Source organism: Onychostoma macrolepis, chromosome 03 (assembly GCF_012432095.1).
Source record: "Onychostoma macrolepis isolate SWU-2019 chromosome 03, ASM1243209v1, whole genome shotgun sequence".
Classification (NCBI taxonomy): domain Eukaryota; kingdom Metazoa; phylum Chordata; class Actinopteri; order Cypriniformes; family Cyprinidae; genus Onychostoma; species Onychostoma macrolepis.
Window position 1 is genome coordinate 45,803,254 of NC_081157.1, and position 114,084 is coordinate 45,917,337.

At 37.5% G+C, this 114,084-nt stretch overlaps 5 protein-coding genes and 1 pseudogene across 7 annotated transcripts; 2 read left to right on the forward strand and 4 right to left on the reverse strand.

Moving 5' to 3' along the window:
- The first annotated feature begins 761 nt into the window (after positions 1–761).
- On the forward strand, positions 762–24,362 carry hook2 (hook microtubule-tethering protein 2). Its single transcript, XM_058768601.1, has 22 exons — positions 762–919; positions 1,903–1,985; positions 2,156–2,228; positions 2,327–2,377; positions 3,115–3,247; positions 4,038–4,105; positions 7,321–7,383; positions 7,467–7,547; positions 7,625–7,788; positions 8,761–8,901; positions 9,200–9,401; positions 12,593–12,703; positions 12,804–12,885; positions 12,977–13,043; positions 15,421–15,558; positions 15,646–15,733; positions 17,046–17,080; positions 17,163–17,245; positions 21,853–21,956; positions 22,034–22,141; positions 22,222–22,293; positions 23,423–24,362. The coding sequence occupies exons 1-22, from the start codon at positions 767–769 to the stop codon at positions 23,552–23,554; spliced, it is 2,232 nt and encodes a 743-aa protein (XP_058624584.1). The 5' UTR covers positions 762–766; the 3' UTR covers positions 23,555–24,362.
- A 1,146-nt stretch (positions 24,363–25,508) lies between these two features.
- trir (telomerase RNA component interacting RNase) lies at positions 25,509–29,660 on the forward strand. The gene is made up of 3 exons (XM_058768608.1): positions 25,509–26,266; positions 26,439–26,516; positions 29,290–29,660. The coding sequence occupies exons 1-3, from the start codon at positions 25,952–25,954 to the stop codon at positions 29,395–29,397; spliced, it is 501 nt and encodes a 166-aa protein (XP_058624591.1). The 5' UTR covers positions 25,509–25,951; the 3' UTR covers positions 29,398–29,660.
- Positions 29,661–30,562: 902 nt separating this feature from the next.
- ubn2b (ubinuclein 2b) lies at positions 30,563–48,171 on the reverse strand. 2 transcript variants are annotated; one of them, XM_058768599.1, is made up of 16 exons: positions 47,626–48,171; positions 46,054–46,170; positions 45,783–45,884; positions 45,264–45,395; positions 44,296–44,393; positions 42,635–43,106; positions 39,641–39,754; positions 39,338–39,408; positions 39,020–39,256; positions 38,518–38,628; positions 37,507–37,650; positions 37,367–37,417; positions 34,372–35,515; positions 33,234–33,429; positions 31,241–31,309; positions 30,563–31,106 (listed from the first exon to the last, which is right to left on the reverse strand). In XM_058768599.1, the coding sequence occupies exons 1-16, from the start codon at positions 47,896–47,898 to the stop codon at positions 31,060–31,062; spliced, it is 3,378 nt and encodes a 1,125-aa protein (XP_058624582.1). In that variant the 5' UTR covers positions 47,899–48,171; the 3' UTR covers positions 30,563–31,059. The 2 variants fall into 2 exon arrangements, with proteins under 2 accessions (XP_058624582.1, XP_058624583.1); XM_058768600.1 differs by lacking the exon at positions 39,641–39,754.
- A 1,718-nt stretch (positions 48,172–49,889) lies between these two features.
- Positions 49,890–80,175, reverse strand: LOC131536004 (endonuclease G, mitochondrial-like). Of its 2 annotated transcripts, XM_058768605.1 has the most exons (4): positions 79,861–80,175; positions 69,271–69,337; positions 52,670–52,723; positions 49,890–52,583 (listed from the first exon to the last, which is right to left on the reverse strand). In XM_058768605.1, exon 4 carries the CDS (start codon positions 52,439–52,441, stop codon positions 51,233–51,235), a length of 1,209 nt encoding a protein of 402 aa, XP_058624588.1. In that variant the 5' UTR covers positions 52,442–52,583; positions 52,670–52,723; positions 69,271–69,337; positions 79,861–80,175; the 3' UTR covers positions 49,890–51,232. The 2 variants fall into 2 exon arrangements, 1 of the variants encoding a protein (XP_058624588.1); XR_009269803.1 differs by lacking the exons at positions 49,890–52,583; positions 52,670–52,723; positions 69,271–69,337 and adding an exon at positions 79,152–79,522.
- A 9,651-nt stretch (positions 80,176–89,826) lies between these two features.
- LOC131535754 (endonuclease G, mitochondrial-like) lies at positions 89,827–90,984 on the reverse strand. Its single transcript, XM_058768291.1, has one exon. The coding sequence runs from the start codon at positions 90,982–90,984 to the stop codon at positions 89,875–89,877; it is 1,110 nt and encodes a 369-aa protein (XP_058624274.1). The 3' UTR covers positions 89,827–89,874.
- Positions 90,985–93,082: 2,098 nt separating this feature from the next.
- On the reverse strand, positions 93,083–93,227 carry LOC131538173 (U1 spliceosomal RNA; annotated as a pseudogene).
- Positions 93,228–114,084: the final 20,857 nt, after the last annotated feature.

The following is a 114,084-nucleotide window of genomic DNA, read 5'->3' on the forward strand; positions in this document are numbered from 1 at the left end:
GAGAGATAGAGCTGTGTTTCATTAGTGTAGCAATGGTAGGAGAAGCCATGTGCCTGTATGATGGGACCCAGTGATGTAGTGTATGTGGAGAAGAGGAGGGGTCCAAGGAACCCCAGTGACCAGTGTATGTGCTGTGGAGACCTCTTCACCTCAGGCCACCCTGAAAGACCTACCAGTGAGATAGGATTCAAACCAGGGAAGTGGAATCGCAGTGATGCCCAGTGATGGACAGGAGGATCTGATGATTCAGTGTCGAAACCGGCAGATAGATCCAGCAGAATCCTGAAACCTGACTGTTGAGCGTCCAGTTTGTTGTTCTGTGAAAGAAACAATGAGACCTGGTTGAAGACAACTCGTTCAAGTGTTTTCGCTATGAATGGAAGGAGAGAGACAGGTCTGTAGTTTTCTATCAGAGAAGTGTTTAATGTAGGTTTTTTGAGCAGTGGGTAGCCTGCTTAAACGCAGTGGGGAAGATGCCTGTTAGGAGGGATGTAACCAAACAGTTTCTGGTCCTCTTTGATTTCCATATTATGGATAAAACATACTATGTACGGCTACCGGCAGCTGGTTACGAACTTTCTTCAAAATATCCTCTTTTGTGTTCAACAGAAGAAAGACATTGATACAGGTTTGAAACTTGAGGGTGAGTAAATGACGGGATTTTAACTTTTGGGTAAACTAATATTTTTGTAAGTTAAAGATTTAAATAAGTTGATTATTTACATGTATTTAATTTAATATGCAGCGCGCGCGTCGCTGTGTTGCTATGGCTACTAGCGTTCTAGTGGCGCAAATCTGTGCGTCGGTGACGCGTCAGTTAGTGCGAGCGCATTTAGCAGCGCTGCTAGTGTGTGTAGCAGCACAAACCGGCACCATGAGCCTCAATAAACACCAACTGAGTGACTCTTTATTCATCTGGGTAAGATATAAACCCGTTCCTTTCACTTCAGCTGATATTTAAAGAGTGTCCGTCTGTATTGACTGAGAAGGAAGTAACGTTAGTTGTTTGTTTGTGTTTAGCGAGCTAGCCTGTTAGCAGCAGGTGGATTCTCACATTTCACCGAGTTTATGACTTTTAATGAATGAATCGCCGTTTTCTGTTTATTATTCGCTAGTATGCCATTTAGGCGATTTTATTAGTGCTTTATACAGCCCTGCATGTGTGTGTTTGGTGTGTTAAACTCATTATGTAACTGACCAAAGGTCCTGAAATGAGTTTAAAGACTGATTATAAGAGTTCAAAACAACATAACCTCCGATGAAATCAATATATGCTCCTCAAATAAAATAACTAAAATGTCCCTCACAGTTGAGGAACAAACCATTATTTTATTAACCTCAAAAAAAACGTATTGTTTTTTTATCTCACTTTTGAGACATAGTGCTGTTACTTATGTAACGTTACTAAAAATAATAAATAATTTATGATTTTACTTTGACAGTCTTTTAGTATGTTTTTCTGTAACAATTCAGTATGCAGATATTACTTCTGATATATCAAAGTAGGTATGAACGTTTGTTTTTATTTGTTTATTATCATTTATAATGTGAATTTTCAAATATTTGTAAAGGTTTATTTGAAAAATATTTAGTTTGTGTTTTTTTTATTTATTTTATTATATTTAATTTATATTTATTAGAAGAAAAAATCTGTTCACTATAGTACATATACATTTTTGTTAACTTTAATTTGACTTTAATCCATTTGTATTGTTTATTTTAAAAAAATATTTTAATTAATTTATTTTAATATATTTGTCTTTAATTTATTTTAATCTTTTTTAAAAAAATTTCTATAAGGTGTCTTAGACCCTAAACAACGCAAGTTTTAAACTGTCCTGTTTTTGTATACATTCTTCATGTCTGTATTTGTCTAATTTTCTGTCGCTTTCTGTGTTTCAGCTGCAGACGTTTCAGGTGCCGTCGTGCGCGAGCAAACATGAGCTGACCAGCGGCGTGGCCATCGCACATGTGCTCAACAAAATGTGAGTGTAACGTGTGGGTGTGACTTTCTGCAAATGTTCATGAAGGAACGTTAACTATTCATGTGAAAGCTGATCTGACAGATGCACATGTCAAATATGACAGCTGATAGTGAATGGTTCTCATTCACTGGCTCTGTGGTTTAAGAGCGTTTCTGTTCTGTTTCTGTCAGAGATTCGTCCTGGTTTAATGAGACGTGGCTCAGCAGGATAAAAGAGGATGGCGGCACAAACTGGAGGCTGAAGGTACTTTAGTTTTATTAGATTTCTTTCTAGTAAAGATGTTTTCTGTTCAGTATACTGGATGTTCATGGGTCTGAGTAAACACATATGTGCTCTGACAGGTCAGCAACCTCAAGAAGATCCTGCAGAGCATGATGGAGTATTATCATGATGTGAGTTATGTGTTTGTGTGATTGAAGTCTATCAAAAGCTGCTTTCCTTTGTGCCTTTGAAGCAGACGTTCATAAAAGGGGAAGCAAGGGGGAATGAATATGCATTTTATTATTTATGGGTGTGAAAATGTGTTTGTATGTGTATCTCTCTCTCTCTCTCTCTCTATATATATATATATATATATATTATTATAATATAATATAAAAATAATCATGAATAAAATAATGCAAAGGCAACATTTCTCATTTTTGTTTTATTTTACTTTGAATATTACAATAACTAAAACTACATAAACAAATAAATAAACTACATTAAAAAAACTACTTAAATGAAAAGAATAAATAAAACTAATAAATAATAAACTATGTAGACATTTTAAAAAAAACTAATAGGAATTACTAACAGAAAAGGTACATTTGCAAACAAATTTACTTAATTAAAATGAAAGTGAAAAGGGAAAATATAAAAAATCGAGTTCAAAATATTAAAATCATTAGTAGTATATCAGCGATACTAAAATAACAGACCCATTGTACACATTTATGAATACACACACACACGTTTGTATATGTATACATTTGTTTCTGTACAATGGGTCTTTTTTTATTTTAACTCTTTACAATATTCAGTTCAACCTCTGAAGTTTTTAGTTATATTAACCTGTTATTGAGGCTGTTGTTAGCTAGTAACGTGTTGTGTGTGTGTGTGTGTGTGTGTGTGTGTGTGTGTGTGTCAGGTGTTGAGTCAGCAGGTGTCTGAAGAGCACGTTCCTGACGTGTGTCTGATCGGTGAGATGGGGGACGTGACTGAACTCGGTCGTCTGCTTCAGCTGGTTCTGGGCTGCGCCGTCAGCTGTGATCAGAAACAAGGTACACGAGATTACGAGCCCGAGTCACATGATCAGTCATGTGACCTCACAGTGCTACGGTCTGATAGATGGACTAGAAAAGAGAACAAAAACTGAGCTGAGATTAGAGCGACCCCCGCTGACAGCATGAATGGAGGGTCAGAGAGACTCGAGCACTATGAGAGAAATCACTAGAGGGGAGTGATGGGAAAAACCAGAGAGACACCATTTACACCTGTTATCAATCTGTCAGGACAAGTGTTAATGGACTCCCAAACATTTTGTAATCTGATGACATCTAGAAGTAATCAGAAACGCATGTGAAGCTATAGTAAAATCTTCAGGGTTTTGCATAATATTATATGAAATTATTAAATGTAATATAATCAGTTTATTACCATAATAAAAGAACTTGTGCTGATTTAACAAAAAAAAGTATTATTTTTTAATATGTATATACTTAAATAGAATAAACAATTAAATATACCTGTATCATTAAAACTAATATATTAATTTATAAAATATTGTGCAATATAGTGTGTGATTAAAATATTTCAAATAAATAAAATAATAATTCAGATATAATTAATAATTGTAATAATTCTAACTCAGTGAAGTATTTGTTTACTGAACCTTAATATTTTACTAATATTTCCCGGTTCAATGTAAAATAATGACTTTAGTAGGTGTATGTTTTTCAAAATTACTTGAGAATAATTTCTGTTAAATAGCATTGTTTTTATTTGTTTTTTTGTCTGTTCATTAACCATCAGCCTAAATGTCATAACTATATGATTTATTTCCTTTCTCAGAGCACATTCAGCAGATCATGACGCTGGAGGAATCAGTGCAGCATGTTGTGATGACGGCTATACAAGAGGTACACACCACACCACACCTCTGTTACACGTGTGCTTCTAATTTGAAAAAGTTAGGAGCATATTAAAAAAAAAAAAAAAAAACTAAGAATGCAATGAAAACTGAGCAAATAATGTGTTTTTCCTTAATAAAGGGATACAAGGATACATTTACATGCAGAATGATTTAATCAGAATACAAAATGTGTACTGGGTTTGTAAATAGTTTGCTGTAAACTGTATTTCATAATTCTTCGTTTAATTTATAGTTGTGGTAAATGCCATATACAGTACCAGAGACAGTTTATGATGTAACCAAAATACCAATAATAACCAGGAGAAAAAACATGCATAATGCTGTATTTTAATTATAAACAAGCCCAAAATGCACAAGGACTCTTATTTTGAAATATGTTCATTTGAACAGACGAGGGAGATAAAATATTCACTCTTTCCATCATACCCTCTATTTACAGTACATTTTATAATATACACTTTCATAACTGATAAACAGTCTATCATGAGCAATCGTTTAGCATAAATATGCAGTTTTATTTGATTATAAACTGCTCTGAAACTGCAAGCCTGTTGAACGTGTAACGGTGCAGCATTTTGACTTTGAAACGTGCAGCGCAGTAAATCATAGCCCTTTGAACTTTAATAATCACGTTAAGCTGTTTCACGATTCTTGCTTTTCTGTCCCAAAAATGTAACATATTTAAAAATTAAGATGTTTATTATACCATTTAAGATACATTTCCATTCTAAAGTTTGGGATCAGTAAGATATATATATAGATATATAGATATATGATAGATATAGATATCTTTTCCTTATACTCATCAAGACTGAGTTGATCAAAAATACAGAAAGAAATGTAATTAGAAATATTATTGCAATTTAAAATTACAGTGTTCTATTTTAATATACTTTAAAATATAATTTATTCCTGTGAAGCAAAGCTGAATTTTCAGCATCATTACTCCAGTCCTCTGGGTCAGTATTTTAATTTTTTTTTTTATTTAAAGAAATTAACACTTTTAGTCCGCAAAGATGTGTTAAATGGATAAAAAGTGATAGTAAAGACTGTAAGGATGAAAGAACCTCAGATACTTTGATCTCCTGTGAAACAGACAGTACAAACATGCACGGGCAACTTCGAGACACCCCACAGAGTGGAGGTTAAGAGGAAACTTCCATTTGTTTCTTCTTAAATCCCTTCACCCATCCTTCCTTCTACTCAGTCTGCTCAAAATGGTCAATAGTAGATTGTAATGTTCTACATTAATGCAAGTGATATTCACAGTCATGTTTGGTATCATTTGAATTGTCTCAGGGCGACTGGTACAATGGGCTCATTCTTATAAGAAGTAAACTAAAAGGTAATACAGATCCTAAGAGTTTAGAGAGATTTTGCACACTGTAGAGGGCGGGTCAGTTCCCAGTGCCTTTCATGCAAATTACCTTCTGTCCCAAAAGATGATAACTCTACTTGATCAATGCAAATTCCAATAGTTAGCTCTTGTCTCCATTTCGGAGAGTGTTCGCACACTTCATACTATGTATTTTTCTCAAGTCAGGTATGCTTACTCTTAGATTAATCTTTGAGGTTTTGTATTGATTTGATATCTTTGAATTGGCTGTAAAATTGGCATAATACATATTTACCTGACTAGTAATAAATTGTTACATTTGATTTTATTCTGATTTACTCTGAAATTATTTTCTCAAGTAGATTAAGTGAAGGTGTATGTTACCGCAAACATGCGTCCAGGGTTAGTACAGACTAGATCTCAGGTTAGATGGGGCACATCAGGTGAGTTTCTAGATTTCTGACTAACTGCTTGACTTTAGTTAAGTTATGTAGTTGCATTAACTATGGGGTGCTAGATAAACAACTATGGAAATACTAGCATGGTTCGGGCATATTTCATAGTACTAGCCATAACCTCTGGTTATTGTCTCAGTTTTAGTCAAGTTGTTATATAGTTAGATTAGCTATAGGGGGCTAGATAGAAACGCTACTGAAGTATCATAGTGCTAGCCATAACCTCTGATTATTGTTTGAGCTTTAACGAAGTTGTTATATGGGTGACTGTAGGGGGCTAAACAGAACCACTATTTAAAAATGACACGCATGAAGCCATGTTAGTCATAACCTCTGACTAATGATCAGACTGGAGGGTTTGTGACCGTGGGGTAAATGTACATCGGCCGGCGTGATACACCCTCAGCGACATAGATTCCTAATGAACGAGTAATAAAGTAAAGAGTTAACTAGAATAATCAAATGTCAGAAGAAGAAGAATTCGAAACAGACGAACCAATTTGCATTTCAACCTAATTTCGAGGTCATAATGAAATGGAGTCAGATTAGAATTTAATCTAAATCTAATAACTTTGCGCGCTGAAAAGACCGAACACGCAATAAACCTTCATCCACCATTGGATAACCTTCCTTGGGCCAAGTGCGTGGACCTTACAAGACTTATATTGTAAAAAAAGATTTATATTCTGAATAAATGCTGCACTTTTTAATTGTTTATTACTCAAAGAAAAATGTTTTACATGTTCCAAAACCATATTAAGCAGCACAACAGTTTCAACACTGATAATAAATCAGCAAGTTAGAATGATTTCTGAAGATCATGTGACACTGAAGACTGGAGTAATGATGCTGAAAATTCAGCTCTGCATTACAGAAATAAATTCTATTTTAAAGTATATTAAAGTAGGAAACCAATATTAGAAATTGCAATAATATTTCACAATATTACTGTTTTTTTTTCTGTATTTATCAAATACAGCTTTGATGAGCAGAAGAGATGTTTATAAAAACAAAAAAAATCTTAAAAACCTTCTGATTCCAAACTTTTGAACAGCAGTGTATGTAAGACTTGTCATGACATTAAATTTCATTAAACTGAATTTTTTTAGTCTTTTCAAGCACCTGCTGTTTTTTCTTAATTCACACACATGCTCCAAAATACATCAATTAAGTCCCCGTGGAGGAAGTGAATGTGAAGTACTTCAAGTCTCTGATCGCTATCATCACTTTTGGGCTTTATTCAAATGTTTTCTCTGTAACTTCCTCCATTCAAACGATGAGGAAGACAGTCTCTCTCCGTTGATCTGTGTGAAACTCGCTCTGTTCTCCCAGAAGGCCGCGTGTAGATCTGTAAAGAGCAGCAGACTGTGCTGTTGATCTAATGGAGGTCTTGCTGTGTTTGTGTCTCAGCTGCTCACCAAAGAGCCCGTGGAGGCAGGAACTCCAGAGCCGTACGGTGATTTCGACAGTCAGGTGAGTGAGTGTGAGGTGTTTAGGATCAGACAGGCTTGGGTTTTCTGCATTATGTCACGCTTTCTCGTCCTGTTGATCCTCAGTCCAGGAAGTATTATTTTCTGAGTGAAGAGACAGACAATAGAGACTACACATCCCAGCGCTGCCGGGAGCTCCAGCAGCAGGTGACTGCTGAACTGAATGATAATAAAAGCAGGAAGGCTGACTTGAGTAATAAGCGAGATGTTTGTGTGCGATTCAGATGTCTGTTCTGATGGAGGAGAAGTCCTCGCTGCTGGTGGAGCTTCAGTCTTTGCGGGAGCGTCTCAATCACTGCGAGACGCCTGATGTCTCCTCCACCATCACCAACAAGAAGCTGCTGCTGCTGCAGAGTCAGATGGAGCAGCTGCAGGAGGAGAATTACAGGTGTGAGGCCCCTCGCGCAGCTCCACGACAGGGCCCAGAGTGTTTATGCTGGTCTTCTGTAGCTCTAAACTTTCAGACTTGAAACACTCAGGCTTAAATCACACTGATGCTCCAGATCTGATCCGTAGACCTCTCTGACTCTGTGCTCTGGACAGTGAAAAGTGTATAAAACCTACATCTTTATATGAAAATATACACTCAACATTGTATTATTGTTTTTATTATTACCGTTGTCATAATATTATCAATATAATTTCTGTATTGTATTATAGTCATAATTATTAGCTTCTGGTTTTCCATTTCTACAAATAAAAAAATATATAATTGTAATATTATAGTTTTATCATATTAGTATCATATTAACAATATGATACTAATATGATACTAATATTAGTATCATATTAACAATATGATGATAATTATAAATTGTGATGTTATAGTTTTATATTTATGTAGTATTATATTAACATTATGATCATATAATTAGAAATAAAATTCATATCCTTAATCATTACTTAATTGAATTCTTAATTGAATTCTATATAATAAGTAATTCTAATATTATTATTTCTATATGGTGTTATAATTTAAATTCATATTTATCATTAATTGAAAATAAAGAATTATAATATTATAGTATCATTTACATTGTATTACATTAATATAATATTATTATAAATACAATTAATATAATTAATCATTATTACTTAAATTCTGTATATGTCTATGTGAATGTGAAAAATGAACCCATAAAGCTTGTTTATAGTTTATCACCAGTAATGTGAACCAGAAAGAGATCTCATGCCAAGGCTGCTGCGTCCTTTTGGGTCAAAATGAAAATCCTCTTCTGTTCGTTTAACCTTGATATCTTCTAAGCATCAGTGATATGAGATATTAAACTCTGTCAAACTTACTACAACATCCAGCCCAAATCTTGCAGCCTGATAATGTTTGTTTGTATGTGTGTTTGAGGCTGGAGAGCAGTCGGGACGACCTGCGTGTGCGAGCAGATGTTCTGGAGCGAGATGTTACGGATCTGCAGCTGAGGAATGAGGAGCTCACCACCCTCGCTCAGGAGGCCCAGTCCCTCAAAGACGAGATGGACATCCTCAGGTCCGAGACGCGAGACATTTACATTTAATCATTTACCAGATGCTTTTATGCAGAGCGACTTACAAATGAGGACAATAGAAGCAATCAAAGCCAACAAAAGAGCAACAATATGCAAGTGCTATGACAAGTCTCGGTTAGCCTAAGGCAGTACACTTAGCAAGGTTTTTTTGTTTTTTCGTTTTTAAAGAAAACGAGTAGATAGAATATAGATTTTTTTTTTTTTTTTAAGACGAGACACCTCGCTGTCTGCTGTTTGACACGCTCTTTTTGTGTTCATCACTGGTGTTTCCTGCTGCAGGCACTCGTCTGACCGCGTAAGTCGCCTGGAGGCCATGGTGGAGACGTACAAGCGCAAGCTGGAGGATCTGGGCGATCTGCGTAGACAGGTGCGTCTGCTGGAGGAGAGGAACCACGTCTACATGCAGCGCACCTGCGAGCTGGAGGAAGAGCAGCGCCGAGCCAACGTCATCCGCTCGCAGCTCGACACCTACAAGAGACAGGTGAAGGAGCGCTGCTTACACTCCTCACGACAACACACCGTCAGCAGAGCTGTGTTTTATCACTAAAGAGCAATCCACAAACATCAAGATGCCAGAAATGCCACTTCACATCGCTTTTTTAATCATTACTTTTGACTCTGTTACCAAATAGGTCACAAAGAACTTTACTTTTTGACCCCCCCAAAAAAATGATATTTAAGTTTTAATTTAAATTTGTATTTAATTTTAGTTTTCAGGTTTGAATTGAATTATTTTTAAGTGAGTTTAGTTTAATTTATTGTTTCATATTATAATTTTTTTTATATAAATGTACTAATTTGTTAGACTTGTGCTGTTTTGATTAATATATTATTATATTTAACGCAATTAACACAGGGGTGGGGCTAGGGTTGGTCACCCCTCTCATAACTGCTGTTTCTGTCACTTTTTCTCAAGAAGTGCATTTATTCAGTCGCAGATCGTCTTTATGACCACATCAGACCGGAGATGTTTCAGACCGGCGCGTGCTGTAGCCTGTATCATTTCATATCAAAGCGCGAAATAACCTACGTGCATGCAATGTCGTGGTCCGTTAAGTCATGAAGTTACCAAAAAGGTGATTAAAGCTGCCTTAAAACTGTGCATGCATGTAATATTTTATATGAGTCCCATTTAAGAACATGTCTTTGAAATGGTTTTCAAAACTATCCTGGAGCAGCCCAGCACTGTCTCCCTCATCTAACACACCCGATTCAACTCGTCAGCTCATTAATAGAGACTTTAAGACCTGAAGTGGGTCAGAGAAGAGAAAGAGAGTTGAGAGAAAATACGATGCGTGTCAGATCCGCGTCATGTTCAGCAGCGACAGCTCTTAAAGAAATAACAGCCAAAATAACCAGCTGCTGGGATGTCTATTAATCAAAGTACAAAGAAAAAAAAAAGGAAAAAAACTTTTATAGCTTTAAATATAGATGAGTTCTTATAGATGAATTCTTAATGTAGTATTTAGTGTTTGATAACTTCAATTTCTGTTGATGGGCACAGGTAAATATGACATTTATTATAATGGGTTTATGTGAAGACTGTTTTAAGTTCACTTAAATTAGAATTCGGTTTTTTAAGTCTTAATAATTGTTAAAATTGATAGCTCTCAATTATACTCTAATGTTGAATGGCTATAGTCAATGGTTAAATATTAGGGAGGGGGGAGCAATTTTATAGAGACTTCAGTATTATTGGTATCAGTGATACTGGCCTTCAGTCATAAAAAAAATGCCATTAAACAAATATAAAAAAATATATCATCTTTGTTGTTTGTACATTAATGTGGAGATTGAATGTGAAATTATTGTAATATAAAAGTATATTTAAAAACTTTAATGTTAGGTGGATTAATCGCGATTAATTTCAGAAAAATGTGCGATTTAGTTAATTTTTTTTAATCGATTGACAGCATTAATATAAATATATAGAATGTTTTATTGTACAGTACATATATGTAGTTTTTATATATAATTTATTTTTATTTTTTTACAAATGTAATCCATACCATTTAAAAAATATTATTTTTAATTATTATATTTATATTATTTTATTTTTTGTGAGATTCTCTGTAACATGCATTTAGAACAGCACTTTGTTTGCTGAAAATGCATTAAATGCCACAAATGCAAACTACTCACCAAAGAAAATTTATGCAGCAAAGAGATGTTCATAAATCATAAATTCTATCAGTTTTGTTTCACTTCCACCAATTAGGCCAGAGCGCTTTGATACCGGCTCTGAGTCCTCATGAACCTCATGTTGGAGTGTTTTCACACGGACACAGTCTGGACTCACTGGTGAATTCAGAAAACGGCTTCAAGTGAATCAAAACGTCAGCTGGACTCTGAAGCAGTCAAGTCACCTTTATTTATATAGTGCTTTTAACAATACAGATTGTGTCAAAGCACTTAACAGTATCAAATTGGAGGATAGAGTGTCAGTAATGTATAATGATAAGATTAAACACTCAATTTTCAGTTAAAGGCATTTCATTATTGAATTCAGAGATGTCATTGTCTAGCTCAGTTTAGTTTAAATAGTATCTGTGCAATCAAATCGGCGATAATTGCTAGAAATTAAGTGTCCCCAACTGAGCAAGCCAGAGGCGACAGCGGCAAGGAACCAAAACTTCCTCTGTGACAGAATGGAGAAAAAAACCTTGGGAGAAACCAGGCTCAGTCGGGGGGCCAGTTCTCCTCTGACCAGACGAAACCCGCAGTTCAAAAGTTTATATTTCTATTTTAATTTTGTTGCAAGTTCTAACAATAGTAGTATTATGTAGTTAGGTATTTTATTATATTTTTTAGTTTTATTGTATTTTAATCGAGGTTTTCACTGGGGATCTGTCTCTGGGGGTCATCTGGGTGTCCTGGTCTCCGCTGACGATCAGGGCTGTAGCCATCATCTCTTGGTGCTGATCCATCATCTGATCGGATACGGACTGAGAAACAGAATAGGAAAGAAACAGACAAATATTAGTGTAGATGCCATTCTACTTACGATGTAACGAGTACATCGTGTGTTATGGGGAGTGTTCCCGGTTCCAGTTGATCTAATTAATGCAGCCTAACAATCCTTTAACGGATTTGAATAATAGAAGCGTATTAGTGTGTTATGTGTAAGCCAGGCTAAAGAGATGTGTCTTTAATCTAGATTTGAACTGACAGAGTGTGTCTGCCTCCCGAACAGTGTTAGGTAGATTGTTCCAGAGTTTGGGTGCTAAACAGGAAAAGGATCTGCCGCCCGCAGTCGATTTTGATATTCTAGGTATTATCAAACGGCCAGAGTTTTGAGAACGCAGTGGACGTGGAGGACTATAATGCAATAAGAGCTCGCTCAAGTACTGAGGAGCTTAGCCATTCAGGGCTTTATAAGTAATTAACAAGATTTTAAAATCTATCCGATGTTTGATAGGGAGCCAGTGCAGTGTTGACAGAACCGGGCTAATATGGTCATATTTCCTGGTTCTAGTATGGACTCTAGCTGCTGCATTTTGGACCAACTGTAGTTTGTTGATCAAGCGTGCAGAACAACCACCTAATAAAGCATTACAATAGTCTAACCTTGAGGTCATAAACGCATGAACTAACATATCTGCATTTGACGTTGAGAGCATAGGTAAAGCAGTGCGTTCAGATGAATGACTGATGAATGTTTGTGTTCCTCAGGCTCATGAGATGAGCGCCAAACACTCGGCCGAGGCCATGAAAGCTGAGAAATGGCAGTTTGAGTACAAGAACCTCAACGACAAATACGAGACGCTTCTGAAGGAGAGAGAGGTACCACACTGATCCCTCATGTCAGAGCAGAGTGACTCTGTGACTGTGAACGTAAATGACTGTGTGTGTTTGTTTGTGTGTGTGTGTATGTGTGCTGCAGAAGCTGATATGTGAGCGAGACACGCTGAGAGAGACGACTGTAGAGCTGAGATGTGCTCAGGTCCAGCAGCAGTGCTTAACAGGTCACACACACTGCATCTACAGATGGAAACACAAGCCCCGCCCTCTCTCACACTCTTAACCAATCAGTTCTCTCTCTCCCTGCGTCTGCAGATTCTCTGAGCGCTGCTTCAGGAGCTGTCGGCAGCCTGGCGGCAGAGATCATGCCTACAGAGCTCAGGTGAGCACTAGCCAGGGTTAAAACATTTCCAACACTTTGTTTCATTGTTTGATCATTTACTATTTAAGAAATGTCTATATATTTTTTTAAAATTTGTTAGACTTCTCAGAAGTTCATGCTATTTTATTATCATTGAGATACTATTATAGTTTAAAAATGTTCAATTTTGAATATTTGTCGAATTTAAAATAAAAATCCATATTCGAATGCAAAAGCGTTGCTAGGTGTGCATCAGGCAGCCTTATCAGTGGCACACAAGATGCGATGACGATGCAGATGTCGTTGCATTTTAATGTTTTTTTTGTTTGTTTTTTTTTAGCTTATCCAGTTGAACCCACTGGATGTGGCACTGCTGTGTTGTTCATTCAAAAATATTGCGGAAAAAGAGATTATCAATGCGGAGATGATGTTGTTTACCTCAAAACTGAACCAATCCGTTCACACAGAAATTGAGCATCGCGTTAGTTCAGGCAGGCCACGTTAGTCAAGCTCGTATCAGCTGACGATCAGCTGTACCTGACGTGTACCAATCTGGTTTCGACACGTATTACAGCGGTCTATTTAAATCCTATTCATTCAGCCTCTCTTCTGTTGCTTGGCTGCACGCCATCCCCAACTCCTCCTAGCCGGGATTTATTTATTTAAATGGATATCCGTTGAGGTGTTTGAGTACATAGCAATCATCCATTTGCTGCTCTCCCCGCTATGTCCAGGCATGGCTGCATGGACGGGCGCATGGAGTTCGCCCAGAACAGAACCATACCGTCAACATTAACTGTATGCTTTTATTAATAAATGTACTTTGACGAAAGAGGTCCTGACTGAACGCATATTTATCGCATTTTCTAGAGGGACATCTATCACCGTTGCACTCGCGACTCGCATTAGAGAGCCGCATGTTTAGAAAGCCATGTCAAATTAATGGAAGTTCAACTTTTAAAAAACATGTCTCGAGACTTTATAGCGTTTTTTTTCCCCATCCCGCTACATCTCATGTTTTTAAATGAAAAAAGTACTCTGTGATTGGTTTTTGGTCCTTAGTATTAAACTATGCATACATACATGATACTTTTTGTTTCTAATTTTAAGCAATGTAATTAATTATATATAGTTTTTTAATAATATTTTAAACATTATGCTCTTTTTCAAAGATAGTCCTGTTTTTTTTTGTTTGTTTGTTTTTGGTTTTGTTTTTGCCTTTTGAAGAAATGTGCATTAGTGATTTTGCTCATGCGCCCTCTTGTGGCCTCGAGAAGCTAAAAGCTTTTTTCACCCTAACAGAAATTATGCCTTTTTAAATTTGAGTATAATTAGAATATTGATATTTCAGTACAAAATTCGAATTTAGTTTTTCAGCCAATTTTGACAGCCCTATTCTGAATTAGTTTATTTTTAGATTTTCTGGTTTCATTTTAGTTTGTTATTTTAGTAATTTTGTTGTTTTTGTATTTAAAAAAAATGTCTGTATGTTTATTCATTTTTATTTCAGTTTTTGTTATTCAGTTTTAGTTAACTAAATTAATGAGTAATGGCAATTATTTTGAATGGTTTTAGTATAACTATAAAAAAGCCTGCTAGTGTTGCATTTTTAATCATTATCTTTTATCATAGAATGATTCAATTAAATAGTACTTTTTTATTTCTATTATATGAATTAGCATTTTTTTTTTGCAATGTACAAAAATTTCCACAACCGAATATATTTGGGCAAATGGTTTTCATTTTATATAATTTAAAATTTGATATAACAGTTAATTAAATGTGCAGATGAAATGTTTGTGTAACTCCATTTGTATTTTTAATGTTAATATAATATAAATGTGATTAATTAATACATTTATTCATAATTTATCAATTTTTGTTCTGTTTCTTTTTTTTTGGTTTAATAAAAAAATTGGTGCATCACTAATATTTAGTCTTTTCACTAATATTAATCACTAATATTAATTTTCTTTTCATAATCCTTATTTTTTTATTTTTTTTTTTATTTATTTTTTTTACAGCTGTAATATATGAATTATGTAATGAATTGTATAAATTACATAAACTATACAATCTGATAGTCATGTCAATCACTGGTAGTCAATGTGGGTGGTAATTATTTTTAGTAGTAGCTTGTAGTGTTTCTGGACTTTATTAGTTAAACATTTGAGCAGTTTAGCAGTTTCAAATTTTAATACTAATCACACACACTAGCGGTCTAAAGTTTGGATCAAAAATGGCTGTTTTCTATGTGAATATGTTAATTTATTTCTGAGTCAAAGCTGAACTTTCAGCATCATTACTCCGGTCTTCTGTGTCACATGATCCTTTGTACTTATTTGTGTACATAAGATGAGTCTAACGTGAAAGTGTTTTGTGTGTGTGTGTGTGTCAGGGACACGGTTGTGCATCTGCAGCAGGAGAATAAGACGCTGTGTGTTCAGGAGGAGTCGTACAGACACAGACTGGAGGAGCTTCAGATGCAGCTGGAGGATTCGCAACGCTGCCAGAACACACTCGAGACGCAGAACCGGTGTGTGTGTGTGTCTGTGTATCAGATACATTAGTGTACAGAGTGTGACGTGCTCTCTCTCTCTCTCTCTGTCTGTGTGTGTGTCAGGTTGAGTCAGCAGCAGATCTCAGAGCTGAGCACTCAGGTGGAGGAGCTGCAAAGAGCTTTACAGGAGCAGGACAGCAAGACTGAGGACGTCAGTAACACACACACACACACACAGACGGAAAACGGATTCCTCACGTCATGATTGTGTCTGAGCTAAAATCACGCCGTTCAGTCCACAAACACTCAGTGCTGCTGTCTGATGGACGATCTGCCTCATTTAAGACAGAATCGACTCCTTAATTCATGTCTCTGCTCTTATTGCGAACGATTCGTCAATGACATTAGTCTAACTTGTTCCACCTCGCAAATGATTTGACATGAGAAAATGAAGTCAATGTGGGCGGAGCTGAATAATATTAATCAATAATATCATAATAATATCCAGTCAAATCCAAATGGAAGTCCTGTTAAAACAAAATATAAAAATATTAAAAATATATTATTGAAAAATATATAAATTATGAAGTATTTATACATCATAGTATTTTGGTTGCAATTTACACTTGTTTTTATGTTTTTATTTTTTTTTAATCACATTTTTAGTTTTAGAATTGATATTAAAAAATGAAAATAAAAAATAAAAATATATATTATTTGTAAAGTATTTATACATCATTGTAATTTATGCTTTTTACTTTTTGTTTTTACCTTTTTAATAACTTTTTTGTTTTTTAAATAAGTTTTATATAGGAGTGAAATTTGGGCTGAACTAAAGAACTAGGTCTATGCATATACACAGTTTTATTTTTTTATATAATTAGTAATTTAATGTGCCTTTGTCATTTTTATTAGAATTTTATATTTCTGCTTAGCCTTTATTTTTAATTTTTTTTAAATTATATTAAAAATATTTTGTTAATAGATAGAATTTTTTTTACTTTGGAGTGAAGTTTGAGCAGTTTTTTTGAGGTTCATATCATATATCAGATAACCCATGCTCCAGTCAAATCCCCATGAAGTGGATGTTAAATGTGTAGTGAATGGCGTGTCTCCTCAGACAGCAGCGGTTGAGTGGTTTCCATCTGTTTGTGATTTGATTGATTGATTGATTGATTGATTGATTGATGTAATATGACTCACCTGATCATCTGATCTGATGTTAAACCACACAGTATCCTGTAAAGAGCCTCTGTCTGTCTCTGGTTGATTGATGTGTGAAATCTGTAACTGTTTTGTTTGCGGTGCTGAAATTAACGCCTGCTCGTCTGTTTTTATCCGCCCACCTCTCCTAATCGACCAATCATCTGCCGCCTCAGGTCATTGTAAGTACCGCCCACCGGCCCGTCTGCTTTCTGATTGGACACTGATTGTTATTGCGCTGTGATCATCACTGACGGTGTGTGATGAACACAAATCCTCATCGCTCAGCGTCTCACTGCTCTGTTTCTCTTCCCTGACAGTCATCGCTGTTGAAGAAGAAGCTGGAGGAGCATCTGTGAGTGTCTCTGTCTGTCCTCTCTGAGCCAGTGTGTTAATTAGATGTTGTGTTAATGCTGTGTTTGTGTGTGTTTGATCAGAGAGAAGCTCCACGAGGCTCATTCTGACCTGCAGAGGAAACGGGAGGTGATTGATGATCTGGAGCCGCATGTGGACAGTAACAGTGAGTCCACACACACACAGACACACACACACTAGACCAGCCGCAGGTCAAAGGTCATTCTGATGCCATCTGTATTGATTTGGCTCACAGACACACAATAAGCTACTCTGAAGCTAGTTCATCAAACTGCAAGCTAATCATCAGATAAAGTATCAAAAATTTCTGCGATTTTTAGATTTATGAAAAAAATCTGTAAATACTTTGTGTATGTAATAATATTAGTATTGAGTAAATATTATGAAGTATATTACATATATTATCTCACAAAAGTGAGTACACCCCTCACATTTCAGCAAAACTTTCAGTATATCTTCTCAAGGGACAATACTACACAAATGAAACCTATATATATTTTAGAGTAGTCAGTGTGCAGCTTGTATAGCAGTAAAGATTTACTGTCCTCTAAATATAATTCAACATATAGCCATTATTGCCCAAATAACTGGCAACAAAAATGAGTACACCCTAAGTGAACATGTCAAAACTGTGTCCAAAGTGTCAATATATTGTAGGGGCACCATTGTTATCTAGCACTGCCTTAATCCTCCTGGGCATGGAGTTCAGCAGAGCTGCACAGGTTGTTGCTGGCATCCTCTTCCACTCCTCCACAAAGACATCACGGAGCTGCTGGATGTTAGACACATGGTGCTTCTCCACCTTCCACTTGAGGATGCCCCACATGTGCTCAATAGACATACTTGGCCACTCCATCACCTTCACCTTCAGCGGCAAGGCAGTTGTCACCTTGGTGTTGTGTTTGGGGTCGTTATTATGTTGGAAAAATGCCGTTCGGCCCAATTTCTGAAGGGAGGGCATCATCTTCTGCTTCAGAATGTCACAATACATGTTGGAATCCATGTTTCCCTCAATGAACCTCAGCTCCCCAGTACCAGCAGCACTCATGAAGCCCCAGACCATGAAGCTACCACCACCATGCTTGACTGTAGGCAAGACACAATTTTCTTGGTACTCCTCACCAGGGCATCTCCACACATGCTGGACACCATCTGAGCCTCATCAGATCACCCTCATCTATCTTAGTCTCATCAGACCACAGGACATGGTTCCAGTAATTCATGCTCTTGTTGTGTTCAGCAAACTGTTTGCAGGCTTGCTTGTGAGCCACCTTCTGGGATTCTTGTTGTGTTCAGCAAACTGTTTGCAGGCTTGCTTGTGAGCCACCTTCTGGGATGACGGCCATGCAAACTGACTTGTTGCAGTGTGCGGTGTATGGTTTGAGCGCTGACAAGCTGACCTTCCGCTTCTGCAACCTCTAAAGCAATGCTGGCAGCACTCATGCATCTGTTTTTCGAAGCCAGCTTCTGCACCTGTAGCACAGCTCAAGGACTCAACTTCTTTGATCGACCCTTGCGAGGCCTGTTCCGAGTGGAGCCCGTCTTGGAAAACCTCTGTATGCCACTGTACTGTAACTCAGTTCCAGGGTGTTACTGAACTTCTTATAGCCTCGACCATCTTTGTGGAGAGCAACAATTCTAATTCTCAAATCCTCAGAGAGTTCTTTGCCATGAGGTGCCATGTTGAACATCTAGTGGTCAGTATGAGAGAATTGTGCTAAAATCACCAAATTTTAACTGCTGTAATATAAGATACACAAATTTGTATGGTCCTGACTCCTGTCAAGCAGAAAAAAAACATGAACATGATGAATAGGACATGTGGCTTTGCATGGTTAAATGACGTATAGCTGTTATCACTTAGAGGTGTACTCGCTTTTGTTGCCAGCTTTTTTGACAATAATCGCTGAATGTTGACTTATTTTCAGAGGACAGTAAATCTTTACTGCTATACAAGTTGCACATTGACTACTCTAAAATATATCCAAGTTTCATTTCTATAGAATTGTCCCTTGATATACTAAAGATATACTAAAATAATTGCTGAAATGTGAGGGGTGTACTCACTTTTGTGAGATACTGTGTATATCAGTGGCGAGCTGTGACTTTTTTAACAGGGTATGCTGAGTGCTAAGATTAAGACCCCCAATCGGTTTTAGGACACACTCAAAGAGGAAAACACCGTGGCAGGTGTCGATTTAAAAGTATGCACATTCCTACCTTAGGCTATTTGTAAATGAAATTCATCTCCAATCCTCCTTCTATCGTTTCAGGGCTATCCATAGTTACTCGAATGCTAGAAAACAGCTGATTTTCCAAGTAAAAACCGCCAAATAACGTTTACATGTAGTTACGTTATGATACATAATATTCAGAGCGTGGGGAGATGCCCCGGTCAACGTCTCTGCATCAACTGAATGAATCTCTTTTTTATTTTTTTATTTTTTTCCATTTATTTTTTATTCCCAGTGAATAGGAGTTAAAATTCCCACCCGGATGACAATAATAGACCGTGCAAAATACCAAAAATAAAATAAATAATAATAATATCTTTAAAATATCGCCAAGCAAACAACAATAAAATCACAGAAGGACTTTAACTGTAAGCGACACAAGTATACGGAAAACAAAGGTATTGTTTCCTATTTTTTCCTGATGTTTGTTATTTCAAATTTTGTATACATTTTTATAAACTTTTTAAAATTTATTTACTACTTGGGCATGTTGACAATAACGCCATCAACATTGTCTATGACCAGATATGTTTTTAGTGGACTTTCAAAATTTGCTTTGCTTGAGAAAGCATGAAAATATACAGTTATGATTTTTTTTTTTTTCATATGATTTCGTCGGGTTAGTTTTGCATCAAACACAATGTAATTTTCGGCAATCGAGATCTGGCAGCAACAGCGCATTTTTCCACCTGGGCTTTTCCAGCTTACCTCGCGCATGAAATCAGCAGTCTACCAGCAAATCACTGAGAACACGCTACAATCCTGACGAGTCATAGCCGTAGAGCGGAGGCGCCAAAGCTGCGGAGAATCCGCTCGCCCGGAAGCTTCCGTCACTGTCTCACTGACGTAGATTTACAGAAAATGACCATTGTTTTCAAATAAATAATTTTACATACTTATTCCCAACACTTTATTAAGCTTTAAGTCACATCTCAAATGACAAGAGATCAACTTATAATCATGTTTATATTCATTAGCCCGTGAACTCATTCTCTCAGACGGCCTGGGTATGCGGCGCATTCGCAGCTTATATGGACGGAACGCCACTGGTGTGTGTGTGTATATATATATATATATATATATATATATATATATGTATATATGTGTGTATGTTAGGGGTGTCAGTGTTAACGCGTTAATGCATGCGATTAATCAATTTTATCATCATGTTAATATTTTTTTTACGCAAATTAATCGTTTGATAAGGTTTGACCCCAACTACTTCCTGTCATCGCAGCGCGGAAGGTTATCTATCATTGTGTGATGAGGGTGCAGCACCAGTGTTGCCAGGGTAACGGCACAAGTGGGCTATTTTGAAAATACAGTCGCAGGAAAAATTACAGAGCCGTGGGTTGTGGTTTTTTGGGCTACTTTTATAATGTACCGAGGCCGCCCAAAGTGTATATAGACACATAAAAATTTAAATAGATCCTTTTACTAATGTGTATTATACTTGAAATGTATACCTGACAAATTAAGAACGGAGAGGCGGGTGTAACGTCACAAACAACGTGAGTTTCAGCAGAGCATACATGTTAAGGCTTTTACACAGCAGAAATAAACATGACAACAGCCACTATAGATTATATAAGATAATACACACACGATTACGATAGATATGGTTTGTATGTGATTTTCTGGAGTTGAATGTGAACATCTGAAATGCTAATTTGTGCAGCGATTATAAAAGGCTATAAATAGCATATTTTAACAGCAGTAAATGACCAAATTCCACATAGAATAATTAAATAATTGTCTTATACTTATTATTTTTATAATGTAGTAATTATTTTTAGTTTCTAATTTTGCTGTAGTTTTAGTAATTTTATGTGCTTTTGTCTTTTTTATTAGTTTTTATTTTTCTGTTTAGCTTTACTTTATTTTCAGTTTTAGTAATTTTAGTACTTAGAAAATTAATAAATTATAAATGTTGCCTTGGTAACTGAGTGAAAAAGTTTTTTTTGTCTTTATATTATAAAGAATATTTTCTATATTTATAATGTAATATTAATTATATTTTCAGTTTCCAGGTATCATAGCTTTAATCATTTTGTAATGTTCTTGTGGTTTTTATATTTCTTTTTAGCTTTATTTTTATTTTATTTCAGTAATATATTCCAATGTATTTTTGGTCTTTAAAAAAAAAAAAAAAAAAAAGTTAGCTTAGACTGAAATAAATTTTATTTTTTTTGTCTTGTGCTTATTTTTTTTCCCCTTTAATGAAACCATGCAGTGCAGCGTTTTTTGCGAGTGCTTTTGAATTGAACCAGTTCACTGAACGATTCATCTGAATGAACTGATTCATTTAAATGATTCAGAGTCAGGATAGTCTGAACAGACTGGAGTGTGTTTGAAGCTTTGCATCAGTTCATTACAGTATGACAAAAAACTGATTTTTGAAGAGTAAACCATGTTTTATGTTACACAACTGCTTGTTACAGTAGTCCTACAGAAACATCTGAGCTTCTGTCACATTACAGAGTGATAAAGAAACTCTCTTTCTGTGTGTGTGTGTCAGTGGCAAAGAAGATCGACGAGCTGCAGGACATCCTGAAGAAGAAGGATGAAGACATGAGACGGATGGAGGAGCGATACAAGAGATACGTGGAGAAAGCTCGCACCGTCAGTACAGACTGCAGAGAGATAGTGCTGTATAGTATGAGGACAGTTTCCCTGAACGCCAGGCGTGTGTGTTTCAGGTCATAAAGACTCTGGACCCCAAGCAGAAGTCCAGCGTGGTTCCTGCTGAAGTTCAGGCGCTGAAGAACCAGCTGACGGAGAAGGACAAGAAGATACAGCACCTGGAGGTCAGACACACACACAGTTTATCTGCGAGTCTGTGTGACTGTAGTGGTGTTGATCTCACGCTCGTCTCTGTGTGTTTCAGCATGATTTCGAGAAGACGCGCTCCAGACACGACCAGGAGGAGAAGCTCATCATCTCAGCCTGGTACAACATGGTGAGGAAACCGCAGGAACATGTCAACACACTGTCAGATGCTGCAGAAAACCATTCAAAACTCTAAACACGTTTAGGAGAGTTTCTAAGTATTTTTGTTAAATGACTTGCAGGATTTTTCATTATTTTATTATATTATTTTTATATATATCTATTTGTGGCATAATTTTAGAAAGTAATAAATATAAGCTAATAAGTTAATGTATTTCTGAGGAATTTTGTTTCTTCCTAGGTTTGATTTCAACAGTAAACCTCTGCTGTGCAGCATTTTGTCATTTTTGGCATTTTTAAAAATAAAAGGAATTGTTAAATTTTAATTTGATTACATTTTAAAAGATTAACTAAATAGTTTTTAATGCTTTTTGTTTGATTACCACCATTTAAAAATAAATTAATAAATAAAAATCCAGAAAAACTTTAAAACGGACAACACAATTTCTGAAAAATTAAATTAATTTAAAAATTAAAAATTATTTTAAATTAAATTAAACATTTCATAGAGCCCTATTTTGTAAAAAAAAAAAAAAAAAAAAAAATTCAATTGATTAGACATACTTTTTAATTATTGAACAGATTCCAGAAAAAATGAAAATGAAAAACACTGAATTTAGGGGAAAAAACAACATATTTCCATAAGATTAGTTTGTTAAACTTAGAATAAATTGTAATTAAATTATGTATACTTTGATTACAATTAATAAGACATTTTCTTTTCTTTTTTGGGGGGGCTACTAAAATTTTATTCTACTATTAAAATGGGAAAAAAAATAGAAATGGTAATAAAAAAAAAGAATTTGGGGAAGAATAGAGAATAGAACATAGGGCTCTAAAAATGGAATGCTTGTGAAACATTTAATAAATTGTAATTAAATTTCATAATTAATTAGACATGCTTTTTGATTACTAAAATTTTAATTCAACCATTAAAATGGAATCCAGAAAATAAATAAAATAAAACTGAAAAAAAAAAATAATAATAGAATTTTGATTTACATTAATTGGAATTTAGAAACTTGTTATAAATTGTAATGTTTTATATCAAATTTTCCATTTATGTCCGCACACTGAGGGGTGAGTTGATCTGATTTTGTAGAGCTGGAGTATCAAGCTGATCTCTGTTTGTGTCTCAGGGCATGGCTCTTCATCAGAAGGTGGCCGGAGAGAGATCGGGACCCGGTTCTGCTCCGGCTCAGTCCTTCCTGGCCCAGCAGAGACAGTGGACACAAGCCCGCAGAGGCCTGTCCCGCCTGCAGCCCAGATAAAGCCCCTCACAAGCGCTGATCCTGACGAACGCTTTACCTCTCGTCCAGCACTTCTGTCTGTCATCGTCCTGCTGAGAGCGGAGAGAGAATGTGTTTTATCAATGTTTTAGATGAAGTTTTGTTATTTTTAGTTGATCCGAGCGTCAGTGTGTAGTTGTTTTAGTTTAGTGTTAATTAGCGCCAGAAACCACTGCGTTTAATGAAGTAGATCAAACTTTGATTGTTTTAATGCTGTCTTTTTACTGTAGATTTGGGTGTTGATCAGGGTTACGGTGCATGTGAACGCACTTTACACACTCGGTGCCTTCTGCCATCCGTCAATCATCTGCTGCACAGAAAACAAACGCTGAATGCTGGAAGCCTTTAATGCCACGAACAAATGAAGTGCTTTTATAATGATTTTTCCAGAGAGCTGCTGTCTTTTCTCGACACTAATCATGGATGAACCGCTGGAGGAGGAGTTTCCACCGGTTGCTGCTTGACCATTTGTTTTTTTTTTTTTTCTGATGTAACGTCACCAAAGTCTGTTGCTGGTATTTATTTAGGCGGAAACACTACTGACTGTGAACACTGTGTTCTGGCCCTCGTCAGTCCGGACGCTGAGCTTGGTTCGTTTGTTTGTTTGTTTGTTCTTCACTCTCTGAGTGTTTCGTCACAGTGCTGATGTTCATGAGTTGCGTTCGTGTGTTTCTCACGGTGTTTTCATCGTTCGCTCTGGACTGATGGGGTCGGTACTGAAATAAATCACTTTAGTCTCACTGTTTTCTCTTTGCACTACAATAAAAGAGGTTATTGGTACAAAATATCAGAGCTGAGTCTGTGTTCGTCGCTTTGGATGAAAGCCTGCAATAAATGAGACACCACTGAGAAATGGATGAATAATAAAAACTTATTATTAAACAATCCACAAATCAGTACTTGAAATAAGTCAGATGAATAAGCAGTCAAATAAATAATTTTATTGTTAGATTTATGGTCCATGACTCCATGTTTGCCTTAAAAATAATATTGAAATTGTAGAATTTATAGAACATTTTTAAAAGGTGAGGATATTTTGTAATATTTGCTGACACATATGGAAAAGTATGCTAAAAAGATGCTAATGACTGTTTTATAGTTCAGGGGTTTTAGTATTTCAGATTATGATAACGCTAACGCATAAAAGACTGCATTAGTATTGTAAAAAATATTCTAAATGTGTAAAATATTATTTGGAAAATAGTTTCTAGTGTTACATTATTGTGTTTTCTTACTATAGTACTGTACTTGGATGTGTTATTGAAGTCACTTTAAATATTTTTATTCTAACTTTTTATTTAAATCAAATTGTATATATTAGTTTTATTTTAATCATTTAGCTAGATGAGTTGATCTCATTTTATCATACTGAACTGTTATATTAAATAAAGTGGTCTAATCTATATTTAAACCAAACTGTATTTATTTTAATCAAATTTAATAAGACAAGTTAGTCTAACCTAATTTTATCATTTATCGCACTGTATTAAATCATTTTGTTTAAATCATTTTAATCTATTTATTTTATCTAAATTCTCTTTTTTATAAAAACGTTTTCTCTAAAATCATTTAGTCTATTAAATGTGAGGACTAAAAAACTAAATTATACATGAATGGTTTCTGGAATAAATAATAGATCAAGAAACCAGTGTGTTTCTGCTGTGATTTGTTTTTTAACATTATGTTTTCATAGAAAATAAAACTGAAATAAGTCAAATAAACAGCTTCACTAAAAAAAAAAAAAGAAAGTTGTATAAGCGATTCTCACTCAGAAATTGCTAGTAAATTTCGCAAATAATTACAAGTCAGCGGCAAGTAACACCTTGAAACATTACATTTTAAAGCAAAAATATTAAAACAGTATTTTCGTCTAAAACGCGTTCAAATAAACAAATAAATCTGCGTGTGCTGTACCTGAAGTGTTTGTGAGCGGCGCTGCGGTTCTTCCTCCGGCCTGCAGGCGGCGCCGGCGCGTCTCTCGCGGACTCGAGCGCCGCTGACTGCAGATGAAATGCAGTATGGCGGAGCGACGCTAAAATACAACAAACCTGTGCGAAAAACATCGGGATAAAACCCTGAAACCCTGCCGATTCACCGCGCAATCCGGCCGGTCTGCGATCATAACCACACTCGGACCCGCGGCTCGATAATCGCGCTCTTTCTGTGTGTCGCTGACGGGGTTTTTGTTTCGCCGCGACACTTTTACGATCCCATAACAACGCGAACTAACGTATTATTCGTTCATTTTCACCTTTATTACGCTGATACGCATTTAAAATACATTTAATTCTTCACCAAACTGCAAATCGGTGCAGAAATCAGAACACCGCAGGAGTGAATGTAAAGGCTTTATTTATTATTTCACCGAACGGTAAAACGATGGAGAAAAAGCAGCATAAATCAGACAAACATCACCGCCATCACCACCATAATCACCACCACCACCACCATCCTCATCCTCAGCAGTCCTCCAGCAGCAGCAGCAGCAGCAGCGGCGCGGAGTCCGGCGGCAGCAGCCCGGCGCACGGGGCGCCCAAAGCGGCCAACGCCTTCGCCAACGACGGCAGCTTCATGGAGCTGTTCAAGAAGAAGATGGAGGAGGAGGAGAGGAGGAAGAGAGAGGGCGAGGAAGAGGAGAAGACGAAGAGCTCTGCTGCGGCTCCGGACAAGAAGCCGCTGAGCGCGAGCAGCTTTGTAAGAACTGCAGAGGACGCGCTTTACATTAGCGTAACACACACACACACACACACACACACACACACACATACATACATAGAGAGAGAGAGGGGTGTCTGTCAGTAGATTCGGGTCACTGTCGCTTCCTAAAGCCCGTGTAACGCTGTCAGTCTGTTCCTGTTTGACTCAGGTGGGCAAGCGGAGAGGAGGCGCCAGGCTGGCCCTCAAGACCGGGATGGTGGCCAAGAAACAGAAACTCGACTCCGAGGTGAGATGCATGCTGTTCAGTCATGGTTATTAGCGATATCAATAAAATAAGAATAATAACAATACGTATAGTTTTCATTATGACGCTATTTTATGGAGATTCATACAAATTCATACAGTATATATGAGGGGTCTCCTTCATTCGGGAGCTACTTTTTAAAAATGAAAGCAGCTGAGAGCTACCAATGTTTACAATTCTTAAATAATGGATCTGTTATACAAGGCATTGTTAAAATGCGCTGGAAATATATATATTAATATATATATTCATTTACATTTAATCACTTAGCAGACACTTTTATATAAAGCGACTTACAAATGAAGACATTGGAAGCGCTATAACAAGTCTCAGTTAGCTTAACCTAGTACACATAGCAAGGTTTGTTTTTTAAATTATATAATAAAAAAAAGAAAACAGACAGAATAGAGCAAGCTAGAATTAGAGGACTTTTTTTGCTTTTATTAATTGTGTAATAAAAAAAAAAGAGAACAAATTCACACATATCAGGGGTCTCCAACCTTATTTAAATAGGGAGCTACTTTTTAAAAATGAAAGCAGCTGAGAGCTAACAATTTTATACAATACTTAAATCTCTTAATGTACAAATCCGAACTGTTATACACGGTGTTGTTAAAATGTGCGGGAAATATTAAAACAGTACAAATACACACACTGAAATCATTATACCAAGTTTTATGACAAAAGCCAACAAATAAAATTAGCAGCACTGTGTACTTTTTGTTTGCATGAACAGTGAAATAAAAACATTAAAAAGCGATGGCCGGATTTTAAACTTTAAACAAAAAATGTTCATAATGTTATCTACTGACATGTACTACATGTTCAAATAAAGTTTTGACCTTTTTTTTTTTTTTTTTTTTAAATTACATTTCAGCCGTTAAAACATTTTTTATTTTTTTAAATGTAAAAAGCATGAGTCAGAATGATAAATTACATTTTATCTGCTCCATAAACAGTTCTAATGTGCGTTCTAAAAATCTCAACACTTCTGATAACAAGGTAGCCTATTTTCCATCGGCCGCTTAAGATTTACAACAAAAATTTGGTCAGATTTTCGCATTGGTCTGAACAAAAATGTGGCAGACAGACTGAATGAATTTGTAAATCCACAGTTTGACAGCAGGTGGCGCTTATGAACAGCAGAAATAGAGCTGTTTCCACGGTAACCTCTAAACAAAGCTGCTGCTTCTAAACGAGCTTTATAACGCATTATGCGGAGGGAAGATGGAAAGCAAGCGCGATCAAAACTTTTCTGAAGACAGTCGGTTTCCTTTTATGCATTCATACAAATAATTCAATCATACATTCTTTCATATACTTTCCCTCAGCTGTCTGCCTTCAGTCGTGTTTTCACATAAAACGAAACTACTCTACGTGTTGCGCCTGCGTGAGACTCTTAATAACTTTGATTAAAGCCGAGCAGTATTTACTGTGAGTTTTTCAAGTCGCGATAATCAAATACGGGTTTAATGAGAATTAAAATACGAAACGGGATCATTAAAATAACTTCATGGCCAATATGTCAAGTAAGTCTTGGCCAGCTACCTCCAGTCAGGACAGGAGCTACTGGTAGGTAATTAAGACATTTAATCAAACAATTCTGAATTTTATCCCTCAGAACTGCGGGATAAACTCGCAATTGCGAGATATAGTTATGAGGTAAAAAAAAAAAGATGGTCTCAGAACTGAGGGTTTGTATCTCACAATTATTACTTTATAATGCACAGTTGCTTGTTATAAAGTCATAATTGTGAAAAAAGGTCACAGTTTCCCTTTTTATTTAGTGGCGGGAAAAGGCTCGCGAAAAAGTTTTTGAGTTTCTCAGGGAAACGCAAAAGTTGTGCATGCAAATGCAGAAAGAAAAGCGCTAACAAACGTGAGAGGGGAGTAAATGTTATATTTAAAAATCTTCGTGTCCCTCTAGGAGCAGATGTTTGCTAGCGAACAAATGTGACCCTGGACGACAAAACCAGTCTTAAGTGTCAATTTTTCGAAATTGAGATTTATACATCATCTGAAAGCTTTCCATTGATGTAATGTTTGTTAGGATCAGACAGTATTTGGCTGAGATACAGCTATTTGAAAATCTGGAATCTGAGGGTGCAAAAAAATCTTCTTAGCAATGCATATTACTAATCAAAAATTAAGTTTTGATACATTTACGGCAAGTAAATTTTTTATTTTTTTGAGTATCACATTTTTTCCATAATAATTCGTTAGGTGTTTTCAAAATGTTCATATGCTTTACAATACTGTACAAATGTATAATTTTTAGTTTAATATCAATTTATGTGATTAAAATATTTGTAAAGCATATTATTTAATTCTTACATGGTTATCTACCATCAGTCGAGCAGTATTAAAAGAACCATTTCCAAGACTGCATTTATTTGATCAGAAATGCAGTAAAATTGTGAAATATTATCATAATTTAAAAATAACTGTTTTCTATTGTGAAATATAGTACATCTTCAGCATCATTACTCCAGTCTTCAGTGTCACATGATACTTCAGAAATCAGTCTAATATGCTGATTTGCTGCTCAAGAAACATTTCTGATTATTATCAATGTTGAAAACGGTTGTGCCGCCGGCTATTTTTGTGGAAATTGTGATGTATTGTATTTTTCAGGATTCTTTGAATAAAAAGGGAAATCTTTCATAACATTATACATGTCTTTACTGTCACTTTTGATCAGTTTAATGCATCTCTGATGAGTAAAAGGTCATATCTGATGGTGTGTCTGATGCAGGTGGAGGCTGGGAAAGGAGACGCCTGGACGAAATACATGGCAGAAGTGAAAAAGTATAAAGCGCATCAGTGTGGAGACGACGATAAGACCAGACCTCTGGTCAAATAGACTGAACTGCTTCCTGTGGAGACGGGCGTCACTGCCATTCACGCTGTCTGTTCTTCCCCTTCTGCTCTTTGTTTCCAGCTTGAGTTTTACCCTGTATTTGCCCGTTTGTTGGATTCTGGTTCTTTTCGAGTCGTTATGATTTAGCCCGTGGCATTAGACCGATCTCGTTCACCTTGTTGATATTTTGTACTCGACATGTTTGCTACTTGAATGTCACCTGATGAAGATTGACGATGATGAATTAAAATCGCAGTACCAGTTTCTGTCCCGACTGTGATGTTTGACCTGATCACATGTTTCTGAGATTCGAGATCCATTTGTCAGCTTCCATTTTACACACTTTACCTCACTTAGGATTCTGTGTTTGTTTTACATACTGCTTATTAAAAATGTTGCATATTTTTCAAATGGCTTCAGTTAGTTTAATAGCTTTAACTCTTCATTGTTCTTCATCATTCAGAGAAAGAGAGAAATTTTGGATCTATGGAAAGTTTTTTTTAATTTTAAACAAATTGTATGTAATGAAAACCTACAACCTAAAAAATTAAGTTAATGGGGGCAGGGATTTAAGAATATTTTTTTTAAATTTAAGAATATAAATTTCTAACTTTAAATTCCAGCTTTTTGTAATATTTTTGAAACTGTTTCTAACCAGGTTTTTATTTTTTTTACATTTTAGATGGAATTTGCGTTGCGCACTTTAAACAACATTGGCGAAAACAAAAAATCCTTGTTTCTTCCTGTATTTTTGAGATTTTAGGGTTACCTCATTTAATTTTTATATATAACGTAATGACTGATAATTTCAATGTGGGTTAATACAGGGAAGAAAAAAAACCCCATGAAACATGAAAGACCTGATTTAAGACCAAAATATCCAAGATTAAATGGTCCCTCTTAAATACACTTAAAAATTCACTCTTAAGATGTGATTTAAGACTAAAAATGAAAGAACATATCAACAGAAACTTGTTTCTTTAGAAATTTCTAAGTTTGAAAAAAAGCTATAATTTATCAAATGTTTGTTGAACCTACTTCAATTGAAGTATAAACCAATACTTCAATAAAATAGAATAAAAAAATGCTCTGAGACAAAGAAATCCTTTCTTAATGTAAATTGCTAAAAATTTTACATCTTAGACCAAAATCATCACAGACACAGAGAGAGTTTTCACTAAGGCTTCTGCATTTTTATTTTGCTCGTGTCCTGAAACGTAGGTAAACAAATCCTGAAAGTTCAAGTATATTACAATGGCCGCCGTCCCGCCCGATTTGGTTTGAATTTAAAGGGGCGTTTCGTTGGTGAACAGCACCGGAGACACCGACCCACACCAGAGAGGGAGGAACACCTTCACTCATCAATATTCATTCGCTCCACACATTTAAAAAAAATCCTCATTTACAGGAGCTGCGCACTAATCGACAAACACACACACACACACACACACACACACACGTTTCCCTCCCGTCACAGTGATCAGGTCTGTCTGTGTAAACATTGATACATATGTACAACCCACGGATCATCATTCAAACAAACAAATAACATTATTCATCTGCATCAATATTCAAATGAGTATAAAAAGGCTCCGTCTCATTGGACAGCCAGCACATCATGCATAAAGGTGGACGGAGTCAGTCCCAGATGACAGTTCTGTGATGTCATAAGGTCTTCCTCTTCAAGTCTCCCCCCTGCGTTTGATTGACATCTGCACACACACAGAGAGAGAGAGAGAGAGAAAATCAGTTATGAAGCACTGCGACTCGTCTCGACTGAAGATGATGAATAAAGCAGCACACGCGCGCATGCAGGCAGCGGGAGCGTCGCGCGCTCAGCGTTTACCTGAGAAAGCCAGCTGTAAGTGTGGCGGCAGAGTGGCCTGAGCCCCTGACATGAGACCCTTTAACACATCTGAGGAGAGACAGGACAGAGAGACACACCCCACGCATGAGACGCCACATGAGACACACAGAGATTCAATGAGAGGAAGCAGATTCATGACGAGCCACATGATGAAGACCAGATGATGAACAACACGCACACACAGCTGTAACATATGTATTTTAAAGAGGTCATGAACTGAGAAACCAGAATGGCCTTGATCTTTTGACATATAAGAGGTCACTGTGCTATAAAAACATCCTGTAAGCTTCAGAACTCAAATTTTTGTAGTTAGTCTAAAAACAGCTTATACTGAAGGCAGTCTGATAAAATGACAGCTTGTGGAATGTTCTACTCTACGATGTAATAGTGTGGATAAGCACCGCCTCCACAGAAGATCATAAATGCCTGCTTCGCTGCCTGTTTAGCCCCGCCCACCGATTCTACATCGCTGCCTGTTTAGCCCCGCCCACCGATTCTACATCGCTGCCTGTTTAGCCCCGCCCACCGATTCTACATCGCTGCCTGTTTAGCCCCGCCCACCGATTCTACATCGCTGCCAGATTAGTTTACAAACAAGGCACAATTCGAAGCAGGATTTTCAGAAAGATTGAAACTAAAAGACGATGCTGTGCCGACTATATTGGATCTGACATTAATGTCGCAACAAGTGTGAGTAACTGTTTTCATTACGTGGTCACCATTGCATTGTCTGCTTACAGATCGTTTAAATGTATTGAGGTATTTATGCGTTTTTGACCTAAATCACAGCAGCATCCATCTATGAGGAATGCAGGCTGTCAAACATACACAACTGTTAGCCAGTCATAGCAGTGGGTGTTTACTTCTGAGTCAACAATCCTCCACGCCTATTCAAACAGAGCGTTCTGATGAGGGGGTTAAAAACAGGACAGGAAATAGCTTATTACTTCTAAATTATGTTTTTTATATAAAAATCTTGATAACATTATAAGTGGACCTCAGCGAACAGTTCATGACCCCTTTAAGTTCAATGACAACAGCATCACTTGCAAAAATGGAAATACTGAACAAAATGCAAGTCAACATGATTTCTTTCCCATAAAAAAAATACTTGTGTAGTAAATGATGTACTAAATAAGTAAATACTAACAAGTTACTGCAGCTGTACATACAAAAAGACACCTACACACACAACATCAACTAATGAGGGCTCATACGAGCCTACCTCTAGAAGAAAACCTAAGAAATAATTCAAAATAAATCTAAATTATGGACATTTAATCCATTTTATGTGCATAAGTGCATGTAAATGACTGAAGGACCAAGATGAAGATAGAACTGTACCTTTACATTTACCTAGTTTTATTAGCATAAATACTATTGATAGATTGAAGAAACTGTTGATAACTGATAACTATAATAAACAATTTATATAAATAATATAATTATGTCAATATAAATTTATATAAATAATTATATTAATTAATATAAATGGCTTTACATTTATTATTTAATGTCATAGCAGCACAGGATATTTTTAAAGTAGCCGAAATTATAATCATAATAACAATAAAACTTAAATAAAAAAGTGATATACAATAATTCAACAATATTTTCTCAAAATAATACATTAAAATTATATAAAAGTTTCAGGATGGTATTTGTTAGATGGCATTTTTTAATAAGTCTATATATGAAATTTCTGAATACATCTGTTGCCTAATATCATTTAAAGCAGGACAGTCCAATAAAATCTGATTTATAGTTAGATAGTTATAGTGGTTATTCTTCACTGTTCAATGAATACACACATGTACACATTCACTATTAGAGGCTCATGAAACAAATGTGCATCAGGAACATCACAGTGATAAAGATGATGGGTCATTTGAAAAAGTAAACAGAATTGACCTTCCTAAGACTTAAAAAATAATCCTAAACTACCCTGTATTTATTGATCACACCGACTCACTCTGGGGAAGGTTGAACCCTGAGCTGCTGGGATTGGTCGAGCCACCGGTGGTCGCCGTGGAAACCACAGAGGAAGGAAGATTCAGCAGGTTTGGAAACTGGAACGGGAGAGAGACGGGAACCAGACCTCCTAGCATCCCGAACCCCAGCGGCAGAGACGGACCAGCCGAGCCCAGCAGAGTGCTGGAGGACGACACCTGCAAAACACCAGCGTCACACTGTTAGAGCCAAAGACCACAGCACACATTTACAAAGACCTCCCTATGTGTGAAAGCAACAAATCCCTATGGAGTCTAACAATTTTATTTTTTGTACAAATTTGCCAACTAATAAAATAACTCATAAAAACACAACACTTTGGTAGTGGCTTGTATTTTGAGGAATACTTAGGAGTTCAAGTTAAGTTCTGTTCCAAAATGTGTGGCATAAATTACTTACCAAATAAATCATTGCTAACTAAAAAATAATTATAGGGGTAATAATAGAATAATTTTATTCTTTCCAGGGGAAAAAAAATAGCTGTAAACAGCTGTCTAAATAAAATCAAATACAATATTTTTCAATGTTAAATAAAATAAAATATATTTTTTTTAAAGATTACACGTTTAGAAAACAGAAAAAAAAAAAAAAAAAAACTTATTCTACTAAACAGTTATTTTTTTATTTTAATTCATTTTTAATATTTCCACTAAACATTCAAATTAACTTCATTTTATGAAAATATAAAACAATTAAAATGTTTAATTAAAATTAAACATTTAAATTTCTTTAAAATTATCATTAAAAGTCCATTATTTTAATTTTATTCTAATTTATTTCTAATTCTAATTTAAATGTAAATAAATTTGTTAAATTAAAATATCTTTTAATAATAATTAAACCAAAAATATTACTACAATTATTATAAGTAAAATTATAATTATGCTACTAAACTTTCCTGAGAAAAAGACACTTTTATAATGCTCTTGCTGAAGAGATTTGGTGCTAAAAATAGGCCTTGAGTTTGAAAGTAGTAAATATAAATAAATAAATGTTTAATTAACATGTAGAAATTTTTTTAAAAAAATACTGTAATAATTTAAGATTAAATATAAATTTAAGAAGCCAAGAACAGGCCTTGATCAAATGAGCAGACAGACCTGTGAGAGTGGAGACGCTGTGGCCGTGGAAACAGATGTGATTGTCTTCACTCCCTGATTAGCTCCACCCACTTGCCTGTGTCGCTGACTGTGATTGGCCATCCCCGCCACCAGTGACGCGCTGGTGGCCGGTTGCTTGGCGACAGGCGCGATTGTCGTGGTGAGTCCGGAGATACTGTTGACCTGAGATGAACTCTTCTGTCCCACAGGGGCGCTGTACCCGCCGGCGACGAACCCCGTGTGGAAACTCGGGCTCTTGGAGGCGTGCTGGTGCATGCTGGGTAACGTGGGCGTTCTGGAAACGACGGGCGAGGCGGTGGGCGTGAGCTTGATGATGGGCGAGCTAGGGTTGTGGGGCGACTTGGTGAGGGTGGCCTGCATGGGCGTGATGAAGCCGGGTTTGGGTGACTCGTGGTTTTTGGCTTGCACAGTCACGTGGAAAGGCTGTGCGGATTTGACGTTTAAAAGTGACGGCGAGGAAGCGGCGGGAAGCGTGCGTAGTGAGCTGTTATTGCTGGTTTTGATGAGGCCCGTCGCCATGGCGATCACCGCTTTTCCCGCCGGAATCTTCTGAGGGGCGTGAAGAGGTGACGCTGTCGGAGGAGGGCGGGGCTTCGCCGGAGATACACCCATCTTGGTGGGCGGAGTCACAGATGGTCGCTGAGCGGGAATAACAGAGTGTCTCTGAACCGGCGACAGAACGCTCACACTTTTAACGACCGGAGCTGCGGGCGACGAGGTGAGGACACTGGGAGGAGCAGGCGGAGGCGGGGTGTTCCCGCTCTTTTTGGCCAGGTGTGGAGACACGAGTAGCGACTGGGTCGGTTTGAGCGGCTCAGTGGACGGCGGGCTGTTGGACTGGGCCAGGTCTTTGGCGACGCTGCTCAGCATGGCCAGAGCATGAGAGATGGAGTCCAGCGACGGGGCCGCCAGGTCCTCGTCCAGAGAGTCCGACAGGCAGATGGGCTCCGGCGGGGACAGCACGCGCTGGATGGTAGCAGAAGCAGCGGCGTCCACTGAGACGACCGGACGCTGGACCGATGGAGGAGGTGCGGAGTCCACAGAGACGGACGGACGCTGGAGCGCAACGCTATCCTGAGGCTTGGGCTTCGCTTTCGGAGCCGGTAACACCCTTTTCTTTACTCTGAAAACAGAGTGGTGCAGTCTACATTTACATTTAATCATTTAGCAGACGCTTTTATCCAAAGAGACTTACAAAGTAGAAGTAATCAGGCCTTTGAGAGAGCAACAATTTACACGTGCTGTAGTAAGTTTTTTAAATAAATCAGACCAAATAGAATAGAATAGAATAAAATAGAATGGGTAAGTGCTAGTTTAAGTACTAGACCAACATGAAACACATCAGCCGGTTCACTTCTGTAATGTGACAATGTTCAACAAGAAACTGTTAAAATGTTAAAAAAAAGAAAGGCGTCATTCACCTACAACAGCAGCTGCAAGCAATGAATAAACTGATATTCTTATTCTTCAATTTTACAAATTTAAAGGGATAGTTCACAGAAAACTGAAACTTTGCTGTTAATTTACTCATCTTCAGGCCATTCAATATGTAGGTGACTTTTTTTCTTCAGTAGTAACGGTACAGATTTTTAGCTGAAACTGTGGTCCTCAGTGATTCATATAATGCAAGTCAATGGGTGCCGCCAATGAGATTTGTGAATCTGAACGTTGAATAAATAAGCTTTTCCTTGATGTATGGTTTGTTAGGATCGGACAATATTTGGCCGAGATACAACTATTTGAAAATCTGGAATCTGAGGGAGCAAAAAAAAATCTATATATTAAGAAAATCACCTTTAAAGTTGTCCAGATGAAGTTCTTAGCAATGCATATTACTAATCAAAGATTAAGTTTTGATATTTTGGTAGGAAATTTACTAAGTATCTTCATGGCACATGATCTTTACTTAATATCCTAATGATTTTTGCCATAAAAGGAAAATGGATAATTTTGACCCATGCAATGTATTGTTGGCTATTGCTCCAAATATACCCCAGCGACTTAAGACTGGTTTTGTGCTCCAGGGTCACATATTGAGGAGTAACGTAGCGAACTGAACCAGTTCACCAAATCAGACTGCAGCGTCTCGAGCAGCACAGATCTACAAGTTACTCAATCAAAACTCACTTTCAGATGTCTGACAGTCACTTTGACTCGAAATGAGCCAAAAATAGTGGCACATCTGATCCTGGGATGAAGGTGATGAAACTCATTCAGCGCTCCAGTCCCTCTAACAGTCCGTGAAGTGAGGAAACGGTTCGACTCGGACCGAAGAACAATGAGTCGCTGATATGAGCATGTGTGAACCCAACACTTGAATGAAGGGGTCAAATGAGTGTTTTTATGTTTTTTCTTTGTTTATGTAAAAATGTGAGCTGATGAAAACTAGTTTATTCACTTTATATGCTTCAGACATGTAGAACATCTGCGTCAACATCATTATTGGGTGCTTTAATAATATAATTGCATATTTGTTTGTTACTGTGTGATTGTATAAATGAACTAGTGAATTGAACCAGTTAATTTAAACAAATTGTCTGAAAGAACCAATTAGTGAAAAAGAATCAGATTTCCCTGTTTGTCTCAGGCTGTGGATTACAAGTAATAATGTGGTAAATAATGTTCAGTTTCTTGCACAGACTGATCGTTTTGCTTCATAAGACCTCAAAATATCATAAGGACCCATGGGTATTAATTTAGTATTGCCTGTATATGCTTTTTTTGACTCTCAAAGTAATGGCAGCCATTGACTTCTATTTTATGAATTACCAAGCAGCACGTTTCAACTTAAAATCTTCTTTACTTGTTCTACTGAAGAAAATAGCCACCTATATCTTGGATGACACGAGGGTGAGAAAAATAACAGTGAATTTTCATTTTTGGGTGAACTATCCCTTTAACACAGCACTGCACAAAGCAAATAGGTCAAAACAGCTTGTTTGTGTTTAAAAATAGCCAAGGGCAAAATACTCACGTATTTCCTGTGAGATGACTGTGAGCCATACGGCTCTCTTTAAACAACATCCTGAGAAACAGAGAGAAAGAGAAAGTCAATCACGCTGCAACATTATTTACCAGCGCAGACATCAGCAGTGTTCTGGTGCAGAAACCCACCTGGCCTGCATCCATCCTTTGGGCCAGAGCGGTTTGACCTCCGTCTCCATGAAGACCTTCAGGTAATCTTCAGGTGAGAGTGAACTCTGACCCTCCAGCTCGTAGCAGCCCAGCTTCACCTGAACCAGATTACACAGCAAAGACCTGCGCAAACAAACACACATCGGCTTTACTCAACCACTAGATGACTACAATAAGACAAAACAAGCTTTAAAATAAGCTAAAACTAACACAAAAATGTTAAGATGACATTAAGTCCATTACATTAATTCCATCAACAACATGTCTTTTATTTTAACTGTCACAAACCTGGACATGAGGGAAATTTAAGGCTAATTTCTAGTTTTCTAGAATGAAACCTTAGCATGTTTTGGAAATTGCAATTAAAGATTTTCATAGGATTACTTGTGTTTTATTAAGTTAATAACAATAATAAATCATTTCAGTATTATTAATATAAATTAATAATACTAAAACAACCCTAACCATAAAAATGTGTTAAATTATATTAACTTACATTATTAACATTATATTAAATAACACTATATTTTATTCATATAAACTATTTAATATTATTTTTGAATTTGAGTCTTATATTTTTCATTTTACTTTTAAAGTTTTAGTATTTTTATTTTATTTTGTTGTATTTATTTTTTTTTTTATTTCAGTTTTAGTACTTTAATTTGAAGTTAGAACAAAAACTGTTGAAAATACTGTTGAAAATACAAACAACAATTTTTTTCTAATTAGGGATAATAACCCTGGTATGAATCCTGTAGAAAATTTGATTTGTTTCAATGATTTGATCTAATCACATTAATATATTGCTGCTCCTTGATTCTGTAAATCAAAAAGTTGGAAAATAAGCAGCGCTGTCTTTGAAAACCGTCTTGGAGTCAAACAGATTGAGAATCCTTGAGCAGCTGGTTTGTCTCGAGATGTTCCCAGAGGACGATCTTGAGTCTCACATTACTGACTGTTCCTGATCTGTGTGTGATCTCGGAGTTTCACCTGAGTTTGTCGTCCCACACAAATTTCTTCCTGGGGCCCATCACTCTTTTTCCTGGCTTCTCATCATCGTCGTCCTCCGAGCCGTTTCTGTCACAGTCCTCCGTATGCTGCCTGCGAAACAAGCATTCAAATAAGCCAAAAACCAAGAGATTTCTTATTTCAATTCTTTCTTTCTTTTTTGTCTTGGAAAAGCTAGGATTTCCATGGTCTTGGAAAACGTAGATTAATTCTTTTATCCAGAATTAATTTTTTATTAATTCTGGATAAAAAATAAATATGAATATTGTTAGTTCTTTGACTAATCGCTTTTGTTCCTCTTTTGTAAGTCACTTTGGATAAAAGCGTCTACTAAACAAAATGTAAATGTATATATCAAACAACCAGAAAAGTCTTTTCATCGGTCATTCACTGTTAAAAAAAAAAAGAGCTAGATCCCTAAACACTGAGCTCTTCAAACCTCCGCAATCCTGAAATGTGGTTCATTTCAATTATGTAGTCTTACTTGGCGACTTTGGCCATGCAGTCCATGTTGTAGCGTGCGATCTGCTCCGGCATGACGCTGCAGACGGCCAGCTTGAGCTTGTGCAGCGGCACGCGCAGCCGGTCGTCCTGGATGTTCAGGCTGAGCTTCTTCAGCCGCTTCAGCAGAGCCTCTTTATTGCACGGCACGAAGGCCTCCAGATGAGAGTAGACGGCAGTGCGCACCGACGCTGGTTGCTCCTGCGCCTGCAGCTCGATGCTACCGAGAGAGACGGAGAGAACGAGTGAGACAATTAACACCAGAGACTCAGAAACGAAAACAACGGCCAAATGAACTCACTCTAGCAGGATGTTGTTCATGTCCAGCGTGAAAAACTTCTTCCTGCCCTCCATATCGAACTGACGAGACGCCTGGGAGGAAAACAAGCGTTTAACATCAGCTCAAAAGCAGTTTAACTCCATGCTGGATATCATGGCTGTAAGCACTGTGCTCCTATTGTGTTTGTAAACACGCATATTGCAGTATTTCAAACCTGTCTGCTGAAATTACACACTGTATTAATAGACAGCATAGTTTTGTAGAAATAAAACAGCATCTTCTGATTCACTGACACTATTTTAACCTGCTTTCCATCTTTCTAACCTCTCCCTCCTCCTGCTCTGACTGTTTTCTGTCTATTTTCTCTCTATCATGATCGTCTGCTCCTCCTACACCTCTCTCTACCTCGGCTCCTCCTCTCTCTCCTTCATAATCTGCCTGGAAAGAAAAGACCACACACACACACTATACATTCATAAAATTAGTGAAGATCAATCATGAAAACTAACAACAGTCATTATGGATTAGTCAGGTCTGTGCAATGCAGGAGAGAAAGCTTTTTAAAGAAAATACTGAAATTCACTCTCAAAACAAAAACAATCAAAATCAGGGCTGCACAATTAATCAGAAGAATACATTCAAAATTGCTGTATGGCACAGTTTGACGATCTCATCACAAAAACTGCAATTTAATTAAACTAACTCTATATTTAAAAATGAAAGCATTAGGACAGCCATAAATATTATTATCGGTATCATAATTATATTATTCTTAAATACTCTATTTTTAATTGCATACTATTTTAAAAAAAAACAATTCATTATAATTAAACACACATATACATATACATATATATATATATATATACATACACAGTGAGGAAAATAAGTATTTGAACACCCTGCTATTTTGCAAGTTCTCCCACTTAGAAATCATGGAGGGTCTGAAATTGTCATCGTAGGTGCATGTCTACTGTGAGAGACATAATCTAAAAAAAAATCCAGAAATCACAATGTATGATTTTTAACTATTTATTTGTATGATACAGCTGCAAATAAGTATTTGAACACCTGTCTATCAGCTAGAATTCTGACCCTCAAAGACCTGTTAGTCTGCCTTTAAAATGTCCACCTCCACTCCATTTATTATCCTAAATTAGATGCACCTGTTTGAGGTCGTTAGCTGCATAAAGACACCTGTCCACCCCATACAATCAGTAAGAATCCAACTACTAACATGGCCAAGACCAAAGAGCTGTCCAAAGACACTAGAGACAAAATTGTACACCTCCACAAGGCTGGAAAGGGCTACGGGAAATTGCCAAGCAGCTTGGTGAAAAAAGGTCCACTGTTGGAGCAATCATTAGAAAATGGAAGAAGCTAAACATGACTGTCAATCTCCCTCGGACTGGGGCTCCATGCAAGATCTCACCTCGTGGGGTCTCAATGATCCTAAGAAAGGTGAGAAATCAGCCCAGAACTACGGGAGGAGCTGGTCAATGACCTGAAAAGAGCTGGGACCACCGTTTCCAAGGTTACTGTTGGTAATACACTAAGGCGTCATGGTTTGAAATCATGCATGGCACGGAAGGTTCCCCTGCTTAAACCAGCACATGTCCAGGCCCGACTTAAGTTTGCCAATGACCATTTGGATGATCCAGAGGAGTCATGGGAGAAAGTCATGTGGTCAGATGAGACCAAAATAGAACTTTTGGTCATAATTCCACTAAACGTGTTTGGAGGAAGAAGAATGATGAGTACCATCCAAGAACACCATCCCTACTGTGAAGCATGGGGTGGTAGCATCATCTTTGGGGTGTTTTCTGCACATGGGACAGGCGACTGCACTGTATTAAGGAGAGGATGACCGGGGCCATGTATTGCGAGATTTTGGGGAACAACCTCCTTCCCTCAGTTAGAGCATTGAAGATGGGTCGAGGCTGGGTCTTCCAACATGACAATGACCGAAGCACACAGCCAGGATAACCAAGGAGTGGCTCTGTAAGAAGCATATCAAGGTTCTGGCGTGGCCTAGCCAGTCTCAGACCTAAACCCAATAGAGAATCTTTGGAGGAGCTCAAACTCCGTGTTTCTCAGCGACAGGCCAGAAACCTGACTGATCTAGAGAAGATCTGTGTGGAGGTGGGCCAAAATCCCTCCTGCAGTGTGTGCAAACCTGGTGAAAAACTACAGGAAGCGTTTGACCTCTGTAATTGCAAACAAAGGCTACTGTACCAAATATTAACATTGATTTTCTCAGGTGTTCAAATACTTATTTGCAGCTGTATCATACAAATAAATAGTTAAAAATCATACATTGTGATTTCTGGATTTTTTTTTAGATTATGTCTCTCACAGTGGACATGCACCTCGATGACAATTTCAGACCCCTCCATGATTTCTAAGTGGGAGAACTTGCAAAATAGCAGGGTGTTCAAATACTTATTTTCCTCACTGTGTGTGTGTGTGTGTGTGTGTAATTAAAACGTTTATAGACTCATTATAATAATGACTTTAATATAAAAATATAATATTAAAAATATAATAATAATGATGATAAATGTATTTATATATATATATATATATATTGAAATATTTTATAGTCATTGATATAAAATCAAACATTTTGGACTAATTGTGCAGAAATACAGACAAAAGAAAAAAGAAAGAAAGAAAGAAAAGCAATTTTATTTTTTATTTTTGTTTTGATTATTATTATTATATTTTATTTGCTTAATATTTTTAACAATAATACAATAAAGCTTAAGAAATTAATATTATTAAAATTATTATTTTAATACAAGAAAACACGACAAACATTTTAATTACAATAATTACTAAAACATAATATTAAAAATATCTAAATGTACTATTGTTTTTTAAATGACATTTAATATAAATAATATATTATCATATATTACTAAATAATAATTATTATTATTCTCATGGTCACATTATTAGGTCTATATAAATCCCAAAAGTTTGCACAGACAAAAAAATTTTTTTTTTTTTATCAGAAAATTGATTTCTCCCCCAAATCGCGGAGCCCTAGTTTGAAGTCAGACAGCAATTATTTAGAAGTTTATTGTTGAAGGCAGAGGATGTTACACAAGTGCTGCTTTGGGGCTGTATTACTATTAAACTATATAAACGTGCAGGCGGATAAAAAAAACAGCTCAGCTTCTCAAAAGACCTCCGCTCCATTAATCTCCTGTTTCTGAAAGCGTCCCATGTGAACGTTAATAAGCACGGCTCATGAATCAGTTTTGCTGGAGCTAAGAGCAGATCTGTGACGTGGATGTAGAGGTGAGCACTCACCGAGCGCAGGTCCTCGATGCGTTTGAGCAGCGGAGCGGGAAGGCTGCTGGGAAGAGGTGGCGGCGGCATCAGCCCCGTCTTCTGTACTCGACCCGCGGCTCCTGCCTTCTGTCCCGCCGCGCCGTTCTCGCTCTGCCCCGGACTGGACGGCCCAGGAGAGTCCAGCAGCCCGAAGTCCAGGTCGCCCATCAGCTCCTGCAGCACGTCGTTCTCCGTGGCTCCGCCCAGCAGCGTCAGCATCACCGGGTCAGAGGCCAGGTCGGCCATGGTCAGGTCGCTGCCGGGGGCGACCACGGCGGCAGCGGTGGCGTTGTTCGGCGGAGCACGGACGAGTTTGACCGCAGCCGTCGGGCTCTTCTTACGGATCTCCTCTTTCTCACGGCTGAAGCGGCGGATCATAGCGGCCAGAGACAGAGAGTCCTTCATCAGCTTCTTCCTCTTCTTCTTCTCCGGCCGGTTCAGAGCCGAAACACTAACAGAAAGACAAACAAAAGAGTTGTCATATACACAGCCGCTCAAAAGTTCAGGGTCAGAAGGAAAATTCATCAAAAGTGACAGTAAAGACATTTATAATGTTACAAAAGAGTTTTGTTCTTTTGAACTTTCTATTCATCTGTGGATCCTGAAAAATAAAATGAATCACGGTTTCAAGGCTAAATTCACACAGAAAACAGTTGCAATAATTGCAAAAAAATATTTGCAATAATATTTCACAGTTTTTACTGTTTTACTGTATTTTTGATCAAATAAATGCAGTCTCGGTGAGAAGAAACTAATTTCAAAAACATAAGAAAAATCTCACCAACCCCAAACTTAGGTTTTAGGACAACTTTGATGAAAGGTTTTGACCCGATTCAAATGTTGACTACTGTATATGTGAGTTCCGTGGTTTTTAATAAAAAGCTGAAATTCACTTAAAATAACAACTGAGTCAATCAAAAGAGATAATCAACAAATAAATACACTAAATATATATAACTTCTATTAACAAAATCATCTTATGTTCATAAATTATGCTCATTTCACATAGCTGCACTACCATTTTAATATGAATAAAAGTGAAATTGTGATTATTTGAAGTCTGGTTATATGAAAATGACCACACCAATAAATGTAAGTATTGTAATTTTATTGTAAAATGAATTTATTATTATTATTCTTAAATACTGTTTTATATTTCTAATTTTGTTCAACATTTTTATTTAGCAATAAAATAATCATTGAAATAGATTTATTCATATTATGATTTTAGTCAATATTATAACTACTATGTTGATCCATAATCAAATTATTATAATCACGTCATACATATATTTTATATTCCACAAAATTGAATACAGGTCTAGAACAACAAATGTTTAAATGGTTCACAAACAAGTCAATGTATTATCGTAAGAAAGGCTGAAGACATAGCTCCTACAAATTTCTTTAAACCTTTATCAACTAACTCAAATACTCTCACTTTACTACTTTAAAATACTTTAAAAATGAGCCGCAGCGTGAGGAATGGAAAAGGCATCAGGGTCTAGAGATGATACTTTAAGAAGTTTCATTTATCAGAGCAAAAAAAAGCAGTGAGATGCAGTGTAACGGTCAACAACATCCATCTAGTGCTTGAAAAAAATGACTGAAAGCAGCACAGTAAGCGTGTCTGAACTCACCCTGGTTTGGGTACTTTGAATTTCCTGGGTTTCTTCTCCTCCAGGCTGCCGTCCTGCTTCTTCTTCCTTCTCTTTATCACCCGCTCCTCTCCATCTTTCTGTCAATCAGAGCCAAGAACATCATCTCAGTCAATCAAACCATCACAGACTCAAGAGATCAGACAGAATTCACCTGGGATTTCAGGACAGAAACTCCTGACCACGAATAAGGACGGCACGATTCAGACAAATAAGTCATATTGTGATTACTACGACTACAGTTTGAACTGTGATAATAATAATAATAAAATAAAAAAAATCACCAAAAATTAGATTTATGTTATGGCTGATAATCAATAAATAGGCCAATATTACAAATCCAAACTACTTTGTTAAACTACTTCATTAAAAACTAGTAAAACTAGTAAAAACTATCGTAAAATGTACACTTTAAAGGGTTTAATGTATTTTTTCATAGGTAAACCTTTGCCATAATCAATCCTTATCCCATTAAATTAGCGCTAGATGAATCTTAAAATGGGTTGAAACAATTAAATATCCAATAACAGCTCATAAATTATCCAATAATATCCAATACTGGTAAATAAAAAAGTGCCAATAACTGATATTGCACCAATTAAAATTAAATATTAATGTTACATTTTTCATATTGTGATTATTACATAAAAGCAGACTGGCAAAAAAGATGTGAGCCATCCACACCAAGTACTGAAGTTACAAAAAAAAGAGTTCAGCTGCTGCTGCGATATTAAAGCTAATAAGTCTTTAGTGAAACATGCTCAGAGTGTGTAGAAATAATGCATGAACACTATGTTTACCGAATTATTTGGGTGTTTAATAATCGTACTAGGTCACATTGCAGTTTGATTTTTTTGAACCCTATCATACATTATCAGTGATAAACCATAACTCTGGCTCTCTCTCTCATGTGTCCAGTCTGCTGTAACAGTGAGGATGAAGATGATCACCTTGAAGTGTTTGGCGTCTTTTCCTCCGCCCTCTCCCTCTGATTCAGACGCGGCCCTGAACTGCAGCGTGCCGGTGTTGATGTAGAAACCGCCCAGTTTAGTGGTCAGAGACGCGGGAACCAGCTCGTCGTACTGCAGACACACAACAGACATGAGGACGTCTATTTTAAACACGCACTGCGAAAACTGTGTGAAAACTCCAATTTTGTAGCGCAAATCATGTTTCCTATGGGAAAAACATACAGTGCACAACTGCACATTAAAAGCAGACGTGCATCATGGTGCAGAGTGAAATACAACGACAGAGACACTTTAATAGATATGTTTACATTTGCATAAGGATGATGGGTCAGACTGGATTTTAAAGTAGTTTTGTCATTTGGGAGATGATGATCAATCTCAAAGCAAATCTACAGCTGTGTCTGAATTCTCTCATGTGGCGTTCACTGAGAGGATTTCAGCAGACAATCAGCAGTGAACCTCTCTGTGAGGATCAGTGAAGCTCCCTCTCATACTCACGGCCTCAGAGTTGTCGATAAACGGATCGGTTTCATCGTATCCGTAACCGATATCAATGAGATCCTGCATCCGGTCTCGTCGCTTCTTCTTAACAGTGACTCCCTGAAATAACAACATACTAACCTCAATGTAAAGTCAACAAACATGACATAACACATTATAATATCTCTTTAACATATCATGATTAGGATGAAGAGTTTTCTTTGTAAATAAAAACACAGGTGGATGCGCATTCATAAGATCATTAAAAAATAAATAAAAGATTACGTACATATTTGCTCTCAAATTTCCTGGCGAGAGCCTCGACTTCTTGCCGCTCTTTGTCTTCATCTGCGAACGGGTCGCTGGGGTCCAGAGCTGGAGTGAGACCCTGAGGAACCTTCCTCACCTTCAGGAGCAAAAGAAACCAGTCAGACCGAACCAATCAACTCATTTACAGTCACAAACCTGAACAGATACTGTTATGCAGGTTTTTTTTTTTATTCATTTCAAATAAAGTACAGCTTATTTATAAATATATGATATGTACAAATTTCAGTAATCAAGTGCAATGTTCGCATAGATTTTACAGTGTGCTTTTTATTTATTCATAACTATTTTAAAAATCATTACATGTTTAAACTACATAAATATTACTCGCTGAAGGTTACCACACTGTTTTTGTGAATGCAACAATCTACACAAAATTGCTTACATTAAAAAAAAAAAAAAAACATTTTTCACACAATACATGCCAAAAACAGAAAGCATTTAATAACAGAGCTGCCGCTACATTACTGACATAAAACAGAAAAAAACGCATAGGAATAACCAAATACCACCTGAACGATACATATACAGTTATGTATGTATTGCTAATTAACTGATGTTTTTATTCTAAAAATGAGGAGAGATTGTAAATAAAAGCATCACGAAACATGGGTTCAAACTTACAACCTTGACCAGCTCCAATCTTTAACCACAACATCATTCAAGACAAATCAGGCCACTATTATAAATTAAATTAGTTTATAATTTATTAGCTGTTACATTAATCACAGGATTAATCAAATTGGTTTGAACCTAAAACTTTTCAATTTCCAGCTCAGGTATTTAATAACCACTTAAATCACACGCTTGTCACGAATATCAGTCTGTGATACTGCTGTCGTTAAGGTAAAGTAATCGAATTCATTTAAAGCATCTTTCAGCATATGTGACCCTGGAGCACAAAACCAGTCTTAAGTCTCTGGGGTATATTTGTAGCAATAACCAAAAATACATTGTATGGGTCAAAATTATCCATTTTTCTTTTATGCCAAAAATCATTAGGATATTAAGTAAAGATCATGTTCCATGAAGATATTTTGTAAATTTCCTACTGTGAATATATCAAAACTTCATTTTTGATCAGTAATATGCATTGCTAAGAACTTCATTTGGACGACTTTGAAGGTGATTTTCTCAATATTTCAAGATTTTCAAATAGTTGTATCTCAACCAAATATTGTCCTATCCTAACAAACCATACATCAATGGAAAGGTTATTTATTCAACTTTCGGATGATACAAATATCCCAAAAAAAATAAATAAAATAAAATAAATACCCTTATGACTGGCTTTGAGGTCCATTTATGTGTTTATATACACTGCTATTTGCACTTCTGGTTAGAGGCTAAGTGTATTTCATTGGCTCTGTACTTGTACTCTTCACAATGATAATAAAGTTTAATCCAATCTAAAGTACTGAATTTTTAAAAAGTATTTTTCAGTATATTTACTACAAGCTCTGTTATTTTGAGTTCGAACCCACAACCGTTTCCAGAGGCGATCTTTTCTAGTTTATTATTATTATTATCTGACCTGCAGGTTGGACTGGACCAGCTCGCTGTAGTTGAACTCGGCGGATCTCTGCTCGCTCGGTTCTGACAGACTCAGGTTCAGGCGGACGGTGGGTTTGCGTTCGCCGGAGTCAGATGCCGGTTTCCCGGTGCCGAACAGCCCCCCGCCGCCGGTGACAGCGGGACTCGGTTGATTCTCTTCGTCCTCCCGCCGGCGCTTCTTTGACTCTGGCGCCGCCGGTGTGCTGCTGAACGAGGCGAGCGTGACGAACGGGACTTTTCTCGGGTCCGCCATGGGACCGACTCTCTCCGGTTCTGCTCGAGCCAGAGCACACGGGCGCTCGTGACTGTTAGCTTGAGCTAAAATTAGCACTTACGCTCTTAAACAACACTTCAGCGACGGCTCGGGACGAAATGAACTCCGTTTTGCGTTATATAATACTCCCTCGCAGCGTTCGCGTCGCATCCGTTTCATTTAGTCGAGTGTGAGAGTAGTTTTTGTCTCTCTGTGTGAAATCTTGGCAGCATCTGTAGCGGCCATTTTCACTAGCAGTAAATACAGGATGAGGCGGTGGGGTCACTGAGCATGCGCAGTACGCGCGAGGCTGGAACACGGCCAATCAGAAGTCTCACAGCGCCCTAAGACCCGCCCACTTCCAACACTCCAGCGGGAGAGGGCGGAGCCGCTTCTGTGCACGCTGACCGCGGGAGATTCAGAACCGCGCAGCAGTTTGATTCATCCAGTGAGTCGAATCTTTTGATTCAGTTCACAAAAAAGACTTGTTCAGAGACGCGTTCAGAATTTGTGTATCGTTATTATTATTTTATTATAATTTCTACCGCCTTATTTTCTCTTTTCCCGACACATATTTTTGGTGGTTTAGCAATATTGTTTGTTAACTATTTCAGGCTATATTGAAAATATAAATATGTGTTTTTTCTGTATGTTATATAATTACACCAGCAGGTGGCGACCAGTGATTGTCTTTTGAATATTATGAGCGAGTCTTCCTTCACTGTGCAGTTATTTAATAATTCCACCATCTAAAAATTTTCATTTTTTTTAATCTATAGGCCTTTTATTGCTTACCTTCAATTAAAAATATAGTCATGTATATAATTAATTAATTGTCTAAATTGTTAAAGTGGATTTACATAAAATACTAGATTTAGTATTTCACATCAGTGAATCCTCTTTCAAATTCTGTCTCCACTGCTCACTGGAGCCCTGATACATAGACTGTATACGCAAAAATACACATTTTCTGTTACATAATTTTTCATTCATCATAATTATTTTCGATTAATTTGAAATAATTTATATTATTTATACATAAATAAAATAAATAAATAAATAAAACACTGGGTTTTCACTATTTTATTTTAAAAAAATCTAAATAATTTCCATGATATATAGTCAATTCATCATGTCCAAATATTTACCCTTTCCTTTTAAAATAGCACTGGAGTCAGATAAACACATCATTGTGTCTCTCTCTGTGTGTGTGTGTGTGTGTGTGTGTGTGTGTGTGTGCACCTGTTTTTCTATTCAGGTGGGGACTTAAACCTGAATGCACACAGACTCATGGGGACTCGTGTCACGGTGGGGACCTAAATTGAGGTCCCCACGGGTAAACAAGCTAATAAATCACACAGAATGAAGTTTTTTTGAAAATCTAAAATGCCTGTAGTTTCCTGTAAGGGGTAGGTTTAGGTGTAGGGTTGGTGTAGGGCAATATACGGTCTGTACAGTAGAAAAAGCATTACGCCTATGGAGAGTCCCCACAAGGATAGCAAACCAGACGTGTGTGTCTGTGTGTGTGTGTGTGTGTGTGTGTGTGTGAGAGAGAGAGAGAGAGAGAGAGAACAGCTGTATCAAGTATTTCTCTACTAATTTTATATTTACTTTTCAGGCACAATTTTGTGGGTTAGCAAGAACCCTTAACATCCGTTTATGACCAGTGTTGGGGGTTCCAAGTAATGTGAGTTGTGTAATCAGATTAGTAACTAGTATATAACACATTACTTTTGTATTCATAACAAAATATCTGAGTTAATTTTTCAAATTTGTTTTGCCATTATTCACTGACAGCTATTTTGTCCCCGTTTTGAGAGAAATTCAAAGTGAGGTGAAACTTTCTCAATAAACACAAAAAAAATAAAATAACATAGACAACACAAAAACACAAAGAGAACGTACACAACACAAATATAGGAAATGTTGATAATAAAATAATTCAAGACCCTTGATTTGTATGTATTATTTATTGTACTTTATTTGTTGCTGCCTGAGCTTGTTTGAGAATAGAGTTTCTCCAGGGTCTGTCATTTACAAATCTGACAAAAATGATTCTTTCACATGCCTAAATTCTGGTGAAAAAGACTAGGCTGCATCTGGTATTAAAATGCACGTGGTTTGATTAGAGGAAAACACATTCCCATTTACACCCTGTATTTAATGTGTCTCATTTGTTCACTTTTGATCATTACAAAAGAAATCCAGTTCCCAGAATACACTGGCCTGAACAAGCAATCAAGTAAATGTTTTCTCAGAAACACGTTAAATGTGAAACCACTGCAGTTCATTCACTTATTCTCACCCATCAACAGATCAAAACTATTAAAATGACACTATTCAATATGATGGGTGAGGTAGAAAGTAATTTGGCTATTGACATATTTTGTTCATTTTATTATTAAAAAAAACCCCAATGATGTTAGTTCACTCAAATATGGAAACACCAACTAGTTATTATCAGGTTATAAAATAAAATTACATTTTAGAATAATAGAAAAGTCATCAAAACTATTTAAAAAAAAACATATTTTGAATAATGTGAAATATGTAGAAATAGATTTAAAATAGTAATAAATCAAAACTCTTATATTCTACTTTCTTAACCAGCCTTTGGCTACAATCTGCAGAACTGCACACTTCACATTTCTTCAGAAAACATCACAGTGCTTCAGGAGATGACTTGTATACAATATTGAAGATTCTGTGAGTGTTGGACATTTGCTGTGCTGTTCGACGGCTCAAGTAATCGTAAAAGTAGTCGTTTTGTCAAGCCAAGTCATCGTTATTTATATAGCGCTTTTTACAATGCTAATTGTGTCAAAGTATTAAACAGGGAAATAGTGTGTAGTTTGTCTACAAAACTAATTTAAAGCATTTAGCTGTCATGTGACACACAGCAGCCACAATAGCACTTATGTATTTTTTTTTCATTTTATTCAAAACATTCCCAAACGCATTAACTATAGGCTATCATGAAATATCTCGATAGATTACCTAGATTATGATGGTCAAAGTAGTCTAATAATGTAGTCTATTATATGTATAAAACCTGTCTGTATAATTCACAGATTTGAATTTAGCAGCTGATGATATGACGCGCTGAATGATTGTATTAAATATAGAAAATATTGTTCTGCTTTTTTTTTTGTCTTTTGGAAGCTGTATTCAAAATCCATTTGGCTCAAAAATCTGAAGGGGCACGTGCCCCTCACTTTGAATGGACATGACTCCTCTGTATGGGAGTATTAATTACTAGTGAGACAGTTGCAGACTTATTCAAACAAACTTTTCATCTGCTTCATAAGAGAAGATCAAACACAACTCACTGTCATTACTGCTGTGATGTGTCAGATATTGGCGTCTTTATCACTGTGTGGATTGTGACTGCTATTTTAGCCTCACACGACTCTCCTTTTCCATCTTCTCCCTTCCATGTAATTGGCTCTGTATGCTCTATCATGTTATGCTGAGGTTTGTCTATTTTGAATTTTAGCCCAGACCATATTTGAATTTCCTCAATGCTCTTTTCTAATTCCTCTAACTCTAACTTGTCTGTGTTTGGAAAATTTTGTGCTGATTCAAAAGATTTTTTGTATTCTTGTTTCTTATTGGGCATCACATAGCATTTTGGCTCTTCTACTCTTCCATTTTTCTCCACAATTATCACCTTAAAGAGGTGAGTTGGCACTGCTTTCTCTTCACTGTTGTTCGGATTTTTTGGGTCAAGCACACGAACATAGTCACCCTTTTTATTCTTGCACAGGTAAAGTGGTCCAGTGTACACATGGACATTGCAGCCAGGCTCAGCTAGTTGTCGACAATACTCCTCCAATGATTTCCACATGCCTTGGTTTAAAGCAGAAAGCTGTGGTATCATGTTGCTCATCAAATAAGTGTCATGATAGGCTTCCTGACACCACCTGTGATTGGCAGCTGCAGCAAGATGACCTTGTTGATAGTCTCTGTTCTCCAATTCTTTCTTTCCAAAGCTCATGTGCTCTTTACATGTGTTTTCTAAAGTACTCTCATTCAGTATCTCATACACCCATTCAGCATTCTTGGTTTCTGTGTCGTATGACATTACATAAGATTTTCTTTTCCTTATCTTTTCCTTATTCTTTTCCTCAGCACATGAAGGAAATCCGTCAATTAATTTATAGTTAATTTCGTACTTTTGGCCTTCAACTGGGCTAGAGGGAGATTCATCTTCATGAGAGATTAACTGATTTTTATTTGAGGTTGATTCTTTTCCAGACATGACTGAGAGTGGGATCTGTATGTAGGCATCTTGTTTGATTATACTGCTGGGCTGGGTTGTCTGGGTCGACCGTCTCCTGCTCCTCTGGGGGTTCTTGCTTTCATTCTCTTCATCAGCTCCCGAATCACTCAAACTCAACTTTGAACAACTCCGGACTAAATTTGCTTCTGTTCTATTACTTTTCCTGTTTCTTGCCTCAAGTGTGGCCTTTTCCCTCCTTTTCTTAAGAGTGGTTTTATCATGACTAGAAGATTTAGACCTTTGTTTTTTTACACAGTCCATCTCTGCAACAGAATGACTTGGGATCAAAGTAAAGGTGTAAATCAGCCTTGATGTTGTCTGGTGTTATTACTTTTTCAAAATGCTTCAACCGTTAAAGAAGTCAAATCTTCTCTTCTTCCTGGCTAAAATAACGTGTTCACTTCTGGAAAATGAAAAACCTTTCTGTCAAAAATTCTGCTTAATACAGGACTTGAGTTCTCTCAAACAGAAACAGAAAGATGAACTCACATCAACAGGAAGTGAACATCTGCTGCTCTGATGTACGTCAGTTCTGTTCACCTTCTGCACACAACAAACACAAAATAGATTTTATAATGTACTGTTATTATATATTGAAACTAAATAATATCATTTTTGAAATTAATACCTTTGTGTAAAAAAACTGGGAAAATGATTCTAGAAATCAAATAGATTTAGAAATTCTATAACATCAGTGATTTGACAGCAGTGTGTAGCTACACTTTCAGTGTATGGTCTAAAACATAACAAGTGAAACATAACAACTTCAGGTCAAATATGGACCAACTCAACTGTTGGGTTAAAGTTTTCAATTAAATATTTGACCCAACATTTTTTAGAGTGTATATATATATTTATTTTGTATATTTTTAAAATAATTCTACATCTGATTTTGGAAACTAAAACATTTTAACAAGCGTTAAATTTGAACGGTGTGTTTGTAGCATGGCATGCTTTATTCACATCGCAAACAATATTCCATGTGAAACTGTTATATTTAATATAAAATGTGGATAAGGGTGACAGTAGTTTTGATATGTAATGGAATGAAATCTTGTAAACTTCAGTGTACAGTGCAGGGTCCAGTACATGATCCAGAGAAATCTATAAACACTATCTTAGAGAAATTTCAACAGATTCCCTGTCACAGTTCTTCAAAGAGGTTTATTCATGTCCGTTCTCCAGTAAATTAACCACACTGAGGAGTGTGTTAGCTGTCACACACAGAGGATACAACTATAATCAACCTGCAACAATAACATAACCAAAATGGTTACATTTCATAACCAAATGAAAGAGAACTCCCCCCATGCTGCATTGTGAACGTGTGGAAGGGTTGCCAGTTCATTGTTGTGTATTTTATGGTCTGCAGTGTGTTGGATTAAGTGATTTTATTTGACAAATTAAAAAGTATCGATTTTATCATTTGTTTCATGATATAATTTGTTTTCATTTTATCATTTCATCATGAGTGTGACTTTTTGTTTTACACTAACATACAACCAGATATCAATCAGTTTAATTTTTTATTTGTAAAGCTGCAGTGTTGACAGCTGTACAAAGTCTCATTGCATTTAACTAAAGGGAATCATATATATATATATATATATATATATATATATATATATATATATATATTTCTATTATTTTATCAATAATTCATGTCATTTGGGTCAAAAGACCATGAACTTCTGTAAGTTACATAATTACACCAGTAGGTGGCAAATAGGGACCGTTTTTTTTTTTTTTTAGCTTGTCTCCCTTCACTATGCAGGTATAAAAAACATTGAGTTGCTTATGATCATACACGTTTTATTATCCTTTATTAAAACATGTACAAACAATAGATGTTTACATCAATGACACCTTTTTCAAATTCACTGAAGTCTCCAGAGCTCACTGGTGCTCTGAGTGATTACTTTAAATAAGCGAGTTCAGCATTTTCTGTTACAGCAGTTTATTCATTGATATTAATTACTTTAGATTCATTTGTAATATTTCTGTTATTCCAACAAATAAATTACTGAGTTTTCACTTTTTGACCAATGAATATAATTTCCAAAAAACAAAGAGCCTTTCCTTTTGATATTGGCATATAAGAATCACAAAATTGTGTGTGTGTGTGTGTGTGTGTGTGTGTGTGTGCACTTGTAGTGAGGACCGGTTTGAGTTTTAGACCATCGGAGTGAGGATGGTGTTAAAAGTGAGGACATTTTGGCCGGTCCTCAATTTCTGAGACCCTTTAAAGGCCTGTTTGAGGATCAAGACTTGGTTTTAGGGATTGCATGCATGGATGGACTGAAAAGAACATTTAACATCCATTTATGACAATGGACATTTATCATATTGATTATTTAACTTCAATGGAATTAATTACTCAACAAAACTAAAAATGTATATATGTAGAATTCACTGGTTCAGTGAAGTGGTAAACTTCATAATATAACGAAAGTTACAATGCAGCGAGTCTGAATTATACCATTTATTTTTAGGTTACAGTATATTTCTTAGGCTGTGGAATTATTAAATAACAACAACTTAAATAAAAATTAATTCCAAAAAAGTATTTTGCCCTACACCAACCCTACACCTAAACCTACCCCTTACAGGAGACTGTGCATTTCAACTTTCCCCAAAAAAACCTCACTCTGTATGATTTATAAGCGTTTTGAAAAGTGGGGACATGGGTCAATGTCCTGAGATGTCACCTTCACCTTGTATTACCTGTCATACCTTTGCCATTATACACATCTATGTCCTGACTTTTCACAAAACGCACACACACACACACACACACATACACACGTTTGTTTTTGTGAATCATGGGGACATTCCATAGGTGTAATGGTTTTTCTACTGTACTAACCGTATTTTCTATCACCCTACACCTACCCCTTACAGGAAACTTTGTACAGTTTTACTTTCTCAAAAACAAAAACTCATTATGTATGATTTATAAGCCTTTTGAAATATGGGGACACGAGGAAATGTCCTCATAAATCACCTTCTCCATGTAATGCCTATGTCATACCCATGTCATATACAAATTTGTGTCCTCATATGTCACAAAAACATGCACACACACACACACACACACACACACACAGATTTTTATAATGTTTTTTTCAAGCAGAACAACTTTAATATTTTTTATTAAGACCAATAAAACCATTTATTATTCTACAGCAGTGTGTAGAAATGTTTTCTTCCACATTGTATTGCATTGCATTTGCTTATTTTAATTGTTGTTATATTTATTTTATTTTGTATATTTATTAATATTACTGATTTTTTTTTGTTTTGTTTTTTAACTGCTTACACACATTTTCAAACCTTTGCCTCCTTTTTTTCAAAACTTTACGAATCCAAGAATTGCACACGCAAAATGCAAAACGCCTCATCTCTTGTAAAATGAAGCACTGCATTCAAAATATGACAAACGCATCTCAAAAGCAAACATTTGCAAACACCTTTGCCATAATATTAATTCCTGTTAGATTTTTGTTTGCTACATAGATAATTGTTTGTTCAAAACTGAGTAAAAGGCTGAGAATTATTTTATGGTTTTGCAGATTTGGTGTGTGCTTCTGCTGTTTGAGTGTCAGGTTTCGGAAATTGTGTGACAAGTAAAGATTTTGTGTGTAAGCAGTTAAAAAAACTGTATCAAGCAAAAAATTTGGTCACACTTTATATTAGGTGGCCTTAACTACTATGTTCTTACATCAAAAAATAAGTACAATGTATTTATTGTGTTCATATTGTATTGCAAAACACTATTGCTGCTATTGAGGTGGATATGGGTAAGGTTAGGGACAGGTTTGGTGGTATGGGTAGGTTTAAGGGATGGGTCAACAGTGTAATTATGAATGTAATTACAGAAATGAATTACAGATGTAATTACATATAGGTATTTTTAAAAATATAAGTACAATGTAAAAACATGTATGTGCACAATAAGTGCATTGTACCAAATGATTAATTTAAATGTAAGTACATAGTAGTTAAGGCCACCTAATATAAAGTGGGACCAACAATTTAAACTATGTGTTGGTATATATTATTAATATTTAAAACAATATTGTTGGAAAGCACTCTTATCAGAATGTTTTCTTTTTCTTGTTGAACCTGTGTATGTTTATTCCTCCCTAGCTGAAGACTGTTAACGTGTTTTGTGGCAGATTTTCCTGATAAGGCCGAAATGAGCTTGAATTACTCTGCCATTTTTGATCGTACAGATATGAGCAATACATCAATCAAATCTGTAAATGGTCTACTTTTATTAGTATACACTAATAATAACAACTAAACTTTGTGCGTTTGAAGAATAAAGAAAACAAACAGAATGTGTTAGAAAGTACATTTTGCAGTCCCTAATCTTTATAGAAGTGTTACATTTGCAAAACACTAGGGTTTCAATTTATATACATTATAACATTAATCTTGTATTTGAACAGTTACACCTACTAATTTCAACACTGTCGAATAACCCACATACCGTTAGCTATACTACAATATGTAGAAATGTGTCTGCATTATGCACAGAAATGAAATAGTGAACAAAAAGTTTGATGTAAAATTTTATTAAATCAACAAACAATAGTCCAGCAACTATCAAAGCTGCAACATATAAAAATACAAATATAAAGGACAATAAACAAGTGTGTAGTCTCTGTAAAATTAGCGTGGGACTGTAGTTCGTATTTGTCAACACAAACATCATCAAAATTAAAACAAAAAAAAAAAACTTTTGAAATGTTTTACTTTACATGTAATGAATCTAACAAACATTTTTCGCATTATTCTTTACTGTAAGCACTCTCTCCTGATGACAGTAGCTGTGTCCGAAACCACTCCCTATCCACTATATAGTGCACTATATCGGGTGTCAGCCATTTTGTAGTGCTGTCCGAATTCTGAGTGAACGACTTCATTCCCTACATTCGTTCACTACTTTTTACCCACAATGCATTCTGATTTCGAGTGTACAACCCATAGAAATAATATACGTAGACGCCTCATGACATGCTGGAACGTATTCCAGCGTCGCCGCCATATTGCTTGGGTCTCCTCGCTCTACGATAGCAGCGGAGTCAACGGAGAGCAAGCAATTTATGCCCGTATTTTGTGCAGTTTACTGTTGCAATAACCCGCGCAGATACCAGATCGCGTGGGATTACCTTTCACAAGTAAGATTGAACAATAATTTTGGTTATTTTACCATTTATAATATTATGTCATCGTAACTAACGTTACTCACGTGTAACATTATTACAGCAGGAACTGGTACTCTCTCTCATTATCTCTTGCTGTTTTTTTTTTTTTTTCTGTTCTTCAACGTTCAGAGGATGTGTTCTTACTCGGGGACATCATTTCATGCTTGTGTCATTTGTGGTCAGTGGCGCCTGCAGGTGTACGGCTGGACGCACTGTGTACCATGAGCGCTCAGACTGACCTGAGATTTGCCCCGCAAACATTTCAGCAGTAGATTATAGCCGTATTTCTATCGACTATCTACCCGTAAAATTTATAGTGAAAAGTTCTTTAAAATCATCTGGATTAAAGTATTTTTTACAGCTGTTTTTAAAGCATTTTGCTGCATGGATAAAATAGGCTAATAAATAATTCACATATCATGCAGACAAAATTTCGTTGCAGAAAACCCTTTAAATGTTAAGAAATTAAGAGCAGAGCAACGTAAAAATCAGAAAAAATATAATCGGGCCTGTTTTAGGCTTTTCCTTATTTTTATATTTTAGACGGTGATGAAAAATGACTTGCCATCTCCTCATTGGACGAGCCTTTAGAGAGAAATGCATCTTTACGGATTACATAATGAAAGAGTTTTTGTTTTCGATTTGAATTATTTCGTTTTAAAGTAGTAATTTAAAGCTTTCTATAGATATATTTATCATATTTGTGACTCAATTCGTTTCAGTTCATCATTGTGAAGCGCTCCTGTTCAAGACGAGACGGCAAGCGCATCTGTTTTCCTATTTATTTTAATAAAAGCACAATGTTTTTATATTGTGAATGCACACAAATAACAGTAGACCCTTTACAGTTCCGAATGATGTATTACTCTTACCTTTATGAGCAAACATTATGGCGTATTTTAAGTTGTTTCCACTATTATTTTAAGTTCTTTTCAGGCGTGTGTGTGTTTGAGTGTGTGCGTGAGAGACAGAGAGAGAGAGAAATAAATTCAAATGAACAATCAAACTTTTCTTTATTAAAATATAAAATTCATTCATTTATCAATATGCCATAGCCTACCATATGTCTTTGTTAAAGAGCATAATACAAAGTCTTTTAGCATGAAAGCACGTATTTTTTAATGTGTGACAGCGTCTAAATCTAAAAAACTAAATCTCTGCAGTTTGTAACAAACCAAACCGTGTGAAAATCCGGTAAAAATTCGGGGAGTTATGATTATTGTAGTTGGGGATACACATTCCTCAGTAGAAATTAATGCAGGGGGGGCGCATTGGAGACCCATCCAAGATGGCGGCCGCGCTGTACGTCAGCTCCAATAGGCAGCGTCAGTCTATGAGGCGTCTACGTATATTATGTCTATGGTACAACCGATGTACACTCGCTGAAGCACTATTTCCCACAATCCAATGCGGAGAACCGACGAGCTGTTAGAGAGAGCGGGAGCGAGCGAGTTCGAACGAGAGATGCCGTTTAATTTGCAAAAATGATGAATTTGGTGGATTTTTAAAAATGTTCGTTGGTAGTGTATTCATTCTGATGTCAAATTAACGGTCGCCTGAGGGCGCTCTACGGTCATCTTATTTGAGTGCAAAAATGCTGCTCGGGAGAGTTTCAAGATAATACAAACAATAAATACATTCAATTATTAATATGTGCTAATGTGAGTTTATTTTTGTTGACAATATTTTAATAGTATTTAATGATTATGACCATATTACAGAACAAATGAATAATATACCATCAATGGAACCACAAAGCTGATTACAATAGTCATTTTAAGTGTTATTGCTATTAATATTATTTTCTAAAATGAGGTACATGAAATATAAAAGTACATCTAAGATGTTTTTGCAACAGCCAAGTCTCACGCGCAGTGTACACGTCACCGTCCGAATCCGTTCACTTCATTTAGTTCACTCCTTTGTAATATAGTGCACTCAACTGCCTTACACTATATAGGGATTAGTGAATGAGTGAACGAGTGAGCGATTTCGGACACAGCTAGTGTCCTGTCCTGACTTAATTCCGGTAAAATCCTACTTCTCTTCTAGTTCCTGCGGATTTAAAGGACGATTTCGTTTGTGCGCCTCCTGTCGTTTCAAAGAATATCTCAACGGCGAACGCGTCAAGTATAAACGCCTCGTCCGTTTGGGGAGGTGCGCGCGCAGTCAGCGGAGGCTCGCGAAGCGGAGCCAGGCGCGAGTATAAACGAGGCTTTACGCGCCAGCTGATTTGGCAATGATCCAGAAGACGAACATTGAAAATACAGTTTATTCTGCATTCAGCAAATTTATTTCATGATGAGCGATTGACCTTTTTGGGAAACCAAATACTGCATCGCCGATCTGGAATCATTTCCATTCATGTCACCCATCCGCATTTGTACAAGTGTCTTCAAGTTCACTTAATCGCAAACGCCCGGCTGGTCAGGTTTGTACTGGTGAGGCTTTCTCCAAAGTGGTCAAATACGAAAGAGACACAGCGGTAAATGGAAGATGTAAACAAGAAATGTGGCAACATACGCCGCGATTCCTATTCCACAGAGAGCGCGTGCAGGCGAGGAGTTAACGCGCCCGCGCGCTTGTTGGCGGAACAGTGAACCGTGTCTAAACCGGACGCCGCGTCGCAGCACAAGAGGTTGAGTCTGTCTACACAGGACATTTGAACTTTGTGTCAGTACGTCATAAATAGGACGAGGCAGTTTACTGTGAGGGATTTGCCCTGTAGTATCGCGCCGCATCTAGTGTAGACAGCATCACTGATTATAATGGGTTCTCGAGTGAGGTAGACGGGGTGTATTTAACTTTATTTAAGGCTACTTTCCTATTTAACTGTATTATTTCTTTGATATTTATTTTAGTGTTTTGCAGGCTGAGTGTTCACTGACGGAAGTGCTAAAGTAAACACACACATTTGTTAATAGATGATTGAGCCTTGTTTATTTATTTTTGCGATTCAGAATTATATATATTTATACACAACACCGCGCCACCGACGGTAGTTCGTCCATTACCATCGCGGTGGTAAAAATCTGCCACCATCACAGCCCTAGTCATTACTGAAAGGTGAGGCTGTTTACAGAGTGCTGTATCAAAGCATATTAAATCCAAAGTTGACTGGAAGGAAGAATTTGGGTAGGAAAAGGTGCACAAGCAACAGGGATGACTGCAAGCTTGAGAATACAGTCAAGCAAAGCTGATTCAAACACTTGTGAGAGCTTCACAAGGAGAGAACTGAAGCTGGAGTCAGTGCATCAAGAGTCACAACGTTCAGACGTCTTCAGGAAAAGGGCTACCAAGCCACTTCTGAACCAGAGACAACGTCAGAAGCATCTTAACTGGGCTGTGGAGAAAAAGAACTGGACTGTTGCTCAGTGGTCCAAAGTCCTCTTTTCAGATGAAAGTAAATTTTGCATTTCATTTGGAAATCAAGGTCCCAGAGTCTGGAGGAAGAGTGGAGAGGCACAGAATCCATGTTGCTTGAAGTCCAGTGTGAAGTTTCCACAGTCAGTGATGATTTGGGCTGCCATGTCATCTGCTGGTGTTGGTCCACTGTGTTTTCTGAAGTCCACAGTCAACGCAGCCATTTACCAGGAAATTTTAGAGCACTTCATGCTTCCTTCTGTTGACAAGCTTTATGGAGATGCTGATTTCATTTTCCAGCAAGACTTGGCACCTGCTCACACTGCCAAAGGTACCAAAAGCTGGTTTAATGACCATAGTGTTACTGTGCTTGATTGGCCAGCAAACTCGCCTGACCTGAACTCCATAGAGAATCTATGGGGTATTGTCAAGAGGAAAATGAGAAACAAGAGACCAAAAAATGCAGATGAGCTGAAGGCCACAGTCAAAGAAACCATACCACCTCAGCAGTGCCACAAACTGATCACCTCCATGCCACGCCGAATTGAGGCAGTAATTAAAGCAAAAGGAGCCCCTACCAAGTATTGAGTACATATACAGTAAATGAACATACTTTCCAGAAGGCTAACAATTCACTAAAAATGTTTTTTTTTATTGGTCTTATGAAGTATTCTAATTTGTTGTGAAAGTGAATTGGTGGGGTTTTGTTAAATGTGAGCCAAAATCATCACAACTAAAAGAACCAAAGACTTAAACTACTTCAGTCTGTGTGCATTGAATTTATTTAATACACGAGTTTCACAATTTGAGTTGAATTACTGAAATAAATTAACTTTTCCACGACATTCTAATTTATTGAGATGCACCTGTACTTGGAAAAAACCGTCTCCAACATTTTGAATTTGGACTGCAACACCCAGTTCAACCACTGGGTGTCAATCCTACATACAGCACCTTTAAGCAATGTGTCATGAAAGGTTTTTTCTTGTAGTTTAAGTAGTGACCACAGGGATGTGCTGTTGGTGTATATATATATAATCTTTGATTTTTTTCTTCCTGTGAAGATGTAGATTTGAAAGTGGAAGTAAAAAAGAGTTTCAGCAAGTTGTTTGCATTCTGACAGAAAAGAGCTCTGAGTCTTTATTTAAAATCAACAGGTTATGGGCCCAGAATGCTACAGTGAAGGTACTGAAAGGCTTATTGAAGATATTGAGTGATTGTGGATAAAAATGAGCTCTGACTCCAAGACAGTGGAGATTGTTCCGTTAAACGGATCAAACTATCCTACGTGGAAAGTACAATATCAGATGGCATTGATGAGAGTGGGACTGTGGGACTTGGTAAATGGTACAGAAGCTGCTCCACAATCAGATCCAAGTAAGTTGGCAAGTTACATGGCTAAAAGTGATCGCACACTTGCAACCATCGTATTGTCTATAGAACCGTCTTTGGTCTATTTAATCGGAGAGCCTGAAGATCCTACTGTTGTTTGGAAAAAGTTACTGGATCAGTTCCAGAAGAAAACATGGGCAAATAAGCTAGCACTGAGGCGTAAACTTTATTCTTTACAATTAAAAGACGGAGACTCAGTCCAAGAGAACATTAGGGTTATGACAGAAACATTTGAAGCACTGTCAGTTGTGGGTGATCACATCGAAGAGGAAGATTGTGTAGTGCACCTGCTGGCGAGTTTACCAGAGTCGTTTAACGTGTTATGCTGCCTTCACGTGCTATCTGAATTATCGTAAATATGAGTTTCCTAATCGGAAATTGGACATGAACGGCCTCTCAAATCGTATTTACTACTCCTGGGAAATTCGGAAATAATTTTGATACCCGAGTTCCCGAGTTGGGCGGGTCATAAACTTTAAACATGGTGGAGGGGACAACCATTGCTGCTGTCAATGCTGTTCTCACAACAATTACATCCCTTTGTCTTGTCGCTAAAGTAGTGTATTTATAGGCTAGATATGAACGATCATGCGAAGCATATTGTATGTTTTATAAGCAGTGAAATAAGCATGTATTTGACCGAAATTCCAGAATTGTCAGCAAACTGCATGTATAGCGCGGTGAATGTTTATATGATTGTCAACCAATGGGATGCTACATTTTATTCTTTCCGACATTAAAGCACTTGAATACGACAAGCTCGTAATCACGACTTCATAAGTGGGAAATAGGAAATTTCCGATAGCACGTGAAGGCAGCATTAGTCACGGCACTTGAAGCAAGTGTGGATGTACCTAAAATGGAGGTTGTCACAGGATTGTTGCATGAAGAACGAAAACTGAGAGATCGAGATGTTGAAAACACCAATAACGATGTCAAAGCTCTGGCTGGAAAGCAGGGAAAAGGTCCAAAGTGTCATCACTGTGGAAGATTTGGACATATCAAACGTAACTGCAGAGATTTCAACAAATGTGCTCAAAGCAAAGACTTCAACAAAGAAAGTAAAAAGGTAGGCTATAAACACAAAGCAAACAAGGTTCAGGTAAAAAGACAAGATAGTAGCTCAGATAGTGAGAGTGTTGGACTAATGGTGAGCCACGTACTATCAATAAGTTCTGTAAAAGGAATGGATAGCTGGATTGTAGATTCAGGAGCAACTTGTCCTATGTGTAATGACAAGATACAGTTTGTTGAGTTTAATAGCCTAGAGCCTTCACAGGAAGTTACACTTGGAGATGGTTATTCTGTTGAAGCAACAGGATGTGGAGTTGTGCGGCTAAAAATGACACTTTCTGATAATAAGATGAAGGAATGTAAGCTGAAAGATGTGTTGTATGTACCACAACTGTCATACTGAGTGTGTCAAAAGCAACTCATTTGGGAAAAAAGGTCAAGTTCACAGAGGACAGATGTTACATCAGAGATGTAAATCAAAAGCTGATTGCTACTGCAACAAAAGAAGGCAGTCTCTATTATGTGAAATGTAGAGAAAGTGAACATGTGCATGTAACAGAAAATGTGAATGTGCATAAACAGATCTGGCACCGACGTTATGGCCACCTAGGGATACAAAATTTGAAGAAGCTGCGTAGTGCGTGTCTAGTCGATGGCTTTGACTTTGATGTATCAAAAGACATAGACTTTTGTGATTCATGTGCTGAAGGAAAAATGATGTATGCGGAAAAATGAATGCAAAGTCCTTAAGTGGGGCTGAATACTTTCTGACATTCATTGATGAAAATATTCACTATGTGTCGGTTTATGTCCTAAAGCGGAAAGGTGAAGTTTTTTAGAAGTTTCTAGAATGAAAAGCAATGGCATTTGGAAGACAGCTGAAAGTCCTACGCACAGACAATGGAGGAGAATATACATCGTCTGAGTTTCAGGATTTCCTGAAGAAAGAAGGAATTCGACATGAGCTCACAGTGCCCAAAACTCCTGAGCAAAATTGAGTAGCTGAACGAATGAACAAAACACTGATGGAGACAGTGAGATCAATGTTAGCTGATGCAAAGCTACCACAAAAGTTCTGGGCAGAAGCTCTGTCAACTGCTGTGTATTTAAGAAACAGAAGTCCGACGAAATCTGTGAAAGGAATGACTCCCTTTGAAGCCTGGACAGGTGAGAAACCAAAGGTTGATTATCTGCGCATATTTGGATGCACTGTATATGCGCATGTACCCAAAGATGAACGAAAGAAACTGGATCCCAAAGCAAAAAAGTGTATCCTTCTAGGATATGGAACAGAAACAAAATGATATCGACTGTATGATTCAAAGCTTGAAAAGGTTTTCTACAGTCGAGATGTGATATTTAATGAATCAGATCATGCAATTGAGAAGGAGCCTGATGCAAATGAGGAAGGTGCTGAGAAACAATTTGTGGAATTTGACTGTCAAGATCTTGACAATGAGGACTCAACTGAACAAGAGTTCCAAAGATCAGAAAGAGTGAGAAAACAACCAGATTATTATGGAGAATGGGTGACAGTCGCTAGTAATCAGACAACTGAACCCAAGACTGTAAAATATGTCTTATCCAGTCCAGACAAGACCAAATGGAAGGAAGCTATGGAGAAAGAAATGGTCTCCCTGTATGCTAATGATGTTTGTGTAGGATCAGAACGAGTCAGACAAAACTAAGGTTCGATCAGAACATCGAAACATGACGAGCCGAAAATCCAGAGAGCCCAACAGGACGTCATAAATCTGTCCATGGTACGCTGGCACCATGAGTCTGGAGCAAACCTTACCAACAAGCCTCTTTCACAGAACAGCTCACAACATTAAGACAAAAGAACACTTATTGATAAGTACAACGCAGGAAGGAGATCGTCAAATTTGGGGCAAATAATCAAGATTAATGGTCAAAGAGATGGCCATCACATGTGTTCCACAAGAGAAATCACAAGCTTCTTTAGATTGACTTTTCCCCCACACATACAAGACAAAGACTGAGACTGAAATTCCTCTGTCCAAAGAACAGAACTACACAGAGACTTTCTTTTTCATATGCATATAAAATCATCTTAAAAGGACATTGCTAGGCATAACACTATATTATGTATGTAACCCACACATTAGATTATCATGTTTTAAGCACATATTATGTATGTATTTTTAATAACTATTGAATGACTTTAAGGTTACCCAGATGAAAAACAAGTGTACTTCCATAATGTACTTAAAGTGCTCTATTTTCGCGCACTAATTTTGTACTTAATATACTAAAAATGATTCTTTAGTACTTCTTAAGGTCAACTTAAGATCATCTAAGTGTACTCAACTGTGCTATTTTGAGACACCATGAAGATGAACTAAAATGTACATTTAACATACTATCTCTGCATTTAAAAAATTTATTTAGATACCACTTGTAGCACACTTGAACCCATCTTTCATACACTAGTACACTCAAGTAACTAAATACATTTTTTTAAATGCAGAGATAATAAATAAGCTTTCAATTGATGTATGGTTTGTTAGGATAGGACAATATTTGGCCAAGATACATTTGAAAATCTGGAATCTGAGGGTGTAAAAAAAAAAAAAAATTAATAAAAATATTGAGAAAATCACCTTTAAAGTTGTCCAAATTAAGTTCTTAGCAATGCATATCAAAAGGTTCTGATATATCACTAGTACACTCAAGTGTGCTACAAGTGGTAACAAAATACATTTTTTTAAATGCAGAGATAGTATGTTAAAAGTACATTTTAGTTCATATTCATGGTGTCTCAAAATAGCACAGTTGAGTACACTTAGATGATCTTAAGTTTATCTTAAGAAGTACTAAAGAATCATTTTTAGTATATTAAGTACAAAATTAGTGCACGAAAATAGAGCACTTTAAGTACATTATGGAAGTGTACTTGTTTTTCACCTGGGTAGTCGTGTTTGGTATGTATGAGTTTGACATTTCTAGCTTGAAACGTTTCTTTCAATTAATTCTGTGTCAGATGTATCATATTCTGGTTATAGAAATCACATCCAAAAGTGTACTTTGCAAGAGTGTGTAAAATTCGGACCATGTGACTGATAACATGCTGATAACATGCTGATTTATGACCGAAGGAACAACCCTAGCTAAGATAGTAATATCTAATTGGTCAAGACACCAGATGGGATGTGTCCAGAAGCCGAGTTTAAAAACTCAGGACACCATCAAATCTTCCCTTCTCGTCCTTCTTTTCTTCTTCTTCTCGCCACCACGTTTTGACGCTGTTTTAGCGCTCTTTGAGCGTGCTCTGGCCTACAGGCCAGTTGCTACTTAACACCACGATGAGAAGAAAAACCACCTAGTCTCGTTACTCATTTTATTCTTTTACTTTAGTTTCTTTTCTTTCCGTTGAGTCTCGTGTTCAAAAGTTAAGTTTGCCGCCATGTCCAGCTCCGACTGCACCCGCTTCAAACTTCAACCAGCAACTGACTCCAAGACCATCCTCAGCCAACGCCCAACCATTGGCTTCCCAAGACATCACTTCATTGACTACTGAACTTCCAGCCAACTCGGGAAAACCCCTTTCCTGCAACGACGACGACAGAAGGTAATCCCTGTAACACAAAGTCAACGCAAGCAAGTACCTCCAGGTCTAACTGAAGTGGTGCATTTAATATAAATTTTAGCCTCATTGAGAAACTCAATGCGAGGGTTAATTAAGTGATTAATGGTTGTTCAGGTCTATGTGATAGCACATATTGCTATAAACTTGGGATTTCACATTCTCATTCTCTAAACTCATCCTTTCTCTCTTTCTGAAACGTGTGAATGTGTGAATGCGTGTGTTCATGTTAGATTAGTTTATGTCTTAGGTTTATATAAATAAAGTCTTATTTATATTGAAAAGAGAAGTATCTTGTGTTTTGTGCTTACAAGTTAATGTCTTAATCTGCCGATCTTGTTACTGTGCTTATTAATAGTGTGTTCACTATATTTGGATTTGAATATCCAGTGCAGAGTTGATGTTGTACGGCTCGTTCAGTGAATCGCTGCCGACTCAGTGATCAGCCGCAAAACAGTGATTCTGTTCAAATTCCCTATAAAATCACAAATGATTCCCTTTGAGCTAAATTAAATTATATTTATGTATCAAACCCTACATTTGGAATCTGGTAGAACTGCCAAAAGGTCAACAAGCAGTAGGAAGTAAATGGGTGTTCAAGGTCAAAGTTGATGCTGACGGAACATTTGAAAGGTGTCAAAGCCTGTCTAGTAGCACAAGGATTTTCTCAAAAGTTTGGATCAGACTACGATGAAACATTCAGCCCAGTGGTCAGATTTGAGTCAATTAGGACAATAATTGCTCTGGCTGTACAACATGGACTAAAGCTGCATCAGATGGATGTCAAAACAGCCTTTCTAAATGGAGAACTAAAAGAAGAAGTATACATTCAACAACCTGAAGGTTTTGTTGTCAAAGGAAAGGAACACCTAGTTTGCAAACTAAATCACAGTATCTATGGCCTGAAGCAATCACCAAGGTGTTGGAACATTGTTGTGGATGAACAGCTGAAGAAAATGGGATTTGTGCAGACCACAGGTGATCCATGCATTTATACTGCAGCAACAGGTGAAATGTTCTTTATTGCTATGTATGTTGATGACATTCTCTTGGCTGGATGCAGTAATAAATGGATGATGGAAGTGAAAAAATTGCTTGCAAAACACTTTGAGATAAAAGACATGGATGAGCTTACCCATTTTATTGGGGTGAAAATTGTTCAAAAGCCACAAACAGGAGAAATTTGCTTGGCTCAGACAACATATGCCAAAAATGTGCTGGAGAAGTTTGGAATGGGAAATTCAAAGCCAGTAAGCACACCAGTAGACATCAACACAAAACTTGTTAAACACTCTGATGACAGTGAGGTAGTGGATCCAAAACAATTTCAATCTGCAGTTGGTAGTCTACTTTACTTGTTTACAAGAACAAGACCAGACATTGCTTTCGCGGTGAACAATGTTGCAAGATTTTGTGCTAAACCTACAAAGTATCACTGGACTGCTGTCAAACGTATCATGAGATTCCTAAATGGCACATTGAATTTAGGTTGCTATACAGCAAAGACAAGCCAAAGGAGTGCGTTGGATTCTCTGATGCAGATTGGGCTGCAGACCAAGATGACCGCAAGTCCATGTCAGGATATATGTTTCAAATCAGTGGAGCAGCTGTGAGTTGGAGAAGCAAGAAACAGACGTGTGTAGCTCTCTCCACTGCTGAAGCTGAGTACATGGCATTGGCAAGTGCAGCTCAAGAAGCAGTCTGGATGCAACAACTGATGACAGATCTAAAGGTCAACCAAGCAGGACCAACAGTGATGTTTGAGGATAATCAATCTGCTATCTGCATGGCAAAGAATCCTTAATATCATGGACGTGCCAAACACATTGACATTAAATACCACTTCATTCGAGAGAAAATTGCAAGTGGAGTCATAGATCTGAAGTACTGCAACACTGACGACACGGTTGCTGACATGTTCACGAAAGGACTGAGTGTAGAAAAGTTCATAAAACTTATAGGGATGGCTGGAGTGAAACCAGTTAATTGATCATTCTGTTTGCGAGAGAGAAGGAGTGTTGGAAAGCACTCTTATCAGAATTGTTTTCTTTTTCTTGTTGAACCAGTGTATGTTTATTCCTCCCTAGTTGAAGACTGTTAAACTACTACCACTGGGAGGTGCTGCTGGGATACACACACACACACACACACACACACACACACATATATATATATATATATATATATATATCTTTGTTTTTTCTTCCTGTGAAGATGTAGATTTGAAAGTGGAAGTAAAAAAGAGTCAAGTCAAGTCACCTTTATTTATATAGCGCTTTTAACAATACAGCTTGTGACAAAGCACTTAACAGTATCAAATTGGAGGATAGAGTGTCAGTAATGTATAATGATAAGATTAAACACTCAAAAGAGCTCCGAGTCTTTATTTAAAATCAACAAATATTCCATGTGAAACCATTAAACCATATATTTAATATATAAAATATGGATTAGGGCGACAGTAGTTTTGTCATATAATAGAACTGAATAAAAGTCCTTACCTTATGTCTTCTAGCAGAAATACACTGCAATCTTGTATACAGGGTCCAGTAGATTATCCAGTGAAATCTGTAGAATTTAAATGAACTGTCTTAGACAGATATCAACAGATTCCCTGTCACAGTTCTCCAAAGAGGTTCATTCATGTCTGTTCTCCAGTAAATGAACAACACTGAGGAGTGTGTTAGTTGAGACATTGAAACTGCAAATCAATGCCAAATTTCCATCCGATTGCTCAGAAGCACAAACAAGTAGGCCAGCTCCAGCTCTAAGTAGAGGTACAAACCTTTCAGGGTACCACAACAATGACGGTCACTTGAACCTTAAAAATTACAGTTTTGTAACTCTCTTTCTAAGAATGAATGGCGGTTATCATGGCCGTAGCCAGGTTTTGAAAATTAGGGAGGTCTGGAGTAGTTTAAGAATTGTGCTGTAATAACCCCTAAAAATGTAGGTGTTTGTGAAAGATATTTTCGGTTACACTTTATTTTGATAGTCCAGTTTAGACATTCTACTAACTATAAGTAACTATGTAACTACATGTCAACTGCATGTCAACTAATTCTCATTCATTTGTAACTACATGTCTACTAATTCTCAGTAGGGTAGGTTTAGGATTAGTAGAATAAGTTGACATATACTTGCAAAGTTTCTGATAGTCAGTATGTTGTATGTTGTGGATCCATAAAAATAAAATGTTAGAAGATATTTGTGATGAAGGGTCAGAAACGTCTGGATCCATTTGCGAAAATACTTTAATGGTGTTAGATAGGCAGGGTCAATACAACAGCGTAGAGAATCACAAACACAATCCAAAATCAGGAACAGATACCAGGCTTTGGTCGGGGCAGGCAGCAGAGAATCAAAGACGATGAAGCAGGCTCAAAAGGGTCAAAAGGCAACAGGCAGGCAATCAGAGATAAGTAAACAGTCCTAGGTCAATACACGGGGAATCAAAAAATCAGTAGACATGCTCAGAAATTGTGGCCAGGGCTAACAATACTTCGCGATAGCTGAGGAGAAGAGCACAGCTTAAATAGGGATAGGAAATGACAAACACCTGGGGCAGGTAATCAGGCCAAGGCATGGGGCATGTGGGAAATGTAGTCCAAATGAGATTAGTACTCTGGTCAGGGTGCCCTCCGGTGGCGATCGGAGAGAGCCACAGAAGTGCGATTTGTGACCATATTAAGCAGACAGTCTACTTATAATCTAATGACTGCTAGTTGACATGTAGTTGCAAAGTTACTTACCGTTAGTAGAATGTCTAAAGTGGACTATTGAAATAAAGTGTTACCATATTTTCTCTATTTTGGAGGGATAAACACTGTTAAATTATACCATATTTATTGCATCAAAATTTGTTAATATTTTAGGTTTATTTTATTTTAGGTTAGGGGTGGATGATTTTATCAGCTGTTTATTAATCATGCAACAATATATATTACAGTTAAAGTTTTCATTAATAATCTTTGCTATAGAGATGATAACTGTCTGGCTCTTATGAATGTTTTTAGCATGACTTTGTGAAAATTTAACTACTATAGGCTACTGAATGAAATAGCATAAACATCTTTGTGGCGTGGGGGGCGTGGTTCAGCGGGATCTGCAGCAGGAGAGAGGCTTGGGAGACGAGCGGTGAGCAAGTGGGTCAAGTGCAAAGTGATAACACCTGTGTCTGATTGCAGTGATGAGCGTGGAGAGACCGGATAAAAGAGAGCGTCTGGGGAGCGTGCAGGGGAGAGAGACGGGACGGAGAGCTCATGTGTGGACAGCGGCTGAAAGGATCCAAGGAGCTGAGTAATCGGAAGAGTGAAGACTGTTTGACAGCGCAGAGAGCACAACGTTGTGATGTATGATTATTTTGTTTTCGTTGAATAAAAAGCACGAGTCTCCGTAAGCCAACCCTTCCCTCTTCCTTCCTCCACACGAATTTTGTCACATTGGTGCCGAAACCTGAGAAGGAAGTAGGAACGCAGCCACCGGTATGTCATCTCCATCAAGTTCGCCATTTGCGGAGGTCATCCACTCACTCGCGGGGCTCCACCAGGAACATCATCAGGCTTTACTGGACATGAGGGAGGACCAGGAACGTCAGTTTCGGGCCCTCATCCAGATGCAACAGGAGGACCGCGAGCTGTTCCGGAGCTGGATGGACCGCGAGCTGTTCCGGAGCTGGATGGACCGGGAGGTTCAGCCAGCCCACCTGCCTTTAAACAAAATGGGGCCACAGGATGATCCGGAGGTCTTCATCAACTTCTTCGAGAGGACCCGCAAAGGCATGTGGGTGGCCCCAGCTGAACTGGCAAGTGCACCTCAACCCGCTGCTTTCGGGGGAAGCACAGGTGGCTGCCCAACAACTGCCGGTTCAGAACCTCCTGGTCTACGACGACCTCAAATGGGCCATCCTCCAGGGGGTCGGCCTAAACCCTGAGCAGCGTCAGTGGTTCAGGTCGCTGGAGCTTGGGGGAAACGGCCGGCCCTTCGTGATGGCTCAACAGTTCCGGGACACGTGCCGCAGATGGCTGTTGGCCGGGGAAAGCGACATCGACCAAATCATCGATCGCGTGGTGCTGGAGCAGTTCAGTGGGAGCAGTTCAACGTCAGCCTGACGTTGCTAGACCTGGTCATTCAACTGGCGGAGGACCAGATGGTGGTGTGCCACGGGGTCGGTGAAACCCTACCTTCTGTCTCTCTCCCCCCCCCGTCCTTCTACCCTCAAACCTGTCCCTCTCCCTAGGTCTTGGGTGAATCTCCTTCCTCGAGCCCAACCCTGATGGAGGGGTGGTCCGGCACCTGAGTCAGTGGGGCTGAGGTCCTTGCCCGGGGGGGCGGGTCCAGCCGGTCCGAGTGGACCGTCTCTTGACCCACATTCTGCCACCAGGGCGGCGGGGAAGCCTGGGCCGGCCTGTTGACATTGCAGGGGTCCCAGGGCACTTTATTGATTGGTGTCTGGTGATGGAGGTGGGCAGGTATTGGCAGGCTGCCCCCGATCAAGCTGGCATGTACCAAATACCTGTGAGTATTAAGGGGGGTACTTATTGGGCTTTGGTGGAATCAGGATGTAACCAAACCTCGTTCCATCAAAGCCTAATTCAGCCAGGGGCATTGGATAAGAGCCGCGTGGTTCAGGTGCGGTGTGTGCACGGGGAAGTGGTCGAGTATCCTCTAATGGTCCTAGCTATCCAATTTCTGGGAGAGAAGCATAATGTACAGGTAGCAGTTACCCGCACCTCACGCATCCGCTGATTTTGGGTACCAATTGGCTACCTTTTAGTCAGTTATTGGGGTATTTGTGTGCGGATGTCTCTTGGAAAAAGGGAAAGCTGGGAGGGGTGGCGGCTGTGCAGATGGGAGAGGCTGATCCGAGACCGACCGAATCTGAGCCAGGGGAACCGAGCGTTGTCTAGAGGCTAATCCTCGCGGAGCGTGATGATTTTCCAGGCGGCTCATTGTAATCCCATGGCAGGACATTTGGGACTGGCAGCAACATTAAACCTCCTAATGACCCGATTCTTTTGACCGGGCATTCACGATAATGTACGCAGGTGGTGTGCGGCTTGTCGTGAATGTCAGTTAGTGAATCCCCCGGCCTCCCCAAAAGCGCCGTTGCGCCCTCTTCCTCTCATGCAGGTCCCCTTCGAGAGAATTGGTATGGACCTCATCGGGCCATTAGAATGGTCAGCACGAGGGCATCGCTTTGCATTAGTCCTAGTGGATTATGCAACGCGATACCCGGAGGCAGTGGCACTCCGCAAGATTTCTTCGAAAAATGTGGCGGATGCCCTGTTTTGTATTATCTCGCGAGTGGGTATCCCGAAAGAGATTCCTATGTCACATACGATACGCGAGCTTTACGAATGATTGGGCATTAAATCAATTCACACTAGCGTCTATCACCCCCAAACGGACGGCCTGGTGGAACGATTTAATTGCACTTTGAAAACCATGATTCGAAAGTTCATTCACGAAGACGCCAAAAATTGGGACAAATGGCTGGAACCTCTTTTGTTCACTGTGCGCGAGGTCCTGCAAGCCTCCACAGGGTTTTCCCCCTTTGAGCTTCTTTACGGACGCCAGCCCCAGGGGGTTTTGGACGTCCTGAGGGAGGCTTGGGAGGAGGGACCTTCGGATAGCAAAAACGAAATTCAGTATGTACTGGACCTGAGAACATAACTCCACACCTTGGGGCGGCTCTCTATGGAGAATTTGTTACAGGCCCAGGACAAACAGAGCCGGCTTGACAATTGGGGAACCAGATTATGCGATTTTGCACCGGGAGATAAGGTGCTTGTATTGCTCCCAACTTCTAGATCTAAATTACTCGTTGTTTTTATTCGACACTGGACTTAACCAAAGGGTATTGGCAGATCCCCTTATCGCCCATATCCAAAGAAAAGACAGCCTTCACAACGCCGTTTGGATTACACCAATTTGTTACGCTTCCTTTTGGGTTATTCGGGGCTCCGGCCACTTTTCAGCTTCTCATGGACAGAATCATCCGTCCGCATGCGGCCTATGCCGCTGCTTATCTGGATGATATCATCATCTACAGTCAGGATTGACAGAGTCATATGGCGCATCTGCGGACTGTCCTGCGAGCGTTGAGGGGGCTGGGCTAACGTCTAACCCGAAAAATTGTGCAGTTGAGCGCGTGGAGGTCAGGGATCTGGGTTTCCACTTGGGTCATGGACAGGTGCGTCCCCAAATTAATAAGACCGCGGCAATTGCAACCTGTCCGCAACCTAAGACCAAAAAGGAGGTGAGGTAGTTCCTGGGGCTGGCGGGATATTATAGAAGGTTTATTCCTAATAATTTGGACCTCACCAGCCCGCTGACTGACCTCACCAAAAAGGAAGCCCCAGATCCGGTCCAGTGGACGGAGCTGTGTCAGCAGGCTTTCACCCAGGTAAAAGCTGCTCTGTGTTGCGGGCCACTATTACACTCTCCAGACTTTTCTCTCCCTTTCTTTCTGCAGACGGACTCGTCAGACAGGGGGCTTGAAGCCCTCCTGTCCCAGGAGATAGAGGGTGAGGAGCAGCCGGTGCTGTACATCAGTCAGAAGGTCTCTAAGAGAGAGACGATGTACCAAACCATTGAAAAGGAGTGCTTGGCAATGGTGGGCCATTCTCACCCTCCGCTATTATGAGAATTCACTCTCTGTTCGGGCCACGCGCCCCTGCAGTGGCTCCACCACATGAAAGATACCAACGCACGGATCACCCGTTGGTATCTGGCATTACAGCCCTTTAAATTCAAGGTGATCCACAGGCCGGGGGCACAGATTGCTGTAGCTGACTTCCTTTCCAGGAATGGAAGGGGGGGGGCTGCAGGCCGGAGGGCTCCCCGGCCTGTGTCGGGCGGTGGGGGTATGTGGCGTGGGGGACGTGGTTCAGCAGGATCTGCAGCGGGAGAGAGGCTTGGGAGACGAGCGGTGAGTAAGTGGGTCAAGTGCAAAGTGATAACACCTTTGCTATGATTGCAGTGATGAGCGTGGAGAGACCTGATAAAAGAGAGCATCTGGGGAGCATGCAGGAGAGAGAGAGACAGGACGGAGAGCTCATGCATGTACAGTGGCTGAAAACCAGTGAGATCCAAGGAACTGAGTAATCGGAAGAGTGAAGACTGTTTAACTGCGCAGAGAGCGTGACGTTGTGTTGTATGATTCTTTTGTTTTCGTTGAATAAAAAGCACGAGCCTGGCGTACGAAAGGTTATGGATTAAATTAATCAGTACAAGAGTGTGGAAATTTCAACATGCTCAAATTTAAATGAATGTGCAGCTTTCAGTGCAGTAGTTTGATTTGTTTCAGTTGTAATAGTTTTAAGAGTAAAACAGCAAGACTTAATTTTCGTGTTGATGCTTCATGTGTTCGCACATCATGGACAGACACAAAGTTGCACTAAAAGAAATTTCTCAAAAAAAAAGACTGTTACTATATTTCTTAATTTCCATTTATTCCTGTTATGATGACAGCTCACAAAGAGGTGTCTTCACCTAAAAAACATACGCAGTCCAACAAACAAATTGTGAACAGCCATCCGAAATCTTGATAATATGACTAAATGTAGTGATGTAAGAAAAAATGTAATTTACAAAACACTGTGATTCTTAGATGAGACACATCCCTGACAAAATCTGTTGGCATGCAAAAATACTCATAAATGTTTTAGCACAGCTATTTACACACATAGTATGAGAACTGTAGCCTACTGTATCAATTGTCATAGTAAATTCATTACCAGTTTATTAGGGTCAAAAGGAAATGATGATAATAGTTGAAACATCCTTATATTTTATATCTCTTTCATTTTGAAAATCACAGATGCTGGTGCTTTAATCTTTTAGTAAACCATTAAAAATGACATGATACCTAGAAAATAGTCAAAATGTACAAGTTTTGTGTTCTAGGTGAGAAATTTACACCAATAAAGTTTTCATGAACATTAGAAAACAACATGTATTCCCTGTGGTTATTAAACATAATTTGAAATAATAAATCATTTGAAAATGTAGGTCTGTCAAATGAGAACGGTTCAGTCATTTAAAAAAAAAAAAAAACACTTTTCTGAAGTAAAACATTGTGTTTGTCACAAACACATCCAAAGAGTTTTCTACTCATGTGAGAAAAGCACTTGGGTGCATTATCATCAGGCTGTTTTAAATTAAATTAAATTAAATAATAAAACTAAAGTTTAATTTAAAGACAATAGACAGCATGACTTGCTTTAGTGACAATGTGTTTGAAACTTTTTAAACATGTTTAAAACCGTAGGTGTAATTATTTTACTGAGAAGTTTTAAGTGAAATGTATATTAGTTCTTTTACAGTACACATACAATCTATGGTCTGGATTAAAATGAAAACATTTCTTAAATAACAACAAAAAAAGTAAACACAACATATACGATGTCTGTGTGGTTCAGGTACAGTATACCCTACGTTATGGGGACAAAAATGGCAATATCCAAAATCCAAAATCCTTGTCCTTGTGGGGGCATTATTTTTTGTCCCCATGAGGAAACAAAGCTTATAAATCATACAGAATTAAGTTTTAGGGATTGAGGAGGGGTTAAGGGGTTGGTTTATGTGTAAGGTTGGTGTAGGGTGATGGAAAATACAGTTTGCACAGTATAAAATCATTACGTGTGTGTGTGTGTGTGTGTGTGTGTGTGTGTGTGTGTGTGTGTGTGTGTGTGTTCATTGTCTAAAGCAGGGCTTATTTAAAATTTGTATTTGTTTGTCTTGTCATATCATGTTATATACTTTGATTTATTTTAAACAATGGTCAATGGTTGCTTTATTGTGCTTTATAAATAAAATGAACTGAACTGAACTAAAGCATGATTCTGTACACATCTATATGAGGTGATATATAGAGATATCCACTGTCAGTTATAGACACCTTCACTGTTAGAAGGAAATGGATAGGGTGTGTGGTCTGAGAAGTTGGTGGTTTGAATAATTTTTAACTTAAGACTGCTTCTCATAAGTTTATCTATTCAACCTACAGATTAGTTTGTTCTGATCCTACAGAGGTGTTAGCATACACACATAGAGATGATAAAGAAAAACATGCCCGGACATATCACCTTTTTCAGACGCATATAGAAATATGGTCTTGGTGAATTCTTTAATTCTATGTTTCAGTTTTTAGGTGCTTTATTGACACAAGTAATATTTGTACATTGGTATTGCCAGAGAATTTCAGTATTGTTGCAAACAATCAAAACAGTGATGTCTTAGCTATCAACATTTCAACCTGATCTCACAGAATTCCGTGTAATGTTCACGGACTTAATTAACCCCGAATCTGTGGTGGTATCACGGAATCGCCGAAAATTCCGTGATGTGCTCACAGAAAGCATCAGCCGTGGTCCATGCACGGATTCACTGCTTCAACACCAGCGCTGCATCGAACCACGTAAAAAGAGCGACTCCGATGCAGTTATACTTTCACTGGAGTACCTGACCCCACACCTACCCTAAACCTACCCAGTTCTGAACAATAATGATGACGATAAATTTCCCAGTATCGCGTCGGCATATCGATGCTAAGGGTTTCCGTGTGTGGAGCACAGCTGATGCCTGTCACTGACTTACATTGGTATCACTTCTGTGAGCCCATCACGGAATTTTTTCTGTGAGCCCATCATGGAATTTTTTCTGTGAGCCCATCACGGAATTTTTTCTGTGAGCCCATCATGGAATTTTTTCTGTGAGCCCATCACGGAATTTTTTCTGTGAGCCCATCATGGAATTTTTTCTGTGAGCCCATCACGGAATTTTTTCTGTGAGCACATCACGGAATTTTCGGCGATTCCGTGATGCCACCAAAGATTCGGGGTTAATTAAGTCCGTGAACATTACACGGAATTCTGTGAGATCATGTTGCAACATTTAGCCTATAGATCAAGCAGAACTGAATCGTTTAGGGGTTTGACATGGACACGGGTCTGGATGTCTTCCAACCCGTCATCCTCTTCTCAAGGTGCAAACAGGAAATAATCATGTGAAACTGTACATATTTAATTTAGAGAGACCCTATATTTTTTCCATATTTGCAGGAAGTGCACTAAAACATCAGTCAGTAAGGTATTTAGAGCTTTATAAATGAAAACCTTTTTTACGGTCACTATTCTGACCGGTGGGATTAAACTCCTGCTGAGAAACTCCTTCAGTGGCATGAGTTTCTCAGCGCAGATTTCACTCAATAGCCGGGTGCATATAGACTCTTTGTGGGGAAAATCAGTAGTACAGCGTTAGGTTTAAGCCTATGCTTATATCCATCGCCACCTGTAAGCTCTTTCATTAGCTGTGGTCATCGTATCAGTATTAATACTTAATATCCGGGGTTCCCTTTAAGGACATTGTGTGCCTAAAATGGCTAAAGCCAGTGGCCAGATGGCTCACTGAGTGACTTTACAACAGTGAGCAGACACATTTTCTCAGCATGTGGTAGGAAATGTAACGGTAGGGGGAGTGTGGGAGAGGTTTAGACCTAATTATCTTGTTTTGAGAGGCTTATAAAGAGTTTTTGTGTTCAGGAAGTGAACTAGAATAATGGTACTAAACACACATACATATAATATAATGTCATAATTACTATAATACACTTGTACAAATGCCACTATGAATGTTCTTTTGACAACATTGCAGTTATACCTTATCACAACAGTTTAAAATTGATTTTTTTTTTTTGCATTAACACTAAAAAAAAAAGTTAAAATTTTAAGGCAACCAGCTTCAGCAGATTTTTGAGATTTAGATTTTTAAAAATTATTATATATTATTCTGTCTGAAAACTAAATATTTCAACAGGCATTACAATTGATCTGCGTGATTGTAGATTAGTATACATTTTTAAAAACTTATGAAATATTCTTAAACTGTTTTCCAAAGATTTTATCTATAATAACCTGATGCTGTTAATAGGACCCATGCAGTTGTTGTGTGAAATTCCTTGGTTTCACAGATTGTTTTAAAAAGATGCAAATTATATTATAATATGTCATTTTGTCTTATGATCAGAAACATCTTGTGTGTTTCATGTTCACAGTCTTTACTCACTGTACAAGTCTTTTACAAGTCACTGCGGAAAGTTGAATGTTGTTCATTATAACACTTATGTATTTATAAAACAGTCTACACTATTATAAATAGTCTTTATTCTCACATCAGCTATTGATCAGCTTTTTATTGTGCTTCGCTGTTCCTTGTTCTGCGTTAGAAATTCTTATTTGTTAATAGAATGGAAATAGTAAGCTGTAATGGAAATGTATAATAGATATAATACTTATGGCTGTTTTATTAGTTTTTCTTACTTCCTATTTTATGCTCTAAATACAACATGTGTCAGAGATGAGAGCGGGATCCAATAGCAGGTGAGTAATACGAGTTTATTGAAACACAAAAAAAGAACTCAGTCCCAACCATAAGCCGAATGGCTTAACTCGCCAGTATATAGTCCAACTGAACAGCGCGAAGATCAGTCCGGCTTCACCAAAGCCAGCAAGGCAGAGCGGCGGCGGAAAGTTCGTAGACAGCGGCCGCTGAAATCCAGAGAGGGCGCCGAGCGCGAGCAGAGGAGGATCGGAAGGGGTGATCGTGAAGGGACGGGCGAACGGGCAGAGAAAAGCCACGGCGGTGAGCCGGCCAGAGTCCTAGAGCAGCCGGCAACAAAAACAAAATAAAACAAAACAAAACAAAACAAAACAAAAAGAGCAGCAAAACAGGAGCGCCAGACCGACGGGACTAGGAAAATAAACAAAACGAGATCGAGTCAGAAAACACAACAGGCAGCAAGACAAACTGAACCTCAGTATAATGCATACGGACTGACACCAGACAGCAAACAAGAGGGGTTTATAAAGGGGAGATAATGAGTACAAAATAGAGTGCAGGTGAGGAGGGGAAAATTAGAACCCGGATAATAAGAGGGGCGGAGAAAACACCATATGACAGCGGAGCACATGGCCAGCTGTCAAAACACAAAAGGCCATGTGCTCCAGGACAACAAAAGCAGGGCAGCCCCACCCGAGATCGTGACAACATGGAGCATATACATATGAAATATGAGACTGTAGTCTTACCTTATGATGGAACAACTTCACTCTGAATGAGTGGTTGATGTGTTTTTGTGAGTAAATACACACTAAACACACGGGCTGTTTGTCCTCCAGACAGAAGAGTTTGAGTTTTTCACTCAATCTGTGTTCAGTGTTTGAGATCCAGTGATCTAAACTTGACCTTCACTTTCTAAATGATAAATCGCCAAAGATCTGCTGTCGGTTCAGAAACAGACGTCTCAAAAATTGTTCTTGAAAGTGTTTCTGCCTCTTCTACTCTGATCGCCGATTCTTTGATGTTTTTGTGAAGACTTTGAGAAGAAAGTCACCACAACAGGAAACAAGACTTGAGACATTCACTTCCTGAATAGTTCAAGTCAAGTCAAGTTGAGCTTTATTGTCATTCCGCTACATGCGGGGCATACAGTGGAACGAAATGTCGTGCCTCACAGGACCACGGTGCTACATAAATACAGGCATACAACAATGGAGTAAGACAATATAAACCTATACACAACTATCCTACTGATAGATTTGACTATAAATATGCTATATATAAAAACAATTTTTTTTTTACCTATACATTAACTAAAAAATACAAACTATACGAGTGCTTCAGATAAATACTGTACATGTGCGAAGAGAACATTGTGAGTCAGCAGCTGGCTGGGGAACAGTGCAGGATGATTTGTAGTGCATGAGCATGTAAACATGCATATATTACTGAGTCTTTTTGTGGGATTTGTATACACACAGCAGTGTGTGTGAAAAGTGACTAGTGCACATAGAGGAGGAGAGTGTGCTACTACAGGTGGTTTGTACAGGCCCACTCACCTGTGTGTAGCACACTTCGATTGCACAAAAAAAGTTCCATAAGTTTCAAATGGTCCATGTTACAGGAGGTAGGGGGTTTGTATGGGGTTTCAGAGAGGGGCGGGGTGATTTGAGTTCAGGGCTCTCACAACCTGGGGGAAAAAGCTGTTGAGCAGTCTGGCAGAGCGGGCTCTGATGCTCCGGTACCGTCTTCCTGATGGTAGGAGCTGGAAGAGACTGTGGGAGGGATGTGTGGAGTCCTTCACAATACTATTGGCTTTGCTGGAGCATCGTGTGAGGAAAATATCCAGGATGGAGGGGAGAGGGGCACCGATGATCCTTGCAGCTGTGTTCACTGTCCGCTGGAGGGTCTTTGGTCTGCTGCGGTACAGTTCCCGTACCAGACAGTGATGCAGCTGGTCAGCACACTCTCAACGGTGCCCCTGTAGAAAGTGGTGAGGATGGGTGGAGGGAGACTTGCTCTTTTCAGCTCTTTTATTAATCACTAATGAGACAATTGCAAACTTAGTTAAACTTTTCATCTTTTCATCTTTACAAATGATCAGTACGTCCAAACACACTCATAAGGGAAGATCAACTCAACTCACTGTGTTTCTGTGCACACATGTCAGCATCATTATCAGTAATGAGCTTATTTTCAGTATAAATTATGAGCTTATCCTGACATAAATATTAACAGTATGTAACTCTCCATTTCCACCTTCTCCCTGCAGTGTCAAAGTCTTCATATGGTCTCTCATGTTCTCATTGGGACGGTGTTGTATGAAAGTCAGACCAGTGAACTCTTCAATATCTTTAATAGTATATCTTCTATAGACATCCAAGTTGTCATATTCTGGTTCCTTATTGGGCATCACATAGCATTCTGGCTTTTCTACTGTCCCATCCTCATCCTCCACAATTATCACCTTAAAGAGGTAAATAAGGATTACTTTCCCTCCCAAACGTTTCATTTTACTTGTGTTAGGCACACGGACATACACATTGTTTTTCTCAGGTAAAGTGATCCAGTGTACACATGGACTTTGCAGTTCTTATTTTCCCGCTGTAGCTTTTGACAGCGATTCTCCAATTTCTTCCACATGCCCTGGTTTAAATTCTTATCCTGTGGTATCATGTTGCTCATAAAATAAGTGTCATGATAGGCTTCCTGACACCACCTGTGATTGGCAGCTGCAGCAAGATGACCTTGTTGATAGTCTGTGTTCTCCAATTCGTTCCTTCCAAAGCTCATGTGCTCTTTCCATGTGTTTTCTAAAGTACTCTCATTCAGTATCTCATACACCCATTCAGCATTCTTGGTTTCTGTGTCGTATGACATTACATAAGATTTTCTTATTCTTTTCCTCAGCACATGAAGGAAATCCTTCAATTAATTTATAGTTAATTTTGTCCTTTTGGCCTTCAACTGGGCTAGAGGGAGATTCAACTTCTTGAGAGATTAATTGATTTTTATTTGAGGTTGATTCATTTCCAGACATGACTGAGAGTGGGATCTGTATGTAGACATCTTGTTTGATTATACTGCTGGGCCGGGTCGACCGGGTCCAGTATCGGTTGGTGCTCCCAGACTGTGATTTCTTCCCCACAACTTTAGGCTCACAGAATATGTTCCCTAATCTCCTGCTCCTCTGGGGTTTCCTGCTTACATTCTCTTCATCAGCTCCCGAATCACTTAAACTCATCTTTTTGACAACTCTGGACTAAATTTGCTTCTGTTCTATTACTTTTCCTATTTCTTGCCTCAAGTGTGGCCTTTTTCTTCCCTTTCTTAGTAGTGGTTTTATCATGACTAGAAGATTTAGACCTTTGCTTTTTTACACAGTCCATCTCTGCAACAGAATGACTTGGGATCAAAGTAAAGGTGTAAATCAGCCTTGATGTTGTCTGGTGTTATTACTTTTTCAAAATGCTTCAACTGTTAAAGAAGTCAAATCTTCTCTTCTTCCTGGCTCAAATAACGTGTTCACTTCTGGAAAATGAAAAACCTTTGTGTCAAAAATTCTGCTTAATACAGGACTTGAGTTCTCTCAAACAGAAACAGAAAGATGAACTCACATCAACAGGAAGTGAACATCTGCTGCTCTGATGTACGTCAGTTCTGTTCACCTTCTGCACACAACAAACACAAAATAGATTTTATAATGTACTGTTATTATATATTGAAACAAAATAATATCATTTTTGAAATTAAGACCTTTGTGTCAAAAAACTGGGAAAATGATTGTAGAAATCAAATAGATTTAGAAATTCTATAACATCAGTGATTTGACAGCAGTGTGTAGCTACACTTTCAGTGTATGGTCTAAAACATAACAAGTGAAACATAACAACTTCAGGTCAAATATGGACCAACTCAACTGTTGGGTTAAAGTTTTCAATTAAATATTTGACCCAACATTTTTTAGAGTGTATATATATATTTATTTTGTATATTTTTAAAATAATTCTACATCTGATTTTGGAAACTAAAACATTTTAACAAGCGTTAAATTTGAACGGTGTGTTTGTAGCATGGCATGCTTTATTCACATCGCAAACAATATTCCATGTGAAACTGTTATATTTAATATAAAATGTGGATAAGGGTGACAGTAGTTTTGATATGTAATGGAATGAAATCTTGTAAACTTCAGTGTACAGTGCAGGGTCCAGTACATGATCCAGAGAAATCTATAAACACTATCTTAGAGAAATTTCAACAGATTCCCTGTCACAGTTCTTCAAAGAGGTTTATTCATGTCCGTTCTCCAGTAAATTAACCACACTGAGGAGTGTGTTAGCTGTCACACACTGTAAAAAAAAATCCTGTAAAAAAACGGCAAAAAGTCTGGCAGCAGAGTTTCCAGACGGATTCCGTTAAATTACAGAAAATATACATTTCACAAAAATACATGAAAAAACTGTAAAAATACAGAATAGACTTTACAGTCAAAATTAATTAAATTACAGTATATTACTGTTGATAATATGTTTTTAAACTATGGAAAAACTGACAAATTATGTCAAATTACAAAGAAAAACAACCGACTTTCAGTTTAATCTCTGTAAATTTGGGGTTTTAATTAGTTATTTTATAAAACTGCTCTGTCCATCTACAGTAATTTACTTTTAAATTAAAGTTTTTCCATGTACAATAACTAAGAAATATCTTTAAAACTTGCAATATGCACAACAAAAGTTTGTATATTTACAGGATTAATCCTTCCTTTTACATAAGCAATCTCACAATTTCAACCAATCTGTTAATTAAAAGGTATTTAGCAGTTATTTTATGAAATGGCTGTCTACCTACAATCATTTTCTGTTAAAATAAAATTAAAATTAGCTACAATAACTAAGAAATATTGTATAAAAATGTAGTAAGTATAGAATACAAAGACAAATGTCCCTAGATATACATTTTAATTGTTCATTTTCCATAAGTATTATAGTTTAAAATGTTTGTTGGACAGAGAAACAAGCATAGTACTTAGAAATACATAAAAATAGCAACATTACCAGCCAATTTCTGTAAAATTAATCTATTCTGTACTTATGCATAATTTTAAAGGAACCTGCACATTTACGTCAAGTTACACGAAGAATAAAATGATAGGAAATACATACTTAATACATCATTTAGAACATTCAAAAATACATTAAAAGGAAATTGCTGTATACCTTTATACATTTACAATTACATTTCATCCAACGCAACATACAAAGTCCCTTTTTTTTTTTTTTTTTTACAAACAGAAAGAGTTAGTATTAATGGGTCAAGTGTTCATGAAAAGATGCATTTTTAGCCATTTCTTGAAAATGGGTGGAGTTAGGCAGTTTACGTCAACAGCAGGGAACAGTCAAAGTAAAGGTCCATGAAAGTGATTTTGTGTCTATGGGATGGCACCACAAGGCGTGATTCACTTGCAGAACGCAAGCTTCTGGAGGACACAGGTCTGAAGTAGTGAGTTTATGTATAGGGGTGCAGAGCCAGTGGTTGTTCTGCAGACAAACATCAGTGCCTTCAATTTGATGCAAGCGGAAATTGGCAGCCAGTGCAAACTGATGAAGAGAGGTGTGACGTGTGCTCTATTCGGCTAGTTAAAGATCACTCTTGCTGCAGCATTCTGGATCAGCTGCAGAGGTCTGACAGTGCATGCTGGAAGGCCTGCCAAGAGAACATTACAACAGTCCAGTCTGGATAGAACAAAAGCTTGGACAAGGAGTTGTGTAGCATGCTCCAAAAGGAAGGGCCTGATCCTCCTAATGTTGTACAAGGTATATCCACAGGATCAGGCAGTGCAATGTGGTTGGTGAAGTTTATACGTGTTGGGTTGGCTGCAAACATGAGCAGTTTGACATGGTTAAGTTGAAGGTCATTCATCATCCAGCAAGAAATGTCCATCCAGCAGGCTGAGATGCAAGCAGCAACCGTCGGAACATCCAGCTGGAATGAAAAGTAAAGATGCGTGTCATTAGGATAGCAATACTGTTGTCAAAAGTACAGACTTTGGTATCAAGTCAGTGAAATACTGGGATGCCAGGGGAAATGCTGGTATCGTCACATTTTTTAAATTTCAGTACCGACTTGGCACCAAAGTTAGTACTTTTGACAACACTAGATAGCAGTGATATGAAAAGCCATATTACTGAATGACAGACCCATAGTCATGTCATCTACACGGAGAGGGGAAGTGTCCCAAGCACTGAGCCCTGAGGTACTCCAGAAGCTAGATGTTACGAATTGGACACCTCACCCCTCCACAACACCCTGAAGGACCTACCTGTGAGGGAAGACTTGAACCACTGGAGTGCAGTTCCTTAGACACCCTTACATGTTTTCATGATTTCTAGAAACCAGAACTTGTCCAAGCACCTTGGTTTAACTAAAAACTTTTGCTTCCGTTTAAAATGACAATGACTGTTGGCATAGTGCCAGAGATTTCACACATTACATAATGTAGATTTCTTTAAAAGTGCTTCTCCTCATACAATAAAATTCACAGACATCTTTTCATGCAGCTGTTTTACACTGATTTTGGTTTTAAATGGTCCTTGGTTTGTTTATTCACCCCTTACCACATAGGAACTGAAAAATTATACACAAACAAGAACTGCTTGCACATCCCCCCAAAAAAAACTGCTGCATGAAGAGAAAATAAAGAATATGTTGCATTATCATATGACATGAGAACACTTGTCCATGCTGATTTCAGGTAAAAATAAATAAAATAAGTTAAAAGTTCACTGTTTCACACCTGGATTGCCATGCTCATCTGCTCTAGCTCTCCAGTCTTTCCACCCGACCTGAAACCACAATTAAAAAAATTAATAATAATAATAATAAATATTCAAATACTTTGTATTACATTCACACATTACAGTATATGTTCCACTGAGACAATGGTCTGGAAGCTGAGAAGTAAAGGCTAACAGTGATGTCTTGGTCTGCCATGTGGTAGCTAAATCTATATAAACATTTAGAGAAATTTATATTATTTACTTTGACTTAGCTGCATCACATTACTACATAGGGGCGTAACTGTCCATTCATCTGGATAGGTGCAGTTTTTATAACTAACGATCCAATATACAATGACAATTTAACATCAGACATTAGCCACGTTCAGCGTTTCAAAATGTCTGAAAAACGAGCTGACAAAGGCTTTGGAAGAATTGGACAAGGAGAGATTAACTGCTTACCTATCCCAGAAACAATGTGACTTCATTTTGAACGTACCTGATGCCAGTCACATGGGAGGGGTTTGGGAAAGGCAGATCAGAACAATTAGAAGTGTTCTAAGCTGGGTCCTTTCTCAGAGCGCAGGAAGACTGGATGACGCTTCCTTAAGAACTTTCTTCTATGAAGCCATGTCAATCATAAATAGCCGCCCACTCACCACAGATACCATCAATGATCCCAAGGGGCTAGAGCCGCTTACCCCAAACCATTTACTCACCATGAAATCCTCTGTCCCTCTGCCTCCACCTGGGAAATTTGCCCCAGAGGACCTGTATGCAAGAAAAAGGTGGTGCAGAGTACAATATCTGACACAGCAATTTTGGAGTAGATGGAGAAAGGAATATCTGGCAAACATCACCCTCAGACAACGGTGGCACTCTCCAAAACGAAATGTTAAGGTTGGAGATATTGTCATTGTCAAGGAGGAAGCACTTCCTCGCAATGAATGGAGACTTGGACGAGTGCTTGATTCTTGTGCAGATGAAGACGGACTGGTGCGAAAAGCCAAAATTCAAATAGGAAATAGGAAGTTAGGGAAAAAGGGTCAACGACTGACTAATCCATCAATTCTTGAACGTCCTATTCATAAATTAGTGGTACTCGTAGAGAACAATTAAATCTGATGTGTTGTCTAATCTTGAGACTTTTAAGTGTCACAAGTTCATCTAGTAGTTTTGAACCAAGATACAAATATATGGTTCTAACGTTTGGTTTAAGAAATTACTCAATTTATTCAAACATTTACATAAAGTTCATCATAAATTATAGTAATTTGGTGGGAGTGTAACTGTCAAAGACATGTTTTCAGAGTTGTGCATTGTTTCTGTTATAAATTCATATTAATTTGAGTTCATTTGTTTAAAAAATACTTGACTAAAATGTATGAATGTGATATTCACAGTGTAATAAGTAGAAAATGAGCTCCCTTGAAATGTTTAAAGTTGGGGGTTCTTTAAGAAAGAGTGACTGTTGAAGCGTAACAGGTCACATGTTGAGCGCTGGACCATTGCATTATGGGTCAATCTAACGTGGATGCAGAGAAACTTGAGTGTATACAGCCTGATAAAAGAATTACTTTATCTGCATGGTCTAAGAGGGCGCACACGGTAATTCATCTTTAAATATGTTGCATTTTGTGTATAATGTTGTTTTATATCAGTTTATGTAAACGATGTTAAGTGTAAATAGTGATGTCATTGGATTCAGATTTGTCGCACATGTTCACTTGCATATCAGCTGACATTTGAATGAGAGACTGAGAAAAAGGACTCTGAGAGATGCATATTTTAAATATATGCTTTATTTCTTGTAGTTTTCACGGTGTCTGCTGAAAAGAGAGAGACAGAGACACAAATAAACAGCAAAGACATCTGTATGAAGCGTGGCTATCATTTCATTAGACCAGTGCAGCTACAGGTATTTTTAAAAATATAAGTACAATGTAAAAACATGTATGTGCACAATAAGTGCATTGTACCAAATGATTAATTTAAATGTAAGTACATAGTAGTTAAGGCCACCTAATATAAAGTGGGACCAACAATTTAAACTATGTGTTGGTATATATTATTAATATTTAAAACAATATTGTTGGAAAGCACTCTTATCAGAATGTTTTCTTTTTCTTGTTGAACCTGTGTATGTTTATTCCTCCCTAGTTGAAGATTGTTAACGTGTTTTGTGGCAGATTTTCCTGATAAGGCCGAAATGAGCTTGAATTTCTCTGTTATTTTTGATCGTACAGATATGAGCAATACATCAATCGAATCTGTAAAGGGTAAAAGGTTTTTTTTTTTTTTTTTAATTTTGATGATTAGAGCTTACAGCTCATGAAAGTCAAAAATCAGTATATCAAAATATTAGAATATTTACATTTGAGTTTCAATAAATGACCATCCCTACAGTATAAATTCAGAGTATCTCTTGTTCTTTGAAACCACAATAATGGAGAAGACTGCTGATTTGGCAATGATGCAGAAGACGAACATTGACGCCCTCCACAAAGAGGGTAAGTCACAGAGGGTCATTAATAGGGCTGTGACGGTCGCTGTGACAACCGCATCACCGCGATGGTCGGTTGTCACCGCGGTTGTCTATTGCCACCGGCGGTAGTGCACGTGATGTCACACACTCTATAACAAGCATAATACAAAAGTTTTGTATGCAAGTGTAATAATATACAGTTGCAGATTGTTTTATTTAGACTATAAATCTATTCTAATTCACAAATGACCTCAAACGCCATGCACGGCATTTCCTTTAGATTGGCAGGTTTGAGCGCAGGAAAATACAGTTTATTCTGCATTCAGCAAATTTATTTTGTGATGAGCGATGGACCTTTTTGGGAAACCAAATACTACATCGCCGATCTGGAATCATTTCCATTCATGATTCGTCTGCTTGCTCCGATCCGGCGCTGCGTGCATGGCAGCACACTTTCAAATGTTGAAGATTTAATATGGTGTTTATTGTGTGTTATGAATAATCATACTTTTAAAAGTTATAACCACAAACACGTAAGTACTATAATGTATTATAATTGTTATGATTATTCATGAGATTTTATAACACATTATACATTTTTTTTTATAATGCATTATGCATTCATTATAGTGCCTTAAGAATACCCTTATAATGTATTATAAATACAGGCTTCATAGAAAGTGTTACCGCAAAGTTTCTCACAGATTTCTACACGCGTTCTTATTCATTCATTCAGAAGAGACATTATAACTGACTATGAAATATGAATACTTTTGTGAAAATATATCTAGTGGATTAAAACAACATTAAAACATCATTCAGAGTCTTGGTCTACACTATGATTTAAGCACAACAAAAATACAAGTAACTTAAGGTTTGTTCATCATTTAAACATAATGGTCATGCTTGATTCTCTGACAGTACAATTGTAAGCTTCATTATGCAATTACACAATATTTTCAATGATAATAATATATATTTTTGTTATAAATGAATGAAATTAAATTATTGAGCGAATACATAAAAACAGTGTTCAAATTCCACATGCCTAATCCTGATTCACTAGGGTCTACATATTAATTTGAAGCACAAATAAAGTATGACTAGACTAGATATGACATGGATATGTATGTTTGTTAATATAGCAATATTACAATACATTACAATACAAATAAAGTTTATGTAAAGTAATACATATTGTAAGCATACATTAAGCATAAGAAATATGTTTGTCTATAAAACTAATTTCAAGCATTTAAGCATAAGAGATCAAAGATTTTTAAGATCTTGAGAAACAATTCTGAAAGCATGGTGTGCATCTATATAAGCACATACAGTAAATTGCAGACTTAGTCAAATGAACTCTTCATCTTTTCATCTTTACAAATGATCAGTTCGTCCAAACACACTCATAAGGGAAGATCAGCTCAACTCACTGTGTTTCTGTGCACACATGTCAGCATCATTATGAGTAATGAGCTTATTTTCAGTATAAATTATGAGCTTATCCTGACATAAATATTAACAGTATGTGACTCTCCATTTCCACCTTCGCCCTGCAGTGTCACCGTCTTCATATGGTCTCTCATGTTTGCATTGGGACGGTGTTGTATGAAGGTCAGCCCAGAGGCCGCCTCGATATTTTTAATGTCCCAATTGTAGTCAGTCAAGTTTTCATGTTCTGGTTCCTCATTGGGCATCACATAGCATTCTGGCTCTTCTACTGTCCCATTCTTATTCTCCACAATGATCACCTTAAAGAGGTGAGTTGGGATTACTTTCCCTCCCATACGGTTCATTTCACGAAATTTACGCACACGAAAACACGCATCGTTTTTTTCTCTCAGGTAAAGTGGTCCAGTGTACACATGGACATTGCATTCCATTTTTTTTTGCTGTATCTTTCGACAGCGATTCTCCAATTTCTTCCACATGCCCTGATTTAATTTCTTATGCTGTGGTATAATGTTGCTGAACAAATTAGTGTCATGATTTGCTTCCCGACACCACCTGTGATTGGCAGCTGCAGCAAGATGACCTTTGTGATAGTCATTTTCAAATGGCTTTAGCTTTCTACAGTTGTCCACTAAAGAATCACTGTTCAGTATCTCATACACCCATTTAGCATTATTGGTTTCATTGTCAAATGACATGACGTAAGATTTTCTTTTTCTTATATCAGTATTAGATGGAAATCCATTTATTAATTTATTGGGAGATTGGACAGGTTTAACTACATCTCCTGGTTCACTGCCAAACATTACTGTGACTGGGATACGTATGTAGATGGTTTCATCTTCTGTATGGTTCTCTGCTTCTTCACTTTCTGCTGCACTGACATTAGTGCCGGACTGGTCATCGGGAGCACCAGGATCATTCCTAGTGGCCTGGCTCTCAGCTGGAAATCGTGCCCCAGACCGGCGCTGACTGGCACTACTTGTTTGATTGAGACCACTGTTGGTTGATTTGCGATTTACTCCAGAACTCTGCTTAACTCCTCCAGCAGCTTCCACTGTTTCCAGTTCAGCACTGCTTTGAGATGATCTGTCTTCTGAGTTTCCTTTCATGCTTTCTGCTTTTCCACAAGCTTTCATTTGGTTGGGCATATCTGTGAAATTCAACTTCTCATGGTTGTCAATGCTTTTCCACTGCTCACAACTGTTAACTATATCCTTGTTTTTTTTAATTCTTGTTTTTTCATATGATTGCTTAGTTTCATTGGTTGTATCATCATGATCCTCCTGTGCTGCATTTTGTTTACACCCATCATAAACCGATCTTTTTAGCATCTGCAAAATTATCACACGAGCCCAGTGTTTTCTTTTATCTGATTTTTTATCCATTCTTTTTGTTTTTCCCCAAGCTCGTTTGATATCATCAGCTGACCAGTAATCACCATACTCATTTTTAATGTCATATTTCTCTTCGATATTTTTTTTTGTTTTACGTAAGCTGTCAAACCTGTTAAAAAATGATAACAAATCTTTAGCTATGCCATCTAAAGTGATATCAGGTGGGTTTCTTCCCCCATTCTCGAGAGTAGTTTTACCATTTCCATCAGATTCAGAAGTTTGATTTTGTACACTGAAAAAACCCATTGTGATGTGTGACTTAGGAACAAAGATCAGTAATGAAGCACTCTTGACACAATCTGCTGTTATTACTTCTTCAATGTCTTCAAGGATCTTCTCTTCTTCCTGGATAAAATAATGTGTTTACTTCTGGTAAGAAAAACCTTTATGTCAAAATTAAGTTGATTGTTAAGTTGTTAAGTTGATTCAGACAGAAAGATATACTCACTTCAACAGGTTTGTGATCTGATAAACAGAAACCTTTGCTGCTCTGATTTTATGTCAGTTCTGTTCTGCTCTGCACACAACATATTCAAAAAAAAAAAAAAACTTATACTGTAATGTACTCTTATCGTTTATTCAAACAGAACAAAATTCAAGTTTTTTTTATTATTCTTTTTCTTTTTTTTTACTAAGAACATTGTTTTAGTAAAAACAAAAGTCAGTTATGCCAACTCCAAGTAAAAGTAACACTGAAGCAGGTGTAGTGGAATTTTTTTCACAGACAGTGAAATGTTTCATTTAAAGAGAGGTACTTGGTCATTTTTATAATTGTTTGATCAGTTATGTTTCATCACTATGTTACACTCTCAAATAATATGCTTCTGGTCTAATCTGAAATATTGAAATGCCCTGTGTCTGTCAGCTGTCCCTTTCATACCAGATGAGTGCAACCAATCTAACTGAACAATCTGCTCAGGTCATGCACACTGAATATAACTTATTTTTGGACATATTCTGCAAGGTATAAATATGTGTGTATTCTTCTGGTCATTGAGGTGCTTTGCTGCATCTGAGGTGACTTCTGGTCAGCCGCTAAATAAACCTTATTACTGCAAAAATTAAACTGGCAATTGTGTCGGCTATATGCTGCAGCTGGAATGAATCTTAATTCCAAAGGAATTTCCACAGTGTGAGATATAGTGATAGTGTTGACACTAAAGTTACTGTTCTCTTACTGTTGCAATTACCCTGTGTCTCTGTTTTTCATGAAGACGTTTTTTGATATTCTTTTGTCTGTGTCTGCCTTTGTTCAGTTTCTGTGGTTTTACTTCCCGTTTCCTTGTTTCCAGTGTTACCTTGTTAGCTTTCATAGTTACCATTGTTACACCCAATACTTTGACTACTTTAGTAATTTCCAATTGTGAAAATCATAATGTTTAAGCATACAGGTATAATGATATTCTTGAAAACTGTGTGCTTCTAATTTTAAAGCAACAGTTTGGACAGGACCCTTTTCTATTCTAACATGACAATGCCTTTGTGTATAAGGCAAGGTTCAAAAAGAAATGATTGACTGAGTCAGTGTGGAAGAACTTGACTGGTCTGCAGAAAGCCAAGTCCTAATCCCAGCTGAACACCTCTGGTGTGACTTTAAATGCAGATCTTGAGCCAAAAACTCTTTACCAAACACCAATGACTTGTACATATGGGTACAGTCATTTTAGACACTTCCAAAACTGTTGCAACAGAGATGGAAATACAATTTTTAAATACAAGAATTATGTTTCCATCTTCGTAACCACAGTTTTGGAAGTGCTTTTTTCTGTTCTAAAGAAGGGGGTGTCCCAATACGTTTGTCCATATAGTGTATGTACAAGTCATTGTTGTTTGGTGATACACACAGTATATCCAGGGGAGAGTGTGAACACAGTCCCCCACTACCATAAATTATACAGTCGAGATTCCCACATTTGGGGAATTCGCAGGGGTCAGCACTGCCTTGCTCTGTGTGAACTACCTTCTTGATCATGGTTTCTCTCCTGCCAGGTAAGCATGTATTACATTACATTGTACATTATATATTGTGTTAACTTTTTGTGCATTTCTCATTTATTAAATGTGTTTTTATCTGCGTTCATCTGCATCAAGCCTCTTGACAAGTCAAGCCAACATGTGACACTTGTAGTAGTTAAAGATTATTAAAGCTTCTGTATTCATAGTTGACTTGCTCTTCTGATGGGACAACATTGGGACTAGACCACCTGTGTAATTAGGCAATGAGGTCTCCAGGTACTTTTAGTCAAATTGTGTAAGAAGTTAGGAAAATTAGTAAAAATGGGTAATTGGTCAAATTGGTTGGGACAAATTCTCATATTGGCTGTTTATTAGTAATTATAAAGCACATATTAATGGCTTTTTCTGCATGACCATATTCTAATCTAGATCCTTATTTCTACCCCAAACCTAAACTTAACAGCTTCCTTAATAACTATTAACAAGCAGCAAATTAGGAGTTTATTGGGGCAAATGTCGAAGATAATATTAAGTTTATAGTGAAAGCTGTATAGTCCCTAAACTAAACTGTGACTGAAAGTTTGAGGTTAATTAGATACTTAAGTGTTTAATAAAGAGCTGATTGAGCATTAGTGATAAACACCTGCTGTTAACATGCAGAATCACTAAATGAAAGAGAAACACGAAAACCACAAGTTACTTCCAACCAGAGCCTTAGATGAAATCAACTGAAATAAAAGAACACATGAAATCTCTCAAGATCTCAGGAGAGGATGATTAAACAACTCCACAAACAGCATCAGCAGCTTCACGCATTACTAACCAGATTGAATTTATTTCTTTCAGACATCTACAAAAAAAATTGTATTGAGAATTAATTAACAGTTAGGGTGAATTAAAATAATGAAGAATCAGTATTCTAGTTATTTGTGTTTGCTTTTGTTGGGAACTTGGCCCTTGACTTTTTTTCGTGGTAGTTTTTCTCTGGCTGATGTTAATGCTGTAAACATTTGTTATGATAAGAAAAAACAAGAGAAAATGGGATCGTGTGAAGTTGGTCACTTACTGAAGACGACATAATCAACATATTAGAAATGTCATATAGATTACATAACATCCTGCTGAAATGCTTATGGATGATGTGACAAAAATGCGTATATTTACATCATCAAAACTGTGTAACAGAAATTGTATCTGTTTATTACTAGATTAATTATTATTATTATTATTATTATTATCAATACAGTACCTTTTATCAGTATCTTTTTTAAAGAGTTTTAAAGCTTTTAAATCGTTATTTTCATATGAAGCTGTTCACTCTTATATATTATTTATAAAACGGGATCAAAGGCATTGGTAGTTTTTATCTGGTAGTTTTATTGGTCCACAGGACTGAATTAGATTTCTTACCTTGTCTGTCCTCCAGAAACACTGAAAATCATGTGAACTTCAGTGTTCAGTATTACTATATAAAGGTCCAGTGACCTTTCCAATTAAATCAGTTTTCATACACTGTCTTACAGAAATATCAGCTGTATTGTTGTCACAGTTTACTAACGAGAGTTGTCTGTTCTCCAGTAAATGATAATGTTGATTGAGGAGTGTTTCAGTTGTGATGCTCTTTATCAAGTTTAGGGCGTCATAAGGATGAATCATCCTACGTAGCTGTTTATACTGACCTGTCTAGCTGTTGTGAGAATATGTTCCTTAGTTCCTTAGAAATTAGTTCCATAAAAAATTATGTCAAACAAATAATCTTATTATTATTCAAATTTAAATATTTACTATTATATCATTGCATTTATGATCAGAAATGTTTCATGTTCAGTTATTACTTGCATAGAAAACAAGTCAGTCTTTTCTTGCTGTACATGTTTTGCAGGTCATGTTTTATGGAATGCCGTTTTTAAAAAAAGTCTTTGAGTCACTGTCAAATGTTGAATGTCATTCATTATTACATTGCAGCGTTTTTGCACTTTTTCACACAAGAGCTGTAAACAGTCTATTGATTATTGTCCTTCACTGAGACTTGTTCAGTTGTTGTATATTTTACAGTAAATTTCAATGTATGTATTTCTACTGTCCGAAGCTGCTATATTTGCACACATGTACTTCATTTAGTCTTATGTGAGTGTGTATATCTTGTTAGTCCTTCTGTATTTGTTCAAGATGTGAAAATGATTTATCCTGTGGTGGAAGATGACAGAGAGTGACATGTTTTCTTTAAAAGAGTGGTAATGGAAGTGTTTTGAGGAATATGAAATTATTAAAAGATTAATTTAGCTTCATTCCTATTTTACGCACTCAAAATAATATTCTTATGTTGTAATCTGAAATGTTGAAAAGTCCTGTGCTTATGCTTTTAGGAAACAAAACGCTTAGAGAACTGGAACAAATATGTGTTTGAATTTAGGAGGTGAAGACATTGTACCATATTTATCACAAAAATCACATGATTATTCTGTACTTCAGTGTTTGTCCTCAGTGATAATGTAACCAATAAAATTGCAGAAAGGGTTAATATAACTTGGTTATTTCTGAACATATCCTACAATGTATAAATGTGTGTGTATTCTTCTGGTCGTTGAGTTGCTCTGCTGTGTCTGAAGTGACTCTCGGCTTCATTCTGCATTAGAGACTCAAGCACTTCACCACGAGAATCACAAAGACCTGCTGTCTGTTCAGAAACACAGTTTTAGAGTATTTCTCTTCATTCTCCACGAATCGCTGATTACTTGATTTTGTCCAGAAATTCAAAAAGTGTCAACATATACAGGTGCATCTCAATCAATTAGAATGTCATGGAAAAGTTCATTTATTTCAGTAATTCAACTCAAATTGTGAAACTCGTGTATTAAATAAATTCAATGCACACAGACTGAATAGTTTAAGTCTTTGGTTCTTTTAATTGTGATTTTTGGCTCACTTTTAACAAAAACCCACCAATTCACTATCTCAACAAATTAGAATACTTCATAAGACCAACAAAAAAAACATTTTTAGTGAATTGTTGGCCTTCTGGAAAGTATGTTCATTTACTGTATATGTACTCAATACTTGGTAGGGGCTCCTTTTGCTTTAATTACTGCCTCAATGCGGCGTGGCATGGAGGTGATCAGTTTGTGGCACTGCTGAGGTGGTATGGAAGCCCAGGTTTCTTTGACAGTGGCCTTCAGCTCATCTGCATTTTTTGGTCTCTTGTTTCTCATTTTCCTCTTGACATTACCCCATAGATTCTCTATGGGGTTCAGGTCTGGTGAGTTTGCTGGCCAGTCAAGCACACCAACACCATGGTCATTTAACAAACTTTTGGTGCTTTTGGCAGTGTGGGCAGGTGCCAAATCCTGCTGGAAAATGAAATCAGTATCTTTAAAAAGCTGGTCAGCAGAAGGAAGCATGAAGTGCTCCAAGATTTCTTGGTAAACGGGTGCAGTGACTTTGGTTTTCAAAAAACACAATGGACCAACACCAGCTGATGACATTGCACCCCAAATCATCACAGACTGTGGAAACTTAACACTGGACTTCAAGCAACTTGGGCTATGAGCTTCTCCACCCTTCCTCCAGACTCTAGGACCTTGGTTTCCAAATGAAATGCAAAACTTGCTCTCATCTGAAAAGAGGACTTTGGACCACTGGGCAACAGTCCAGTTTTTCTTCTCCTTAGCCCAGGTAAGACGCCTCTGACGTTGTCTGTGGTTCAGGTGTGGCTTAAAGGGATAGTTCACCCAAAAATGAAAATTCTGTCATTTACTCATCCTCAAGTTGTTCCAAACCTGTATGAATGTGTTTGTTCTGCTGAACACGAAGGAAGATATTCTGAAGAATGTGGGAAACAGAGCAGTTCTGGGGCACCATTGACTTCCATAGTATTTTTTTTTCCTACTATGGAAGTCAATGGTGCCCCAAAACAGCCTGGTTACAGACTTTCTTCAAAATATCTTCCTTTGTGACATTCATACAGGTTTGGAACTACTTGAGGATGAGTAAATGATGACAGAATTTTCATTTTTGGGTGAACTATCCCTTTAACAAGAGGAATACGACAACTGTAGCCAAATTCCTTGACACATCTGTGTGTGGTGGCTCTTGATGCCTTGACCCCAGCCTCAGTCCATTCCTTGTGAAGTTCACCAAAATTCTTGAATCAATTTTGCTTGACAATCCTCATAAGGCTGCAGTTCTCTCGGTTGGTTGTGCATCTTTTTCTTCCACACTTTTTCCTTCCACTCAACTTTCTGCTAACATGCTTGGATACAGCACTCTGTGAACAGCCAGCTTCTTTGGCAATGAATGTTTGTGGCTTACCCTCCTTGTGAAGGGTGTCAATGATTGTCTTCTGGACAACTGTCAGATCAGCAGTCTTCCCCATGATTGTGGAGCCTAGTGAACTAAACTGAGAGACCATTTTGAAGGCTCAGGAAACCTTTGCAGGTGTTTTGAGTTGATTAGCTGATTGGCATGTCAGCATATTCTAATTTGTTGAGATTTTTTGTTAAATGTGAGCCAAAATCATCACAATTAAAAGAACCAAAGACTTAAACTACTTCAGTCTGTGTGCATTGAATATATTTAATACACGAGTTCCACAATTTGAGTTGAATTACTGAAATAAATGAACTTTTCCATGACATAATTTATTGAGATGCACTTGTAGGGTACAACGGGGCTAAAGGCGCCCCGGTGTAAATGGCGCCTTTGATATTATTTTCATCTAAACCACTAGATGGCACGAAAACGTGGCGTAGCACTTTCCAAAACATACGCTTTTCAAGATACACGTGTATATAGAGTGGGGAAACTATGATGTCACTTTGTAGGCGAATGGGTTTTTTTTAATGTGATTTTGGTTAAATCTCTTAAATAAGGTCCATGGTTCACACAAGCTCAAGATACTTTCACGTTTTATTCTACAACATAAAACACACCAGTTACACGCCACTCCTGATTTTTTTAAGCTGTTTTTTAAGCTGTTGCTAACAAGTTGCTAAATGGGACTACAGGCGCTGTCGGAGACATTGAACGTCATCACGCCGAACAGTTGATTAATTTATAGTATTTTACAGTTGTAGTATAATTTGTAATACAATTATTTTTAGAATAACCAATGAATAGTTTCCCGCATTTTATGTTTTTGTTCGACAATGTTTATTTATTTTTTTGCTTTGCCCCGAAATGTGACACACGTCTTCGGATGGAAGATGCTCGTTTTATCGTTTACTGATGCGGAGACTCTGGGTTCGTACTATAAGGTGAGCTCATATTACGATTATTACATGTAAACACCACATTTACCGGCTTTATGTGGTGAAAGTGAAACTTTAATGATGCATAGTGCTTAAAGCCACATTAAAATTAAATGTTTACAGCAACACAAAGCTGTTAAAAAGCATATAGAGCATATATAGGATTTCCTAGAAGCAAGGATAAAATAACATTTTGTGTATCCACCCTAATAAAATGATAGCTGAAATGTGGTACGTTGTCCACTAAAATAAGTTTAATCTTACCATATCCAAAAACTCACTCACTCTGCTGTTATTTAAAAGATTAAATACACAGGGAAACATTTTTAATTAAAATATTCATATTAATCAAGGATTTATTGACTTTTAATGCACCTTATTTCGAAATGTACAGAAATATGTGCTTTAAATGTCCTTTAGTTAAGATTATTTCATTTATTCACTATAGCCTACTATTTATTACTAATGTCTCATTTCAGTTTTAGTTTGGCTCTAGTTTTGTATTTATTCCAGTTTATATGAAAAGGTTAATGTAGCGTGGATTAAAATTCATATACACAGTAAATCCTTCACTGAACATGTTATAAATAAGTTTGAAACAGTTGTCTGGAGCACGGTGGTGGTGACACTGAAGGCGTGGTGCTGTAGTTCGTTTATAGCCTAAGTTTAGCTTTTCAGTTCTGGCGCTTTTATTTAAGCTTCAAAATTCATCAAAGTTATATTATTTTGTGAAGATTATCTTGATGGACAAAACGTGTAATTTTCATGAACTATGATTGAACACAGAGCTTATTTTTTGCGATAAACCAAAAGCCTATGGAAAAATCCCATTGGCTTTTTGTCGAGGAACCAGTTTCATGCTAAAAGCTGATCCGCATACAGAGTTACGTCATAGTTCCCCCACTCTATACAGCTGATCTTTGACGTGATCGCGCGCAGCAGCGCAAAGTTGATTCTGTGCTTATTTGATCTAATATTTTATGTTTTTTAAAATGTTGTAGATTTAAGTAGCAAATGAGAATAGCTAAAATGAATGCATATATTTTGAGACAAAGGTCTTCTTTATGATTTTCAGTTTTAAGATGATTAAAGCAACAGTTTTTTAAATAACAAAAGAATATGTAAAAGTATGTTTTTTACAACGCGCCCCTGCTGTTGGGACTAAAGACGCACAGAAATTAACATGATAATTAATAGATCGCTGACTTTTCCATTTGTTGACATGACATGGTTAGATTCAGATGGTAAATATCATATATTATGTTGGCTGTCCATATTAGAGATAATCACCATGTTTAGAATGAAACCATCATATTTAAAAACATGACATTAATCATATAATATAAAAAATATATAATTTGTTGTTACTACTGTAAATATATATTGAAATTATTACTGGATCTCCTTCAATGCTTTCAGAATCTTGACTTATTAAAATAATTTTGTTTATACATTTTAATATGACATATTTTAATGACAGTATATTTACTGAACAAAAAATAAATCTTTTATTTTTCAAAATAAGCAGAAAATAGTAAAAACTTTGCTAAAGTGATTGTTTTGAACAAGTATTAACTTAGACATTATTTAAAAAAACAAACAAAAAAAACAACAACATTATTTTAGCTGAAGTAATTGTACCAATAGCGTGTGCCTTTTACCCCATGCTGGTGAGCCTTTTTCCCAGTGCGTGGGGTAAAAAGGCCCCTCTTGCCACCTCATACATTTATAAGATTTTCAAACAAAATAAACAACTTGTATGATCTATTTTCACACAAAATCTGTTGCTCCATTAATGTTCAATACAAACTAATTTTTTTTTTCTGCAATTATACATTTTAGGTGCAGTGAATAGCACCTTTTTACTTAAGTTGTGCCTTTAGCCCCGTTGTACCCTATATATTAATGAGAGTCTCTTCTTGGTAAATGTTTGAAGAGGGTGGAACAGTTTCTGATCATCTTGTTCAGCAAGTTAGACAGGAGCATCCAGGTATCTTCAAGATGATGTAAAAAAATGCATTCAAAATGAACATGAGAGAATGCATCTATTGATAGCAAAACAACACAAGACACTTTGTGTTTTATTTATTGCCCTTCATTTGTTAGTGTGTTTGAAGCTCACAGAGTTTCTCCAGGGTCTGTCATGATCAAATCTTTGTCAATTGTTTTTTTTTTTCTTCACATGCTAAAGTTCCATAACAAGTTATTACATAATTACATCAGCAGGCAGTGTCCAGTCTTTTGAATAACAAGTGAGTCGTTCTTCACTATACAGATTATTCACAAAATAGTGTGTCCTTTACAACTGAACAAGTCTTTGTATCCTTTATTACATGTGTATGGGATTTCTTTAGTTTAGATTTGGACAAAGTGCACTCAAAATTAACAAAATCAACAACAAAAAAGAGAAAGGAATCAAGACACTAATGTGAGTGTTTTACTTATTGTACTTTATTTGTTTGGTGTGTTTGACGATCACAGAGTCTCTCCAGGGTCTGTCATGATCAAATCTTTGTCAAAATGATTTCTTCACATGCTGAAGTCACAGCGATAAGCATAAGTTTGATTATGGTGCTGATTATCAGTGTTTGGAAACATGAACAGCACCTACAGAGATGCCAAACCAGTTTCTGTCTCTTCTTCTGTTCTGCTTCATGTCTTTGTGTTCATTGTGTGATTCATGCCTTTTTTGGTCACTGTACTTTCATTATCAGGGTTGCACACTTTGTTTGCTTGGCTGGAGTGAGTTTTGATGACATGGACTTGATCAATGACACAACTTGGTATTTATTTCATATATGGCAAATTACTAACATTGTACTCGATGCACTTTTTAGAAACTGCCCCAATTAACTTCCCCATTGTTGCTGGTCAGATAGCTACCTAATATTTTCTGCCAGCTAATTTATTAAATCATTAAAAAAAGGTGTAGTATATACAGTATCTCACAGAAGTGAGTACACCCCTCACATTTTTGTAAATATTTTATTATATCTTTTAATGTGATGACACTGAAGAAATGACACTTTGCTACAATGTAAAGTAGTGAGTGTACAGCTTGTATAACAGTGCAAATTTGCTGTCCCCTCAAAATAACTCAACACACAGCCATTAATGTCTAAACTGCTGGCCACAAAAGTGAGTACAACCCTAAGTGAAAATGTCCAAATTGGGCCCAATTAGCCATTTTCTCTCCCCGGTGTCATGTATCTCGTTAGTGTTACAAGGTCTCAGGTGTGAATGGGGAGCAGGTGTGTTAAACTTGGTGTTGTCGCTCTCACTCTCTCATACTGGTCACTGGAAGTTCAACATGGCACATCATGGCAAATAACTCTCTGAGGATCTGAAAAAAAAGAATTGTTGCTCTACATAAAGATGGCGTAGGCTATAAGAAGATCTCCAAGATCCTAAAACTGAGCTGCAGCACGGTTGCCAAGACCGTACAGTGGTTTAACAGGACAGGTTCCACTCAGAACAGGCCTCGCCATGGTCGACCAAAGAAGTTGAGTGCACGTGCTCAGCATCATATCCAGAGGTTGTGTTTGGGAAATAGACTTATGAGTGCTGCCAGCATTGCTGCAGAGGTTGAAGGGGTGGGGGGTCAGCCTGTCAGTGCTCAGACCATACGTTGCACACTGCATCAAATTGGTCTGCATGGCTGTCGTCCCAGAAGGAAGCCTCTTTTAAAGACGATACACAAGAAAGCCCGCAAACAGTTTGCTGAAGACTAGCAGACTAAGGACATGGATTACTGGAACCATGTCCTGTGGTCTGATGAGACCAAGATAAACTTATTTGGTTCAGATGGTGTCAAGCGTGTGTGGCGGCAACCAGGTGAGGAGTACAAAGACAAGTGTGTCTTGCCTACAGTCAAGCATGGTAGTGGGAGTCTCATGGTCTGGTGCTGCATGAGTGCTGCCGGCACTGGGGAGCTGCAGTTCATTGAGGGAACCATGAATGTCAACATGTACTGTGACATACTCAAGCAGAGCATGATCCCCTCCCTTCGGAGACTGGGCCGCAGGGCAGTATTCCAACATGATAACGACCACAGCCTTGCTAAAGAAGCTGAGGGTAAAGGTGATGAACTGGCCAAGCATGTCTCCAGACGTAAACCCTATTGAGCATCTGTGGGGCATCTTCAAATGGAAGGTCTCTAACATCCACCAGCTCTGTGATGTCATCATGGAGGAGTGGAAGAGGACTCCAGTGGCAACCTGTGAAGCTCTGGTGAACTCCATGCCCAAGAGGGTTAAGGCAGTGCTGGAAAATAATGGTGGCCATACAAAATATTGACACTTTGGGCCCAATTTGGACATTTTCACTTAGGGGTGTACTCACTTTTGTGGCCAGCGGTTTAGACATTAATGGCTGTGTGTCGAGTTATTTTGAGTGGACAGCAAATTTGCACTGTTATACAAGCTGTACACTCACTACTTTACATTGTAGCAAAGTGTCATTTCTTCAGTGTTGTCACATGAAAAGATATAATAAAATATTTACAAAAATGTGAGGGGTGTACTCACTTCTGTGAGATACTGTAAATAGTATAAGTGATGGTACAATATGTAGCTTGTTTATATGCAGCTAAAACAGGAAAACAACAGTTATATGCACTAATCAAGAATTAAAAACAAATGCACTCAAAACATCTGGACGATTCACTTATTTAACTGAAAAATGAAGTGTGGAATGTCAAGCACTCAACTGTCACAGTTAATGAGATGATTAAGTGATGATTAATGGACATCACCATTATGGTGATTAGTGTTTGCTTTGGTTGAGCTCTTGATCCTTGACTACTTATTTTCTCTGTCTGCTGTAACTCTGTGTTTATAACACATTTGCTTTGGTGAAGAAAGCAGAGAGAAAATGAGATCAGGTGAAGTTGGCCGATTATCTGTGGTAATATAATCATCATGAAGTGGCCTGATTCACTGATCTCACCCAAAATGTAATGTCTGATATTAAACTTGTTGTGTCATTAATACTTATAAGTTTATAGCATTACTAATCCTGTGAAACCACAGCTTGAGATTCAGCAGTGTTGTGACGATCAAATATTCTGAAGGATTTTAATAATATATTGTGGATAAAAAGTTTTAAACAACTGCATCATTCAGTCACACAGACACCGAGAACCAGCAAATTAATCTTAATGATGGTTACTACAGAAACAAAAGAGAATATACTTGTAAAACCTAGTATAATAATATTAATTAATCTATTATTAATAGATTATTAATATCCCTTTACAGGTTAGCATAATGTTCCAATAAACAACTTGATCTTTTTTGTACTCCAGAAAGCAATTTTCCATCTTATCAATGTACAAAAAAACAAACAAACAAACAACAACAAAAAACTGTACACCATTTTGAGCAGATGGTATATTTATTAAATCATTCATTCTTAATGTTCATAAAGTAAACACTACTCAATGAAGTGTTGTTTCAGTTCTACAAAACATTGCAGCATAAACACATTTCACACAAATGCAACGTTTTAAAGGTCAGACGCCACATTTTGTCAGTTCTCTGTCGTGTATGTCTTGTGCTCCCGCCTCTTGTGTCCTTATTTGGTCATGTTCCTGTCCTTGTTCTGTGTGATTATTAGTTTATTCAGTTCAGGTGTGTCTAATTATCAGTGATTGTCATGTGTATTTAGTTCCTGCCTGTTTAGTTAGTGTTGTAAACCTTTTATTCCTCTTGTCGAAGCAGAGACCAGGAGACGTTGGGATATCTTTCATACAGAAGTTACTGTTTATTGAGAACTCGCTGTGCGTCGCTGTAGTCATCCAAGTCTAACTAAAGCAGTGATACATTGTAGTTTTAAATACATTTAGGGGGCAGTGCTTAGGAATGGAAACAAAGCACCTGGGTGATGATCTTTAAACAAAGCATGCAAATGAAGTATTCAGGTATAGCATCCTGCCTGATTTAATCACTCCTAATCCAATCAGCCTAACTACCCAAAGACTGAGGCCGGGGCCCCAAGAGCCATTACAAACAAAAGGCAAGAGTCTCCGTCGTCTGGCTCATTAGACTTACAATAAGAGAACAGGAACTGGCAGGGACCTCTTGAATCGTTCATCTGATGTCATCATCTTCACCATAAATGCTAAATACAATGTATATAACTTCTTCAGTTTGTACACTATTACATTGGAATCTAAATTAAACATTTAAATAAATTTGTAATCCCACAATTCCCCCTTTGAGAGTTCTAATAACTCTCACAAAATACAAATTTAGACACTTAAAAGTTTATTCTTGTAACTTGTGATCGTTACAGGCACATAGCACTTGTTCTGTGTTGATTGTCTGTAGGGACGAACTGCATGCTGACACAGAAACAAACATGCAGCTCCGTGAAGTTCTTAATAGTCTTTTCTGGTTGGAACTGTCATTTCTCGTGATGGGCGTGAGTCATTTGTTGCATGAAACACTTGATACTAACAGGTTTCCGAACCATGAAGAATTATTTTCAGCCATCTGGTGTAATTTTGCTGAAAGATCAAGAATGTCTTGATCATGTTGCTGGATGACTGAAGTTCTCGTATGTGATTCTCTGCGTTGTGTATTTTTTTTTTTTCTTTGTTCTGTCTTCCGTGACAGTTGGCTCGGCAGTGGGTCTCGTTGTCTTTTAGAGGTTGTGGCTTCATACGCAGGTGAGGAGTTCGGCGCGTATGGGTCTCAGGACAGCCATCAAGTGGTATCTGCACAGAGGAAGAAAGAAAACAAAAAGACAGAGCAGTATTTGTTCTAAAGACTGCAAACATTAGGGTTGTATCCTCTGTTCAATCTGAGTCTGCTATTGTTGTTCCTTCTTTCCCTATTTCTTAATTCACGAGACACCTAAAGAACAGTGAGGTGAGGGTGGACTAGTTGATGGGGAAGGCCTATGAGGGGATGTTCACCGCAGGGTTGGCCCCCGAAGCCTATTGCCTTGGTCCTTCCCTGGGCTCCTCACTGGTCCATGTGCCCTGTCCTATCCCTGTAGGTGGTGTGCAAACTTTAGTGTGTGACATCTCCATCCTCTAATGGAACATCAGTCATAAAAAAACATCATAACCCAGAGAGGATAGGTGAGTGACTGGAGTGTGCTGTAGTATAGCTTTGAAGGCTGTGAGTGTACTTAAGTAGCATTCTCTCAATGGAAGATGGAAGGAAGTGACAGTAACCTTCCTGTAGTTTTATTTACAAAGAATCTTTCAGCTTTGTTGTACATTACTGGGAAATTAAGCACTCACAGCCCTAACAGTTAACACCTGAGCAAACTGCTCCAACAGTTCGGTGAAGCGGGGAGGGGCTGCTTCAGAGTACCAAGTAGACTGAGTAGGAGCTGAGTAAAGCTGTTAATTTCTCCTAATGTCTTTTTGCTTTTCCTACACTCTTTCATCCAGTGTCCAGGTTTACCACAGTAATGACAACTGCCCTCCTTCTTAGGACATTTACGTTTCTGTCGGTTCTCTGTGTTGACCTTAAAGGACGCTGCTGCAATCTTTACTCTGGTTTTAACATCATCCCAAGTAGCTAACCTGTCCAAGCTGTTTTGCAAGCTTCCAGTGGACCATGTTAGATCTAAGAACGGCAAAGCTGATCTGTACTCTGATAAAAGGCCATCAAACCATGTTCGAACTAGTGGTCCTTTGTCATCAAGCACACTTTCAGAATCATCCACTATTCCACTGTAAGTTACAGCTGACTGACAAAACCTTTCAGTGTATTCACTCACAGTTTCTTCTTTCCTTTGCACACAGTTACTGATTCTGGACCAGTCTATTTTGGGTCCCATGATATTCTTTAGAATTTTCAAAACACCTTCTCTCAAATCGCCTTTACTGGCATGTTGTAGTTCAGAAGTAACAGCAGACTCAAAACTGTTGAATTCAGATTCAGTTAGAATTTGTGACATCAGCTGTGTGACTTCTGCTAACGACATGTCGTAGAGACGCATTTTGTTGATCAATGCTTTTCTAAATTCAGAAAAATCTGTGCGTGCTGAGGCTAAGCTCTGGGATAGCCCCTCTATATCTTTAGGTCCTAGCGCTTTGGCAACAGTTTGTACTTGGACAACAGAAGAGTTCGGAGCAACACTTTCAATTCCCTCAATTCCCTGAGATCTTTTCGTAGCACCACATACCTTTATTGAATCTACAGGCGCATCAGTTACTGATTGGAGAGCTACATCTCTTTCAAAGAAAGCTTGTAAATCAGGATAATTGTTATCCGGCAGACTAACTTCTTTCACATCAGTTTTTTCTGAAGATTTGTTGCGGTTCAATTTCTTAGTCAAAGAGTATACTCTAGCACGGAGCTCTTTGTTCTGTTCCTCTAGCTCTGAGTTACGCTGAGACTGTTGTGTAGCTAGCGCTAAACCAAATTCTCTGTGGCAGCAGATAATGCCTTTCACATTGTTCTTGCGAATACATGTTCCTAATACCTTTTTACACTCATCTACAGACCAAGTCTTGTCTGGATGGATCTCATATTTCTGAATTAGTTCTTATCTAACTTTCTCAGTGACTATTAGGTTCATTTGCACTCCTAACAGTGATTTGAATTCGCTATCTGACCACAAAGGAGTCGCAAGACCACCCTTTTCTGTTGTTGGAATCAGCCTAGCATTCCTTCTAACCATTTTGTACGTTTCTTCTGTACCACACAAACAAACACTAAAACTTCTCTGATCAACAGAGGGTACACTTGTTAACACAGCTTAACTATTGTTAACTTTCCAAATTACCAACACTTCACACTTAACTTCCCTGCCTACAAGAACAGAGGATAAACCAAAATTATTAGCATGAAATGCTAACCTTCTCTGTGAAAAGAGGATAAACCAAAATAACTAGCACGTAAATGCCAATCTTCCCTGCCTACACAGAGGATAACCAGTTCTTCCCTGCCGAAAACAGAGGGTAACACAATATTAGCACGTGATGCTAATCTTCCCTGCCTGAACAGAGGATAACCTTCATCTCTAAAAGGACATTTTTAGAGGATAACTTAGCTAACCAAACCCTACAGCTGTCTGTTAACTCTTCTCTGTCGGCGCAGAGGATAACAAATTTGTACTGGTCTTAAAGGTTCTTTTGGATTAGAGACAGCACTCACCACAACCTTGGTTGAGAGAAAAATTCAGTCTGGAAATCTTTGTTCAGCTTGACGTTTTCGCTGGATTCCAAAAGATGCAGTCTGGAAGCAGATCTTTGTTTGAGTTTTCAATCTGGATTCAGGTGAGGAAGCTGGAACTCTATCCGGGTCACGGCACCATCTGTTGTAAACCTTTTATTCCTCTTGTCGAAGCAGAGACCAGGAGACGTTGGGATATCTTTCATACAGAAGTTACTGTTTATTGAGAACTCGCTGTGCGTCGCTGTAGTCATCCAAGTCTAACTAAAGCAGTGATACATTGTAGTTTTAAATACATTTAGGGGGCAGTGCTTAGGAATGGAAAACCAATCACCTGGGTGACAACCTTAAGGCATGCAAATGAAGTATTCAGGTATAGCATCCTGCCTGATTTAATCACTCCTAATCCAATCAGCCTAACTACCCAAAGACTGAGGCCGGGGCCCCAAGAGCCATTACAAACAAAAGGCAAGAGTCTCCGTCGTCTGGCTCATTAGACTTACAATAAGAGAACAGGAACTGGCAGGGACCTCTTGAATCGTTCATCTGATGTCATCATCTTCACCATAAATGCTAAATACAATGTATATAACTTCTTCAGTTTGTACACTATTACATTGGAATCTAAATTAAACATTTAAATAAATTTGTAATCCCACATTAGTTTTCGTCTGGTCTACTCATTATTCCCTGGTGTTCCTGTCTGTGTCAACCTTGCCTTGTCTTGCCCTGCCGTGTTTAGATTCATTAAAGATTGTTATTTGAGTTATCCTCGTCTCCTCGTTCATCCCTGCTGTGTGCACCATGACACATTTATGTTATAGAAATCAATAAAAGACCTGAAAATGTACAATGGTGCTTGAAAATTTGTCAACTCTTTAGAATTGTATATATTTCTACATAAATATGACCTAAAATACCATCATATTTTCATGCAAATGCTGAAAGTTGTCAAAGAGAATTAAATCAAACAAATAAGACAAAAATAAATACTTAGCCATTTATTTGTTTCTGGAAAATGATCCAATATTACATATCTGTGAGTGGCAAAAAATATGTGAATCTCTAGGATTAGCAGTCAATTTGAGATGAAATTAGTGTCCATCTGTTCAGAGGTGTTTTCAGTCACAGAGGTGACTATCAGGTGTCAGTGTTTGCCCTGTTTTATTTAAAGAAAAGGGATCTATCAAAGTTTGATCATGTTTGTGGAAGTGAATCATGGCACGAACAAAGAAGATTCATGAGGACCTCTGAAAAAGAGTTGGTGTTGCTCATAAGGCTGGAAAAGTTTACAAAAGCATCTCTAAAGAGTTTGGACTCCACAAATCCACAGTCAGACAGAGAAGCATTATGTTTGGAGAAAAGAACACACTGCATTCCAACATAAGAATCTTATCCCATCTGTGAAACATGCTGGTGGTAGTATCATGGTTTGGGTCTGTTTTCCTGCATCTTGGCCAGCAATTTCTAAAGGAAAACGTCAGGACATCTGTCTGAGAACTGAATCTCTAGTGAAAGTGGGTCATGCAGCAATACAATGACTCCAAGCTAGGGTTGCCAACCGTCCCATATTAGCCCGGGACGTCCCGTATTTTGGGCCTAATTGATTTGTCCCGTGTGACCTCCCTATGTACTAACAAAGCTGAGCTGCAAATGATAACTTGATTTGAAATTGAGTAATGACATCCAATGACTAGCAATTCATCAAAATGTAATTGTTACATGTACCACATACCTTATGATCAAATATCTTATGAATTTTTACAATACTGCTACTACTAATCTTTATTCTTATCACTGGTTTTATTATTGGTGATTTGGCAATAGTGTATGTACAATCATGTCAATAAAGTACATTGATATTGAGAAAATTTAAATATTTAAAACCTAAAAAAAGGAAAAACTGGAAGAAAGAAAGATATCGGAAATATAGAAAAGTATTCTTTCTTTAAATTACATAATTACCAATTACTGTTTTTTTAATATGATGAGGGAGCATCTCAAACAGCTTGAGGAAGTTGTTGCCGAAATGAATAGAGCCAAGATATTTTCATATCTACATATTTAAGCCACTGTATCTTTACCACAACATTAAAGAGGTACAGTTTTACTTCTGTTTGCTATTTCAATAGCTGAAGAAGTGTTTGTTTCAGCGTGGGTAATTATACGATGAAACAATGTTTCAATCACCTGAAAGTGCAAGTGAGAAAAGTAGCAGTGTTTAAATATTAAAATGTGAACAAGCCAGTTACCTTTTCATTAGATGGTCTGAGAGCTATGATTCTTCAAGAGAGACAAACAACAGCTTACAGCTATAAAGCTCTAAAACACACATGGCATCATGGATTCTATCAAATAACAACAAATAAAACATCAATAAGTGACTGACTCTGTTAGAAATCTTATAATGAGCCATGTTTGGATCTTCCAAAACATTTATTTCATAATGATATTTCCCCCAATTTTAAATTCTTATTATCCAATGAAAGGTTAGATTTTTGTGATTTTAAAAATAAAATATCAAAAGGATTAACAATGCAGATTAATTTTCACAGTCTTCTTTGATCATATTTACCAAGGGTGCCGATATTTTTGGCCATGATTCCACAGTCTGTTCGGAAATCGAGGCTCTCAAATATGGTTCTTTCAGTGAGGGTCGACAGAAGGGAAAAAAATGAACCAAACAATATTTTAAACTTTTTTTCATCAATAATCAAAGCTAGTGTGTCGATTTAATTAATCCATATATTAGCTTTTAGAATATTACATAATTCATCAATGCCGTTTGTCATGTAGCTATAAGCCTACACCAACCAATCATGATTTGGCACAAGTTCAAATTTCATTGGACAATACGTGAAGTGGCGGTCATTTTCCGTTCTTATTCATAAATCGGTTGAAAATGACATGGGATCGACGAGCTTATTTGTGGAGCGATCTGGATCTGTGGTTTGTCTCATTTTATAAATCAAATTACATCGCTGAGAAAATGGATGCTAAACGACTACAAAAGCACTGCACAAAACCGTGCAGCGCCAAAAGTCGCAATAATGCTAATCACTACACAATTCACTTATGTGTGATATACACCATTTACTATTTGATGAAACTATCAATGAAGCCCAAGTGCCACCTACAGGCCTATTATATGAAGTGTAGGTTAGCGAAATGGTGACATGAAAGGACTTTATTATGTTACCAATTATGTGGATTATGGCCACAGCCATATCACCCTGCAGCCCAAGACTGGTTGCCCACTGAAGCTAAGCAAGGTTGAGCCTGGTCAGTACTTGGATGGGAGACCTCCTGGGAAAACTAGGTTGCTGTTGGAAGAGGTGTTAGTGAGGCCAGCAGGGGGTGCTCACCCTGTGGTCTGTGTGGGTCCTAACGCCCCAGTATAGTGATGGGGACACTATACTGTAAAAAGCACCATCTTTCAGATGAGACGTTAAACCTAGGTCCTGACTCTCTGTGGTCGTTAAAAAAATCCCATGGCACTTCTCGTAAAAGAGTAGGGGTGTAACCCTGGTGTCCTGGCCAAATTCCCTCCACTGGCCCTTGTCAGTCATGGCCTCCCAATAATCCCCATCCACTTGATTGGCTCTATCTCTCTCTCCTCTCCACCTGTAGCTGGAGGTGGAGAGGACCTCCCCATGATTGTAAAGTGCTTTGGGTGTACAACAATACACAATAAAGTGCTATATAAATGCATCATTCATTCATTCAATTATTATGCAGCATTATGAAAGTGTCTTATGCTCATCAAGCCTGGATTTATTGGATCAAAAATACAGGGGAAAAAAAACTGTAATATTGTGAAATATTACAATTTAAAATACATTTTTATCTATTGTAATATACTTTATATATAAAATATAATTTATTATATTTAATAAATTAAATATAATTTATTTCTGTGATGCAAAGCTGAATGTTCAGCATCATTACTCCAGTCTTCAGTGCATGATCCTTCAGAAATCATTCTAATATGCCAATTTATTATCAATATTGGAGACCGTTATGCTGCCTATTTTTCTTTTTTTATTTATATATTATATTTCATTTATTTATTATTATTATTATTTTTTTTTGGAACCCATGATACTTTTTTTGGGGTTCATTGATAAATAAAAAAAAATAAAAGAACAGCATTTATTCAAAATAAAAATGTTTTCTAACAATATCAATCTTTACTATCACCGTTTCTATCAATTTAGCAAATCTTTGCTGAATGAAAACTAATTTCTTTCAGTTAAAAAAAAAAAAAAACTGACCTCAAGCTTTTTTTTTTTAATTAATCAAAGAATCCAGAAAAAAGTATCACAGGTTTCCAACATCATAATGAGTCAGAATTGCATAAAATATATTTTAAAGTATATTAAAAATTTGAGCAAATAAATGCAGGCTTGATGACCATAAGTGACTTCTTGCAAAAATATAAAATAGTAATGTATCCAAACTTTTGACCTATAATTTTTTTCAACATTTTTTGCCCCTATTTTACATTTGAGCCCTGCCCCTGAGGAACTCTCTGCACGTCCCTGAGAAGCACACACCAAATCTGTAAAACCATACACTAATTCTCAGCCTTTGACTCAGTTTTCAATTTCATAAAACACTTTTCGCACAACACACAATTCTCTATGTAACACACACACATCTAGCAGGAATTAATATTATGGCAAAGGTGTTTGCAAATGTTTGCTTTTGAAATGTGTTTGTAATGTTTTGAATGCAGTGCTTAATTTTGCAAGAGATGTGAGGCATTTTGCATTGTGTGTGTGTGTGCAATTCTTGGATTTGTGTGTAAAGTTTTGAAAAAAAAGAGGCAAAGTTTTGAAAATGTGTGTAAGCAGTTGAAAAAAAACTGTAAGCATAAAAAGTATTTGTTTGTCTACAAAAATAATTTCAAGAATTTAGGCAAGGCAAGTTTATTTATATAGCATTATTTCATACACAGTGGTAATTCAAAGTGCCTTACATAAAAGTAAGTAAAATAGTCATTAAAAATAATAATAATAATCACAACAATAAAAACAAGGAACTATAATATAATAATAAATTATATAAAAATTTGTTTAAGATTAATTTAAAGGGGTCATATGACGTTGCTAAAAAGAACAATCGTTTGTGTATTTGGTATGCAATATTTGTGGTTTACTAAAAAAAAACCACATTATTTTTCACATACTGTACATTATTGTTGCTCCTCTATGCCCCGCCTTTCTGAAACGCACCGATTTTTACAAAGCTCATCGTTCTGAGAAGCGAGCTGTGCTCTGATTGGCCAGCTATCCAGTGCGTTGTGATTGGCCGAATACCTCAAGCGTGAGACGTAAATGTTATGCCCCTCACCATATTCAGATGGCGTTTCCCGGAGCGAAAAGACTAAAACAATAAAAGCCATTACAAACGATGCATTTGTTGCATCCAGTGGGGACATAATTACTGATTATAATGACTTATACTGTCTTTTTACGCATTGCGTTGCATTGTGCCACGTAAACATTACCATGTTTGCATTTCTGATCAGAGAAACGACAAACAACAAGCGCTACTCTACAAGCTCAAAACTTGCGTTTGAATTGTCAGTGGCAGAAACATACTTACAGGCTGTGAGTCAGAAGCGCCAGACTGTCCTTGCAAAGTTGGAATTGCCTCACTTTATAGAAACAGCCTTTGAGCAAGCCAGCATTGTATGCTACTCTTCCAGGTTCAGGAAATAGTCCTCTGTAAAATGCGCTGCACACACTCTAATATTTGGGTTGAACTGTTCTAGAACAGTGTGGTAAATATAACTGAACCACTGATTTCTAGTTGTGTCCTCTTTGGAAGCCCAAACAAAGTACTTTCGCTTTCACAACAAAACACAGCACTCCACGACATGGCGCCAGATAATAGTTCCGCCTTCTTTCATTGCCTGTACATTTGGGTGGTGTTATGCAAATATTTCCACACCGTGACGTAGACATGTGCGGCGTGTTTGAATGAGCCGCTTTAGGGGGCGTAGACAAGTCTTAAATTGTATAAGGAATATCTCTTTGTTTTGAGACTTTAGTCTTTGCAACTTCAGGGATCTCATCTATGCACAAACAGCTTATAACACTCCAAAGAGAAAGGAAAACTTGAAATCGCATCATATGATCCCTTTAAAACAATTACGAATAGAAAATGATTATACACAGTGCAATCAGTTCGGATTTAGGCATAAGCACTCACATCAAAATGTATTTATGATCATGAAAAACATTCATTTTTGAAATCATATAAAGTATTTTTGAATGGTGTACATCAGGTGCCCAACCCTATTCCTGAGATCTACCTTCCTGCAGAGTTCAGTTCAACCCTGATCAAACACACCTGTCTATAATTATTAAGTGCTCTTTCAGATCCCAATTAGTTGGTTCAGTTATGTTTGATCAGGGTTGGAGCTAAACTCTGCAGGAAGGTAGATCTCCAGGAACAGGGTTGGGCACCCCTGGTGTACATCTATAAGCACATACAGTGTGGGATTA

Bases quoted from the DNA above. Each gene is read 5' to 3' on its own strand.
- trir (XM_058768608.1), top strand. From the start codon at position 25,952: ATGGAGAAAAAGCAGCATAAATCAGACAAACATCACCGCCATCACCAC. The intron at 26,267-26,438 runs GTAAGAACTGCA...TGTTTGACTCAG, and splicing joins CGCTGAGCGCGAGCAGCTTT to GTGGGCAAGCGGAGAGGAGG. The intron at 26,517-29,289 runs GTGAGATGCATG...TGTCTGATGCAG, and splicing joins AACAGAAACTCGACTCCGAG to GTGGAGGCTGGGAAAGGAGA.
- LOC131535754 (XM_058768291.1), bottom strand. From the start codon at position 90,984: ATGCCCAACCAAATGAAAGCTTGTGGAAAAGCAGAAAGCATGAAAGGA.
- ubn2b (XM_058768599.1), bottom strand. From the start codon at position 47,898: ATGGCGGACCCGAGAAAAGTCCCGTTCGTCACGCTCGCCTCGTTCAGC. The intron at 43,107-44,295 runs GTGAGTTCAGAC...TCTTTCTGTTAG, and splicing joins TTCAAAGTACCCAAACCAGG to TGTTTCGGCTCTGAACCGGC. The intron at 31,107-31,240 runs GTAAACGCTGAG...GTGTGTGTGCAG, and splicing joins CTTACAGCTGGCTTTCTCAG to ATGTCAATCAAACGCAGGGG.
- LOC131536004 (XM_058768605.1), bottom strand. From the start codon at position 52,441: ATGGACTGTGTAAAAAAACAAAGGTCTAAATCTTCTAGTCATGATAAA.
- hook2 (XM_058768601.1), top strand. From the start codon at position 767: ATGGCTACTAGCGTTCTAGTGGCGCAAATCTGTGCGTCGGTGACGCGT. The intron at 7,789-8,760 runs GTGTGAGGCCCC...TGTGTGTTTGAG, and splicing joins CTGCAGGAGGAGAATTACAG to GCTGGAGAGCAGTCGGGACG. The intron at 15,559-15,645 runs GTGTGTGTGTGT...TGTGTGTGTCAG, and splicing joins ACACTCGAGACGCAGAACCG to GTTGAGTCAGCAGCAGATCT.